The sequence below is a fragment of the Cydia fagiglandana genome, chromosome 19 (genome assembly GCF_963556715.1).
Source record: "Cydia fagiglandana chromosome 19, ilCydFagi1.1, whole genome shotgun sequence".
NCBI lineage: Eukaryota > Metazoa > Arthropoda > Insecta > Lepidoptera > Tortricidae > Cydia > Cydia fagiglandana.
Genome location: NC_085950.1, coordinates 8,297,998 through 8,428,227, shown reverse-complemented (window position 1 = coordinate 8,428,227; position 130,230 = coordinate 8,297,998). Strand labels below are relative to the sequence as shown.

The window sequence follows — 130,230 nt, the reverse complement described above, 5'->3', positions numbered from 1 at the left end:
AAAGCTAGTTCTAATAAAAACAGGTTGTAGATTTATTTTTTAATGTGAGCGTAACTACGCTTTGTGGAGGGGCGCACAGTTTCATGCATTTTCATGTATTTTATGACATAAAATTTTGATACTACTATGATTTTCACACCTGTTTTATATATTTTAATATAATTATAATGTTGACTGATTATTTCTAAACATTTTAAATAAGTGCAACGTATAATTTTTGATAAATTTAGCTTTAGTTGTTGTAATGTAATTAATTGTTAATTTATTATAAATATAGTTACTGAGTGCCTGAACACTATCCTTTTAATTAAACTATTTAAATATTTAATCGGTTTCAATTTCATAAATTCGTCGGATTTTAGCCGGTTTTGGTAGCTTAGTTGATAAGAGCAGCTAAGACCCTAGAATGTTGCGAGCTCAAATCCCGATCGTTTTTCCATAGACTACAAAAATATTTTAAATACTATTTTAATAAACCGTTAATATGGCCTAAATATACTTGTCTATAATCTAGTTGGCCTCATCAAAATGGCTCTAACACTACTTTTTATAATTCTAATACAGTTATGTGACGCGCAAAATGTAACCCAAAATGTAACAGTAGCCGAACTACCCCCGGCCTACCCCATCGCTACATCCTACCTATTCATCTTCGCGATTTTGCTATTCGGCGTAGTAATAAGAGCGCTCATGTTATGGACCAGTATGTGTTTACCTTATAGGGTCGTCATGTTTGCTATTGGCGCTTCACTCGGCTATTTAGCACATCGATATCCCGAGTTTAAACCTATAGTATCCATCTGTTTCATAGACGTTGACTATATACTATTAACTTTCCTACCCATTATACTTTTTAATATATCGTATTCTGTTGACGCGCATTCGTTTTGGAAAAGCTTTCCGCAGATATTTCTAGTGTCTGTTCCGGGTGTGTTGTTAACGAGCACAATGGCTGCTTTCATGGCCTTTTTTGTTATTGAAGTGAATTGGTCTTTTGGTACGGCCATGCTTTTTGGAGTTATATGTTCTCCTATATATCCTATGGAGGTTGTGAAGCTCTTGAAAGAGGCGTCTAGATGCAAATTCATAAGCGTTTTGCTACTTGGGGAAGGGGTTATAGGCGATGCTACAGTAATGATATTATACACAGTTATATTTGGGTATCTAGCTCAAACTGTGAGTAGTCCAGCTCAAATTTCGCTCATGTTACTCCGTTTCGCTGGGGGCGGTATTTTACTAGGCATTGTGATGGGAAATGTCGTCGGTACTCTAGTATCTTTGACGTATTACGACTTGCTCTGCGCTGTCACAGTTACGTGCGCTGGCGCGTATTTAACTTACTATCTTGGTGAGAAGTTTCTATACGTCTCTGGGTTACTGGGTACAGTTATAGCTGGGGTGCTTATAAGCAATCGCAAGTCGACTATAGCGGGCGATGTCGAGCAGATTGTGACGAATTTCTGGATTATCATGTCGCACGCAGCGAACACATTAATTTTCACAATGATTGGTGTCGTTATATTTGAAGCGATGGCCGCCTCTTTGACTTTACGTGAGATATCTCTAGTCTTTGTGACGTACACGACCGTGTATGTGTCTAGGATGTTGGCGTACGCGATTATGACCCCTGTTTTGAGGTGTTTAGGGTTTGGGATGACGTGGCAGCAGAGCCTGGCGTGTGTGTGGGGCGGGCTGAGGGGCCCGCTATCGCTGTGCCTCGCCCTGCTTATCAGAGAGACGCCTGAGGTCTCTGAAGTTGGAGATGTAAGTATCAATATTTTACTATTATGTAATGTACACAGATCGGATTATTGGGATGTTTCCCGTCTCAATAATTTCCAACAACTACAGAGAGGATTATTGGGGTCAAAATTACGTACCTACATATACACCCGCTGGGATCAAACATAAATAATCTTTAAATTTTTGACTTCATGTGACTATAAAAAAATATATATTTTATAACATTTATTCTCTTCTTCATTTCGCTTTTCGGTTTGCATCCTAAAAAACCCGGAATTGCTTTTTGGAAAACTAATTTAAATTACGACACAGATAGGTAGTTTTTTTTCAAAATGCTTCTTTTTCAAAATCTTATAACCCAAAGGAGAGCCTAGGCCTTATTGGAATTAGCCTAGACACAGTTTCCTCACGAATCTCACGATGTTCCACTTACCGAAAAGATATTATGATAATAATATTACTTATTCTGTAGTAAAGGATTGATTAAATATCAGATAATAGTACCTATTTATTATTGAGGACCGGTCTGGTCTGGCCTAATGGGTAGTGACTCTGCCTGCGAAGCCTATGGTCCTGGGTTCGAATCCCAGTAAGGGCATTTAATTGTGTGATAACACAGATATTTGTTCCCGAGACATGGCTGTAATCTTTGTATATAAGTGTATATCATCGCCTAGCACCCATAGTACTAGCTTTGCTTAGTTTGGGGCTTGATCTGTGTAAGATATTCCCTAATATTTATTGTTCAGCTTTGGCTTTGTATTTTTAGGAATATTTTTTTGTAAATACTGTGGCAACACCAAAGTCACGGTTCGAATTTAAATCTTGCTCTGTCATGAGCTGTCAGAGCCAGTATGTCATAGAACTACTACCAGTGCACATCACATCTCGCTATTCTCGTTAATGTTCTCGCAATTTTGTTAAAAGCACTACTGCCAATCTCTAGACTATTTAAAATCAGTGCTGTGTAGCCGAAGGACGCCGTGCCCATCTGTGCAGTGGAAAAACCTAGGTCTAAGTTGGCCGACTGAAGGTAACGGTTCTGAGCTTACCTCTAGCTTGCGACAAGGGCAGCCCGGACCACCACCAGCAGTCCACAACAGAAACCAACGGTTCAACCCACAACCACCGGATTGCAAAGGTAACTTCGTCTCACACTATCTCGCACTTAAATTTAATTCCATAAGTTAATTTGGCATACAACAACTTTCTTGCTCAACCGGCCCTAAAGTATTCCCCTATCGTCCCATTTTTTACAGTCCACTCTCTCGCCAGTGAACATTTTGGTTCTTCGAACCGGATAATTTGAAAAGTGACCTTTGGTTTTTCGTTTGTCGTTGTCTGTTGCTTATTCAAATTCGTTTCGTCATATCATCTGCTTAATTCTAAATTTAGGGTAGACTTATAAAAAAAGTCGAGGGTAAGCAAGAAAGTTGGTGGTCGTGTAGTGGTGCTTTAATAAAATCATTCGGTCACTTATTTAATTGCGCTGGCAACATTTTTCATAATTGTCAAGTGTCAACTGTCAGCTGTCTGTCATTGAAGTTGTGGAAGGTGAATTGCAGTTTGTTTTGAACATTTTTTTGTGTATTTACTGCAATTTTGTGTAGTTTTGTGTTTATTAATATGGGAGGCAGTGATAAGTCTGGCGAGAAAGATGATGCTGGCGTAGACACGGTGATGATTGCTCGTGATTATCAGGTAATGAGAATAGAGTATTTGCAAATGTTGTCGGATGCTGAATTAGCTTTGTGTGACGAGAGTGAATTGTGTGCAATTGCGAAAAACTTTCATGAAGCTCAAATAAAACTTTTAAGTGCTGCTCCGCGAAGCGAGCACCGCGAAATTTGTTCCCATACCGCGATGTTCGACTCGAAGGTTAGGGCAGTGAGATCGCGTTTGCAGAATAGGAAGCAGGCCTTTGCTGGGGCTTCCGGGGTATCGGGGACGCCGCAGCCGGTCTTGCCGAAGTTGCCGAAGTTACAAATTAAAGCTTTCGATGGGAAAATTGAAAACTGGGTAACATTCATACAGTTGTTCAATTCTTTAGTACATAAGCGAACAGATATTGCCCCTGTTGAAAAATTACACTATTTACTGTCGAGCGTGCAAAATGAAGCATATGACCTTATAAAAAATTATCCTGTCACCGATGACAATTATAAGGTAGCATATGAGGCGCTGTACAAGCAATATAATAAAATTAAATTAATTGCTACAACTTATTATGATAAGCTTACTCAGTGTGAACCTGTAAAAGTGTCTCGGCCTAGTGACCTACAGCGGGTTCATAGGGTCTTTACTGAAAACTTGTCAATATTGAAAGGTTTCAGCTTGCCGGATAAAAACTTTTTACTTATTCAGTTACTGTGGTCGAAGCTGGATAGGAGCACGAAGGAGCAGTTTGAGCTAGAACACAACTCCGATGATATCCCGGAGTTTAGTAAATTGCAGAATTTTGTTGAGAAAAGATACCGAGCACTAGATGCTGCAGGGTCAACGGGCTTCGTTGCTAGTACCCCTCAGCCTAGCAGTAGTAAGCCTTCTAGTAAGCCAAAAATGGCCTTGGTGGTCACTGCTCCAACGTGTGTAGTCTGTAAGCTGGCTCATAGTCTTGTATCTTGTCCAACTTTTTTAAAATATGACCCCGCTGATCGGTTCAAATGTGTGAAAGAAAATAAGTTATGTATTCTATGTCTGTCGGGGTCTCATTCTGTCAAGTCCTGCAAGTCAAAACAGCGGTGTGAGCAGTGTCGTTTCTCCCACCATACGCTGTTACATTTTAATAATGCAAATGTGCCTGCCTCCCCGGCTGTGGATGTAAATAGCTCGAAGCATCCGTCTGACACATCGAATCCGCTGGCAATGGTGGCAAGTAATGTGGCGGCCTCTTCTTTGTTTGCAACTGCCAAGGTTTTGGTGAAGAATGCCCAAGGCGACTTGGTAGCGGTAAGGGCTTTGCTTGACTGTGCCAGTGCTTGCAACTTTATAAGCGAGGAATGTGCAAAGAAGCTTGGTCTCCGGGCAGAATATGGGAAGCATGCCGTGACTGGCATTGGTGATGTGGTTTCTAGGCCCGGTGGCACATTGTCATGTACTGTCTCGTCCAGGCTCGGGAAGTCTGATACTGCTATTACAGTAGAGGCTTATTTGTTACCAAAAATTTGTCCGGAAATGCCAACGGATCATGTTGATGTCTCATCATGGCGACATATCAGGGGCTTAGAGTTAGCTGACCCTCATTGGCATATTCCAGGACCTGTTGACTTGCTCCTGAACGTCAACATTCTCGCTTCTTCGTTGCGCCCTGGTTTAACCCATGGGGCCCCTGGCCAGGCGACTGCCCTCAACACCATCTTCGGGTGGATTTTGATGGGTGACGCAGGCGACTGTGCAACGGACATCTGTCGTTCTCGGTTCCGTGGTAACAGTTGTCAACTGGTCGTGGGCAGGTTATCAATTGACGACTCTATTAAGAGGTTCTGGGAGTTGGAAGATGTCCGCTCTCCGAACACCGTCATTTTGTCGAAGGAGGATCAGCTGTGCGAGGAATATTTTCTCGCTAACTTTCGTCGCACAGAGGAAGGTAGATTTGTCGTTCCTCTACCTTTCGCTGACACTTCCAATAAACCCACCTTCTCGGGCTCTCGAGCCATTGCTCTTAGGAGATTTTCGTCGCTGGAGCGAAAGTTACTCAGTAACTCCGACTTCTACAAAAACTATGTAGCCTTTATGAAGGATTACGAAAGCTGTCGCCACCTTGAGGAGTGTGACCCTCCAAGGGTGGATGAGGGGAAGTTCTTCTACATCCCCCACCATGGAGTATTGAGGCCCTCGTCAACCAGTACTCCTCTCCGGGTCGTCTTTGACGCCAGTGCCAAGGACAGCCGAGGCATCTCGCTAAATGATGCGCTACTGCCAGGGCAGAAGCTGCAAAATAACATTTTCCACTTGCTCCTTCGTTTTCGGTGGCATAATGTTGTTTTCACGGCCGACGTCAAGCAAATGTATAGACAAATTTTAGTGTCCCCGGAAGATGCTGAATATCAGCGTATCCTATGGCGTCCGTCTGTCAATGAGCCTGTCCGGGACTATCGGCTGCTGACCGTTACTTACGGCGTTTCGTCCGCTCCTTACCAAGCTCTCCGAACTATTGCTCAGTTGGCAAGGCAATCGGGAGAAGAATACCCTTCCGGTTCGGCAGTTCTAGACCGCGACATCTATGTCGACGACGTGGTGTCTGGAGCTCATTCTATCGAAGAAGCACGGAAGCTTCGTTCGGAGTTGTCGACGATATTAGCTTCTGGCGGTTTCCATTTGCGGAAATGGACGTCGAACCACCAGGAGTTCTTCGACGGTGTCCCCTCCTCAGACTTGTATTCTGAAGACTTTCGGGAGTTCAACTCCATTGGGGACATCTCACTAAAAATTCTTGGCCTCTCGTGGTTACCTCAGGCAGACGACTTCACCTTTCGAGTGGCTGTCGAAGATCGTCGGTGCACTAAACGTACCATCCTCTCGGAGATTGCTCGGATCTTTGACCCTCTAGGCCTTCTCTCACCTGTGACGTTCTTAGCGAAATATCTCATGCAGTTGCTGTGGGTCTCAGGTGTCTCGTGGGATGACGACGCGCCAGAGAACCTTGTATCCGAATGGCGAGAGTTCAAAGCGCAGCTGCCTTCGTTGAGGTCCGTGTCTGTCCCGCGTCGTATGGTCAACGATTTCGTCTCGCTCGAAGTTCACGGGTTCTGCGACGCCTCAGAGCGAGGGTTTTGCGCGGTGGTCTACGTTCGAACGTCAGGCGAGGACGGAACGCAGTACGTCCAGTTGGTCTGTGGTAAATCGAGAGTGGCACCCCTGCGTAAATTGTCTATACCACGTCTCGAGTTGCTGGCCGCGGTACTACTTGCAGACCTAGTGGAGTCGGTCGCAACGGCTCTGGAGCCTCTCCACAAAATCGACAAGGTGTACGCGTGGTCTGACTCTAGCGTTGCGTTGACTTGGATAAAGTCTTGCCCTTCCAAGTGGAAAACTTTCGTGGCTAACCGCGTGAGCCACATCCAGGAGATTATTGCTCCTGATTGCTGGCGACACGTGAGGACTGGCGACAACCCTGCCGACTGTGGGTCGCGGGGCCTCTTGCCGGACGACCTGGTCCACCATAGTAACTGGTGGAAGGGTCCATCTTGGCTCGTGCTGGACAAGTCTGACTGGCCTAAGTCAACGTTATCAGTCGACGTGGATGTCCTACACGAAGAGCGCAAGGTGACTGTCCTTACTGTCTCTGTGCAGGAGACGTGGACAGACAACCTAACGAATAAGTTCTCGGCACTGAGGACACTCCAACGTGTCCTCGCCTATTGTCTTCGTTTCGTGCACAACGTAAGAAATCGGAAGACGCCCAACAACTTGTTGGACGGTCCTCTAACACCCCTGGAGATTAAACAGGCGCTTATGTTCCTCGTGCGTTCTGTTCAACAACACCACTTTGCTTCGGAGATCGAGAAAGTGAAAAACAATCTTTCGAACTTTCTCCCGAAAGCATTTAAGAAATTGTCTCCATTCCTCGATGACGCGGGTCTCTTGAGGGTGGGCGGACGCCTGTCGCGAGCTTCTCTCGAATTCGATGTTAAACATCCCCTGTTGCTACCTCGCGACGATCGTCTTACCTCCCTCTTGATCGACGAGTACCATAAGCGTTTCATGCACCCAGGCGTCCAGACGCTTCATAATTTGCTGGCGCAGCATTTCTGGATACTGTCCCCAAAGCGAGCTATCCACGCTGTCACGTCAAAATGCATGAAATGCTTCCGTGTTCGACCACTCGGTGCTCCTGCGCCGTTCATGGGCGACTTGCCGTCTTATCGGGTAGCCCAGCTCAAAGCTTTCCTGAGTGCTGCTGTCGATTTCGGGGGACCTTTTGACATAGCTCTGGGTCGCGGGCGAGGTAACAAGACCTACAAGGGTTACATTTGCGTTTTCGTGTGCACCTCGACAAAGGCTGTACACACGGAGCTCGTCACTGAGCTGTCCTCAGACGCGTTTCTTGCCGCGCTTCGCCGCTTCGTCGCGCGTCGTGGTCGGTGTAACCGGTTGGTATCCGACCAGGGGAAGAATTTTGTCGGCGCGAGCAATATTCTGCAACGTATTGTAGGAGATGCTGCGACGCATAGCGAGATTAAATTCGAGTTCAATCCGCCAGGCAGCCCTCACTTCTCGGGTCTCGCTGAGGCCGGTATCAAGGCTGTTAAAACACATTTGGCTCGAGTCATCGGTAGTCAGAGGTTGACGTACGAAGAGTTTCTAACCATCTTGACCCAGGTCGAGGCTCTTCTTAATTCGAGACCCCTTACTCCTCTCAGTACCGATCCTAACGACTTATCGGCCCTTACTCCGGGCCATTTAGCTCAATAGTGGGACCGGATTTTTGCACTATAAGTTTTGATAATTCTAAAGTTGAAAAAGTGATACTTATCTGATATGGGACATATTTTTAAGCATATTTGCAATATATGATGAAAAGTTAGAACGAGCGTTAGATATAAATTAGGTATTTATATATTTTTAGTAATGATTTTTTAATATTGAATTAAAGTGCAATGTTTAAGTTCCATTGTTTATAATATGTATGACGCTTTATAATGTAAAATTATTAGAAATTTTTTTAACGTGCTTCTTTGTCAAACTACAAATTAGCTTATTATTTTGTTGATATTGAATTAAAGTTTAATAAATCCACAACAACATATCTCATTTTTTAAGTTAATAGGCACGCTAAAAAGCTAGAAGAATAAGATATATGCTCTAGAATTAATATGCGTTTTTTGTCCTATAAGATCCAATATTGAATTAGAGTCTGTAAAAATAAGTCTATTAATATAAAATAATATACGCAGCCATATTATGGAAAGTAAGAAATTTCTGCGTGTAGCTTGCATTGTAATAGTAAAATCTAGTTAAAAAGGCGCGAAATTCATACATACGTCGCGCTGGTTCGTCAGTCGCCGGCGCGGCGCTCGAGAGCCTATCATAGCCTACCTATACTTCGCCCCTCGCCCACCTCCCGCTCAGTAACACTGTCTGTCTTTTCTTATCATTCATTTGTTTGTTTACCGTGCACATATATAAATTAGATGCGGACATTACGTGAAATTAAAATATCTTATTACGTAAAAATACCTACAGCTGGTCAATCAGATCTTGGCAGTAGAAAGAGGCGGCAAATTTGAAAAATGTAGGCGCGAAGGGATATCGTCCCATAGAAAATTTGTGTTTCGCGCCTTTTTTTTTGTGACAAGATTTGCTTGACCAGCTATATTTCATTATCTTGACTAATATTGTAATAAAAATGTACAAAATATTCACAACTATTTTTTACTATACATAGTTTGTCAAAGGAATGTCTCATTTCAAACATAGACAGAGAGAATCATCATACTATCTTTGACTTACACTAGTACTAGCACCCAAAAGAAAAGGATGAATATAGTTTTTTTGTTTTTATTTACTGACAAACGGTTTGACCAACTATACCTATTTCTGGTTCCTATTGTCATGTCCTGTCCTATTCAAGGTCAATATCATAATATGTATATTATAAACCAGCTGCTCAATATTACACGGTATACATCCTGAATATACAATAAGGTAAGTGAGGCCACTTACCTTATTGTATATTCCGTGTGGGCCGTATATGCCTATATAGATAGAGCCCACCTTAAATTAAAATGGTTTTTTTTGGTCTTTTGTCAAATTAAAATGGTTTTTTGTCAAAGGAATGTCTCATTTCAAACATAGACAGAGAGAATCATCATACTATCTTTGACTTACACTAGTACTAGCACCCAAAAGAAAAGGATGAATATAGTTTTTTTGTTTTTATTTACTGACAAATGGTTTGACCAACTATACCTATTTCTGGTTCCTATTGTCATGTCCTGTCCTATTCAAGGTCAATATCATAATATGTATATTATAAACCAACTGCTCAATATTACACGGTATACATCCTGAATATACAATAAGGTAAGTGAGGCCACTTACCTTATTGTATATTCCGTGTGGGCCGTATATGCCTATATAGATAGAGCCCACCTTAAATTAAAATGGTTTTTTTTAATAAACAGGATATGAAGTATGAAAAACTCACTCAAATAGGTTTCTCATTTATTTAAGTTTCTTCATTATACCAAAATAGTTATAAAAATATTACGATACTCTTGGAAAATATACCTTAAAAGTCCTATTATGGGCCTTATTGAACACTAGCAGTGTATTACTTAATCCCGCAAAAAATAATCATTTCGACAGTAGGTAATAACAGATTTTATTGTTTTTAACTTAAGAGTTATACATATACAAATAACAATATTTGATACTTCATAACAGGAGGATTTATTTATAATAAGTGAAAATAATTATTTTGGGCCTTAATAACTAAAGATATAAAAATTGTCTAGTTTACGCGAAAATAGTAGGTAACTAAACATAAATCTTTATTACTTACAGTAGTATCATCTTTTAACATCTGGGGGCACGGCAGACGAGCAAAGCATAAGGGCACTATCTACCTTTTCTCGAAGCGCTTCGTCGTGTTTTGGAACCCTCATAACTTGGGGTTGGATTATACCAGATAAACAAAGTTCTCGGACTTATTAAGCATATCAATTGCATAGCTCTTATACTTTAGATTTTATTCATATCTAAAAACTTCGATTTCGTCACTGACTCACTCACTTGATGATCATCAATACCGGGTACTTCCTGAAGTCCTCTAAGAAGCTGAAATTTGGTATGTAAGATAGTTTTAGTACACAAACAACAAATAAATTCAAAAACTTGAAATTAATTTTTTATCCCTAAGGGGATGAACAGGGGGTTTAATTTTGTATGGGGAATCAATAATCGCTGAACCGATTTAGTTGAAATTTGGTATGTAGATAGGTATTGTTATGGGGAAGGATATAGAATAGATTTCAACCTCAAAGTTTACCCTTACGGGGTGAAGGCAGATTTCAACCCCAAAGTTTACCCTTATGGGGTGAAGGGTTTATATAGGGAATCAGTAAGAAGTACATTGTGTAACAGATGCCCCCAGATACTTATTTCAGGATTTTTAATAGTAAATCACCCCCAACCCTTTAAATTAGGGCATGGAAGATTGTCATAAGCATCTTACAAAAAGAAGTGAAATCCCACTAAAAACATTTTGATGTAAAATGTTGCCCAAACGAAACCACTGTCAAAAAGTTATCAGATCTCTTGCCAAGCTTCTAACTCTACAAGCCCTCTAACTTTACTAGCTCTACATCAAAAGTATGTGGCTTGGTCGTTTCGTTTCTACAAGAACTATTGTAAGTATAATACAAAAACCGCCCAAATGCGAGTCGGACTCGCGTTCCAAGGGTTCCGTACATTACACAATTTTAACAATATATTTTTTTTTTTAGAGAAAAGTGAGTAAAATGTCTTTAAAAAACCCGTAGGGATCGGAAAACTAGGTACTTAAGTCCGACTCACGCTTGACTGCACATTTCTAATATGTTTTTCTGGCATCTATAGGAAAAGAGCTAATATGTGTATTTTTTTCATAATTTTAGACCCAGTAGTTTCGGAGATAAGGGGGGGGAATGGTCATTTTTTGCGTATTTTCTTAAATAACTTCTAAACTATTTATTTTAAAATTATTAAAAAAAATATCTGAGGTTCTCACAATGAGCCCCTTAATTTGATATATAACAAGATATAGTGTTTTTTTCTTCTATTTATCATTCATCTCAAAAGTGACCCCTTTATTTGAATTTCTATTATTTACTTTACATGTATGTTCTTGGGTTATAGACTTACATGTGTATACCAAATTTCAACTTATTGGTGCAGTAGTTACGGAGCAAATAGGCTGTGACAGACGGACAGCCAGACACACGAGTGATCCTATAAGGGTTCAGTATTTTTCCTTTTGAGGTACGGAACCCTAAAAATAATGAATTTAATAAATTTTTCACCTTATGCCCATGTGGCGGTAGCGAAACAGCCAAGCCACATATTTTGACTAAGGTGTAGAGTTAGTGAAGTTAGGGCTTGTAGAGTTTGAAGCTTGGCTCGACAAGAGATCTGACAACTTTTTGACAGTGCGAGTCTTATGGTTTCGTCTTAGCAACAATTTACATGAAAATGTGTTTGGTGGGATAATTTTTTACAGTATAAATATTTATTCGTATCAAATAAGTATTATCTTTTAACATAATTTTGACAGTACATCTGGTGCTACATTACGACACCGGTGCTATAATAAGCACATTAAAACACTCCCTTTGGCCGTGTGTTAAAATTTGTCACTCGTTGCAAAATATCTATTTTTCGCACTTCTATCGTAAATACCTATCTATGTATTAACAAAAAAAGTCACTTGTAAATAGTTACTGCCTTTAAAAAGTATAAGTGCCTCAATGTTATTAGACTTTTTGATTCTATAAACGTCTTTAGGTCAATAAAGCAAGTGATAAATTATTAGAGTTAGACCAAGAAAAGTCTGCAGCAATTTTGACAGCCCACGCAGTGCAAGTGTTATTTATAAGTCATAATTTTATAGAAGTTTCTTCAAATCGACCTTATTAATAAGAGATTAAAAATATTCAAAATTATCTTAAAATATTTTAATCTTATATTTCATCTCATACTTACGTTCAATAAGGCCCGGGACTGGACCTTTTTACCTGCACTGACAGTGGGCCTTCTTAGCAACAAGTACAAATTCAGAATAATTGGGAATAATAGGGAGCAACTGTTATTTTTGAATGCTGGGCCTTGTTACCCGCCGGGCCTCATATGCCTGCACTTCACCTACCTTATTTGTTTTACAAGGGGAAAAGTTGTTGATTAACCGCTCGTGCTAATATTAATACCCAAACAAGCGAAACATTTTTTTTTATTAAATAGAAGGCAAACGAGCAGACGGATCACCTGGTGGTTAGCGATTACCGCCGCCCATGGACACCCGCAACACCAGAAGGGTTGCAAGCGCGTTGCCGACGCGCGTTTAAGATGGGGGTCTTTTAAGGTTTGAAGGTCGTATCGGACAGTTCATTCCACAGTTTGGCTGTGCGAGGCAGGAAGTACATTCACAAATTCAAACATTCTAAAATTGAAGCACGAGCGTAGCGAGTGGTTCGTAAAATTGAACCTTGAGCGTAGTGAAGGTTTCGAGGGACGAAGGTTAAATAAAATTTTCATCACATCAGCTCGTAAAGGCCCTCTTGATTGTTCCAAACGGATAAGAAAAGTGGCATTTAATTTGATGCAAATTTTGAGTTGTTTCCGTAGGTAAATTGGATCAGTTGGTTGGTAATATTGACTTTAAAATGATAAATATCGTTAGTTTGAAATTGATTTTATGATAAAGTAAATATTATCGGAGATGATCGCTCTTAAAAAATATATGGCGCTAGTCATTTATAATCTAAAAGCGCCAAATTACGCAAAATTGTATTGAAATGACACCTGTGTATTGAATTTGAAGAATACTTTAACAAGGGTAGTTATCTGTATGACAATGCACCTAAATTAATTTTCAAATGTATCTATTATTTCTATACTTGACACGATAACGAATTCTACGTAAACGAAACCGCGGGCAATCCCTAGTACATATAGAAATAAATAAGGAAAGGTAAGTTTCCATTAGTGTACTGTGTAAAATAACTGTTTACCATTGATAATAATTTTATAAACGCTTTGCGTATTTTTAAGGTCACCGCGCTAACCGCTAGCCCGCGACCGTCGATCGCTGCCTCCTGCCCCGGCGCACAGCGCGGCGCGCGAAAACGCCGCGCGTTTGAAATGTAACTTAATATAAGCTCGGAATGCATACTTACGTATCAGTATTTAGTGTCGCCGTGATTTTATATTTCTAATCTTTTGTGTGAGAAGTAAGATCTTTATTATGACCGTGTAGTATTAACTCTACAAACTTTAATTCAATATTGGCTATACTGCTTAACCAGAAATCAATATCTAGACAAGCACATTGTCTACATTTCTAACTTTTTACATGTATACTAAGTTGATAGGTAATATCGTAATTTTGCAATATCAGCTACTCTAATTCTGTATTTACATAATAATTCGTGTTTTTACGTTCACCAGAAAGCAGCTGTTCCAGATTTCTAAAAACCGAATATTGTGAATAAATTAAAGTGTTATTGAATATGTTAAAGTTTTTTGTAACTTTAATTTTATATTTACATAGTTATTTAGCAAAAATTGAAATATTTAAATATGGCCGAACGCTCCACCTAGAATTTTCTAACTTTTTACATGAATGTTATTTAACATGCTTACAATAACATATCAAAAAAGAAAAAACTTTAATGTTATCAAAACCCATTTTTGTTCCACCGCTGGTCTAATTTTCTCACAACGGAGCCCTTATCTGTCGTGCCCGAGGAAGACCTATCAGACGTTCGGGTTAGCCCTCTCCAACGCTGGAAGCTGCTTCAGAAGATGCACCAGGACTTCTGGAACAAATGGTCCAAGGAGTATATGCATACCCTCCACCAGCGGATGAAGTGGCACGATAGGCAACCCAACGTCCAAATTGGTGCACTAGTGCTCGTTGTGAATGAGCAGACGAGCCCAATGAAGTGGCCCCTGGGTCGCATCATCGACACACACCCCGGATCCGACGGGATCTGTCGTGTGGTCACTGTGCGCACGGCCATAGGGTTGTACAAACGGCCTGTGGTCAAACTGTGCCCACTGCCTGCATAGTCGCTTTAGAGCGCTACCTTTGTGTTGTCCATTTTTTCGTTTTAGACTTAATATTATCGTACTTACCTTACTTTATTGTTTCTTTTTCGCTTAGTCAAAATACAATGCATTTTGGTGGGCGGAATGTTCAGCTTTGGCTTTGTATTTTTAGGAATATTTTTTTGTAAATACTGTGGCAACACCAAAGTCACGGTTCGAATTTAAATCTTGCTCTGTCATGAGCTGTCAGAGCCAGTATGTCATAGAACTACTACCAGTGCACATCACATCTCGCTATTCTCGTTAATGTTCTCGCAATTTTGTTAAAAGCACTACTGCCAATCTCTAGACTATTTAAAATCAGTGCTGTGTAGCCGAAGGACGCCGTGCCCATCTGTGCAGTGGAAAAACCTAGGTCTAAGTTGGCCGACTGAAGGTAACGGTTCTGAGCTTACCTCTAGCTTGCGACAAGGGCAGCCCGGACCACCACCAGCAGTCCACAACAGAAACCAACGGTTCAACCCACAACCACCGGATTGCAAAGGTAACTTCGTCTCACACTATCTCGCACTTAAATTTAATTCCATAAGTTAATTTGGCATACAACAACTTTCTTGCTCAACCGGCCCTAAAGTATTCCCCTATCGTCCCATTTTTTACAGTCCACTCTCTCGCCAGTGAACATTTATTGATTTAATATGGATTTCTCTAGGTAATGATCATCCAAACCACGGGCCTGGTGATCCTATCCCTGATAATCAACGCCACCACCATGCAAAAGGTGCTGAAAGTCCTGGGCCTCTCCCAGATATCTCTGGCCAAGAAGGCCAACATGACGAACTGCGTCAAACGGATCATGATGACGCGGGACCGATGCATTTCGATGCTGAAAATGGATAAGTTTTTAGCTGATGCTAACTGGGATTTGGTGCAAGAAAGTAAGTTCAATACAACTTTTTTTTTAGGGTTCCGTACCCAAAGGGTAAAACGGGACCCTATTACTAAGACTTCGCTGTCCGTCCGTCCGTCCGTCTGTCACCAGGCTGTATCTCACGAACCGTGATAGCTAGAGAGTTGAAATTTTCACAGATGATGTATTTCTGTTGCCGCTATAACAACAAATACTAAAAACAGAATAAAATAAAGATTTAAATGGGGCTCCCATACAACAAACGTGATTTTTGACCAAAGTTAAGCAACGTCGGGAGTGGTCAGCAGTACTTGGATGGGCGACCGTTTTTCTTTTGCTTTTTTTTGTTTTTTTTTTTGCATTATGGTACGGAACCCTTCGTGCGCGAGTCCGACTCGCACTTGCCCGGTTTTTTTTTGAGATTTCTCTTGTTTGCTCTTAAGGCTCTTTAGGTACCTATTTAAATATGTAAAAGCGCAGAATAAAAATTGGATGTTTCATACATTTTGACTGATCCATTTTCTATGGGAGGTTAATTTTTTTTTTCGCTATTTCGGGGTTGGTCCCATAGTAAAATTTGCTCAGTATAATCCCAAAACCTCCCTGGCAACGGGAATGCAGTTATTTTTTAGTCACCCATACAGGCATACATACCGTCAGGCGTGGCTCACTCCGCGATTTCGTAGCTTCCAAGTACATCCACCCCACACCAATTTTGGTGGCTAGCCATAAGCCGCGCGTGGCGCTGTTACCGCCTAGCGGTCATATCTGTCCTAATCGTAACAGACGTGTTTTGTTACGGAGTGAATCTTCTGTACCTAGTACTATTATTTATTCTGTGATACCGTGTATAATATCATTATTCGTTGTACACAGGCACGACAATAAAGCACCCATACCAGACCCAGATTGTCTCTGGTCGCGAAGAGGAGAGTGACGACGACACGTACATGGGCTATCGGTACACCACGTGCCCGGACTGCGAGAGGGAGATACCTAATGAGCCTACGAAGAAAGAATTCGCTGAGATGATGAGGTACCTAAGTATACCTATCCAATCACAGTATACTATACCCATCAATAACAGTTTACAGTATAAAGATGGTTTATGTTTCAAGTAGGCATATTACAATGCGCTTGTACGGATTACCGATCAGGTTTTTAAAGGGTCGGCAACGCGCATGTAACACTGGTATTGCGGGCATCCATAGGCTACGGTGACTACTTACCATCAGGCGAGCCGTATGCTTCTTTGCCACCGCCGTGGTATTAAAAGGCGGATCTAAAGATGTGCCATCGGAATGTTTCCAAAATTGTGGAATTTTAACGTTGAAAAATTTCTGAATATTTTCCGTAACTTGCAATTGCCGCGCACCTCACTAGACATTTAGGCCGTTTAAACTTAATATTTTGGAGTCTTTCAGGGTGCATGCCGCAGACATGTCCCGACGAGTCCCACTTAAGCTTAGCGGGACACCCTGTATATGTTCTCCATTTTTTTTATAGAGAAGCTAACCAGCGGGTGCTAAAGTCTCTAAAGATCTCGTTCTGGCGTCAATACGAATACGGGAAGATCAGCAAAGACAGCGTAAGGATATTGGTGCAGGCCGTGGAAGTGGCGGCGGATTCTGATGACGGCTGGATCAATCTGGACCAGCTCGGGACGCTGTGGAAACCGAAGGTAAGATGCATTCCGAATTGTCCCCGGCCCGCGTGACCGCCGCCATAAACCAGGGACAGATGCCTAGAGATATTCCCATTTATGCCCGGCGAGGAGAACGGGCTTTCAATCCGGAGGTCGCGAGTTCAGACCCCGGCTCTTACGTAATGAGTTTTTCGGAACTTATGTACGAAATATCATTTGATATTTACCAGTCGCTTTTCGGTGAAGGAAAACATCGTGAGGAAACCGGACTAATCCTAATAAAGTCTAGTTTACCCTCTGGATTGGAAGGTCAGATGGCAGTCGTTTTCGTAAAAACTAGTGTCTATGCCAATTCTAGGGATTAGTTGCCGAGCGGGCCCCAGGCTTCCGTGAGCCGTGGCAAAATGCCGGGACAACGCGAGGAAGACGATGACGTAGTTATATATATAATATATCTTTGCTAAAACGTTTTTCGGCGAAAATAGTAGTTTGTGTTACAATAAGGGATCAAAATGATATATTTCCGTCAAAAAAATGTGTAAAAATATTTAAAAATAGTGTGCTTTTGTCGTGTATAAAAATAATAATGTTTTAAAAATGTTTAAATAGTTAATGGAAAAAATGCCTCGGATAAGATCCGCAGTAAAACATTATTAGTTTTCTTGAACAGGGACTTATGTAAAACTGTAATGTACCTTCTCAGCTGTAGGTTGATTAGCATATACTGCCTCCTGGCTAACTGGTTTCGAAGAAATAAGTCCAAAGAGTATGCCACTCGAACGGAACTTGTCACCCAGATTGTGCAGAGATTATTGGACCAAACCTGGCTTCACGCATATCAAAATGATCCTCCCGGTCTACCCTAACTGCTCAAGTAGGTCACATCCTAATTTAATTAGTATGTTAGAATCATTTTCGGAATTTTTATGAAACATAAATAGCGAGTATGAAGGTGTCAAAAGGTTGAAATTTTTGACAGGTGAACTGTCAGAAAATAAGTTACGCGTTTAGTTATTATTTGTATTAAAAATATAAAATTAATTAATTTGTAAGTTTACTTGTGACAGGGTAGCAAATTCATCAATTGTTACAATTATTATTAGGCTACACTATGACTAATTAGCATAGCGCTCAGCCACATATTATTATTTTTTTCACCATGCTCCATTTGAGAGGTAGGTAATTTATTTTAACACTTCCTGTCTGCGATCATATATAACTAAGGATACCGCCTTTAGGAACGTTACCGTTCAAATTCTCGGGCCAAATTAGCACACATACACAATTACGCCTACATTCAAATAAGACGACGCGTTTACAGAGCCTGTAATCAAAGCTGGTAAACAAAATAATAGTCATCTTTATTACACTAATGGTACATAGCTAAGTGTAGATGAAATGCATATAATGTCAATAACTACCAATCAGCGACATTAATCCGCTAATAACCTTCTTGCTGTACGTACTGGCCGCTGAGAGTTCGCGGTTCATATTTGATTAGAATATGACTTGGACAGGGATAGGTTTATGCCATACAGTGAAGAACCAGTCAAATAATTCACGTATAATAATTTAATGCAGATTAAAAGATAACTAGTTAAAATGTTGTTATGACATGACAGACTAACTCAACATAAGTAAATATATCATTGTTGTATAAATGTATTCCGCTATAATAAGTATTTTGTATATTTTATTATCAATCTGCATGGCAGTGCGAAGTCACGTTCAGGTATAGTCTGTCCGTTTTTCTAAGATCAAGTACGCCATAGTAAATGTATGGCGAACTTGATCTTAGAAATAGGACTGGCTATACAGTCTGCAAAATTTACATGGGTACACGAATCGGGTCAAAAATATTTTGAACAGGCGGAGTCACAATAAATCCCCACTTTCAGTTCAGAATATTTTATATGTATATAGCCGGTCAAGCAAGTTTGTCAGTAGAAAAAGGTGCAAAATTAAAATTTTGTATAGGACCACAGCCGTTCGCGCGCTTACATTTTCTAAATTTGCCGCTCTTATAATATTTTAAACTTTCGCGTTTTGAACACATATTAACTCACATTATACGAAACGAAACTGATTTACGTCGGTAAATCAAGGTAATTGAATATAATTCGCGTTAGACCCGTCTATAATGTGAGTTAATATGTTTGCCGCTCTTTTCTACTGACGGAAATAGCTTGAGAGAGAACCTACATAAATGTGACAGTTGAGGGTGGATTCAAATGATCAACATTTTCAGATAATGTGTGTATTTGTTAAATTAATTCAGTGAAAGCATGATAGGAAAAATGTATCTACATATAGGAGACCGGGTATGATTATCTCACGGGTTATATCTCATGAATAGAACATATTCTAGATATCTTGCCAGGCATCCACTCAATTTCATGTCTCTCTAATTGGACAGCTTTTTTCCATAGTTCTCTGCGAATAGCATCTTGTGGGAATCTGAATGGAAAGTAATGTAAAATGACAATACCAAATTTGATTATTAATTTGAAATATCTAGGTAGTTTTTTTATAGCTCCATCTCATGAAATAAAAAAGGAAAATACAAATCTGTAAGAAGGAATTTATTACTACATTTATAATTATATAGAAAATACCTAAACCAAACACAAGTTAATAAAATAGTCTACTTCATTTAGCATAACACCATCCCTATTATCCTCGCAATTTAAAAAGTCGTATGTTGTTATGAAAGTCGTATGCAGTTGTTACGTTTTAGCTTAGCACGGTAGCATTGAAAACAAATCGTCATGTTTTTTTCCAAATTCTACTGAAGTTATCTGTTTACTACAAGTGAAAAGTGATTCCACTGTCCTTGGTATGAACTAAAATAACTTCTGCACCACTTCACGACACATGAATATATTTTTAATTACAAAAAAACGTTGTTTTTATAAATCAATTTAGCCATTTGTCACTGACTGTCATCTCGGTCGTACTGAGATTGCCAATCGAGCAGTTCGTAAGTACCGCCTATCGCGGGGTAGTTTGCGTTGGGTCATAATTGAGCGGACAGAATACTTCCATGTATAGCATTTCGCTGCTTCCTGTATAAAGTGAAGTGTTACCAATTTATTATACTTTATTACATACCCTGACACAAGCAAACCATTTTTTTTTTTTACCGACATGCCGGACGGGGAAGGAGAGGAATTTTATGAAGTAGGAGGGGGGGGATACCTTATCTACCCATCCCTACCCGTGCCTAATGCCTCATTGTTTAATACGCGACCATGGGGTGCCGCGTTAGACGCGTTTTCAGAAAAGTGTTACTTTAATCCCTCCTAGCACGGAAGAAAACCACTTTGATCCGTCCTAGCAGGGAAGAAAAAGCTCTTTTCCGAATAGGTGGTGTGAAAATACTATTTTATCTTTGAAGGCTCACGCAGTGTGGCTCCGTCGCCGCTTAGTCCACATGATCACGCCGGAAGTCGCCAACGCGCGCATCCCGCGCGCGCCGTGGCGCCAGCGCTGCTATCGCTTCGTCACCAACATCCGATTCGACATATTCATATACGTCATGATTCTCTGCAACACGCCCGTCATACTGAGCGAGGTGGCCTTGACGGAGCCGCGTGCTGAAGTCGCCAACACGATCAAGGGGCTTAATGTGTAAGTTACTCCACATGCACCATCCCACTAACCCGGGGTAGTATGAATAAGCTCAGGTGATTTTTTCGGGCTCGGACCCTAATCTGTTAAACAAAAGATATTGTTTCCTTTATGCAGTGGTTACAATGCTTACTGCTAATAGCCCCGACGTAAGTAACGGGAACAAACCCATTTAAAAAGCATTTTTACCTTTCTAATTATATGGTTCAAATTCTTGAATCAGCCCATTCGGAGATAACACGTTTTTGCTATCTCAAAAAACAAGACCACCCTAATTGTTCTCTGAACAAGCTGTCATATGAATTTGAACCTTAATACTATCACGGTAGTTGCTTTTTAAACGACATGGTTGCTTTAAAAGAAACAAAGGCTTTTATTTAACGGATTAACACCCGGACTCGAAAATATCATCTGAGATAATTCATACTCTAACCGGTTAAACTGTTAACCTAGTGTCAAATTGTACTTGTAACAATGGTAACTCCAGGTTTAACCTTTTGGACGCCAATGACCGAATATATCCACACCGCAGGTCCAACACCAAAGACCGATTAATTGGTCACAGACCACAGAGCAACATAGACCTACGTGCATATATGCATAAAGTTCAATTTTAGTTTTGAAAGAATGATAAAGAGTAGTTGACTTGAGTGTGGCGTGATTTGCTAGTGTTTCGATATATTCCATAGTGGCAAATCCTTTTGATATTTCGAAAAATGTCAAAGAAAAGAGAGTCAAAGAAAATTTAAATAAAGGACTTAGGTATTGTCAAAGTAAATTTTGTAGTCACAGTAAATTTACTGTCATCTTTCGACACACGAGTAAAACTTTTAGAACGCCATTAGACTGATCCTTATTCTTTCACTGATATGTGTAAAATTTGTTATTATCAAAAGGTGTCGCCATCTACTCGAGTATAGGCCAAAGGTATGTCACTATCGTGTTATCTTTTCGAGCGATAGCGCCATACCTTTGGCCTATTCTCCTGTAGATGGCTATAAAGTCTAATAGCGTTCTAAAAATTTCTATCATGTCGAAAGATGGCAGTAAATTTACTGTCACTACAAAATTTACTTTAACTATACGTCTCTATCGAAAAAAATCGGAAAAAGAAAAATAAAAGGTCGGGAAAAGTGGCGTGCTCTCGTTTCGAAGGCCAAGATCCTCTTTGGATCGCTATTAGTTAGTTAGTTATACTCCACTATACTCAATTCTCTTTGATATGAAACAATGGTGGCCGAGCGGATATGACGTCTCACTTTCAATCCGGAGGTCGCGGGTTCAAATCCTGGCTCGTACCAATGAGTTTTTCGGAACTTATGTACGAAATAACATTTACCACTAGCTTTTCGGTGAAGGAAAACATCGTGAGGAAACCTGCATACATCTGCGAAGAAATTCATAGGGGTATGTGAAGTCCCCAATCCGCATTGGGCTAGCGTGGGGACTATAGCCCAAGCCCTCTCGCGCATGAGAGGAGGCCTGTGCTCAGCAGTGGGACGTAAATAGGCTGAAATGATGATGATGAATGATGATGAAGCAATGATAACTGAACGTCTTGTTGCAGGTTTTTCTTTGCAGTCTACTTTTTCGAAATGGTGATAAAGATGTGCGCGTTCGGAGTGCGAGGCTACTTCTCCTCGCACTGGAACAAGCTGGACTTCTTCATCGTTGTCATGGCAACGGGGGGTTCGTAAAAGGCCCACTTGCACCATCTCACTAACCCGGGGATAAGCGGTTAAACCTAATAACCTAATGTCAAATTGTACTGGTAACCACGGTAACTCCCCGTTTAACCGGTTATCCCCGGGTTAGTAGAATGGTGCAAGTGGGCCTTATTATCACAATGGAATAGCTAGAGTTAGACCAAGAAAAGGCTGCAGCGATTTTGATAGCCTACGCAATGCAAGTTTTAATTGTACGTCCTAAATTCCTAGAAGTTCAAAATGACACTTGCACTGCGTGGGCTATGAAAATCACTACAGACTTTTCTCCGTTTGACTCTATTAAATTAAAAAATCAAAAATCATTTTAGAAAAGAGTTGATACTCTTCAAACTGCTGGATCGCATTCTATCAAACATCAAGGATAATCGCGTCCACCTAAAAAAACTGACATTCGCGTCAAACACCTCGCTTCTTCTTGCGTCAGGGGCGAAAAACTACCGCGAAAAGAAAACATTGAAAAGTCGGTAGATTTAGACCGAGCTAACTCTGCAGCGATCTACGAAAAGTTGACTTATATATTACTTCGTAAAGACGGGCCTTAAGCGAGGTGAAGAACTTGCGTGCAATTCAAGTTACATTGCCGACTACTAAGCTAACTACATTCATAAGTTTGATCAGATAGATGAAAGATGAGACAGATGAAAATTGCATGCAAGTTCTTGCTAGTCTAACTTCTTGCGGCCCACCGTACAAGGAAAATTGGCAACCAAATTTCAATAATTGTTATTAGAAAATAGAGTTGAATTTGTTTTGTTTTAAAACCGAAACAAAACAAAAACAACCCTGTTCCGTTGAACTAAGATTCAAATTTCATTGGAGGTAATTTGTACTAGTATTAGGACATTGAATCCCAAGAAGCTAAACCTCGCTTAACGGACTATGAAGTGGGCCAGCAAACGCGATTTGCGCACCAACGAACTACGCATATTCGGTCTGATTTTATAAAAAGGGCCTGTATTTATTTTTGTAATGATTCCCGTGATTCTTCTCACTTGATGGTCTCATCGGAAGATCAGCGCTGGAAGCCACCAGCAACATGCTGAGATGGGGCCATTTCGTGGCACTTTAATCTTATTTTGTGTTTTCTTGTATATAATGTATTGTACCGATTGTTTGTGTTTACGAATAAATCAATTCTATTGTATTCTATTCTAATGTTTTCGCACATCTCAGATTTCATCCTGGACATGCTGGACACCTGTATAAAGGACTTTAACAAGTACACCTCCAAGTCCAGTATCCTGACCGCGACTAAGTTGCTGCGCATGCTGCGATTCCTGCGGCTATGCAAGTTAGCCAGGTACCATAGTCTAATAAAACATGGTCTTCTCTTCCCAGAGTGACACAAGCCTACGTCACGATAACATGGCCGCTATATATAGCGCTATGGCATATTATCATATAGCGCTGTCGCATGATGACGTAGGCTTGTGTCAGTCAGGTGATCTAGAAAAGACGGGAAGAGAGTACCAGGCGGAGTATATTATTATACCATGCCAGGTACCTGCAGTCGAGCTCATAAATATGTATATGTAAGTCGGCGGCCGATCGTAATATAAGGAGTGGAATTCACTTCCTGCAAATCTATGAATGAATAATGAATAGACATCTCTTGGGTAAGCATGTTCCATCCTAGACTGCATCGGCACTTACCATCAGGTGAGATTGTGGTCAAATGTTTACTTTTTTCCAATAAAATAATTAAATTAAAAAATACCCGCCAGATCATGAAATTCTTAGGCTCCACGTTCTCTGGGTCAACGAAGCCCCGCGACGCGGGGCCTATTTCTGAACAGTTTGCCATTCGGGCATCTGAAGCAACCGAACGAACCTATTCTACCTATTTATTGGTTTGATGTGACTACCGTCAAATTCCTAGGTTCTCGTTCCCTGAGTCGACGAAGCCCCGCGTGCGGGGCTCCTATTTCTGGTCAGTTTGCTCTTCGGGCATTTGAAGCAACCTAACGAACCTATCCTACCTATTTATTGGTTTGATGTGACTACCGTCAAATTCCTAGGTTCTCGTTCCCTGAGTCGACGAAGCCCCGCATGCGGGGCTCCTATTTCTGGACAACTTCCCTTTCGGGCATCTAAAGCAACCTAACGAACCTGCAATTGTTTTGTTTCGTTCAATTTTCATACAAAACGAAATCAACTCTATTCCCTGCAATATAAGTTCAAATTTTAGTGGCAAATTTTGGAAATTTCATTTGTATGGCTGAGCCTTAGGAGGCTATAGGCCGCCGAGATATATATTTCTTCACCTAAATCCATTGCAATAAGGTGAAAAATTGTATACATATTTATGAACTCGACTGTACTAGTAACTGACTCATTAATCGATCATTGAAAACTTCCTCTGGCCACGTGGTCCTACGGCCTTTTTCTTACCAATTTAAAGTAGGTACTTCTATAGTCTGAATCCTTAGCCTCTAGCCGCCCAGAGACCTATAAAGAGGTCTCCTGTTCCATTCTAATTTGAACTCTGTGTTGACAAAATAAAATTTCATTTTGCTTGGCAAGGTTTGACGTATGGGCGGCTAGAGGTTAGGTATTTAAATAAAAGTAAACAAACAATTAGTACATTTTCGGGTAGTTGTAACATTTATTGGTTAACCAAAGAAATGCAATGCCGCCTGCACCAGTCACTGAACGACCTTTGACTTTAACCTACATTATTTGATCGTGTAATGTATTCATCTACCCTCAACTGGCTTAAGGAGCCATTTCCATCCTGAAGCCAGTTGAGGGTAGATTTTGTTTACTTTTATTTATATACCTACCTAAAGATACAGAGTATAGTCCATACAAGTTTCAAATTCAAAGTCTGGCCTAGCGGTAAGAGCGTGCGACTTTCAATCCGGAGGACGCGGGTTCAAACCCCGGCTCGTGCCAATGAGTTTTTCTGAACTTATGCAGCCAGCCAAAACGCAAGTTGGGAGTTACAACTTTAAATAGAAATGTCAAGGAAACAGTTCTAACTAGCTTATCATTTTCAGAGTGACTGTTCCGAAAATCATGGGATACATGGATCGTATGATCGACAAACAGCTGGCGTTCGGTTACGACGTTGGAAAGGTTCGTAGTAATCTTACAGTCATATTAATATGTTAATATATTAATATGTATTTGTGAAGTATGTAGTAGTATATTAATTGTATAATTTGTATATATTTTCATATTCTTGTATGTGTATTGTATATGTAATTTATTATGTTTCTCAGATGTTTGCAATAGTTCCAAATTAAATTATCTTTTCTTTTTGCATCGTTTTTATTACATCTCTGTCTAGCCCTATGATTGACTGGTAGAGAATGCCTTTAGGCATTAAGTCTGCCATTTGTAATTTTTTGTTGTATTTTGTAGAATAAAATTTACCTGTATAAATAAATATATTCATTGCATTCTGTAATTAGTAATGTATTAAATATTGCATACAAGTACTGGGGCTATAGGGTGGTATTCCATCTGACAAATATCTTGGTCCAATGTCATTGCGTCTCACTCTCTCATTAAGCAAAATATGAGACAAAATACACATTGGCTCACTCTACGATTTTATCGTGTCGCTACAAGTACATGCGACACACACCAGTTTTGGTGTCTAGCAGTAGTGGTTGCCGCGCTCCGCTACGGAACGGACGCCTGCTCGCGCTTGCCACCTTGCGGTCTGTCTGTCGTAATAAACGCGTTTTGTTAGGGAGTGAACTTCTGTGCCTAGTACTATTATTTTATTCTGTGACATTGGACAAAGAAATCGGACAGGTGGAATACCCTCATTACTTCCTACGTAGCAAATATGAAACGTTGTCAATACACCTCAAAATATTGACAGCTTGTTTAATGTAGGGTTTCGTGACAGCAGAGCAAGAGGTGTGTAACCTGCTGCCACAGTTGGTAGACAACAGGACAATACAAGAAGCGCTTACCGCCAGGCTAGAGGAAGATAGGTAAGTAATGGATAACCCCCTTATTCATTAAACCAAAGAGAATTTGGAATAGAGAGTTACTGTCACGGTCAATTTTGTAGCTCTACAGTACATTTACTGCCATCTACTCAAGCGTGGGCTGAACGTTATGGCGCCATCGCTCGAAAACATTGCACCATACCTTTGGCCTAGTGTCGAGTAGATGGCGTTAATATTAATATTTAACAAGTTAACACAAATCAGTGAAAGAATAAGTAATCCAGTAAATTTGTCGAATTTTGTAACCTGGCTCTTTTGCGTCAAATCCGGTAGTTCTGATTTTTTGCAGACTTGTTTATGATGTTAGCCCAATGAATAATCCAAGTTTGTGACTTCGAGCGCCGAACGCAACTTTGTCAAAAATCGAATAAACCGCAATTTTTTTTAGATTTGGCCGATTATAACCCTAAAGTACTAGTTTTTGGTAGTAACTTCCGAGGGCGTTTTTAAAGAAGACTAAATTTGCTACAATAAGACACTAGAATTGTCTCTGTACATCTAATATTTTCCGAGATAAAGCCTTTCAAAATTTTATATTTAAATTTTTATATTTTTAAATATTTTTTAAAAATAGGCACTCATACTTTTTTCTATGGAAAATAAATATTTTGTAGAACGCGCCGGTGATGAATTCCATATAAATTACCTACCTAACCCTTATATTATAGCTAAGAACTGATGTAAAATTATAAAATTTAAAGGCTTTATTTCGGAAAATATTAGATGTACAGAGACAATTCTAGTGTCTTATTGTAGCAAATTTAATCTACTTTAAAAGCGCCCTGGGAAGTTACTATCAAAAACTAGTACTTTAGGGTTATAATCGCCCAAATCTAAAAAAAATTGCGGTTTATTAGATTTTTGACAAAGTTGCGTTCGGCGCACGAGGTCACAAACTTGGATTATTCATTGGGCCAACATCATAAACAAGCCTGCAAAAAATCAGGACTACCGGATTTGACGCAAACGCAAAATGTATAATTTTACTGTATTAAAGGATCAAAGTAAAATGGCGTTCTAACAGTGTTAATCTTCTGTCGAAAGATGGCAGTAAATACCACATAATAACCACCACCACACCACATAATTACCATACCACATAATTTGTTGGTGGCCACATAATTTACTTTGACAATCCGCCTCTATACACTCTATTCTCTTTGATAAAACTTTACGGGCCTGATTTAGTTAAATGTTTTATCCCTTTCTTACAAATACATAAGTCAAAATGACAGATAAAGACAAACGATTCATAGCTAATTCAGGCCAATATCGCGTTTATAAATAACGCACATAAGTGCGCAACGCACATCCTAAACCCTACCTTTAACCCTTAAATGCATTAATGATGTACTTAACCTTAAATGAATAACCTTCGTTTATTTTATTTTAATAATTTAATTTTATAAATCATGCATTTAAGGGTTAAGCAGCTTAAATAAGTATTATGTTTATATATATCGGTTGAAAGTATGAGAATGTTAAGATGGATGATGATGTGACAATGATGATGATGATGTGGATATTATAAGGAATGAGTATTAGAGGGTGGCCAAAAAATAAGTGCATTCCCATTGCCACGAAGGTTTTGGGATTATACTGAGCAACTTTTACTATAAGACCAACTCCAAAATCTCGAAAAATTATTTACCCTCCCATAGAAAATGGACCAGCCAACATGTATGTAACAGCCAAATTTTTTTCGGGGAATGGGATGATGATGATGATGATTTATAGGTTGAAAGTGACCCGGCAACTGGGGTTGCTGCAGCGCGACCGGCCCTGGACGGCCATCACCGTGAAGACCCGACAGGCCACGACCTCCACTCTCAACAACATGCTGATCGACGCTGCGCTGTTGAAGGAAGAAGGTTTCGTATTATTACGTAGTCTATTCTATTCTGCTCGGCCACGACACTGCGCGACTGGCGACGGCGGCGGTACTGTTAATATTTGTAGGTTGAAAGTGACCCGGCAACTGGGGTTGCTGCAGCAACCGGCCCTGGACAGCCATCACCGTGAAGACCCGACAGGCCACGACCTCCACTCTCAACAACATGCTGATCGACGCTGCGCTGTTGAAGGAAGAAGGTTTCGTATTATTACGTAGTCTATTCTATTCTGCTCGGCCACGACACTGCGCGACTGGCGACGGCGGCGGTACTGTTAATATTTGTAGGTTGAAAGTGACCCGGCAACTGGGGTTGCTGCAGCAACCGGCCCTGGACAGCCATCACCGTGAAGACCCGACAGGCCACGACCTCCACTCTCAACAACATGCTGATCGACGCTGCGCTGTTGAAGGAAGAAGGTTTCGTATTATTACGTAGTCTATTCTATTCTGCTCGGCCACGACACTGCGCGACTGGCGACGGCGGCGGTACTGTTAATATTTGTAGGTTGAAAGTGACCCGGCAACTGGGGTTGCTGCAGCGACCGGCCCTGGACGGCCATCACCGTGAAGACCCGACAGGCCACGACCTCGACTCTCAACAACATGCTGATCGACGCTGCGCTGTTGAAGGAAGAAGGTTTTGTATTATTACGTAGTCTATTCTATTCTGTTCGGCCACGACACTGCGCGACTGGCGACGGCGGCGGTAATGTTAATATTTGTAGGTTGAAAGTGACCCGGCAACTGGGATTGCTGCAGCGACCGGCCCTGGACGGCCATCACCTTGAAGACCCGACAGGCCACGACCTCCACTCTCAACAACATGCTGATCGACGCTGCGCTGTTCAAGGAAGAAGGTTTTGTATTATTACGTAGTCTATTCTATTCTGTTCGGCCACGACACTGCGCGACTGGCGACGGCGGCGGTAATGTTAATATTTGTAGGTTGAAAGTGACCCGGCAACTGGGATTGCTGCAGCGACCGGCCCTGGACGGCCATCACCTTGAAGACCCGACAGGCCACGACCTCCACTCTCAACAACATGCTGATCGACGCTGCGCTGTTCAAGGAAGAAGGTTTTGTATTATTACGTAGTCTATTCTATTCTGCCCGGCCACGACACTGCGCGACTGGCGGCGGCGGCGGTAATGTTAATATTTGTAGGTTGAAAGTGACCCGGCAACTGGGGTTGCTGCAGCGACCGGCCCTGGACGGCCATCACCGTGAAGACCCGACGGGCCACGACCTCCACTCTCAACAACATGCTGATCGACGCTGCGCTGTTGAAGGAAGAAGGTTTTGTATTATTAGTTACGTAATCTGTCTATAGTTAGTTAGTTTTTTTAGCATTAGAAGTAAGCCTAGCTTAGCTTGATATTTTTCAGTGACCTCTATTATTATAATAAAATAAGGGTGACAGCTGTGGCCTATTTTATAAAGCTACAAGTTACAATTTACAAGCGGAAGTCTCTTTCTAACCCTATGTGATAGAGCGAGACTTCCGCTTGTAAATTGTAAATTGTAGCTTTATAAAATAGGCCACTGGTAGCTACAGTTACCAAAAGTATGTGAGTGGTTAATTGACAAACACATTTTAAAAATAAGTTACGGCAAATATGTAACAATTATGAATCTAATACGATCATTTATATTCTTCTGCTTTCATAAGTAATAGTTTTTGATTTTTAAAAAGCGTTTTTCATATAAAAGACATGTCAAGATCGCTTACTTTCTTGCAAGTTCTTTCTAATGCTAAAAAAACGAACTATGTCGCCCTTTACGACTCGGCCACGACGTTGCGCGACTGGCGACGGCGGCAGCCATATGTGAGAACGACAGGTCCGATCGCTGTGTCGCGTTCCAACCTATGGTTGCCGCCGCCGCCAGTCTACCTTTAGGGCCCCCCCACATCTGGCGTCTTTCGAGCGTCGGCGTCTGTCGGCGTCGGTCCAGCGCTATGGGAAATGACGTCGCTGCGCAGTTGCGTCGACGCTGCGTCGACGTTGCCTCGACGTCGGCCATAGAATTGTAGACGCCGACGCTCGAAAGACGCCAGATGTGGGGGGGGCCTTAGAGCAGGGCTCTCCAAGCCCCGGCCCATTTGGCCCGGGCCGGATTTGGCCCGCGACGCGTTCCAATCCGGCCAGCAACCAGATACACCTTTGTATTCCAGGGTTTCTGGATGAAGTGGAATACCGTTTGCTAGTGATGGCTATCCAAGAAAAGGTGCAATATGTCCGCCACAAAGCCAGTCTGGTCGCCCCATCATCCCCAGAGGTAATTCTCTTGAAGAGGTAGGATTATTTAAAGTTTAATCAAAGGAATACTTTATTGTTATTAACTTGTCGTTTTTATCGCTAAACTTATGTCGTCTAAATGTGGATTTTGTGAAAGGGTCCTTAGGGGTCATCCATTAATTACGTCACACGAATTTCTAGGTTTTTTGACCCCTCCCCCCTCCTTGTCACACTTGGTCACATTTGGCAAACCCCTCCCCCCTAGTGTGACGTCACATTTTTTCTACGAAATCGCCAAATCGAATTAAGTAAGTACCTAAGTATTATTAATATTTTATCAAAATATTTTTGACGATATAAATATTAGTAATTTTATAACCCAAAACTGCTTAGGAAAGAAAATTAAACGAATAAAAACGATTATCGTTTTAAAAACTTGTTGTTTCAATGTACAGCGAATAAAATAATTTAAATAAATTTTCGGTTACTGATGAAGTTAAAGTGACGTCACAAAGTTTGTGTCTCCCCCCTCCCCCATGTCACAATATGTCACATTTTCTTGACCCCCTCCCTCCCCCTAAACGTGTGATGTAATTAATGGATGACCCCTTATGCTCCAAGTGTAATAAGGATGTTTCCATCTCAAATTCCAATAGAAATCCTGATAAAAAGGTCCATATTGCAGATGAAGCATAAGGACAAGATCTGGGAAGCGTCAAATTGTTTTCTTCAGTGTTTTCAAACATTTTTTCGTCTTACGATTTTAGAAATAGGTATACATATACGAGATGTTATCAGTAAATTTGTATATATGAATATTACGAATTGTAATTGACGCGTGACCAACTCGGAGTAATTAACAATGGAGCCGCCATTAACAGGCGTTCCCCTCTGTCGAAAATAGACGGCCAATGGTCAACCATATGTATGGACTGACGTTTATCTAACATGACGTACCTATACATTTGATGTGCCCCTCCCCCGCAAAAAACGGCAGACTATTTTGTACCGAAAATTTTAGACATGGCGTCTCCGTTGTTAATTACTCCGAGGTGACCAAGGCTAGGTCATATCTATAGTAGACTCAAATCAAACGGGTCAGGGGTCAGGGGGTCAGCACAGCGGATCAGGGGGGCTACCGCGAAAGCCGAAATTCGCAAATTGCGGGGATCTTTCTCTTTTACTCCAATGAAGGCGTAATAAATGTGACAGAGAAAGATGCCCGCAATTTGCGAACTTAGATTTTCGCGGTTATAGCCCAGCATTGCCATACAACAATGTTGCCAGCCTTCTGGGCACGTTAGACGGCGGTTTGGGGCAAATTTTCTATTTATAAGCTTAGTTTTAAGGTTTTTTATTGTTTGTTGTATAGTAATGTATTATTTTCCAGACCCAGTTGCGAGCCATTTCCTGGCTACAGGGGAACGAGAGAGTTGCCGACTATTTTATAGAGAACTCGGAAATAATCAACTACAATATTAATGAGATTCTTATTTCTAGAGGTTAGTTTACACCACTTTAGTACTGAGTTGACTCAGATGAAATACGTATTGAAATTATAGAGCGATTATCTGGACCCCTAGTAAATCTCATTCGATAATGTGACGAGCGTTCGCGTTTGCGTTATGTCTATTTTTGTATGGGATTTTTGAACAACGCCAAGCGGGACGTTATGGAATTTCAAAATCCCATACAAAATGACACTTAACGCTAACACGTTCGTCACGTCACGTCTATCGAATGAAATTTACACTAAGGGTACTGAGATCGTTGCCTAACTTTTCGAAAATAGAACGAGATACTTCGTTAGGTTGCCAAATCAGGCCGCGTAGCCAAGATGCCAATCGCTTACGCTCCGTAGTAGTCCGTAGCAATCGAAACGCAACTGTCACTTTCGCACTAATACGGAAGAGTGATAGAGACATAAAGCTTCTCGTTGTCGAAGCGATATTGATTGTAACCTTGGCTAGGCCGGCAGATCGCGTTTGCGAAGCAATTTTTAAGCCCTTTCTAACCCTTAATTTGACACAAAAAAGGGTAGGAGTGTAAACCTCCTTGTCGCTCAGAAATCACAATAATTCTGGTTAGCAAAATATGCATAAAGAGAGTGATAAGCTATGTCTAGTATTTTGGATTTCAAACTAAGGACTAAAGTAGATAGATAAGTCGTTTATTGAAAAATAAAAAAAATACGTGTCATTTTGCTGTAATACTTAATAAACTTATTCAGTATTACATTCGGTAATATTAAGATAAGGAGGGAAGCTATTCTGTTTTATCACAGGCGACGAGCCGAAAGGCCTCTACATCCTGGTCTCCGGCCTCCTGGAGGCCTCCTACATACCCCCGGACGATGACATCGACGAGGCCATACCGAACTACGAGTTCCTGACTGATTTAAAGTTTGGGGAGCCGAGCAAAGACTATATAGTATCTGGGAATGCTGTTGGAGTACTTGGGGTAAGCATGCTTTTTAGGGTTCCGTCACAGAAGAAATAATAGTACTACCGTACAGAAAGGACACTTCCTACAAACCCGAAGTTTGACAGCGATTCAGGGTCTAATCCTACTATCCCTTTCTAATATATAGCACTATCCCTTTCGGCTATTTAGGGTTGTCAAAATTCAAGTGATTATCTTATCTTACAGGTTCTGACCAACCGGCCATATAGCTACACGGTTCGCTGTGACTCCGCCGTGCAAGCGTACTACATAACTCTGTCCGTCGTCAAGGAGGCCTTCAATCTCGCACCCCATCCTATTATGGGGTAAATAATATACCTGCAAATACATCTTGGGTGCCAATAAGCATTATTGCCTACTACTTATACATTTTGGGTCCTAATAACCCGCCAACCGGCCATATAGCTACACGGTTCGCTGTGACTCCGCCGTGCAAGCGTACTACATAACTCTGTCCGTCGTCAAGGAGGCCTTCAATCTCGCACCCCATCCTATTATGGGGTAAATAATATACCTGCAAATACATCTTGGGTGCCAATAAGCATTATTGCCTACTACTTATACATTTTGGGTCCCAATAACCCGCCAACCGGCCATACAGCTACACGGTGCGCTGTGACTCAGCAGTTCAAGCGTACAACATCAGTCTGTCCGTCGTCAGGGAGGCCTTTAATCTCGCACCCCATCCTATTATAGGGTAAATAATACACCTACAAATACATCTTGGGCGCCAATAAGCATTATTGCCTACTACTTATACATTTTGGGTCCCAATAACCGGCCAACCGGCCATACAGCTACACGGTGCGCTGTGACTCAGCAGTTCAAGCGTACAACATCAGTCTGTCGGTCGTCAAGGAGGCCTTCAATCTCGCACCCCATCCTATTATAGGGTAAATAATACACCTACAAATACATCTTGGGTCCCAATAAGCATCCTACTACTTAAACATTTCGCAATTACCTACTACTTAATCATTTCGGGTCCCAATAACCCGCCAACCGGCCATATAATATTTAGTTTAAAAGTGGTAACACACTATCGCACCGCACCGCGACCTTGGAGCGTCGCACCCATAAGTGAGAGCGAGAAACAGATTTTTCCTCGCTCTCACTTATGGGTGCGACGCATCAAGGTCGCGGTGCGGTGCGATAGTGTGTTACCACTTTAACGGTTCGCTGCGACTCCGCCGTACAAGCGTACTATATCACGCGGTCTGTCGTTAGGGAGTAGTAGTATGGGGTAACCATTATGTTTATAAATAAAGGAAATGTGGAAAAACTCAAGTCTCGGACGAGGCCTGAATGCCAGCCCTTAGGGGATATAACCAAACGGAGGCGCCTTGTCTGTAGTTTTCGGTACAAAATACTATTAACTATACTTCATTTTACCTACTCTAGTTTAGAAGCAGCGATGTGGCGTGAGATCGGCATCAAACTCTCCATGATGGTGCTGCCAACGGTCCCCGCGTACCACAACTGGTCCGTAGAGAAGATCAGCATGCGGCTAGAGCACGCCTTCGTACCCTGCCTCAAGGTCATCAAAGTAAGTAGTGTTACTATTAACTATACTCCATTTTACCTACTCTAGTTTAGAAGCAGCGATGTGGCGTGAGATCGGCATCAAACTCTCCATGATGGTGCTGCCAACGGTCCCCGCGTACCACAACTGGTCCGTAGAGAAGATCAGCATGAGGCTAGAGCACGCCTTCGTACCCTGCCTCAAGGTCATCAAAGTAAGTAGTGTTACTATTAACTATACTCCATTTTACCTACTCTAGTTTAGAAGCAGCGATGTGGCGTGAGATCGGCATCAAACTCTCCATGATGGTGCTGCCAACGGTCCCCGCGTACCACAACTGGTCCGTAGAGAAGATCAGCATGAGGCTAGAGCACGCCTTCGTACCCTGCCTCAAGGTCATCAAAGTAAGTAGTGTTACTATTAACTATACTCCATTTTACCTACTCTAGTTTAGAAGCAGCGATGTGGCGTGAGATCGGCATCAAACTCTCCATGATGGTGCTGCCAACGGTCCCCGCGTACCACAACTGGTCTGTAGAGAAGATCAGCATGCGGCTAGAGCACGCCTTCGTACCCTGCCTCAAGGTCATCAAAGTAAGTATACTATTAACTATACTCCATTTTACCTACTCTAGTTTAGAAGCAGCGATGTGGCGTGAGATCGGCATCAAACTCTCCATGATGGTGCTGCCAACGGTCCCCGCGTACCACAACTGGTCCGTAGAGAAGATCAGCATGCGGCTAGAGCACGCCTTCGTACCCTGCCTCAAGGTCATCAAAGTAAGTAATAAATAATAATAATATTATAATTAAGTTTTTATACGTCCCAATGCTGGGCACAGGCCTCCTCTCATGCGCGAGAGAGCCTGGGCTATAGTCCCCACCACAGACAAAACATCCTCCAGACTTAGCATAGTCGCGCTACCCCCTCTGCCACGCATACGGTAATTTTACTCCATGTTCGAGTCGAAAGTGTCTTTGTGTGACGTCCGTGTCTTTGAACGGACCAATTACGGCACGGGATTTCGCTCACCTCGTCCCGCGCACCCCCGCATTTTTGGCATCATCGGTTGCATGAAATAATTGCTCTAAACTCGGTCTAGAGGATTCCTAGTCTATGGTCCCCACGTTAGCCCAATGCGGATTGGGGACTTCTTTTCGTTCCGTACCCAAAGGGTAAAACGGGACCCTATTACTAAGACTTCGCTGTCCGTCCGTCCGTCCGTCCGTCCGTCTGTCACCAGGCTGTATCTCACGAACCGTGATAGCTAGACAGTTGAAATTTTCACAGATGATGTATTTCTGTTGCCGCTATAACAACAAATATACTAAAAACAGAATAAAATAAAGATTTAAATGGGGCTCCCATACAACAAACGTGATTTTTGACCAAAGTTAAGCAACGTCGGAAGTGGTCAGTACTTGGATGGGTGACCGTTTTTTTTTCGTTTTTTTTTGCATTGTAGTACGGAACCCTTCGTGCGCGAGTCCGACTCGCACTTGCCCGGTTTTTTTAAATATTTGTTGTGGGTTCCAGGTGTTCGTTGTGAACGAGTTGATGGAGGATATAGTGTTGTTGGACGGCATCTGCCAGGACGCGGCCACTAGGGAGGTGTTCCAACCGCCTTGCTACATACCGAGGTTATATATATTTACTGTTTCAATATTAGGGAATGCAAATCGGTTATTTTCGGTTATTTTTTGTATGGAAATAATCGGTTAATAAGGTTATTAACCGAAACCGCGGTTATTACCATACAAAAAATAACCGATTTGCATTCCCTATTCAATATATAATAATGTATATTTGCACCTTAAATAGACGCTTGGTGCGCCTAGCAGCTTGGTCGGATGGTCGGTGGAGACGAGCCTCGCTCAAGGCAATGCGGCCGCCAGTAGGGTTACCAGGGTATCCTATCTCGTCGCATAATAATTGATTGTCATAATGTAATGTTACGCATAAAACTTTTTTCGCATATTTTTTCTCCAGCTGAAACAGAAAGTATTTTCGAAAATATTTTGCATAATAGGTTGTGTAGAATATGGTAGGTTAGGTTAGGTTTGTGTTATAATTCTTCAGAAATACTAATATTTTCAGTACAATAACAACTATGCGAAATGAGTTTTATGCGTAACATTACATTAGGACAATCAATTATTATGCGACCCAATATGGACCCGGTTACCAGATGTTTAGGAATTTAGGCCGTTTGGCAAAAATGCGGCGAAATGTAACGAAAATGACAACAATTTTAGTGAATTAACGGATTTTTCTATTATGTACCTACCTAAAAAGGTACAAAAATTTACTGAAACTCAAAACAAATCAAATTTAAACAATGAACCAGAACGTGCAGAATGTGGAATGACTTGCCTCCTGAGGTATTTCCTTTGCGCTACGACATGGGATTCTTCAAGAAGCGGGTATTTAGAGTTCCCAAGGGTCGGCAACGCTTAAGTGGCTGCTGTGGTGTTGCTTATGTCCATAGGCGACGATGACCGCTTCCCATCAGGCGGCTCGTCTGCTCGTTTGCTGACTATTACATAAAAAAAATGTATCAAGCATACATAGATATCGCTTACCGAATATCCGGTGCATCTCTAGTCATTTGCTAAGAGCTTACTTCAACTTTCATTTGTTCAATACGTGGGCCATACTGAAAATTTCTGGATTCTGATATATACTTATTTCTTCTAGTGGCCAGTCCAGGAATTTTCAGTATGCCCTAAAGTATTGTCTTAAGTTCCTCCTCTGGACTCCACAGGACGGTCCATCGCCTGATATTCCCCAAGTCTTCCCAGCTGGTGGTGAGCAGCGCCTGTCCAGAAACCAAGCTGCTGCTGGTGCCAGCCAAGGACACAGACGAGCTGGAGATCATGGAGGATGAACTGGACGATATGCAGTGCGAGCTGGTGAGTTCCATCAACGCCACAGGACGGTCCATCGCCTGATATTCCCCAAGTCTTCCCAGCTGGTGGTGAGCAGCGCTTGTCCGGAAACCAAGCTGCTGCTGGTGCCAGCCAAGGATACTGACGAGCTGGAGATCATGGAGGATGAACTGGACGATATGCAGTGCGAGCTGGTGAGTTCCATCAACTCCACAGGACGGTCCATCGCCTGATATTCCCCAAGTCTTCTCAGCTGGTGGTGAGCAGCGCCAGAAACCAAGCTGCTGCTGGTGCCAGCCAAGGACACAGACGAGCTGGAGATCATGGAGGACGAGCTGGATATGCAGTGCGAGCTGGTGAGTTCCATCAACTCCATAGGACGGTCCATCGCCTGATATTCCCCAAGTCTTCCCAGCTGGTGGTGAGCAGCGCCAGAAACCAAGCTGCTGCTGGTGCCAGCCAAGGATACAGACGAGCTGGAGATCATGCAGGATGAACTGGACGATATGCAGTGCGAGCTGGTGAGTTCTATCAACTCCACAGAACAGTCCATCGCCTGATATTCCCCAAGTCTTCCCAGCTGGTGGTGAGCAGCGCCTGTCCAGAAACCAAGCTGCTGCTGGTGCCAGCCAAGGATACTGATGAGTTGGAGATCATGGAAGACGAGCTGGACGATATGCAGTGCGAGCTGGTGAGTTCCATCAACTCCACAGGACGGTCCATCGCCTGATATTCCCCAAGTCTTCCCAGCTGGTGGTGAGCAGCGCATGTCTAGAAACCAAGCTGCTGCTGGTGCCAGCCAAGGATACTGATGAGTTGGAGATCATGGAAGATGAACTGGACGATATGCAGTGCGAGCTGGTGAGTTCCATCAACTCCACAGGACGGTCCATCGCCTGATATTCCCGAAATCATCCCAGCTGGTGGTGAGCAGCGCCTGTCCAGAAACCAAGCTGCTGCTAGTGCCAGCCAAGGACACAGACGAGCTGGAGATCATGGAAGACGAGTTGGACGATATGCAGTGCGAGCTGGTGAGTTCCATCAACTCCACAGGACGGTCCATCGCCTGATATTCCCCAAGTCTTCCCAGCTGGTGGTGAGCAGCGCCTGTCCAGAAACCAAGCTGCTGCTAGTGCCAGCCAAGGACACAGACGAGCTGGAGATCATGGAAGACGAGTTGGACGATATGCAGTGCGAGCTGGTGAGTTCCATCAACTCCACAGGACGGTCCATCGCCTGATATTTCCCAAGTCTTCCCAGCTGGTGGTGAGCAGTGCCTGTCCGGAAACCAAGCTGCTGCTGGTGCCAGCCAAGGATACTGACGAGCTGGAGATCATGGAGGATGAACTGGACGATATGCAGTGCGAGCTGGTGAGTTCCATCAACTTCACAGGCCATAGGCTAAAAATCCATACTAATATTAACTCACATTTATAGACGGGTCTATCGCGAATTTATTTTATTATCTTTATTTATCGACGGGCGTGTCGACACAGGTTTCACTTGCCGTGGTTGCGGCCAACTGATGTCCCAGAAAAATGCCAAATCAGAAATTTTTGCAATTACAAAGCTGTTTAAATACCACATTGCCCTTGTAAAAGTAAAATAAATGACAAAAAATTTCCAAAAAAAAAATCCTGTCTGATTTTAGTAAGAGTAGGGGCATTAAATTGCTCGTTGTTTATGGAGTTAGAAAAAGATATTATTGATGACGACTTATATGTTACCCTGTATAAATGTGAGTTAATAATGGGGTTGGCAACTGTCAAAGGTTTGCATAGATGGCGCCATCATAGTTTGCCCCTTTTTCGATGAGCTTTGGCTTAGCGGGCTGGCATCCAGGGTATTAAAAAAACAAAAAAATGACACAATTCTAGGGTTTGACAGGGCAAGCTATGATGGCGCCATCTGCTAAAAACTTCCACCGGCCAACCCCATTATATGTTCAAAACGAGAAAATTTGAAATATCATATTAATTGATTTCAGATATCAAACGCATCATCCCGTTGCCTGTACCACAAGTCCGTCAGAAAGCTGTCAAACAACGACAGCCGGCAGAAGATCGGCGCGAGGCGCAAGCGCAAGCGCGGCGGCGGCGTGCGGCGCGTCAACATCAGAGAGTCCGTGTGGAGCCGGCCGTGTGAGTATATGTGATTAATGTGATCTATGAAAAGGGACCTTAGGGGTCATCCAGAAACCTTGTGATCGTTTAGAGGGGGGGGGGAGTGGCTAGATCACCCACATAATGTGGGTGATCTAGCCGAATATGTATATATTAGGCTAGATCACCCAGGTCCGAACCCTGTGGAAGGGTTCCCATAAGGCTGGCTGCGTTCCCCCTTTGGATGGCTATGCCGATCCGTTGGGCGAGGAACGAGCCAGCCCTACGATCCCCGGTGACCTCAAATATTTTTTTGGAAAGTTGCCGAACTAGTTTATGCGCCCCTGGGCACCACGGTCCCAGAGTTTCGGCTGCAAATGCCGCAAATATATGCCGGTCAGTGAGAGCTATATATTTGCGGCATTTTGCTGCCTCAGCAGCTGCGGCCGCTGCGCCCGCTCTCAATGATGTTGAACCGAGGTGAGACGGTGCCAGGGTGTCCACACACGTTGCGTCCCAAATAAGGGCCCGTCCCACACTCCAGGGCACAAGGGTCATTCCGTCGGGCCTCTTGCCATCGTCGCGAGCGAGGCCAGGTGGTTCGAGAATGGCTGGGACGTTGGCGCTGACGAAGGCCCGACGGAGGATGTCGTTAAGGCAGGCATGGCGTGATAGGCGGCCGGCACTTTTAGAACACGATAAACCGTGGTGTCCAAGGCTGTCCACAAAAGTTCCGCAGGGGCAGCGATGGGGTGAGACAATGTTGGATCCTAGGCGAAGACCGACAGCCAGCCTGAGGGTATTATTGTCGAGTAATGTTCCAAAGTTGGAGGAGGGGAGAGCATATTAAAAGACATGTCAAGATCGCTTACCTTCTTGCAAGTTCTTTCTAATGTTAAAAAAAACGAACTATAGGTTAAAGTCAGGACGTTCAGTGACTGATCCAAGTGGTTTTGTATTTTGTCGGTTAATCAATAAATGTTGTAACTACCCGAAAATGTACAAATCATGTTTACTTTTATTTAACTACCTAAAGATACAGGGTTGGCACCACTTGACGGCCTTTTGCAGGGCACGACCACAGATAAGATCACTTGAATTTTGCAACCCTAAATAGCCGAAAGGGATAGTGCCATACATCAGAAAGGGATAGCATGATTCGTCCCTGAATCGCTGTCAAACTTCGGTTTTGTAGGAAGTGTCCCTTCTGAACGGTAGTACCAGTGGCGGATTTCCCATAAGGCACAGTAGGCCCGGGCCTAGGGCGGCGAGATATTAGGGGCGGCAAATTGTGACAAAAAATTTGCTGATGATAACAAGAAATAACTTAAAATTAAGTCAATATGATGGGTGCTGAGAAAGGGGCGGCTACAAGGCCTGGGGCCTAGGGCGGCAAAGACTGCAAATCCGCCACTGGGTAGTACTATTATTTATTCTGTGATTAAAGTTTTAATTGTGTTGTTTCTTTTACAGACGCGTCTACTCATAATACAAGTGAAAAGGAACTTAAAGAAATCAGTTCTAAATACTTCAGGCCCGGCGTAGATAGTGTAAGGATATTGAAAAACTACACACTCGTAATACCAATACATATATATTATGTAATACAATCTAGGCACCTTATTGATTCACTAGCGATCCACCCCGGCTTCGCAGGGGCAGGCGTGGCTCACTCCGCGATTTCGTCGCTTTGCTGGGGCATTCCACGAGACTGTCGCTTACATAACGCAATTCTTCTAATACTTCTGGAAATGCTGAATAAGCGATATTGGGTCAGGTAATATTTCATGACTTGGCTAACAAATTGGCAGTATATTCTCGAGATTCACGTATTTTATTGAGGTAGCTGCCATACAAGGCAAAAGCGTTATGTAAGCGACAGTCTCGTGGAATGCCCCTGCTACAGGTAGCTAAAAGTCCATCAATTTTGGGGTTTGCCATAAGTCGCGCGTGGCGCTGTCGCCACCTAGCGGCCATATCTGTGCTGATCGTGACAGACGCGTTTTGGTAGAGAGTGAGTCTTCTGTACCTAGTACTATTATTTATTCTGTGCTTTAGAGTAGGGCCGCCGGTACCAGCGCTATGACCATCATTTTTATTTCGTTCATTACGTACTTAGACCCCTGACGAACCGCCATACTGGTACAAATGACCCAGTAAAATGTGTCACTATCTCCCGGTCTACTAGTACTGTTATTTATTCTGTGGCAGGAGTTACACAAAACCTTAACAAATTATTAGTGATGTACCGACTATTGATTTGGCCGACTAGCCGACTAATCGGCGCTCGAATGGCCGATTAGTCGGCCGACTAGTCGGCTAGTCGGCCAGATCATTAGTTTCGTATAAGTTTAGTCATTTAGTAATTTATTCAATATTGCATTGTGATGTACACAATTAAGTGTTACAAATTAAAAGGCCAGTTCATGTCATGACACCCTGTAAGGGCACACAATAGTAGGTACATACTGATTTACAGTTTTATATGATTTAAATAAGTCTATATGGTGATATAGTTCAGGTGAAGAACAATAGTTTTGCTCCTTTGGTTGCGCTATTCATCATATTAGCTAAAAGGTATTCTCTACAGGTTCAAAGACCTATTACAAGAATCTTCGTTCAATTTCTGTCTTTCTTTTATTTGCGATCCTGAGCAGACTGTCAGTACAGCTTATAGGAGGTATTTCCAAAGCTCTATTTTCCGTACGTAGTCGCCAGTTAAGAACCTATCCCCTGTGGTCAGCATCATTACGAACAACGTGCCCTAACTAAGTCTCTAAGCTTTGCAATAACATGAACAGTTCCCCATTTCTCCACCGTTAAAAAAAACTGAATAATAATAAAATCATTTAACTATCGAACTTGGCCATGAAATTACACGAGAATCAGTTGAGATCGACCTGGGGGTCGATTTTTGAATTTCGATCGCTAGATTTCGTCACTCGAAAATCGGTGGAAAACGGCGAAATGCAATTTTTTGAAATACGAGCGATCGAAATTTGGAATCTAGTGGTATTGGCCACTCGATTTCAATTCAGTTAGTAGAATTTAAACCCCCCCCCTGTAGAGGAAAACACCAGCCCACCTGCATACGATAACGATCAAACGGTCAATTATATGAACAAAAGTTTTTGTATGCATCCTGAAGAGATATTTTAGTAAAATAGACATAAATCATATGGTAAATATTGACTGTTGATTTCTTTTTTTCTGTTTTTCTCTCACTAATAAAGTGCCGACTAATCGGCCATTTTTGCCGACTAGTCGCCGACTAATCGCCGACTACAAATGTGGCCGGATAGTCGGGTTTCCCGACTAGTCGGTACATCCCTACAAATTATACATCCAAACCTTCCTCAAGAATCACTCTATTTATACTTGAAACCCCCTTGAAAATCTGGGCAGTCGTTTTTGAGTTTATCGTGAACATACATATCAGACAGACGCGGCGAATAAGGTGTAGTCTGACAAAAAAACGCGGGAATTTCAATAAAAACCGCACCTGGCAATAAAATTAATATGAAATTAAATGACAGCTTACTTGATAGGAAAAAAGTTGCCATATAAAGAATTTAAAAAAATAGCAGACTCTAGTGATAAATAACTTATATTCTTTCCAGGGTCCGTCTGATAAACGCGAGCTGTCTCGAGTCAAAATGTGTAAGTTCCTACCTATATCTTTTATTTACTTAAAGTGCTTAGACGGCCGCACCAGACCGCGATCTCTTTCTCGCTCTCACTTATAGCTGCGTCTTTAACGAACGTCCCCGCACAAAGGTCGTGGTCCCGTGCGGTAGTCTGTAAACACTTAACTGTGCGCTAAGTTAAGCCTGTTCCAGACGGGGACAATTTTTCGCCAATCTGACTAAATTGTACGATCAAATCAGGCTGTGCCTAATTTGATACGATTATGACCGATGAAATGGGGTGCGGCCGTAAGAAAACCAATTTGTGACGCTAGTATTCGCGTTTTAGGGCATTTTTTTTAATTTACAGCGCTCAAATATCGCTAAAAATCTAAAATTGGTGAAAGTGGCCAAATTGGCGTTTGCATCCGCACCACCTGATTAGATCGGACAATTTAATCAGGTTGGTGAAATATTGTTCCCGTCTGGACTGGCCGTTATTTGTAGAGAGTACAAATGTATCTGTGTTTTCAGACGATCCGCTGGAAAAAGCTCGTGAACGGGAAGACAGCGAAGTGGAGCTAGAAGTGAAGAGCACAGGTCTGTCAGATATTTTAACTAGCTTTTATTTAACGCTTTGACCGCCTAATACGCCAAACTCCTTCCTTCGGACAAACTGGGCTCCGTTCAGCTCAGCATTGCTCCGAGCAATTATTATAGTGTGTTACCACTTTTAGTGTTGACACATGAACGTGACGTCCCTTTGCGTGCACAACCGCATATAGATAATGGCTTGAATTTTGACAACCCTAAATAGCCGTACGAATGATACGACCCTGAACCGCTGTCAAACTTCGGTTTTGTAGGAAGTTTCCTTTCTATTATTTATATTTATTCTGTAGCCCTACCTGTAATTACGGCTGCCCTTTTTACATCACAATTTAAAATTGTTCATATCTAGTGGTAGGTGCAACTTGAAAGTACATTCTACTCTCTTTTTCAGATATTTAACACAATCAGACGTAAAAAGTCGATAAAGGATGTCAGGTTTCGTCGGATCGGTGATGCGACTTTGTAGCCAAGATAGCTGAAGAATTCCTAATAAATAGGCGTACGTTCTACCACTTCTAAAACTTACCAAACGTTTGTTTTGTCTCTTTCTAACAAACACGAGTGTCAAAATGATAGATTGGGTCAAACGATTGTCAACGGCTTGTTAAGAGTTGACACACGTCCGACTCAGATAGATAGTGAAAAGATATTATGGTTAACTACAAAGTGGTTGAAGGAATAGTTCAGCAATGCGCGACTGTTTTATGCCCAGTAAGTAAGTAAATATTCTTTATTGCACCAATAATCATACATCTTACATACATGTAAAATTACAAAGAAATTTTAGTGCCAAGTAGAATTCCATGTTTGAACTAGAATTAGTCTTAACGTTACTTTCTAATAGAAAACCATCGCGCAATGATGTGATAGGGCTGACTTTGATAGGACGATTACCCCACAACCGAGTGCCATAGTAGGCAAGACGAGGTGACATGAGCGTAATACTATCTAGCGCGCTGCGCGCTCGCCTTTTTGTGTCATCCCTCGCCCTATTGCTCAGCGTTGTTTGAGTATAATTTGACAAATGTCAACTGTCAAATAACAAGCACATATCCATTAGGGAGTCATATAACGACGCTCAGCACAGATCAAGTAGTATGATTTTTTTCTTCTAAGTGTATAAAAAATGTCGGATATAGAAACTTTGATTTCTGGCCATGTTCCATTTTATCCTGTATTAAATATCGGTGTTTTATCCTGTTTTATACGCCACACCAATTTTGTAAATCTTGTATTAAAAATAGTTAAGTTTTGATCACGTGATAAGTCACTTTGTGCGGAAGTTTATTCCAATTTGAACTTTAAATTAGAATGCTAAAGTTGAAATTCTATTGACACAGCGCACATACGTGGTCGAGAAATCGTAACAAATGAGCTGTTTTTAACTACTTTTTATAGGAGTATTTTGTATAAGTACATTTATTGTAACTGTTTATTGATCTCAAATCTTAATGATATTAAATTATTTATATTAAGCCATTGTTTTATTCTGATATTATTATCACCATAACCCGCGGGGTTAAGCGGCTAATCCGTTAACCCAGTTTCAAAATGTGCTGGTAACCATTGTAACTCCAGGTTTAACCGGTTAACCCCGGGTTAATGTAATGGTGCAAGCGGGCCTAAGGGATTTCCAGATTCATCATCATCATCATCTCAGCCATAAGACGTCCACTGCTGAACATAGGCCTCCCCCTTGTTATGGGGGGTGAATGCCATAATTTCCAGATTGTACATGCAAAATATTCATAAGCACATAAATAAGAGCCGAATTATTTTATAGTTAAGTTTATTAATAACTAGGAAGAAATATAAAGTATAAAGACAAAATAATGGTCCCAAATACGAAACAAACAAGCACCTCCACTTTTTAATAACAATAATTAAATTAACAAGAATATATTGAAGAATGTTTATAAAATGCAACATGTGAAGTGCATAACTGCATCGAAAAATCTAAATATAAAAGTATAAACTCTTAAATATAAATATTAAAACACGTCATAATTTAATTTAAAATAACCGAATAATAATTTAGAAGCACGAATAAAACAATCCAAACCCTGTTAACATTTCCTGTGAATAATGAAATAAAAAAAATAATTGAGTTTATACATTAAATGTAGTAGCAAAAATAATATAAAGTAGAAAGAAAATGTGTCGTCAGGAAAAGGAACCTTAGTGTGGTCTACCACACTAGGCCCTTTTTATGGAAAGACACTAAACATAAAATTACAATTACTAAATGATTTTTTGATACTTTTTAAATATTTATTACTTTTTTTATGACTTATCTTTTTTATGTACATGTATGTACTCTAAGTCTTAATTTTATTTCTATTCCAAACACATCTTATTTATAAAAATTATGGTACCATTTACTTGGATCTTTTTATAACATATTGTATCCAAGGTTACAAAATAATGTAACCAAGTAAACGGAAACATTCATTATAGTTGACTTGTAACGTTGTAATTATCTATAGTTAGATAATATCAAACATTGATATTTTATTTTCTAAATGAGCACACAGTTTTTCATACAAATGTATAAATAGCCTTGCATTGATTAGGTTGTTATAAAACAGTAAAAATAATGATCTAAATTGAATTCAACAGAAATTGATTTTGCTCAATGTTAAATGCATATGCATACGTGATTAATTTTTTTGGGAAAAACAAATAGTTGGATATAAAACCTGGATTGCCTTAAGCGAAATAATACTGTGTAAAAAAACTCAGTACTATATTTACCCAAGCAAGCAATACTAACGCTACGTCTTACGTACGTAGGTTTACAAGTTTTTCAGTCCAAAAAAAAATTCTTGTGCCATTTCAAGAGAGCACCTAATGGTAAACTGACAGATGTTGATATGCTCATTTGTAGAAGTCCGATGTATCTACTTCCTCGGTTGTTGGATGTTGGGTTTTGGCGCAACGTTAATGTGAGCGGGAGGCTTCGGACTGTGAGCCACCTGCGCCGCTACCGGAGTGAAGTCAGCGTTCCCTCGGTTCGGTGCCCCGGAGATGGACACGGGGTTGGACGGAACTGGAGATGGTCCGGACAGGCCGGTCAGGTCTTCATTTGCTGGTTCTTTAGGGTTGGCGTGGGGAGTCTTGTGCTGTGTGATTCTCATGCCACCAGCCTTGACTGTGAAAGAAACATTTGTAATTTGAACTCATTATCTGCTGAAACAAGAGTATGAGTAGGTAGTATCCATCGTAATATATTAATATGTATGTGAGAATTATGTAAGAATAAGAATAATATTTATTTCAAATAACCTTGTTGACAATATATATATATATATATCCTGTGGCCCCACACTAGGCTATGCCTGTGATGTGGCAGCCGGGTTTTCAATGTGTAAGCAAAAGGTTAAGAAGAAACTAATCTAATAAACTAATAATTAAGGAAATTATGAAATTCAAAGAAAAAAGGAATGAAAAAAATGGTGCATGTGTATGTGTGTGAATGCGAGTGTGTGTAAGTAGTAGTATATTCATTGTATATTTGGCAGTGGGGTTTGGTATTCGTACCAAGGTGTTGGGAGTATCGTAAATAAAAGTTTAGACGCCGGGAAAAATAATTGTTCTATATTAACACTACTAAGAAAACTAAACTAACTAAAATTACATTATTTAACAAGTATTAGGGAGCGATATAAGATCAAGCTCGACCCGTGATAAAGGTACAAGATAACTTGTCGAGTTGACGTCTAACTCAGAACTGATTCTGACTCCCCGCGATCCTGATGACCATAACTTTGCAGGTAAGCAACAGGCTCACCGGAATAGCGGTACAGGACCGATAACGGTTTTGCACATGCCTGATCCTAGCATTTCTCACGCTGGGTACAAATTAGTTTATTACGTAAGTTAACAATAGCTATTCGGACACCGACAAAGAAATAAAACAAAGATGGATAAACAAAGAGTCAGTGCCGGCAAAGAAAAGGAAATACATTTTACAATATTTTTACAAGCTTATCCCTAACGGCTAGCCATCATAAAATTCATAAAATTAAGTTACCGTTACGTGTGCTATGCACATTGCGTATAACGGGAAAAGCTAAAATTTAATTTATTTAATATCATCTAAGCTTGGGCGAATGTAGGACGCAGTCCCTACATATATAATTATTTTATTATTTTTATCTGTGTATTGTATATGTAGTTTATTATGTTTTTCAGTTGTTTGCAATAGTTCCTAGTTAATTAAATTCTCTTACTTTTCTTCTCGCACCATTTTTATTACATCTCTGTTTGGCCCTATGGTTGACTGGTAGAGAATGCCTTTAGGCATTAAGTCCGCTATTTGTACATTTTATTTGTATTTTGTGCAATAAAGTTTAAATAAATAAATAATAAATAAATAAATTATTTAAAATGACAGAACAAAGGATATAAAATCTGTCTGTCCGTCTATTACCTCTTCATGCTTAAACCATACATGATGAAATTTGGTGTGGATATAATTTAAGTTCTGAGGGAGGTCATAGGATAATGGTTATCAGTCAGTCAGTCATCATAATTATCAATCCAGACAATGTTGCAAGTAGAAGCTAGTTTAAGTTATTTATAGTTTATGGAAGTGAATGATTTACCTGGCCATTTTCCTGGTTGCATTTTAACACATTCAATGCAGTAAGGGGTCGAAAGACCCTATACAAATTATGGTTAATTACGAGTTATACTAATTGCCGCAGCGAAGGTGTTAACAGAGTCAACAAGCCTGCTTTATCTATGTAAATTCTATAATTTGTAATATGTACATATCAGTACATCTAAAGTAGAATAAAATACTTGACATATTTTTTATATATAAAAGGCAAACAAGCAGACAAATCGCCTGATGGGAAGAGATTACCATTGCCCATGGACACCTGCAACACCAGAGGGGTTGTAAGTGCATTGCCAGCCTTTAAGTGGGAGTACACTCTTTTCTTGAAGGTCGTATTTTTTCCGTATTGTAAGTTTTTTGGGTAAAAGAAAGCATAGAAAAGTACTAAGAAGTATGTTAAACATAATGTGATTATATTACATTTTGTAATAATTCAATTACAGATATATAACATGAAGTAAATACATTCTTATCTTATTCCAAGGTTGTAATAAATTATGTTGATGCGTCTATAGGCTTCTACTGCGCCATAATGGCAATAGAACAGTAGTATTTTCACACTTAGAGCAGCCAGAGTTACTTTGCTTAGAAAAGCAATTAATAAATACCGGCGACCACTCATTGACCTTGAAGGTAAGTTTTGTTTATAACCTTCGTGTAGATTAGTCGTACAAAGCACAAAAATTACGTCATTAAATTATACTACCAAGTATTACCAACAAAGCATACGAGCATATTTAGGAGTGATAACTGTATTAAAGTAACATAGAACAAGATGATCCCCATTTTGAATAACACCATATGCTTCCTACGTGCAATGGATATAAAATAAACACGTTCCAAAATAAAATTCACGTAAAGATTACATGTAAACAAAGAACTTTTTAAACAGGTAAACTCACCTGCAGGAGGGTGTCCTGCCTTCAGTTGAGTACTTTCATCAGGGGAAGACATTGTTAATTACTTAAAATGTACCACAAAATGCACTGGAAAGGTAGAAATCTGATAAGATTGTAGCGTAAATACGAGAAATTTGGCAACGTGTAAGTACACGACGGGCACAATGACACGGGCGCGGTGAAACGTCAATCATATTTTCAACTGGCAACATAGTTTATAGTATCAACAGACGACCGTACCAGACGGCTTATAATGCGGCCAAAATATCTCTTTCTCGCTCTCACTTATAGCTGAGCTGTACGGTGGACGATCTTACATACGATCGAACGTGCGCCAGACCGCACTAATGTCTCGATCCAGTGTGGTCGTCTGTAAACACTGTGACTAAACTGTTTAGCCCTGGTTTAGCCATTAGTCTGTAGAAAAAAGCGGCAAATTTTAAAAAAAATGTATTCGCTGCCAGAAGAGGGTTATCGTTATTCTGCTATACTTGCAACTCTTGCAAGGGACTTGATGGGGACTTGTCTTGATTTGTCTTGATGTAACTAATTTAATAATGAAGTGGATAATTTGGAGGTATTTCTTAGGTTTGTGTGTATTCTTCAAAGTTCTCTTCTACGAGTATACTGTGTACACTACATAATACATATCAGCTAGTAGGAAAAATAAAACGCGTAAAAATAAACATAAAAACTTTATTAATATTTGGCATTAAGTATTATGAAATTTATGAAATTATAAAGCGAATGTACCTGTATCCTCACCATAAGTTTTACGCGGCCTTAAGCGCTAGCGACTGCATCAACTTAAACGAAGTGCATCTCGCTTGCGTCAGTACGAGGGAGATGAGTTAGTTTACGGCGTAGTCGCTAGCGAATATGTCAGTGCCATACTCGTGGTAAGGTAACAATGATTACAAAAAAAAAAATCATATAAGTAAGTAAACCAAACCGAGAACCTGGCCAATAAGACAATCGTATGATACAGACACCACATGGGATTGTTATGCCATTTAGGGCTCTTGCTAAATTGGAAATTCAATAGCGTAAGTATTGAACACCCAATTTAGCTAGGACTACCCTAAATGGCGTAACAATCGCGGAGCGAGATAAACGTCGGTCTAAAGCCCGCTCCACACTCGTGCGCGAATCGCGGCGCGAAGCCGCGAACGCGAGTCTGGAGTCGATTTCGCATATCAGCGAACTAGACTCCACACTCGCGTTCGCGGCTTCGTCCGCGATTCACGCGCATAGTCTGGAGGGGGCTTTAAAGAAAAAAAAGTATCGGGATATGAGATGCACAGATGTCAACTAGGCCAAGGCCTCTTTAGCCTTTTTTCAGCGAGATCAGTGGCCTATTTTATAAAGCTACAAGTTACAATTTACAAGCGGAAGTCTCTTTCTAACCCTATGTGTTAGAACGAGACTTCCGCTTGTAAATTGTAACTTGTAGCTTTATAAAATAGGCCACAGGTCAATATGTGCAGTTATTAGAGACCCCAATAAGCGTCTTTTGAGCGCCGGCGTCTAGTCAGCCGTCAGTGCTATGGAAAATGGTGTCGCTGCGCAATAGCGCCAACGTTGCGTCGTGCAGTAGCCAATAAAGTGGTATCCAGATTTGATCAGAAATGAAATTGGCGTCAATATCCAATTTTAGATTTATGGTGATAAGTAGAGCCTTAAATTGAAAAAATGCCCCAGAACGAAAATACTGGCCTCACAAATTGGTATTCTTGCGTCCGCACCTCATTTTATCGGTAATATCGGTCATTATCGGCGAACCTTATTATTGGTATTTGGGTCCGCACCTCCTAAATCGATCGGGCAATTGAATCAGATTGGCGAAAAATTGACTAATACGCCTTTAAGTTGACTAGATGGCTAGATGCCGATGCTCGGGAGATGATAGCGTGGGGTGTCCCTATGTTAGTAGGTCCTGTAACTTATTTTCGGACGCATCTCTTCCTCTTAGTTTTTGGGTCAAGCTCGCACACCTCCCCTATTTGGCATTTCCGACCTTCGCAGAGGACACCTTCGTTGTTACCCGCTGAAAAAATAATAATTTAAAAAACTTCGATACTTGTACCACAAACATTTTTAGGGTTTCGTAGTCAACTAGGAACCCTTAGAGCAGGGGTCATCAAATGGCGGACCGCTGTCCGGATGCGGACCGCCGATCTATTTTGTGCTGAACATTACATTGTACAAAAAAAATGCCCCCAAACGCGAATACTTGCGTCACAAATTGGCATTCTTGTGTCGGCACCCCATAATCGGCGGTCGAACTCGGCGAGCCAAATTGGCGTTTGAGTCCGCAAGGCTCGATTTGATCGGGCAATTTAATTGGCTTGGCAAAAAATTGACTCCGTTTGGAATGGGCTGGCTATAACCGCGAAAATCGAAGTTCGCAAATTGCGGGCATTTTTCCCTGTCACTCTAATTACGCATTCATTGGAGTAAAAGAGAAAGATCCCCGCAATTTGCGAACTTCGATTTTCGCGGTAGCCCCTAAGAACTTACTTCCGTATTGTCCAACGCCGCCGTGGCTGACCGGCTCGAAGCAGGACTTCTCGTTGCTCTGGTTGAGGCAGCAAAGCTTGCCGCCTTTGCAGTCGTAGTTGTCCCTACATTTAGGGGTCCGACTGTATACCTTGTAGGGTGGGGGGCACTGGCGGTCTGGAAAGGGGTGCAAATCTAAATAAATTAATAGTACTAGGTACAGAAGGTTCACTCTAACACAGATTAATAATATGTAGCTCTCTAACAAAACGCGTCTATTACGACAGACATGACCGCAAGGTGGGGCAAGCGCGAGCAGGCGCCCGTTTCGGAGCGGTGCGCGGCAACTACTACTGCTAAATAGTCACCAAAATTGATGCGGGCCGCATGTACTTGTACTGACGCGACGAAATCGTGGAGTGAGCCACGCCCCTCAGAAGACAGAGTGAATGGAATGGTTTAACCCTTTGAACACCAAGCCTGTTGTGCGCGGCCATCATCGCGTGAACGTAGAGGTCCAAGAAAAGTCTGACTGACTGTTAGTTGATGTCTTCAGAGATGGGAAAAATACTTTATAAAAAGTATTTAAATACAAAATACAAATACTTTCTTGATAATACTATTTCAAATGCAAAATACAAAATAGTTTTTGAATTTGTATTTAAATACAAAATACGAAATAGGTATTTTCAAAATACTTTTTTAAAATACAAATACTTTTCGATAAAAGGTACTCTGAGTAGTGAATACCTGTCTGTCTGAATTAAAAAGTATTACCCGGAATTTCCCAGTTGAAAAGACTCTTTATTCTTTGAAATCAATCCTCTATCTAAAGTGCAAATTTCTAGTTGTTTGCTCATATTAACCGGTAGGATGCTAGGATGTAGGTATGGATGATGGTTTTTATCGGCCAACTTTTAAAGCATTAATTTGTGATGTTTCACAGTTAGTATAATGCCTCTCGTTAGTGTGATGAAAATGTCTCGTTTGTGTTTCACCAGGGCAGAAAAGTTTGTTCTCCTCTCGTGCCTTGAAACCCTCCCAACACTCAAGATTCCACTTTTTTAACCACTCGCTACGCTTGTGGTCATGTGCGACGTTACTAAACAGATTCAACAGTTCCATGTTAAAAGAATGAGAGAGTTGCCAGGATTGTAACATCAGAAGAGATTGTAACTCTTACCTACATTACCTACCTACTCGTACTATAAAGTATTTTGTATTTTGAAAATAGAAAATAGGTCCCAAAAACTATTTCAAATAAAATACAAAATAGTTTTCTTCAAAAGGTATTTAAATACAAAATAGGTATTTTGCATTTTGTATTTGCATTTTAAATACAAGTATTTCAAATAAGTCACATCTCTGGATGTCTTGACGGTCAAAGGGTTAAAGGTTTCCTTCGAAACATAATTCAAGGTTTATTATTATACAGGGTGTTTGTTAACTTTAAGAAGGTGATAGCGGAGGTATTTATGAACATTTTTAGCCATTGTATGTTTAGAATTTGATTAAAAATTAAGATTTTTGAGCAATACTTTGAATTTGATAGTTACGTGTTAATAATCAATATAAAAAGTCCACCAAACTTTGCCTTACCCGCGTCCGTGTAGGCGACGACCAGCAGAAGCGCCAAAGCAGAGAACACCAAAGTTAGGGATCCTGAAAAAATACACCAAATTAAACCTCTCATTCAGGCCCTATTCGGATTTCGAGATAATCACAAGATCTAGAGACGAATTAGAGATCAACTAGATCTACATTAGATATCGACTAGATGTGACTTGGATATCTAAGTCATAACTTGTCGAAATCGTTCAAGAGGACCTCCAGAATCGCGGAAACGTCAAATTTGACATCTATCTTACAAATATCTTTAAATAATCCATATCTTAACTTGTTGAAGACTAGTAGAAATCTAATTCATTTTCCGAATCGAGCCGATTGTTCATTATTAATTTAATTGTAAAGGTTAGGGATAAACAGATTAAAGCTCTCTTTCCACGGAGGCGAAGAAGAACAGAGCGGCTACCGCGAAAATCGAAATTCGCATATTGCGGGGATCTTTCTCTTTTACTCCAATGAAAGCGTAATTAGAGTGACAGAGAAAAGTCCCCGCAATTTGCGAACTTCGATTTTCGCGGTTATAGCCCAGACGGGCGGGAACCAACCATTAAGCCCGCCCACACTCGTGCGCGAATCGCGGTGTGAAGCAGATCTGCGAAATCGACTCCACAGTTTCACTCTCATGCTGTATTCTCAGTGTAAAAACTTCTACATATCTTAAAACAAATGGCAAGCGATTTTAGATACTGCTGGCTAAGTAGGAGCAACTAATTAAATCGATTATTAAATGCTTTAAGAATCGATCGACCAAATGCCGCAATGTATAGCAAATCGCATGCGATTATCGTGACGTTTGTAGAGGCCATAAAATGATGTAGGCGATTTGTTATTAATGTATTTCGCTAAAGTTTACACTGTACTAAGGATATTGGACACAAATGGTTTCCAATAAACACAGAATGAAAGTACTTTCGTACAGTTCCACGTGTGTTTGTTTGGGGCATTATCTATGAAAAGGGACCTTATTGTCGATGGCGCTTACGCCGCACAGCGTCGCGCGGCATTGTATTTATATCGGAGCATCGTTAATAATGGCGTAAGCGCCGTCGACAATAAGGTGCCTTTTCATAGATAATGTCAGATATAAACTTCCACAGAAGTATTTTTATACAAATGTTAAGTAAATTGATATTTGAGTAACGTTAATAGTTTAGTTTAATGTTAGTTCAACAGTAAGTAGATTAAGGAGTAAAATCATTACATTTATTCTTTTATACTATATTTGTAAGTATTTGTAACAGCTAAATAAACAATTTACCCATGTTATGCAACGTAGACACCTCCACCACTTCTTGAAGTCGCCAGGATACTGCCAGTCAGGTTTATATCCGCCGTTTAAGTATTAAAATACCTGAGTCATAAGCACTGAAATAGGTATCAAGTTAACCTAGAGGGAATCATGTATTATTGACATTATTGTGTAGGGATTGCGGTTTTTGGTGGGTTTACCATATAGGGTTTTCCAGTAGTTGAGTAATTTAGCCTGAAACAATAGTTATTGATTGTTTTACCGCTCGTGCTAGGTAATATTGATACCCGAGCCACCGAAACATTCCAAAATTCGAAAAATGTAATCTTGAGTTTTGTCACAGTTTTGTGAGAGTTTCAAACCACGAGGGTGAAACAAAATTTGCCCCCGAATTAAACAACATTACAGCTTGGCAAAAAAGAGTAGAAATTAAAAAGTGGCAACATTGTAATTGTAGTGTCGTCCCGTTTTCTTGTACCCATTGGTTTGAAAGGGACGACACTACAGTGTTGCCACTTTTTAATTTTTACTCTTTTTGCCAAGCTGTAACAGGTACCTACATCGTCTGTGAAAATTTCAACTATCTCTTAGCTATCACGGTTCACGAGATCATTTATGAGATACAGCCTTGTGACAGACAGACGGACAGTGGAGTCTTAGTATCCCGTCCCGTTAGGGTCCCGTTTTAACCCTTTGGGTACGGAGCGCTAACAAGGCTTAAGGGCCCCCCCACATCTGGCGTCTTGAAAAACGCTAAATGTGGGCCTAAGTGTGGGTGTTGGGAAAGACGCTAGATGTGGGGGGGGGGGGGGGGCCTTAAGTAGGTACATTTGGTACGGTATTAAATGACCACTTCGATCATTACTAGTTCCTATTTAGTAAGTATATTAACCTAGTTAGAGTTTATCTGGCTAGTTAGGTTGATTAGGTAAATACCAGTGAACGGAAGACAGTAACTCTAGTAAACTGGTAACTGCATATTAACTGTGCAAGAACTGTTAACTGGAAGAGATCAGGGATAAGTTCGCCTTTGTTGTATTTGATTGACTCTGTAACTGTGTTTCTCGTGATTTTATTTCTATGTACAATAAAGTAAATACATACATACATACATACATACATATTATTATTTTCTATAGGTAAGTTAAATAGATTACCCTACTGCCAAATAAATGCATTTTAAAAGACATTTGGTCAGGTCACTAATATTTAGTTGTGGGACAGTCTAGGCCGGTGGGGTAAATGACACGGGTAAAAATAAGACTAAGTTTTTAACCTCAAAAACTTATTAACGTTCATTCCTATTCCATTTAAAAAGAAGTCTACATACTAAGGCTTCTTTTTACCCGTGTCTGTATTAGCAATGTACAAGTTGCAGAACATTCTCAAAAATTCAGTTACATTCTCGGGAATTTCCGGAAACTTACACGAGAATTTAAATAAAATTTCCAATGAGAACATTCCCTATGAGAATTATCAAAAAATGTACCATTAGTATTATTTTAATAAACTCGTAAATAAGACAGTCAGTTAAAATATTGGTATTACTAATATTACCTACTATAGCTCCATTTTAAATTGGAATACATTATTTTTGTAGCAGTAGCCTTAAAATCCATCTCAGCCCCTCTCAAACCTTCTCTCCCCATTCATAACCCACCTCTCCCCGCGAAACCTACTCACCCCGTTTTACGGTACCTAACCTACACAAGTTTATAAGGAAAATTTTATGCGGTATTTATATTACGTACCTAAACCTATACGCCGATAGGTCTCAGTGTCGGTAATTTAGCAATTTGCCGATAAGTATTCTTGGCATGAGAAACAAAATGAGGAATAATATAACAGATATGCCAATCTCATTATACCGGGTGTGGCCTGTAACACGAGCAAATAATTAAAACATAGATTGTACTCCTCAAACGGTGACACTTTTGTTGAACAACTTTTAAAAATTATGAAGTATTTATACTCCCTATTTTTCATACAAAATAAATATTATCTTCAATGGACGCCATATCATTGTGATTGACGTTGACGTTGCTTGTCACGCCTTAAACATAACAAAATTCGCAATACATTGCGTCCTAGAATAAACTTTTAAGGGTACTAAAAATCAAACCACAAGTGATTTTTAAAAGTCGCTGAACAAATGTTGGTCAGATATTAACTCATATTATAGACGGGTCTAACGCGAATTTTATTATTTGTCGAAACGTCGGTAAAGGTAATTGAATAAAATTCGCGTTAGACCCGTCTATAATGTGAGTTAATATTGTTCAAAACGCGAAAGTTTAAAATATTATAAATGTTGGTCAGTATGAGGAGTACAGCCTACAGTTTAATTTTTTGATCATGTTACAGGTCACACCCGGTAGTTAGCCATAAGAGCCTGTTTTAGGACAAACGTGTGTAGATATGTATAATAATAATAATAATAATAAGCCCGCAGGGCAGCTAAGCCCGCAGGGCAGCTAAGCCCGCAGGGCAGCTAAGCCCGCAGGGCAGCTTGTGGCGAGCTGTTGGGGAGTAACGACCCCACGGACCCGAGTGCTCCCGAGAGTCGGTCAGGGTCTCCGTCTCCGGCGTGTCTTCGTCGGTCGGAGTGGACCCCAAGGGGACCCGCAGGACTCTCAGCTCTGGCTTGCCTTCATTGGCCGTCCAGAGAGGAGTCGCTAGAGCTATATGCTCCAGGGGTGGAAGTGAAAGATGCATAAGACGCGAGTTGGCACAGTGGCTGGTAACAGCCACTGGGTAGAAAGCGGCGCACACCTCTCGACACCCCTGAGCCGCTCACATCGATGTTGCTCCTGGTCGTCTTTACGACGGCAGTTTCAGGGGCCCATCTAGTCAGCGGCGAGTCACCACCTGCCTCGATGACGGTGTTAACATTGTTATGGCAGGTGTCCGGACCTCTTTGCAATAGCCCAGTTTCATTGTCCACCCAAACTGCAATCTATAGACCGGAACGCTGTTCACTTTTTCTACAATAGTCCCAATGCCTGCTGTGACCGGTTCATGGGTGTCTATTGTTGCGCCTGTGAACGGGTTCCAGCAGGCGTTCTACATGACATTAAAGCTCTCCAAACGGCCTCTACGTGTTGGATCTGTATCCCCACGCAAGCCTATCAAAAGACCGGGATTTATAGGCCCGTGAAATCCAGAAAGGAGATACAAACAATAATAATAATAATAATAAGCCCGCAGGGCAGCTTGTGGCGAGCTGTTGGGGAGTAACGACCCCACGGACCCGAGTGCTCCCGAGAGTCGGTCAGGGTCTCCGTCTCCGGCGTGTCTTCGTCGGTCGGAGTGGACCCCAAGGGGACCCGCAGGACTCTCAGCTCTGGCTTGCCTTCATTGGCCGTCCAGAGAGGAGTCGTTAGAGCTATATGCTCCAGGGGTGGAAGTGAAAGATGCATAAGACGCGAGTTGGCACAGTGGCTATTAACAGCCACTGGGTAGAAAGCGGCGCACACCTCTCGACACCCCTGAGCCGCTCACACCGATGTTGCTCCTGGTCGTCTTTACGACGGCAGTTTCAGGGGCCCATCTAGTCAGCGGCGAGTCACCGCCTGCCTCGATGACGGTGTTAACATTGTTATGGCAGGTGTCCGGACCTCTTTTACAATAGCCCAGTCTCATAGTCCACCCAAACTTCAATCCATAGACCGGTATACTGTTCTCTTTTTCTACAATAGTCCCAATGCCTGCTGAGACCGGTTCACGGGTGTCTATTGTTGCACCTGTGAACGGGTTCCAGCAGGCGTTCTACATGACATAAAAGCTCTCCAAGGGGCCTCTACGTGTTGGATCTGTGTCCCCACGCAAGCCTATCAAAAAACCGGGATTATAGGCCCGTGATATCCAAGGAGATACAAATAATAATAATATATTCTAATATGTACATACCTATATTGCTTATTTATAATAATAACTAGCGACCCGCCCTGGCTTTGCACAGGTACACACACCTAAATAACCTTTCGCAAGAATCACTCTATTGATAGGTGAAACCCTCATGAAAATCCGTTCAGTAGTTTTTAGGGTTCCGTACCCAAAGGGTAAAACGGGACCCTATTACTAAGACTTCGCTGTCCGTCCGTCCGTCCGTCCGTCCGTCCGTCTGTCACCAGGCTGTATCTCACGAACCGTGATAGCTAGACAGTTGAAATTTTCACAGATGATGTATTTCTGTTGCCGCTATAACAACAAATACTAAAAACAGAATAAAATAAAGATTTAAATGGGGCTCCCATACAACAAACGTGATTTTTGACCAAAGTTAAGCAACGTCGGGAGGGGTCAGTATATACTTGGATGGGTGACCGTTTTCTTTTTGCTTTTTTTTTTTTTTTTGCATTATGGTACGGAACCCTTCGTGCGCGAGTCCGACTCGCACTTGCCCGGTTTTTTGAGTAGAGAGACGCGGCGGGGACTGTTTTCTAATGTGTAGTGATTAGCAATTTTCAAAATTACCTCGCCTTCAAAGTTATCCCAAAAGCACCTTGCTACCAATCAAGTGAACTGGGGCGGTAGCAAGGTGCTTCGCCTCTCTCCCATAATAATTGCCCAAATATCATTAAGAGCTCTTTATGTACCTACTTCAGTAATTCGTACTTATTGCAAAGTTAAAAAAAAACTGATTATATAAACGTACCGTATTTATCTACCCAAAAAAAAATTATGAACTATTTCTTATTTGCATCACAGAGGCAGTGAACGATTAGGTATAAAACAAAGTAAAAGCCACAGACGCTGTTAACAGTCTACCACAACTAATCTTTGACAGGCAGCGACGTTATTACAAATAAATCTTATTGCCCAGACTTTAAGGTTGATAATTGAACGAACTGTTTACATCTTGTTCATCTTGTTATTCAAAGTACATAGGCTCGTCGAACCAGTCTCATATTCGTTGTGACTTTTGTAAGTTGTGGACCTGTGGAAAAGTTTTTAACTAAAATGGGTGCGTATCTTATTTGTTTATACTTATTTACAAGATTAAACATAAAAATAATTAATGTTGTATATTTAGTACTGGACGTATGTAAATATGTGATTTTACATTTTTTTTGTGTAATTTAAAAATATTACTTATAGCAGTTATAGCGTAAACTGAGGTGAAAAGATGCGATTTCAACTTCAAGGACGATATTCACCAATAATTCAAATGATAAAAGTAAAAAAATCTGACATAACTTTTTGGGTCGTGGTTAGTTCTTCAATTGTGCATTAATGAAATCAATTATTACCCATCCAATTCCGAGAAAATCAAAGAAAACTACCATATTCTCCGTATCCTTAGAACAACGGGGTCGATATACACAAGAAAGGGGTGAATAGAAATATTCAGTTTGACAACTAAAACTATACATCTAATTTGGTGAATTCTAGAACGTATTTCTTCAATAACAGGTTCTTTAATAAAATTGCTGGTATCTAAGAAGTAATATATATATATATATATATACATATACATACATACTTGTATAATAATAATATCCTTGTGTATCTAGGAGGTATCCTTAGTTATTTATTATCGTGGTATTACTAAAAGAAATTAATAACTAGCTTAAATCTAAAATAGGCCCTTGAGGCATTGTACCAAGGATGCTGGCGGCATTACCTCGCTGTATCGCAATGCTGATGCCGCTGATGCAGTGTGCGAGGTAGCCGCCAGCTCTGTATATAAAATTATATATCTTATTTTGTAAGTAAATTATATTTATTATCTGTCTAGACAGTCTGGCTCGGTCTTGACCTCTTGCCATTTGTGATGCAAAACTGAATTGATAAATAGCCTATGGATATATTTTGCAACGTTTTCGCTGGCGACCAATAAATAATATAGACTTGTGTTCCTCACTAGTAGCAGATAAGATAAGTCAACTAAAAGTAACAATGTTTTTTTAAGCTATGCTAGGTATATATTTTTTTTTAGCTTTAGAAAAAAGGTAAACAATCTTGACGTGTATTTTTGTTGAGAAACACTTTTGAAAATAAGTCACGGCAAATATGTATATAACAATTATGAATCATATACGATTATTTAGGTAGGTACATTCTTTTGCTTTTATAAGTAATAACTAGTTACTGATTTTTAAAAAGTGTTTTTCAATTAAATGTCACGTCCAGATTGCGTATAGTCTTTTTCACCACACCAGCTCGGAAAGGCTTACTTTGCACTTTTATTCACATGTGAGGCAAGGTAATCAAATGCAAATTTTGAGTTGTTTTCTTATGTTTGCTGGTAGAATTGACTTTTAAATGATGATTTTGGATGAGAAATATTTAATTACATTTATTTGGATGTGATTTGGTTCGATTTTGTTTGATATTTTCCATTTAATAGTTATTTGCTTTCCATTTAATAGTTATTTGCTTCGGGTTGGTGTGGTGAAAAATTTTGTGTTTCACTCGGGGGCAAATTTTGTTTAACCCTCGTGCTTTGAAACCCTCGCAACGCTCAAGATTCCATTTTTCAAACTCGCTACGCTCGTGGTTCAATTTTGGAATCAATATTAGCACGAGCGGTTAAACAACAACTTTGCCCCCTTGTAAAAGAAATAACTATTTCTAATGCTTAAAAAACGAACTATATGTAGTGAATAATATTTTTCCATCGCATTTTCTCGGATAAGTTCGTACTAGTCATACTACTTCAGTCAGCCTCAGTACTTTTTAGGGTTCCGTACCCAAAGGGTAAAACGGGACCCTATTACTAAGACTTCGCTGTCCGTCCGTCCGTCCGTCCGTCTGTCACCAGGCTGTATCTCACGAACTGTGATAGCTAGACAGTTGAAATTTTCACAGATTATGTATTTCTGTTGCCGCTATAACAACAAATACTAAAAACAGAATAAAATAAAGATTTAAATGGGGCTCCCATAAAACAAACGTGATTTTTGACCAAAGTTAAGCAACGTCGGGAGTGGTCAGTACTTGGATGGGTGACCGTTTGTTTTTTGCTTTTTTTTGTTTTTTTTTTTGCATTGTAGTACGGAACCCCTCGTGCGCGAGTCCGACTCGCACTTGCCCGGTTTTTTTGTAGTTGTGTGTTGAAGTTTTGATTATCTAAGTTAGAGTTATTACTTTTATAAATACCGTAAAAGGAGGTGAGTAGGGATTACGAGGGCAGTTGGGTTATGAATGGGGTGAGGAGGGATGACAGAGGGGTGAGTAGGTTTTTACAGGCTACTGCTACGTAAATTATATATTCTAATAACAAATCAAGCTATTATAATGTTCATAATCCCAAAGTGTCGATCCAACAATTTTCAAAATTCACCTTAGTAAGAAATCCTTCCTCACCCATATACTACGGGGTGAGCTGGGATTTCCTACTATTTCGTATTTATCATTAAAGCTATGAAATGGAACTACACAAAATCATAAAAAAAAACAAAATTTATTATGAATAAAAATCAATTAGTTCGCCACATGTAGGTAAAAATGAAGTTTTATCAAGGTTTGAATGTCAGTTTTGTCCCTACTCACCCCATTTTACGGTAATGTTTTTGTTTCAGGTTCTCTCACAATAGCGTTGTCCGTTTTCGCGGTTCTGTTGGCCGTTGGTTACTCGGAAGCAAGTAAGTTCTACAAACTGTTTTATCAACTACTGAATCTAGCAAATTGAGTCCATTTACTATCATGTTAGCCTCGCGAATTCACGCTAGAACCGTCCGGGTCCGGGCCGAGGCGTCCGACACTTTGTTTTTAAGGGAGACTTTTACTTTCGCTCGATCAAAAATTGATGTATGTAACTAACTAGGTTAAATATATTTTTATACTCATTTAGCCCACCTCAATTTCAAAACTGGGCCATATTTACAACTAGGCTGGGGGCCGATTTTTGAATTTCGTCACTCGAAAATCGGTGGAAAACGGAGAAATGCCTATTTTTTAAATACGAGATATCGAAATTTGGAATCTAGTGGTATTGCTATTAACCACTCGATTTCAATTCTATTGGTAGAATTTAAATGCCTAGTAGTAGAGATATTATTGAACGAAATACACGAAATTGAGTGGTCGAAATTCAAAAATAGGCCCCCTGAGCACGTAATAATTAAGGCTTATTTAGACGGTGCGAGAACTCGCATGCGAGTTTTATTATATTGCGGTATTTGATTGGTCTGCTGAATTGGATTAACCAATAGCCCTGACTGTAACTACAATCGCATACGAAGTTCGCGCGCCGTCTAATGGTAACATTCCATTTCTGACTGCAGCTGCACTCCTAATACTGAACGAGTCGGTGTTATTGTCAATTTCCATAGTAAAATTAATGGTAGTGCTGCTGTCGTTGGAAATGGACTGTCACCTTAAATCGGCCCTTAGTTTTTGTTCCAATAAAAATAAAAATAAAATAATAAATAAATAAATATTGGGGATATCTTACACAGATCAACCTAGCCCCAAACTAAGCAAAGCTTGTACTATGGGTGCTAGGCGACGATATACATAACTATATAGATAAATACATACTTATATACATAGAAAACACCCATGACTCAGGAACAAATATTAGTGTTCATCACACAAATAAATGCCCTTTCTGGGATTCGAACCCAGGACCATCGGCTTAGCAGGCAGGTTAATAAGTAAAGTTATCTCAGGGCAGGGCAACCTTTTTTTATCTGTGTGTTTTCACCCAGGTGGCAGCTGCCCCGTCCCGTCAAAAGTGTACAGCTGCAGCCCGAAGTGCAAGGAGAACTACGAGTGCAGCAACGGCAAGCTGTGCTGCAGGAACGGCTGCAACGAGAAGTCCTGCGCCGAGCCTGTTGGCGGCTCGCAGGGGGCTGGCGGCAACAAGTATGGAGGTATGTAAGGACACCAGTGTAACTACGAGTGCAGCAACGGCAAGCTGTGCTGCAGGAACGGCTGCAACGAGAAGTCCTGCGCCGAGCCTGTTGGCGGCTCGCAGGGGGCTGGCGGCAACAAGTATGGAGGTATGTAACGACAGCAGTGTAACTACGAGTGCAGCAACGGCAAGCTGTGCTGCAGGAACGGCTGCAACGAGAAGTCCTGCGCCGAGCCTGTTGGCGGCTCGCAGGGGGCTGGCGGCAACAAGTATGGAGGTATGTAAGGACACCAGTGTAACTACGAGTGCAGCAACGGCAAGCTGTGCTGCAGGAACGGCTGCAACGAGAAGTCCTGCGCCGAGCCTGTTGGCGGCTCGCAGGGGGCTGGCGGCAACAAGTATGGAGGTATGTAAGGACACCAGTGTAACTACGAGTGCAGCAACGGCAAGCTGTGCTGCAGGAACGGCTGCAACGAGAAGTCCTGCGCCGAGCCTGTTGGCGGCTCGCAGGGGGCTGGCGGCAACAAGTATGGAGGTATGTAACGACAGCAGTGTAACTACGAGTGCAGCAACGGCAAGCTGTGCTGCAGGAACGGCTGCAACGAGAAGTCCTGCGCCGAGCCTGTTGGCGGCTCGCAGGGGGCTGGCGGCAACAAGTATGGAGGTATGTAAGGACACCAGTGTAACTACGAGTGCAGCAACGGCAAGCTGTGCTGCAGGAACGGCTGCAACGAGAAGTCCTGCGCCGAGCCTGTTGGCGGCTCGCAGGGGGCTGGCGGCAACAAGTATGGAGGTATGTAACGACACCAGTGTAACTACGAGTGGAGCAACGGCAACCTGTGCCCTAAGGATTAAACTTAGGGTTTATATTATTTAGTTTATTTATGAAGGAACAATAATTTATTACAACACTATTAAATAAATATAAAACATTATAATAAATAAATAAAGATATAAACTATCTCTAAACTAAATAAACTTAAAATAAAGAGCCTATAAATAAAAAACGTCCTCCAATTCACTGCCGATGGGCTGGCTTCTATAAGGCGCTCCGGCCCTGTAAAGTGTACATGGTGTGTCTGACCATGGGGCTTTAAATCCAGGGCTTGATTTTACTCGCGAAACTGAGCTACTTTTACTATGGGACCAACCCTAAAATCGAGAAATATTTTTTGGCTTTTCCATAGAAAACGTCGAATCTGATCAGCCAAAAAGTATGAAAAAGTAAAAAAAAAATTCGGGATTTCGGGGTTGGTGCCATAATAAAAGTAGCTCAGTTTAGCGAATATAATCGAGCCCTGGATTTAAATCCTCATGGTCAGACACACACTGTATAGGTATACGCCGTATACGGCGCGCGCTTGGCCCCCACGGTTTATTTATAATAGTTAGTTGTAAGTTTGGCAGATATTTTATAGGTATAATATTGTTGCAGCGGGCACCAACAGCGGTATATACTGCAACAACCAGAAGTGCAGTCCTCAGGAGGTCTGCAAGATGGACCCCAACACTAAACGCATGAGATGCGTGCGCTCTTAAATATACGACTTTTTTGACCTCTAGCCGCCCAGAGACCTATAAAAAGGTCTCCTGTTCCATTCTAATTTTAATCTACCTACAAAACTAAAACTAAACCTAAAAAAAGAAACATACCTAAAAATCGAATTTAAGCTGTTTTGAGACATACTAACATTGAATAATTACAACAACACAAACAACAACACAACAACAACACTACAAACAACACAACAACAACAACAACAACAAGTGAGACACAACACAACAAGTGGGTCTAAACCGTAAAATTATTCAATACCTAAAAATCTATATCTAAAGAGGGCCCCTGGGGTATAGTGTCATTTGAATCTTAGTTTTGACAAATCAAAATTGCATTTTTCTTGGCAAGTTTTGCCGTCTGGGCGGCTAGCGGGTAAAGATGCAATTGGCTAGTTTACTATGGACACAGAGTAAATAATAGTACTAGGTACAGAAGTTTCACTCTCTAACAAAACGCGTCTACTACTATGACTGCAAGGTGGCGCAAGCGCGAGGAGGCGTCCGTTCGGTAGCAGTGCGCTGCAACCACTACTGCTAGACACCAAGATTGGTGTGGGCCGCATGTACTTGTAGCGACGCGACGAAATCTCTAAGTGAGCCACGCCTGCTATGGATCAACTTAAATTGTTTTACAGAGCAGTCATTCAGTTAAGTCTTACGAAAATACACGGTAAATTCAAGATCGAATATATTCGTGTGCTTTCAATGATTTTTATCAGCAAAAACGATATAAAATATAAAATGGACCTGTCCATTTTGTGACTTCACGCGATAAGACTTATCGCTTCTCGACTCTCTAACTCCATAATGAAAATCGTTTTGATACTTATTTGGCAAAGAGAAACTGATTTGTCGAATCTTCATAGTAAAATAGCCTATGTTAATTGGTACACCTACTGCACCTATTCATTTTATTGTAAGTCCAAGTAAATGGTTAAAATACTTTCATTTTTGTAACTTTAATAAGTAATAAACTTGTTTTTTTAAGATTAGCTGTTTAAATTTTATGTTCTAATTGGTTTCTAAATAACGCGCTTAGAGCTAAGAAAAGGTTATGGGACTTTTGGCAGAATAATATTACTGGGTGAACAAAAAACTCGGGAATATAATATCGCTAGTGTAAAAAAGGTTAGGTACTTAGAGAAAACTTGAAAACAAAACGTTTTCTCAGAATTAAACCCCTCACTTCCCCATCTCCTCACCTCACATCCTTCACCTCGTTGTCTGAGTACCCACAACACAAGCCTTATTGAACTTACCGTGGGGTCTGTGGGGCTTAGTCAATCTGTGTAAGAATGTCCTATAATATTTTCTTATGTCCCATTATCGGTTCCACGTCCATTATAGGGGTGTTTACTATAGTCAATTTGTGTAAAAAAATCCTTTATTATTTATTTATGTAAACCGATCTGACCAAGACCAATCTAAAATTTTCCTTTAATTTGTACCTTATTAGCGAACCCGTTTTAATCGTTTTTAGTGTAAATGCTTCCCCGTAACAACAACAAGCCCTTTTACAGATTGTACAGTCACCTGCAATAATATGTTACCCTACACAACGAAGGCCGCAAAAATATCTGACACGATCTTATTAGTAGAGCCATAAGAGCGTGTCACATATTTTTGCGGCCTTCGAATAGTACCTAACATATTATTGCAGGTGACTGTACTTAACAACTTAACATAAATGTCATAAATCGAAATCGAGTGTCTTTAGCTACTTACCTAGTATAAGTACCTACATAATATAAATTTCCTAGAATCTAAGTATAAATACTTCAATAAACTGCCTTGAAACTATTTCTACAGGAACGGAATAAATAGAAATGTGCATTTGCAACCCCCAGAATATTCACTCATATCAATCATGCAAGATGTCCGCCTACACTATTAATTCTCTATTATTACCTACCTATGCGTCCATTGACAAACCTAACTATTGCTCTTTACTTTAATATTTAGGTAAGTGGAATCGAACAAGTACAGTATACAGAAAGGCTTTAGGAATCATTTTATTTAAAGTTAAAAACAACATCTTATGTTATTTCGACTCAGAATCATGAGTTCTTTCGACCCTAAAAGGAGAAAAAAGTGTCCCATATTTTTCCATTTTGTTGCCATTTATCATAGACTTATTTACAGTTTTTAACAAATTTTTAATAAGGTATTTTTGGGAAGTGGCACCTTGACTGTGACGTAGCTCGTAGGTAAGCTTGTGTGACGCTCGTAGTTGTTAGACAAGCGGTCGTATGATACTTAAGCTTCACTCTTCGCCTGTTAAGTCTAAAAATAGATGCAAAAATTATCTTTTTGCAACATTGGGTTCTGCCTGTAATGATATTTGTATGTGTGGAAATAAAAAAAAAACTATCGTTATCAAAAAACCGTATAAAAGGAACTCTCCTTTTTGTGTAATATACTTATGTACATGTTTATCCTATAAATTTTGTATGTATTTTGTATCCTTTATCTTTCTTACCTTGTTGTACTTTTTGCTGTATTTTCACGCTTTTTTCTCTCTTTTCTGCTCATCTATTCAAAGGTTAACAACTGGAAGAGATTCCTGAAAGGGATAAGTACCTTCGTACTTCTTACTAATTTTGTCATTTTTAATTTCTTTTTTGTACAATAAAGAGTTTATTACTAGCTACTACTACTAGCATTACACGACATACGACAAAAGTGAACTATCATATCCCTACTGGTTTTCGTGAATTGATCATAAGCATAGGTACCTCTAAACTATCCAGAATAGGGTCACTTAATCAACTCGTCATTGGTAATGGGGCATTGGGGCAATTTTCCACTTGAATTTCTGGACTTTGGTCTCAACTAGTTTCGGTGGGACGGTGAAGATGAGATAGGGTAAAGGCACCAGTAGTCAGCCTTATAACGACTTTTTTAAGTTTGAACTTTCGGCATTTCTACAGGATTAGTCGGATAATTAAACAAATGACATAGTTAGATCAATTGTTTATCATAATTTTAAAACAAAATATTAAAAAAAATAACAATCCTCTTTATAATATCTATAATTTAGTTTAAACAAAAAGTGGCACTTTTCTCCAGTAGTCAGCCTCCAAAATCCAGTAAGCAGCCTCTGTGTACCCAGTACTCAAGCTTTATAATAGTCATAATAATTTGATCAAAATCACTTATATTTATATCATAACCAACAATATGATTATCATTATTTTTGCTTGTAAGTACATACAATTCTTATGACACGTAATTTGTTAGTTAAGTACTTAACTAAAAAAGTTGTCAAGCGGACCCCAGGCTCCCATGAGTCGTGGCAAAAATGCCGGGATAACGCGAGGAAGAAGAAGGTACCTATTCGGTAAAAAATAATGAAACGATTCTATGCGGATCTAATTAAGTATCATTTATAAACAAATTCATATACCTACCAGGAAAAAGCAAAGTGATAGTTATGTATAGTTAACGTCATAAATATGTATACACTTTTGAACCTTATTTCAATGAGATAGGGTTTAAAAATGTGGACATATTTTTGGCGGCGACGCACCAAGCAACATCAATGGCTGAGTATTGGATCCGTGAAGTGAAGTGAAGAAGTTCCAGTGGTCAGCCGCATTATAACGTAATTTTAAATGCGGCTGACTACTGGATTTTACTTAATTTTGACTAGGGCATGCCTAACTAAATTTGAAAATGTAAATTTAACGGTCCTAACGGTCGCATTGGCTCGAAAATAATAAAATAAACGAATAACCCAAAGGTCAGCCGTGGGGGGCTGAACACTGGATTTTTTGGAAAAAAGTGTTATCCAGTGGCCAGCCCCCTCAATTTATAAGTGAAATATTGATATTTTCATCAAAACATAATCCAATTTAATAGATAAACTAATAATCAAACCAATCATTAACAAAAATAATAACTTATAACATTAAAACACAGTTTTTCTTGCCTGTTAAGAGAACACCACGTGCAGTAAAAAATATGGCGGACATGACACTTTTGCACTCTTCGACAAACAGCACCTATATGAACGAGTATATTTCTTTCCCCCGTTCCCTCACCGCACCTGTCGTGTGACGTATTAACCAATAAGGAATCAAAGCTCCTATTTGAGTACTCGCGATTTGTTTAAACGAATATACCAGATATTTATGACCAATAAACGACTCAAAAGGCTGACCACTGGTCCCTGGCTGGCCACTGGTGCTGTTACCCTACCTATTTAACAAAACTACAGAGTTATTGTTGAGCTAAGCCATTTATTAGGTACTCTACATACCTATATAAATAATAGTAATTCAGCCTACATAATGGAGCATTCCATGAAATTGTCTACCGTTTGTCCCGTACAAACGCGAATTTTCTGAAGATTTGCACTATTTGCAGGTACCTATAAGAGTTTTCTTTTCTATGAAAAATGATCAAGAATATGCACAGAATGCCTGCTTTAAATGCAGAAAAAAAAGTTGCAATAGAAATAAAATGCGTTTGTAGCCCGTGGAATGCTCCTTATGAGAAAGTTTTCTTATAGACCGTAGGCCACCCCTAAACGCTCCCTCCATCTAAGGTTGTATAGTCGATATAACGCAGTCGTCTCTCGGCATTCAGCCACGTCGCAAGGAGGTTTGTTTGCCAAGTCGCAGGCTTTTCGCGAAGTTAAGCTCGGTATCGAATTCTGTACATCCGAAAGTGATTTTAAATTTGCCTCCGCCCGCGTTAAGTCGTCAAAAACGAACATCAACATTAACATAACCAACCAGAGAAGAGACCAACATATAGTTTCACACGATTTGGCAAAATTCATTGTTCTGTAGAGCGATAATTTACCGTTTTAAATAAGAAAGATTAAATTAAATTTTCATGAAATTTAAAATAGCAAATAATTATCTTTTTAAGGATTACATACCCAAAGAGTCAAAACGGGACCCGGTTACCTGTCCGTCTGTCTCTCTGTCTGTCTGCCACCAGGCTGTATCTCATGAACCGTGGTAGATGATGGTATTTCTGTTGCCGCTATAACAACAAATACCAAAAACAGAATGAAAAATTTAAGTGGGGCTCCGTTTTTTGCGTAATGGCGCGGAACCCTTCGTGCGCGAGCCCGACTTGCACTTGGCCGGTTTATAAATTTTATTTTGTTTTACTTTAGCATTAAAAAAACATGATATATTATAAATACAGTTCAAAATAAATTAAATATAGTAAGTATTACACCGATGCAATTCGGATCATACGTGTTATCAAGATGAAAAATCTATTGATATTTGTAATACTAAGGGCCAGTTGCACCAACCACATTTGACAGACTGATCAACGTCAGCCGGCGCGCCCCGGCGCATTACTGTGAAACTTTCCATACATAAAAATTTAGCGAACTCTTTAACGATACGAACAGTTTGGTGCAACCGACCCTTATTGTGTTAATATGAGCGCACTAAAACAGCACCAAACAACTCTTAGCTTGCGACGCCAGTCATAAGCAATATTTTAGATATAAAGGTGTTTTAGTCAGATCAGAGTCACCCTGTGATCCGATTGGCCTCGGTCTACCTTACTCGAAAAATAGTGATGCTATCAATTAGTGCCAGTTGATCAACCAAGACAACCGAGATGTTTAGTTGTTAATTAAGATTTAGTAATTTCACCGAAAATACCTACTGAAATACTGAAAATATTTAAAATCATATACCTACACACAATACACATTTAAACATATAGGTAAATACCTACATTAATACAACCTGCTTCTGTCTGATATTTCTTAGCATCCACGCACTTTGTTTAGACTTAAGCCATATTCACACGTGGCAGAAAAATTGTGCCTACGCCAATTCTTGGGATTACTTGCCAAGCGGACGCCAGGCTCCCAAGAGCCGTGGCAAAATGCCGGGACAACGCGAGGAAGGTGATACACATGGTGGCAGACAACGCAAGACATGCAATTATACAATTAGTATGATCTAGTTTGAAACTATCAAGCCCTAAGCTCTAACTCAAGGCAATAAGACTCATTCTACCTTGGCAACGTTAATCGTTAATTATAACAGCTGTAGCCATCGCGTTACGATCAATATCTGATCTTTTATTCACAATTGCACCGCACTTGTACTGGTTAATGACGGAAATAACTATTTATAGAAATCGTAGTTACGCTCTTTTTCTTTTGGGGCCTGAAATACAATTCGATTTTGTAAGAAAGAATGTACCGCGCCGAGTGTAAGATAAATATGTATAGGAGTCAGGGGTAAAAAACCAGCCAAGTACGAGTCGAACTGGCGTTCCAAGGGTTCCGTACATTCTACAATTGTTTACATTGTATTTTCTATGTTAAACGTGAGTGAAATGCCTTTAAAAACCCCGTTGGGGTCGGATCAAAAAACTAAGTAATTTTAAGCTTCGCGATTTCTGTGGACAACTTGTGCGTGCTGGGACCCCATAAGCGCTTATGGGTAACTACTTATGTACCTATAGTTATTTAATACATAAGTATAATAGTCTCAAACCTTTTGTCACTTCTCTTCTGCTCTACTCTCTAACTTCTACTTTCCTAAAAGTAATGTATATAGTTTAATGGCAGCTAAAGAAAGCTTAAGCGGACACTGACGTGGAAAACCTCACTTTTACGTCCTTAAGTAGCGAACATTGTAGAAAATGATCATTATAGAAAATGTCCATGGAAGCCACATTACAACACTGTATAGACAAGTTACACAATGTAGAATTAGATGATGCAATGAAGTGATGAACATTGACCAAAGTGATCCCATAAAGTGTCCGTTTTGTATGGAGCGTTAAAATGGAGGATGAGAGTTCGTGCTGCGGGCTCTGGAGAAGGGTGCGCGGGCGCCTGTGTCATCGGCGGCGTCGAGTGGCGCCTGAGCGGACCAATGGGAAAACTAGCAGGTTAGTAGGTATAAATTAATGAACTACAGTCTATCTCAGGTCTGGCCTTACGGCACAGAACAAATAATACTGCCGGACAGACAGGAAACATCCTACAAAATCGAAGTTTGACAGCGGTTCAGAGTCGAATCATGCTATCTATATGGCACTATCCCTTTTGGCTATTTAGGGTTGTTAAAATTTAAGTGATATCTTATCTGCGGTCGGGCACACAAAAGGAAGTCAAGTGGTGTCAACCCTAATAATTGCCCGGATCAATGCTGAGCCGAGTTTGGCCGTGCTTACGGGCACTAAAAATGGTACTAGTTCAGCGGTGTCACTCACGAATTCGAGCCAATCGCGCAGTCTAACGCAACTAGTTGCGACCAATCGCGCGCGTGTTGCGAACTCATTCAACTAATCGCGTTGTAGCGATGTCACACCGCGGTATTGGCCCCATGCATGCCGCATTCTTATTGCCTGTAAGGCCAGTCCTGAGATGTACGTCAATAGCTACAGTATAGAATTATAGTTTTTCCGAACTTTCATTTCATTTACTTATTTGTTTTTTTTTCTGGTAGGTTTTTTTATAACAAGCAATTTAAGCATTTCTAGCAACAAATTTGCTCCTACGTTCGGAGTTTCTACTGTATTAACATTCGGAGAAATCAAACATTAAGGGGCCCACAGATTACCAGGGGCCAAATTCGACACGTACAACTGTCAGATTTCGCATCCACGTCAAATCAACAGTTGATTTTATCGCATACTGAGTTATGATTACATCAACGGTGGGTAATATCATTTGGTACAACTAAAACTCCACTCTAAACTAAGGATGGTTCGGTTTAGTTTGCTTGTCACCCTAACTGTGGATTGTTAATGTCAAATTTTGACATTGTACGTATTCGAGAACTTATGATTTTTCCCACATCAACGGGATATCAACACGATACGTCAAACGTCGCTTGTCGAATAGGGGTCCAGTTCGCCGGACGATATCAGCCTGTCAATTGGGCATTATTCGAGATGTACTGTCAGATTTCGCATCCGCATCAAATCAACTCTTGATTTAATCCCATGTTGATTGTATCAAATTTTGATTCGATCAACTGTTGATAATATCTATTAGTACAACCAAAACTCAGCTCTATACTCGGGGTGGTTCGGTTTGGTTGTCATCTAAATGTGGATTGCTAAGGTCAAATTTTGACAGCTGCACGTATTCGACAACTCACAATTTTTCCCACATCAACGGGAGATCAAATTGTGACGTCAATTACATATCGATTTATCGCTAGTTGAATAGGGGTCCAGGCCGCGTAGCCAAGATGCCAATCGCTTACGCTCCGTAGCGATCGAAACGCAACTGTCACTGTCGCACTAACGTGGAAGAGTGATAGAGAGACATAAAGCTTTTCGCTGTCGAAGCGATAGCGATTGTAACCTTGGCTAGGCCGGCAGTACGGATAAGATGGTCGTATTTGTCTACATGACAGCGTGATAAACGGTGTCTGTCTCTTTCTATCCCGCAGAGTTAAAAAGTGACAGTTGTTTTATCACGTGGATAAATGTGGATAAAGCGATCCATAATAGGCTTGCAGGCCGACTGATAAGTACCGTCCGGCGAACTGGTAAGGTAAGTAAGGCCCCTTTAAAACTACAAAAAAAGAGAACGAAAATTCTGTCCATAATTATGTTTATTGTTCTTTTAAACAAAGACTAGGTACTTTGCCACAGCTATATAGTATAGCAGGTAGCTGTGGCACATAGGTATTTCTATAGTGATATGTTGTTATTGTTTTTTTTAAGCTTGCGTGTATATTGTAGGTAATAATGGTGGTTAATAACGTGCGGTTTTCCTTAACCTATGATTACTGCGAGTACTGCGACTATAATTAATAATAATAATTACAGTTCGGTCAAACGGGTCCGTAATGGGGGCGTAATATACTTCAATATTTTTATTTATCCTCCTAAGGCCCAAGGTCCTATCTATAGTATCTCATCAGTTCGATGAAATTTAAATTCTATTCAATTGGAACAGAGTCGCTTTTGCTAAGTTTTCATTCAATTTTCCAACAACGAAAAATCAACTCTATTTCCTACACTATAGGTTCAAATTGCAATGGCAAATTTTGGATTTTATTGTATGGCTGGGCCTTAGGAGGTTATGTAGCTATAGCTACATATATTCATCCCAAGATTCCCAAAATTAGGTATATGACCTATTATTTAGTTTCGCTATTCAGTGATCTGTAGATTTGTGACACACAAAGGGCGACTCACGCTAGAACGGACCGGGCCCGGGCCGAGGCGTCTGAGGGCCTACCGCGAACCGCGTTCAAAGAGCAAACGGCCGCCCGTATCTCTAGCGAGGACCGTTTGACTCAAATCAATTACTCAATTAAAAAAAAAAAACCGCGTTCGATGTGTTGCCTCACACTTACGCACGAATTTACAATACAATAAATATAATTTAAATTTTTGCTTTTGTTTTTGTTTTTTAGTTTTATTTTTGTTTCTTTTACTGTTGTTTGTTACTTACCAGTAAGGAAGTGCGGTGTCTCTTGACACAGATATCTTGTATACTTAAAAAGAGACACCAACCTGTATACTCGTATTGTTAAGCTATTAAGTTACTGAATAATTTTTTTTTATGTAGAAAAATATTACTTCCTTTTTTTACCTCCATAAATCGAGTAAAACCAATCACAAGTAATTGCACAGTGGGTTTTAATGTCGTGACCGAGTTCGTTGAAAAACTCCTAATTCTACTAAAAAGCGAGCTGAGCCGAGCTTTGCTCAATCTTGATACGCTGCACAGTGGGATGGCGAGTATTGTAGTCTGGACAAAACATTAGGTTATAGGTATTAACATATTCACTACCAGCGACCCGCTAGGCGGGTTCTCTGTTCGTAGGCGCTATTCGCTATACCACAGAATAAATAATAGTACTAGGGACAGAAGACTCACTCTCTAACAAAACGCGTCTGTCACGATCAGCACAGATACGGCCGCTAGGTGGCGACAGCGCCACGCGCGGCTTATGGCAAACCCCAAAATTGGGGCCGAACTGATGTACTTTTAACTACCTGTAGCAAAGCGACGAAATCGCGGAGTGAGCCACGCCTGGCTATACGGTATTTCCCATGATCGGCTACGTTCGTAGCGCATAGCTCGCGCTGGCACTGAAATATGTAGATTTTCAGCTAAAATATTGAACATAATTTTGACTGGCAGAGAATGCCATTTGGCATTAAGTCCGCCATTTGTACATTGTTGTATATATTTTGTGCAATAAAGTTTAAATAAATAAATAATTTTACTGCCGATTGTGAAGAATTTAATTTCAGTACCATTTCCCACCTTGTAACAGTGATAATCAATTTGAAAGTCGCTAGGGACCTCGTATATACTATTGTCACTGTGACAAGCTACGAAATGGTACTGAAATTAAATTACTTGACCGTAACGCAAAGGGGGATGCCTATGTTAAGGGGGAGGCCTATGTTAAGGAGGAGGCCTATGTTCAGCAGCGGATGTCTTATGGCTGAGATGATGATGATGATAATGATGATGATGATGATGATTATTACGCAAAAAATGGATATGGACTTATTATCAACAAGTGTACACATCCGTCTACAGTCTACACAATCGGGTGAGTAGTTTCGGAACAAAATTTTCATTCATCTTCATTTTAAGGCTTCCGATTTCTCCATTTTAAGGGTTTTAAGGTTTAAGGGTTCCGTTTTCTCCTTACAACTACGTACCTAGACCGGTAAACCACTTTGTCAGTAGAAATAGGTGTGATAGTCAAAATAATAATGTGAGCAGCGTTCCCTTTGCGCCTACATTTTTCAGATTTGCTGACTTTTTGTATTGAAAAAATTGGCGGGCCGGACTACTATGTTTTTGCCATTTACAGAAATCTGGAATGGGGCTAAATGATATATTTTGTCTATGTAAACCTTACGTGCAGCCCACTGTGCCGCTAATAAGGCCACGCTCGCGTGACACCTGCCTACCGTCGCTGCTATAACACCACACACATAATAAACCAAGCACGCACCCCTGAAAGAAATATGGCGTTATTTTTAGATGAGTTCATTTAATAGGTGCCGTTATTACAAAGAAAGGTGAGGGGAATTGACAATTGCTTTGTTATAAACAGGTGTGGTACTTGATTTTTTCAACCAACCAATAATGGCTATGCTCACGACTGTGGCGCCAGCTTGGTGGTTAAAGGACATATATATTACACGTACGTACCGGATGGCGCAGCGTGGGTAGACCCCCCGCAAATGGACTGACGACCTGGTAAAGGTCGCGGGAGTCCGCTGGATGCGGGTGGCGCAAGACCGGTAATTGTGGCACTCTTTGGCTCTGGCTGATATGATGATGATAATGATGACTTTTTCTACATAGTTTTGGTCGTCACAACGTCGTGGACCTGCTAAAAGAGTAGAAGAGTCCGAGGTGAGTTAAAATAGAGGTAGGTTGATACAACGTCAATTTTGAGACATCATTAACTGTTAACGAGCTGGAAAAACGATCTTTAGCCGCGTCCCACCACGCTGGTACCTCAGTATGCGTCATTGCCTCAAGACGACGAATATAATACCTACCACAAAATTGACAGTGACTTACCCCTGTTTTAATTCATCTGTAGAAGGTAGAGAGGCAATAGAGTAGAGAGTACTGTAAAGGTTTGCAACCTTTACAGCCTTTTTAATCTGTGACTGGTTAGTTATGATATTTAAATTTAGAATATCAGCCCGCTGTCAAATAGAACGCGGTGCGCATTCGGCATTCGATCAGAGGCAGCTACCTAGTATAGACGTTGATCTTGATGTAAATTTCTCTCAAATATATTTAAAGAAAGTCTACTTCGAGAGTTTTCTATGCCCACGACGTCCTCCCGATAGGCCGCCCTCTTTACAGTACTCTCTGCAGGCGAATGTTATGCCTGGGGGCCGAAGTTCACTGAGACCTGGTCGGTAGTTATATATATAGCAACTGACATTTAAAACTCCGTAAGCGCGATGTAGGTTTCTTACTAATTGCGTTCTAGCTCCCTAACGCCATCTATTAGATTATTATGGCACGACGTTGGCAGTGACAGCTAGAGGAGACGCCACACATCTCGGTCGCTCCTACCATACCATACTTCCTGGCCTTTAGCCCCCTCCAGACTATGTGCGTGAATCGCGGCGCGTCGTCGCGGAGCGAACATATCGCGAAGTTGACGTATGACTCCACACTCGCACACTTCATGGCGATTTCGCAGTTTGGTTTGCGGCAATACTTATGGCGGAAAAGCATCAGCTGATCGAGTTTAACTGTTAGTTATCTATGGCATCATACATGATTTAGCTGTTTTTCCATTTTGTTTTATTGTAAAACCGTAAAATATAGCTGCTTAATATAATATAATCATAATATAGTTCATATTTGTCTTGCCACAGAGGAGCCAAAATATTGTGTAATGTGGATCTTGCAAGTTCGCGCTTCGCGTCTCCTTTGACGCGGGCCGAAATACCGACAAAAAACGGAGAACAAGGCGCGAAGGCGTGAACAATCTGCGAAATCGACGCCACACTTGCGTTCGCGGCTTCGCCCGCGATTCACGCGCATAGTCTGGAGGGGGCTTTTCACCAATGCCGCGTCCCTACTTATCGCTCGGAAATGTACCTACAGAAAAATTACTAATTCATATATTATATCAGTTGACGGTGTTACGAAATAGGCGTCAGTTAACTATTTACAACTCTGTAAGGTCTTCAAAAGAGGAGTGCACAATTTTTAAAAGGGTCGGCAACGCGCATGAATCGTCCCCGGGAATTGCAGGCATCCACAGGCTACGGTGACCGCTGGCTATCCACCAACGTGGTATTAAAAAAAGGTGTGTTGAATCTGTACCTAGATGAAGAAACCGTAGTGGAAATCTATAGATAATTAAGCGGAACTAGAACAAACAGTAGCATACATAGAGTTAGACCAAGAAAAGTCTACAGCGATTTTCAAGGGTCATTTTAAACGTCAAACTTCTATGAAATTATGACGTATAAATAACGCTTGCACTACGTGGGCTATCAAAATCGCTGCAGACTTTTCTTGGTCTAACTTTACCTTTGTGTCGCGACTCGCGACAAGTGTGCTAGGGGTGCACGTGCACGTACAAGACAAATACTTATTACGATTATAAAAGTAGAGGATAGCGTGATCGTGCACGACTTATTGACTATTCTGTCGCGTGGAGCAAAAAGGTTTTATATCGTATAGGCTGGTTTTATATTCTTGTCGCTTATGCGAGCCGGGGCGAGAAGTTCTCGGATGAACTGCCGGCCTAGCCAAGGTTACAATCGCTATCGCTTCGACAACGACAAGCATTATGTCTCTTTATCACTCTTCCATATTAGTGTGACAGTGACAGTTGCGTTTCGATCGCTACGGAGAGTAAGCGATTGGCATCTTGACTACGCGGCCTGGGTTGAACTATGTGTGTCAGTGAGTAGGAGTATCTATATCTACGTAGATTCCAGAGCCCATGAGTTTTAGGTGACTTCAAATTACAGAACGCAATAAAATACGTATTTCTTACCTGGCTTAATTCGTGATTTTTTGTAAAACTGGTTTCATAACGGCTGTAAATTTAATCTAAGACTTTGAATTCAGCCTCTGGTTGGCCAGCCTCTAAAGCCCCCTCCAGACTATGTGCGTGAATCGCCGCGCGACATCGCGGAGCGAACAACGAACATATCGCGAAGTTGACGTATGACTCCACACTCGCACACTTCACGGCGATTTCGCAGTTTGGTTTGCGGCAATACGGCGGAAAAGCATCAGCTGATCGAGTTTAACTGTTAGTTATCTATGGCATCATACGTGATTTAGTTGATTTTCAAATTTGTTTTATTGTAAAACCGTAAAATATAGCTGCTTAATATAATATAATCATAATATAATTCATATTTATCTTGCCACAGAGGAGCCAAAATATTGTGTAATGTGGAGTCTTGCAAGTTTGCGCTTCGCGTCTCCTTTGACGCGGGCCGAAATACCGACAAAAAACGGAGAACAAGGCGCGAAGGCGTGAACAATCTGCGAAATCGACGCCACACTTGCGTTCGCGGCTTCGCCCGCGATTCACGCGCATAGTCTGGAGGGGGCTTAAAATCTAACGAAGGGCTTAGATTTTTTGTTTATTATAAGAGTTAGAAGCGAAAAACAATTTCAATACAAAAATTTTAAAGCTGTTCTTCGCACGAGCTATGGCGTCCGACTTCCATTCCAAAGCTTATAGTCGCTCGACCTCGCCAAGCTATTGGTATAAGCTGTGAGCACTTGCTGCGTTTTGGCTCTGAACTGTTGCGCCTTGCTCACTCATCTAATTGTTGTCATTGTTGTAACGCCAGCAAAAAAAAACTTTATTATACATGGCGTTTTTTAAACAACTAGCCATATTGTACGAGGTGATTAAGTAGGCCATACTGAACAACTTTTTCTATGGGACCAACTCCGAAATCACAAAAATTTTTTGGCCGTTTCTTGATACATTTTGGTCGAGTGGATGTCGACGTTTTCTATGGGAAGGCCAAATTTTATTTGGGAGTACGGGGTTGGTCCCATAGAAAAAGTTGTTCAGTATGACCTACCTAATCACCTTGCACAATATGGCTAGGTGTTCAAAAAACGCCCTGTATTTTCAAACCAAAATAAATAGATTACCTAATCATGAAAAATTTAAACTAACGGTCTGGTATTCATTGTTGAAAATATGGGGTAGCTGGTAGCTAAACCTGTTAATAATTTGAAGATGGTACCTAATTAATAGTTCAGGCTTTCGGGTGACATAATTGGAGTAGAGAAGTATGATGCAAATTGCTCGAATTTAGAAAATCGCACTTGGAAAAGCCGGCATTCCGCATCATGTGAGTTGCAAACCCCGTTATCAATGTTTCAGTTCATAGAAAATGGATTTTTTGAGTTAGGTGAGTTACAAGACTTGTAAAACGTTCGCCATAAGTATATTTTTCGTGTAGGTTTACCTGGGTCTATTTTTAGGTGTTTTTTCATGTGGACCTTTATAAATTTTTAAGTATTTACAAGACTCACTAAAATAGGTTTCTATTTTTATTACCATGCTCACCCTACACCCACTGATGTCCCTAATGTGTTATTGTTGATTTTTACCCCTTTACCTACTCATGAAGTGGACACGACAGTGTCGGGGGTGCCCTTGCATGTGACAGTCATTTTTAAAACCTAACACGAAACTGTTTAGTTACTAAACAGTTTTGCTCAATGCTTTTGAAAAAGAACCTCACATTTCATTGCACGTAAAGCTCAGAACGTTAATACACGTCGGTTGATATTGAAAATCATTAAAAAAATAATATATTAGGTTCGAAAATGACGAGTGTCAACAAAAACAGAAGAAAGTCGAGCATAAACTTCCTAAACTTTCATCGTTTTCACTTTTTGGACAGGTTTGTATAATTTATGCAGATCAGGATTAGGACGTCATTGCTTATTTTCTAGTATTTATGTAGATAGCGTTGTAGCGTTATACACGCGATATTCAGTGCAGACGAATCTAAAAAATTTTAAAAATAAAGGAATGTCTCCTTTAAGTAAAATGAGCCAGCTTAAGGATTTAAGGTAGTTTCCCTCCAGGGCCCGACTTATCTTTCCAGCCTGTATAACTCGAGGTTTAAATTTGAATTAATTAATTTTGTTGCCAGGAGCCGAGAGTCCCGTCGTCGCATCAACCATCCTCCGCCAGCGCACTACAGTGCCCTCAGCGAAAAGGTGAGTGAATTTGCAAGTTAGTTTAGTAAATTGTATATTAAGAATTAGTAGGGATAGAATAAGAATAAAGATTATCTTTACCAGGTACATATAGGATTACCAGATCCAAAGGAATTTCATGACAAAATTCCTGATTTGCGAAATATTTTTCCTGCCGCTCAAATAGTTGACGCCCCCGTAAACGATATCTATGTATGTTACATTGTTTAAATTTGATTTGTTTTGGCTTTATGTAAGTAAATTTGAATAATGTACGTTTTTGGAAACATAATATACTTGCTCAAGCAAATCTTGTCAGTAGAAAAAGGCGCGAAATTCAAATTTTCTCTGGCACGATTCGCGCCTGGAATTTTTAAATTTGCCGCCTTTTTCTACTGACAAGATTTGCTTGACCAAGTATAGAGAAGTCTTAATTCACTAAAATTCCTGACATTTTCGTATTCCGGCCGCATTCCTGACAAACGGCTAAAATTCCTGACATCTGGTAACCAGGTACATATCTAGTTTATTTTTCGTATTTTTTTTTATAAAGAGTTAAATTCAATCTAATCAAAAATAATAGAGTCCGGCTAATCTAACTTTGTACCGACATTAACAGGACAAAGTGAGGGAGTGTTATTATACCTAATCTTCATATTTTCATAGGAATTTGACAGTAATGCGCTACGCAGAGTAAGCTTGGTCCGGCTCTAGCGGTATATAGTAAGCTACAGCTTGGCAAAAAAGAGTAGAAATTAAAAAGTGGCAACACTGTAGTGTCGTCCCGTTTTCTTATATAAATTGGTTTGAAAGGGACGACACTACAGGGTTGCCACTTTTTAATTTCTACTCTTTTTTGCCAAGCTGTATGTTTGTGTCAGGTGCGCGTGAGCACGCCCGCGGGGCTCCAATGTGCACTGTTTTGCGGCGGCGCCCGCTGTCCCTACGAGCGGCCCGCGCCCCAGTCTGCCCTGCAGGGACTATACTCCGATTGGTAAGTCAATGTACCTAGAATTAAAAAAATATCAATCGGATACGCTTGCGGGCGATACTATAGTTCGTTTTTTTAGCATTAGAAATAAGGTAAACAATCTTGACGTGTCTTTTAATTGAAAAACACATTTTAAAAATAAGTTACGGCAAATATATAACAATTATGAGTCTAATACGATCGTTTATATTCTTCTGCTTTCATAAGTAATAGTTTTTGATTTATAAAAAGCGTTTTTCAATTAAAAGACATGTCAAGATCGCTTACTTCTTGCAAGTTCTTTCTAATGCTAAAAAAACGAACTATAGAATATTTATGTATTAAAGATAAAATTGAAAAAAGCCGTTTTAAATTTCATAAAAAAACCTTAATTTTTTCAATTTTTCCATTAAAATAAAAAAAAATCTGGTAGTATGTCGATCAAGTACTAACATTCTTAAATATACCCCGTTTATTCTTACTCGTACTTACTACTTTAAAAATTGTTACTCTAACACAGCGGTTCTCCACCTTTTTTGGTGACGGAACCCTTTTGGAAAGCGAAATATTTGACGGAACCCTAAACTAAATATTTTCGTTCATCACTGTCGACCAGATATACCTATTGTTTTTTCTCCTTTTTGGACTTCACGGGCCTATAAATCCCGGTCTTTTGATAGGCTTGCGTGGGGATATAGATCCAACACGTAGAGGCCAGATATACCTATTGTTTTTTTATTATTACAAGTATTTTCGATTGTTTTTTTATTATTACAAGTATTTTCGCGGAACCCCAACAGAGGCTTTGCGGAACCCTAGGGTTCCGCGGAACACACTTTGAGAATGGCTGCTCTAACACAAAACGGATCACATTCCTGGCCAATTCACCTGAGATGCGCGTCACATGGCGACCTTGCCATTGCAGTGTTGGATTCAGGGACCTCTAATAAAAGTCGAAAAGAGAGCCGAATAAATACACGTTTAAGGAAATTAGGGCTTCCTTAGGTTAGTAATATTTACTATTCGAACGTGAGTCAGCAGCGGAAAAAATTAAGCAAGTGAAATGTCCAAAAAGATCTAAACACGGCTCATTGCCAAGATAATAATAAGTGTTTGAAGATAATTCTAGAAACCTCGTCCACTTAGTTAATTCGACTGCTGTCTTACTAGAATGTGCAGGAACTATAGGGGGCAGCACAGGAGCCGTCAGATTTTTGGCGCGAGGCGTAAATGTGACGTTTTTGTAGCCCAGAAGATGGAAGAGCCTACTATGCACAAGGAAACGTACCTACGAGAACGGTAGATGGTAGCACTTGCTTTGGTAATGTGCATGTGCACACATATATTTCCGATTCAGGCCACAAGATGGCAGGCCTAGGCGTCACAAACCCGGTTTCACCGAAATCGAAAAAACCGGCTAAACCGGGTTTACAGCCTATTGCAAAAACCGGGTATTCACTTTGATAAAACCGGCTTTTTCGAGTTTTTCGATTTTATAGTTTTATATAAGTACATTATTTTGAAGAGCAAATAAAAAAAAGTTTTTAGCAAAAAATTCATTTTTGGTACAAGCTTTTATCGCCGACTGTACTTACTTTTTTTCCACAGGCAACTAATACTCATATCATATCATCATCATATTTATTTATTGCAACCATGGTATTTCTATAGATATTACAATGTCTGGGTAGTTCCACATGGACCCTGTGATATATGTGATGCAATATTACATGCTTAGGATCTAATCTTAAATCTATGTGTATAATATGAAAGTAAATCAAGTTTTTATATGAAAGTCGAATTGAATCAGTTAATTGTCAGTCAGTTGTCAGTCAATTGTCAGTCTACTCATCGAGACAATTCTAAGAACCCCAAACACAATTAGGTTTCGTTGTTTTATCACAGAGTTCCTATGGCCACCTCCGGTCTCCATCATCAAATCAGCTCGATGACACCATAATATTGTATTGTTATCCGATTTATACATGCACGCAAAATTTCAGCTCAATCGGAAACCAGGAAGTGGATCAAATTTAACTTGCAAGATTTGTTTACAGACAGACAGACAGACAAACAGACAGACAGACAACGGTCAGGTGAAACTAAATAAAAGCTTGTAACAATACAATACATTATACGCACAAATTGTATAAATAAACAGCTTTTTAGTCTCCAACGTTATATCTATTTGCGCAGTTTTGCAGATAGGCTGCTTAGGTGCTCCTTGAAGATGAGGCTTCAATCCAGGAAAGTGCTTCGAAGATTTAGGAAGAAAGTTGTGTTGGACAAGATTGCCGCTGAATTTTACTCTCAGTTTCTTGTTGGCCAGTTTGTTACACAGTGAAAGTGATAGTCATCTAATAGATCCAGGTCCTTTTCCAGGATATTTTGTCCCATTTCCAAGCTGTCTTCTTGTGTCACATACAAGGGCCAGGTCATCAGCATAAGTAAACTTCCGCGAGGTGGTGTTAGGCAGGATACGACTCAACCATAGCTATTTTCAGACCTATGACAACTAATACTAGGCGGTATTGTACCGCTCGGAGGCCACTGAAGTACCATCTATATTGCTCTCGTTGTGAAGACTAGGTCCGGGGTGTGGTCAATTCTCCATCGAGTTGATTGAACGTTCCTTGTTCCTATCTGCCCAGTCCATGAGGGCCTCTCCGTTGGCGTCAGATTTCCTACATCCCCAGCTGGTATTGTGTATTTATTATGTTGTGGAAGAATTAATATTAAAGCATTGATCCTAAAAATACTTGCATATTTTAAAAATTATACGTAAAATCGAAATCACCGAAAAAACCGGAAACCCGGTTTTGTTGTTTCACAAAAACCGAAAAACCGGTTTTCTAAAATACGCACGGTTTTGTGACCCCTAGGCAGGCCCTCCAACGCTCACGGTCCCTATAGGTTACCTAATGCGATGCGTGAGCCGTAGGTACCTTAATTAATTGTATTTTCATTGTGTTTTCTCGTACAGATTGAGTGTAGGTATTGATGGGGTAAAGTAAACCCAGGATTTTAAGCTTAACTCAGCAGCTTACAATAATGCCTTCGTCCATTTTATATTTAAAAAAATACAATAGCGTGATACAAGAACGGCCTTTTCATTGTCAACAACTTTACATATCGTGCGTGCACCACGCAGTTACTCTTAAAACCAAACAGTAACATGTCTAACTACCCGCTTTGTATTTTGAACTTTAACGAGTTGTGTTAAGATTGAAACTTGGATGGCGTTTGGTTGACTTAGTCCCTATTGTGATTGAGAGTAAGTTGTTTTACATACACTAAGGACTATTTATTTTACGATATAAAGCTTGTGACCTAGTTTTTCTGACAGGACTGTAAATTAGTACGTTTATAATTACCTAACCCTATTTATAATAGGTACAGTTGGCCACGAAAATAGATCTTGGTATACTTCAGTACTTTGAAAAAGTGATACATATAGATGGTCAAGCAAATCTTGTCAGTAGAAAAAGGCGCGAAATTCAAATTTTCTATGAGAATATATCCCTTCGAGCCTACATTTTTCGAATTTGCCGCCTTTTTCTACTGACAAGATCTGCTTGACCAACTAAGTACCTATATAATTATAAATGTCACAGAGATTTTAATTATTTTTATTTTATAAAAAAAATTGAGCTTTCTATTTAAAAAAAATTGTTAGCATTAGCGTTCCGAACATAAAACGTTCTAATTTATCTTTTCAGTACTTTTATTATGCGCCTGGCACATCGGAAAATAAAATTATCATAAAAAATTCCCCACTTTTATTAATGGCATGTTTACTTTAATAGCAGCAATAGAAATAAATGTAAGCAAATTAGTTAAAATTAAGAGTCCGCCCTGTTTGAGTGAACACGCCATTCGTGACAACGCCGGACAACTATGTCCACAACGCACTTGGAAGGGGCCTATTCTACTTGTTTATTAGCATATCGACCAAATTCGCCATGTTTGTGATTAATGTAATCTTTTTTTGGTATTTATTGATTACAGCACAAGTATTTACAACACAATAATTATTAAAATTGTAATAGTATTGTAACCACCTAAGGTTTGTTTGTCTCCATATACTTATATAATTAACTTATGAGATACGACTTACGAGAAATTCTTTTAAACAAATCAATAAAATGACTCTTATTTCCCATGGTCGTCATATAAAATATTTATATATGTGTAATAAGTCAATGTGGCAACTATACCCAACACAATACGCAGTGTTTGTAAGTATGTACCTCTACCTATCCATAAATATATTATAGGTAGGCATAGTAATTTCTCCCCAAACAAATTTAACAAATGGATCCTTGAGAATAAAAATGTTGTAATAATTTTATTTAGCGTGACTTTTCAACCGTTGTACTTATTATGTTAATTTACCGGACTGTTAGGCCCTTATCTCTACAATATACCCATTCGACTTTGAACTTGAACTTTTGGTGTGTAAGGTAGTTTTTAGCCTGTATTTTGTTGATAGACTCGGACCTGGGACAATAATGTTCATACGTTAATGCCGCTGTGTCGTGTGTTGATGGCATTTAGCGCCAGTGCGGGCATTTTAAGTGCTCTTTATATTTCTTGCAGAAAAATGTTCATTATGCAGGTGTTTTCATTTAAATTAGGGCCAGAGGGTTGGCCACTATTCCGCGCAGCGTATTAGTATCGTCATACAGCGGGGAAATACGGGCAGCCTTCTGGGCACCTTGCCCGTTGACGGCGATCTTTTTATCTGCCAATTTTTTTATCTGTAGGTTTTTAAGTTTTATTATGTTTTCTTTCATTGTTTTTATCAATAAAATAAACTTTACATACTTTAAATTAGTGAACATGTGTGTAATTTTGATAACAGATTGTTTCCATTACCGCGATATTATTATTCATGACATAAAACTATTCCCGAGTTAGAGACATAAAACTATGTAGATATTCGGTTTCGGTCAGGAAACCGTCGCGATTTAAGTAATCTGTTTAAATAGTTTATAACAGAAAAAAGCTTTTAGGTACGGCTACGGCACCTAACACGTAATGATCAGACGTCGAAATTACGAGAGCAAAATTTTATGACAGGTAGGGAGATCCTTTCTATTAAATTCCATACTGTCTTTTTTATACCAGTATTTTAGTTTAATTATTCTTCTGTTTTTGACTAAATTAGATTACCTTATCATCAGACGGGTCGCGCCCTTTGCCCCCATAATTTACCGTAGGTACCTAATATAAATAAAACTCCGACACGGCCATCCTGACTGCCAACACGTCACGCTAAAGCTATCTGTTGTTATAGGATCACTGATGACATACTGGCGATGGCGCGCCCCAGCACCGCTGGTATCGCCGCCAGGAATATTATACAGCAATTCCACAGGTAACCGTTTAGTTAGAACTATTAATAAAAACTGCCTTGCTTTTTATAGAGAATATTAGATATTTATTCCCCAACGACTGCTTTAAAAAGGGGTTGAAATTGTTTATGACTTCTACGCGGACGTAGACAATACATTTTGTAATATGTTTGCAATAAATGCTTTTGACTTTGACTTTGATACGAGTGGAAACTAGTAGATAAATAAAGTTTGTAGTTAGATGTGGACACAGCATCATTATTTTAAATAGTACAAAAATAATTTCTCAAGTAGTCAAGTCTCACTAGTTTTGCAGCTATGAAAGAGGCCTTTGTGTCCTGTAGTTGGGGTATCCGGACGGTGATAAATCTGCAGACACCCGGCGAACACGCAAGCTGCGGCCCGCCCCTTACCAGCTCTGGGTTCACATACGACCCTAACATCTTCATGGCCAACGACAGTAAGTTTTGTTTATTATAAGAGGAATACTTCGGTGGAGGAAATCCTAATAAGGCCTAGCTAATCAACCAATGTCTTAATTAGTTTTCGGTAATTTTATGTATTAGGTAATAAGTAGACTGGTCAACCTGATCTAGTAATAAACACACACAGTATAGGGTATTTAAAATAAATTATTTTACACCATGCATGAAATAAAGTACTAGTTAGTAGTAATTAGTAGTTAGTAGTTAGTAATTTGATCGTGATGTCACATGCTAGTGTTTTGACAGTTCGGAAAAAGAAACTGATTTGACTAGTCAAATACCCTATTGCACACTAGCTCAAAAATATTCGCAGATAAATTATATACCTACCTACCTTTTCCGAGGATTTTCCCCTTTATTTTTTCCCCAGTCTACTACTACAACTTTGCCTGGCCAGACTACGGCGAAGCCAGCCTCAGTGGACTGCTGGACATGGCCAAGGTGCTCTCATTCGCGCTGCAGGAGGGCAGGGTGGCCATACATTGCCATGCAGGTGACTTTACTATATAAATACTTTTAAGCTGCCTAAAATAATTGTACCCTAGACACCCCTATACACATGTAACTTCTCAATATAAATTGTATTAAAGTAATTAAAACAAAGTAGATTGAACTTCTCTCTTATTGTTACATATTACAACTGAAACATTGTATTCTTTTTTTTATCTTATACATATTGTATCGTACAACTTTTGTTAAAATAGCTTTTATTTTTGCCACCACTACTGTGTAACCTTTAGCGGAGGAATCGCTGACTCCCGAGTCACAGGCTCTGACCTAGTTCGGGAGACAGAGGCTCGACCTTGGTGAAACTGTCACAAACCTAATTATAAGCTTTCTGTATCTAGCATAATATCGACACTCTGTACTATTTTAGGTTTTTTTAAGTGAATAAAGATTATTATTATGTATCTCCTTTTGGATATCACGGGCCTATAATCCCGGTTTTTTTGATAGGCTTGCGTGGGGACACAGATCCAACACGTAGAGGCCCCTTGGAGCGCTTTAATGTCATGTAGAACGCCTGCTGGAACCCGTTCACAGGCGCAACAATAGACACCCATGAACCGGTCGCAGCAGGCATTGGGACTATTGTAGCAAAAGTGAATAGTATACCGGTCTATGGATTGAAGTTTGGGTGGACAATGAGACTGGGCTATTGTAAAGAGTTCGGACACCTGCCATAACAATGCTAACACACGTTATCGAGGCAGGTGGTGACTTGCCGCCGACTAGATGGGCCCCTGAAACTGCCGTCGCGAAGACGACCAGGAGCAACATCGGTGTGAGCGGCTCAGGGGTGTCGAGAGGTGTGCGCCGCTTTCTACCCAGTGGCTGTTAACAGCCACTGTGCCAACTCGCGTCTTATGCATCTTTCACTTCCACCCCTGGAGCATATAGCTCTAACGACTCCTCTCTGGACGGCCAATGAAGGCAAGCCAGAGCTGAGAGTCCTGCGGGTCCCCTTGGGGTCCACTCCGACCGATGAAGACACGCCGGAGACGGAGACCCTGACCGACTCTCGGGAGCACTCGGGTCCGTGGGGTCGTTACTCCCCAACAGCTCGCCACAAGCTGCCCTGCGGGCTTATTATTATTATTATTATATTTTTTAATCATTTATTTACATACAATATATATACAGTGGTACTACTATATTATTTTAATTACAAAAAGATACCTGTGTTACACGGTACCCATACCGCCCGTGAGGAATTTGGAAGAATACTTAACAGCGTTTTCACATTGTCCGATCCAATATCGGATGTAGGATCCTACATCCCCGTAGTCAATCCCGGCGGACACTACACTACACGCACACTACAATAAACATTATGCCTACACATACGCACACTAAACAAATATTATCGGTTATGACGGCTATGACAAAAACAGTTACAGGAGAGATTATACTTAAGTTCGCTTTTTTTCATCGGTTTTTAGTAAATAATGATTTACTTATTCAATGTATAAATAAATATAGAGAAACATATATTTCTTACATTTTACTTCCTTCCGACGTCCGATATCGGATCGGACAATGTGAAAACGCTCTAACAACGTTTTTCTGAGCATATTTTAAGTTAAAAATGTCATGTAACTTTATACACTTTTAACCCCCATTTCCATTTTTAACCCCCGACGCAATAGGGGTCTTACATGTTTGACTCCAATGTCTGTCTGTCTATCTGTCTGTGGCAGCGTAGCTCTCCAACGGATGGACCGATTTCGATTCGGTTTTTATACGTGAAAGCAAGTTTCCTTGCAATGGTTCTTAGCGATGTTTGATTTGGTTTACCAAAAAATTATTCATTCTGCCGTTACTGACTAATTTGATTCGCTAAACTATTATAGGTGGGTACCTACTTGTTATTTCCGAAGCCGGCCTTTTATTTGCATGCCTTAAACAAATACAATTAAGTATGTAAACAAGTCTGGAATTTAGAATCAATACGGCGACCCGATGAAGGTTAAATGTGAAACTACTTAAGTAGATAATTCATTATGCAAAACAACAGTGTACAATCGGTTAGAAAATACTTTGAACTTAGTTTTTATCGTGTACAGAAGCTAGTACGTGCAACACAAAATAATTGACCGAGCGAGCGCGAAGCTTCTTCGTTTCAAATTGGACACAAATACTAGAATCGTATGTCTGTCTGGCTGTTCTCCTCCATATGTCGCATTTCTCAACCGATTCTCTAGATTTTGTGTGCATTGCTGGTACCTGCCATGATTATATAAATTTCTTTGTCGATTCAGTTTCTGGAAGTTTTTCAAAATGGCGGAGCCATGGGGGTTCGCTCTCCAGCTCATAGGAGCGACTAATTTCATTATAATAAGATTACATTTAGATCTAGTACCTATCTGATGACCTCGCTTTATGTTTGATCTTGTCAATTATTAATTACCTACTTACAGTGTATAGGTACTCGCAATACCTAAACACGCTCTAATGAATATACTTTAAGACCCTTTATTCATAAAACTTTAAAGGCCTGATTTAGTTAAATTATGTTTTACCCCTTTCTTACAAATACATAAGTCAAAATGACAGATAAGGACAAACGAGTATTAGCTAATTGAGGTTTGTAGGGCGTTTATAAATAAAAGGGTAAGACTTTCCGGCATGACTGTATTAAATAACAAAAGGAAAGCTACAATTCATCCATTAATGTGGACAGAATTAACACGTAAACATGTTCTTTTACTTACTTTTCTTCTTTCTGCTCAAGTTTATTCTTTATTTCACCATATTATTAATCGTTATCATCCTCGGTCTGAAACTATGGCTAGACCCCATCAAGGGAGTTTGCAAGTGTAAGACGAAGCTTCACGGGAAAACCGCCCTTGTGACTGGAGGGAACGCTGGAATTGGACTGGAGACGGCCAGAGATCTAGCCAGAAGGGGCGCAAGGGTCATTATTGCAAGCAGAGACAACAAGAAATCCGCAGCTGCCGTTGAAGATATTATAGCAACAACGAAAAACCCCAATGTCGAATATAGACATTTAGATCTTTCAAAATTTAAGAGCATTAGGAGATTTTGCGAAGAATTCAATGATAATGAAGAAAGATTAGACATTTTGGTCAACAACGCTGGATGTGCTGGACTCAAAAAGAAAACTACAGAGGATGGGATTGAATTAGTGACTCAAATCAACTATCTAGGCCCATTTCTACTAACTAATTTACTGCTGAAAAAGCTGACGGATTCAAAACCAAGTCGTATAGTGATTGTGTCTTCATACGCTTGGGTTATGTCTAAATTCGATTCTGAAGACGTAGCTGGCTTGAACACTAAAGGAAAATGGACTAGGTATTGTAATACTAAACTTTGCAATGTGCTTTGGGCAAAGGCGTTAGCCAAGAAGCTTCCTCAAGGAGTAACAGCAAATTCTTTATATCCTGGTATAGTGAAAACTGACATCTTTGACCGTTTGCCTGCGATACCTAGGAAGGTATTATTGGCAGTCATTAAAGTTCTTTTTAAGACAGCTAAAGAAGGTGCTCAGACATCGATTCATTTGAGTGTAGCTCCTGAATTAGAGGATACAAGTGGCAAATATTACGCTGATTGTAGGCCTAGTGCAGTTCCGAAAGAGGCTAAGGATGATGAACTTATTGAAAAGGTTTGGAGAGAGAGTGTTCGGCTTACAAGGAGCTAGGAACTTTCACTCTTTATCACCTCAAAGTTGGTGCAGAGTTAGCTTGGTACTTTAATCAACGTACGTGATTTAATTGTTACGTGTATAGTGGTAATAAATGACTTTTTGCACGAATTAAGTATTTGGTTTCATTTTATTATTTCCATAGGTAACGTAAATGAACGTTCATTAATTATACGTTGAAACTTAGTAACAAATGGTCCCTGGAATAACTACCTTAAATTATTCATGACCTTTAAGTAAAAATAATTAATGCCTGGTGCTCTCGTTCTTAATTACTAAAAACAACATTGTAAGTTTGGCAACTAACACGCTTGCTTAGACCCGCATTATGTGGCATGCGGCATGCGTGAAGAAATTAGTAGTATTCTGCTTCGTACTGTACCCGTGAACGTACCCAAAAAAAATATTCGATTAACGTTTTGTAGATTTTTCTTCAATGATGTAAATCTACCGTTAACCAATAAGTGACGTGCTCTGGCGCTAGCCTAGTTATTTAGTTGATTACTAATACGTTTTTAGCAAAAATAACATTTTTGGTATAAGCTTTTATCGCTGACTGTACTTTTCTTTCCACAGGCAACTTATACTCATCGAGACAATTCTAAAAACCCCAAACACAACTAGGTTACGTTGTTTCATCACAGAGTTCATATTACCCTCCCGTCTCCATCATCAGATCAGCTCGATGGTACCACAATATTGCATTGGCACCCTTGAGTTACATATGTATGCAAATTTTCGGCTTTATTGGAAGTCGAGAAGAGGGTCTTTAACTTGCAAGATTTGACCCGTACAAACATTAGTTACATTTACAATTTTACATAGGTATATACATTCAAGCAGTGGTGGCCGAGTGGATATGACGTCTGACTTTCAAACCGGAGGTCGCGGGTACAAAACCAATGAGTTTTTCGGAACTTATGTACGAAATATCATTTGATATTTACCACTAGCTTTTCGGTGAAGGAAAACATCGTGAGGAAACCTGCATACATCTGCGAAGAAATTCGTAGGTGTATGTGAAGTCCCCAATCCGCATTGGGCTAGCGTGGGGACTATAGCCCAAGCCCTCTCGCGAATGAGAGGAGGCCTGTGCTCAGCAGTGGCACGTGTATAGGCTGAAATGATGATGAGATGATAGGTACATTGCACGTTAATAAAAGCTTGTAAAAAGAAGTTCCATAGGAAAAAAAATCCGTTGTCGGATTACAACTTTTAAACATATAATTGTGGGTAGTTGTTCTAAATTCTGGGCACAAAAATGCTATTTTTTCCAGGTCTCGGCCGCACAGGTGTGCTGATAGCGTGCTACCTCGTGTACTCACTGCGCGTGCGTGCCAACGACGCTATTAGACTCGTGCGCAAGAAACGACCACGGTCTGTGCAGACTTCGGGACAGATACTGTGTGTACAGCAGTTTGAACACTATCTACTACCACAGACGGTTGTCTTTAGCTCAAAGTGAGTTTATATCTTAACCTAACCTTCTCTCATTTTTCATCCCAACTCCTCCACCATCTTGATGGCAGATCGATCGAGTGATCGAGTGATGATAATGACCCCTTTAGACTCGTGCGCAAGAAACGACCACGGTCTGTGCAGACTTCGGGACAGATACTGTGTGTGCAGCAGTTTGAACACTATCTACTACCACAGACGGTTGTCTTTAGCTCCAAGTGAGTTTATTAATTTTCTTAGACTAACCTCTCATCTCTCGTCCCAACTCCTCCACCATCTTGATAGCAGATCGAGTGTGTGTCATAGCATAGTAATGACCCCATTAGACTCGTGCGCAAGAAACGACCGCTGTCTGTGCAGGGCTATAACCGCGAAAATCGAAGTTCGCAAATTGCGGGCATTTTTCTCTGTCACTAATTACGCCTTTATTGGAGTAAAAGAGAAAGATCCCCGCAATTTGCGAATTTGGTTTTTCGCGGTAAGTAGCACCTCTGACTTCGGGACAGAGACAGTGTGTGCAGCAGTTTGAACACTATCTACTACCACAGACGGTTGTCTTTAGCTCCAAGTGAGTTTATATAAATCAATTTCTTAACCTAACCTTCTCTCATCTTTCATCCCAACTCCTCCACCATCTATAGACGCCACCAACGCCATTAGACTGCGCAAGAAATTACCGCGTTCCGTGCAGACGTGGGGACAGATATTGTGTGCAGCAGTTTGATCACTATCTACCACAAACGGTTGTATTTAGCTCGAATTGAGTATTTTTAAATCGGTTGCTGTAAATCTAAACTTCTCTCATCTTTCATCCCAATATCTCCACCATTTCGATGGCAGAGTGTGTCGTGAACGCTATAGCACAAGAAACGACCGCGTTCCGTGCAGACTTCGGGGCAGATACTGTGTGTACAGCAGTTTGAACACTATCTACTACCACGGACGGTTGTCTTTAGCTCGAAGTGAGTTTATATCTTAACCTATTCTCTCATTTTCATTCCAACTCCTCCGCCATAGCAGAATGTGTGTCAAGGACGCAAATGACCCCATTAGACTCGTGCGCAAGAAACGACCGCGGTCTGTGCAGACTTCGGGACAGATACTGTGTGTACAGCAGTTTGAACACTATCTACTACCACAAACGGTTGTCTTTAGCTCGAAGTGAGTTTATATCTTAACCTATTCTCTCATTTTCATTCCAACTCCTCCGCCATAGCAGAATGTGTGTCAAGGACGCAAATGACCCCATTAGACTCGTGCGCAAGAAACGACCGCGGTCTGTGCAGACTTCGGGACAGATACTGTGTGTACAGCAGTTTGAACACTATCTACTACCACAAACGGTTGTCTTTAGCTCGAAGTGAGTTTATATCTTAACCTATACTCTCATTTTCATTCCAACTCCTCCGCCATAGCAGAATGTGTGTCAAGGACGCAAATGACCCCATTAGACTCGTGCGCAAGAAAAGACCGCGGTCTGTGCAGACTTCGGGACAGATACTGTGTGTACAGCAGTTTGAACACTATCTACTACCACAAACGGTTGTCTTTAGCTCGAAGTGAGTTTATATCTTAACCTAACTTTCTCTCATCTTCCATCCCAACTCCTACACCATAGCAGAATTTGTGTCAAGGACGCCAATGACGCCATTAGACTCGTGCGCAAGAAACGACCGCGGTCTGTGCAGACTTCGGGACAGATACTGTGTGTACAGCAGTTTGAACACTATCTACTACCACAGACGGTTGTCTTTAGCTCCAAGTGAGTTTATATCTTAACCTAACTTTCTCTCATCTTCCATCCCAACTCCTACACCATAGCAGAATTTGTGTCAAGGACGCCAATGACGCCATTAGACTCGTGCGCAAGAAACGACCGCGGTCTATGCAGACTTCGGGACAGAGACTGTGTGTACAACAGTTTGAACACTATCTACTACCACAAACGGTTGTCTTTAGCTCAAAGTGAGTTTATATCTTAACCTAACCTTCTCTCATTTTTCATCCCAACTCCTCCGCCATCTTGATGGCAGATCGATCGAGTGATCGAGTGATGATAATGACCCCTTTAGACTCGTGCGCAAGAAACGACCGCGGTCTGTGCAGACTTCGGGACAGATACTGTGTGTACAGCAGTTTGAACACTATCAACTACCACAGACGGTTGTCTTTAGCTCCAAGTGAGTTTATACCTATAAATCAATTTCTTAACCTAACTTTCACTCGTCTTTCATCCCAAGTTCTCCACCATCTCGATGGCAGAATATAAAACACCACGGTCATAGAGAAATATAGTAAGAATAGAGTGCTCACTCCATACATCAGTTTTGGTACCAAAACGACTATTATTTTCACAGTCGACATCTAGCATCGAGTAGCGGAATTATCAGTACCGCCACTTGATACTAGAATTTTCTAGTGTCGCGGCTCACGAAAATTGTATTGAACAACAATTTACAACTAATATTAAAAACAGAAGTAGTTGAAAATATCACGAGTAGGACGGGCGTAAATCTGTTTTGTGTATAAAAACCGGTTTTCTTCGCAGGGAGTCGTTAATGTTGACGAAAGATAAGAAGACGGCAGAGTTTACCATACGACAGTACCTGTACCGGCAGAGGGCGACTCTCCACGGGCTTGACGAAAGGGCATTTAAAGAACTTCCAAAGGTATCTACTTATTTTCGTCACTTACAACTGATTCAAACAAACTTAAGGGACTCATACACAAGTCATACTCATATGAGACACGTCAGAGACGGATAAATCTAATTGACACTGACATAATATCGATATAAGGATAATAATATATCCTTATAGGGATAAGTTCGCCTTTGTACATTATATATATAGTCGCACCAATAAAAATCTGCAGCGGATTTGATAGCCCACGCAGCGTAAGTGTTATTTATACGTCATAATTTGATAGAAGTTTAACGTTTAAAATGACACTTGCACTGCGTGGGCTATCAAAATCGCTGCAGACTTTTACGGTCTGACTATATGTTTTGTTCCATTGTAATTTAACCTGTCTTATGTACAATAAAAAAGAAGGAGGAATCATCAATCTAGAAAAGGGCGTACGACAAGGAGATCCACTCTCACCGAAACTATTCACCGCAGTGCTTGAGGACGTCTTCAGACGTTTCGAATGGGAAGGCTGTGGCCTAAGAATAAATGGCGAGTACCTTACAAACTTGACATTCGCTGACGACATCATCTGAAATCCTCTCATGAGCTCACAGACCTTGATACACAAAGCAAAGAGCTGGGCTTAAACATGAACGCATCCAAAACCAAGGCAATGACTAACAGAGAGAAAGAACCAATTACAGTGGACAACATTCCCATTGACTATGTGGACGACTATACATATTTAGGCCAAATAATTAAAATAGACAATATGTCAAGTACAGAAATTGAGACACGTATAGGTCATGCTTGGAAGAGATACTGGTCGTTCAGAGAAATAATGAAAGACAAAACAATGAACATCTCAGTTAAAGGAAAACTATTTAATACCTGCATACTTCCTATCCTAACATACGGATGCCAGACTTGGGCGCTCACCAAATCACAACAAGCCAAACTTCGTACTTGCCAACGAAGCATGGAACGTAGCATGATGGGAAAGAGGAAAATAGATAAAATCAACCACAACATAATCATGAAAGCTACAAAGACCCAAGATGTGGTGCAAAAACTAAGAACACTTAAGTGGAAATGGGCGGGCCATGTAATTAGAGGAGAAGACAAATGGAATAAATCAGCAACACTATGGTACCCAAGAGAGGGCAAGAGAAAGAGAGGAAAACCTTTCAGAAGATGGGAGGATGATCTGGTAAAAACAGCTGGCAAAACCTGGAACAGACTGGCACAGAAGAGAGAAGATTGGAAAGTGTTGGGGGAGGCCTTTGCCAAAGGGCACACAGAATAATTACCAATGGAAAATAATTAAACAAACGATAAGTCACATATTCTGATACAAGGCTATAAAATAAAAATAAAATGTACAATAAAGTGTTTACATACATACATACATATGTAAGGCTGACACCACAAGTCTAATTTTCGTATTTATTTATGTAATTCGTGATACTTACTGCGGAGAGCGACGGAGGTACATGCAGCAAGATAACAGAACGTGACGGAGTGTAGGTACCTACCTAGAGTCTATGCGAAAAGAGAACAGTCGTAGAATGTATTGGTTCCCATGATCCCATACATTTCACGACTCCTCTCTTTCCGCACAGCTAGACGTAATTCTGTGGCTAGACTCTAATCTAAATAACTCCAAATAGACAGTCAAACGCGAAGAAGTTCGGGAGTAATTAAGACATCCGAATTCTTCTCTATTGTCGAAGTAACGTACCTAAATAGGGAATATTACGCGAAACTCTGCGTAGGAGGCGCCACTACCACTATCCGTCACAATCTGGGGGTCTACCGCGAAACAAGAAAATCGAAATTTCGTTATCTAACCTCTCTATCACTCTTGCATATTCGAGCGATAAAGAGGCAGATAACTAAATGCCGATTTTCGCGTTTCCCGGTAAGCCTTTGTTAACAAACCGCCTTGATGCATCAATGTCATATTTTATTGTCTGTGAAAAAACAGTTTATGGCACAGTATGTATAAGTTACTCTATGGTTTACTAGAGGCGCTAGTGCTGCACTCTGGCGGTAGAACATTGCAGTAATACAGGGGATATTCTTAATTTTTTTTCTTTTATTAGATAATATACTGTATCTGCGAGCGCCTCCTGAAGCTGAGCGGCTGCCATCAAAGCGTGGGTCTGGACTTCCGCGTCAAGAACCGGCCTTTCTACAAGTCCTTCCTGTCTTACCGGCTTCGGCAGGTCCGGGCCCCGGATCCCACCACTCCCGATGAACTCCCAACAGGTTGGTAGTCAGGCGCGGATCCACCGTTGTGGGCACGGTGGGCATGCCCACAACCCTAATAGGTACAGTTGATCGATACGCAGAACTTTTCGTAGAATGATCGTTTGGTGAATGTCAAAATTTCCCGAGTAAATTAAGCATTGGATGAAACACGGTACCTAGGTACTTAGTTAAATAGAACTCCTAGCTGTCATAAGTATTTATATCAGCTGACAATTCAAATTATTAGTGGTACAGTAAAAAAACAGCATTTTCTTAAATTGTTAACTTTAGTCTGTTCGAGATTCTAAAAACGGTGCAAAATAAAGATAATATTCCTAGAAATACGTGTGATACCTCATCTCTAGAAAGCGACAAAATTTTACGATATTTATTTACACAATTTTTTTCGTTTTCAATACAGAAGGAAGTTTGAAAAAAATTTGCTAATTAACAATTGCCTAACTTGTTCAAAAAATTATTTTAAGATAGATTTCTACAAGAATTCCATTTGTTGACATATTTTAAATACACCATATTTAAAAAAAAATTATGAGTATTTAATACCTTTAAAAGTATTTAATGTTACGTATTTAACCGCTTTCTCACGCCGCGCGCGTTTCCCGAAAATGGAGCGCGGAGGAGGGCTGTGCTCAGCTACGAATAAAAAGTATAAATACATAATGGAGATAAGAGTTCTGCAAGTATGGAATGTTTTATTGTAAATATCCTCCTCTTTAATAATATAAATTTTCGTTTCTTAAATATAAATATTTTTTGAGATATTGGGGAAATAAAAAATATCTACTTTTTCCCAATTTTTTTGCTTATAACTTTTGATATTTTTTGTGTGCTAATACACTCTTCGAATACATGTTTTTAGGCATCATGACAAATCTAATGAGATATCACACGTATTTTTAGGAGTATTATCTTTATTTATCACCGTTTTTACTGTTTTTAGGATCTCGCTCAGACTATTATGGAGTCTTATAAACAGACTTTTATATCTCAGATCTTCCGCATACAGAAGCTACAAAGTTTATATATGCCGATGACATCGCACTTATCTCACAGAGCAAAGATTTTGAATCTGGTGCCCAAACACTGTCATCGGACTTAGAAGCTCTGACAGCATACTTTAGCGCGTGGCGACTTATACCCAGCCAAAGTAAGACTGAAGTCTCCTGTTTTCATCTATACAACCAGATGGCCAGCTATCATCCAACTGTATACCTGAATAAAGAAGCACTCAAGTACAATCCCTGCCCAACTTATCTCGGTGTTACGCTGGATAGGTCCCTTACCTATAAGCAACATCTAACCAAGCTCTCGCAAAAGGTAGCAACGAGAAATAATCTCCTCCATAAACTCTGTGGCACCAGCTGGGGAGCTTCGGCGGATTGCTTACGCACTTCGGGTATCGCGCTTGTGTACTCTGCGGCCGAGTACTGCGCACCTGTATGGCTAGGTAGTGCACATATCAACAAAGTGGACGTCAAGCTGAACGAGACCATGCGATGCATCTCTGGTACTATTAAATCTACTCCGGCCCACTGGCTGCCAGTACTAAGTCACGTAGCGCCGCCTCATCTCCGTCGCGCTCATGCTTTGAAGAGAGAAGTGGAGAAGATTTTGAAAAACCCAACGCTACCAGTACATCAAGAGTTCTGCCACCCTCCTCCACAACGGTTGGTCTCTCGAAACCCACCCTGTGCTATGGCGCCAGGCCTAAGCAATTTCAACATCTCGGATAGGTGGAAGGCTGACTGGTCTACTGCTACGGCTGGAAAAGACACACCCTATCTTTCAGACCCGACGATAAAACCAAAAGGGTTTCACCTACCTCGTAAGATCTGGTGCCGTCTAAATAGGTTGAGAACAGGTCACGGCCGCTGTAATTATTTCCAACATAAGTGGGGCTGGAAGGAATCTCCCCTCTGCGAGTGCGGCGAAGAGGAACAAACCACTGAGCACATATTACGGCGCTGCCCTCTTCACTCCTATCCTGGCCCAGCTGAGGATCTGGATGCCCTGACACCCGACGTAGTTGCCTGGCTTAACAACCTCAAAGCTGTTCTCTGATTGCCTAATCATGCATGCCATACGATTAAATAAATAACAGACTTTTTTGTACCATTTCTTAAAATAATTCAAGCTTTTAATTGACTGTCATATGAGGTTTAGAGTGCATGTCTATATGGGTATGGAAAGAGTTCCACAAAAAATCGCATGCTATTTTTGGCAAAATTCCGACTACTTAAGTGTAGGGGCAAGTGCTCTATATGGGACATTTTCCAGATTTTGGCCTTATTATCTGTACAAAATTTTAACTTAATTGTTCTAGTAGTTTCGGAGAAAATTGGCTGTGACAGACGGACATACAGACGCACGAGTGATCCTATAAGGGTTCCGTTTTTTCCTTTTACGGAACCCTAAAATGCATTTTTTTAAGTTCACGATAGTAGTCTATCGTTAGTAGTTCTTTAAATACCGACAGTGTCCACAGGTAAAATGAACGATTTATGCATGTGAATCAAGAGTCTACCAAAAATTAGTAGTTACCTACATCTACGAATAATTGACTCAGCGAAACCATTTTCGGCGAAACGTTGTAAGTCTTATAAGCGAATCGACAATCTGCTTAAAGTTGGTCGGGGAATCATTAGGGTGGTAGGTACCCCAGCTGAATACAGAGCCCTAATTATTTGCAAGAATATAGATTATTTACTAACAGGGGCAATTATTTCTAGCAAGGAGTTTTTTAGCGTAGTTATCTATCTAAGTGTGTATAGACTGAAATGAATGGCTTGCGATCCCTCTGCGAATTTATTGGTCGGGGAATCATCAGGTACCCTCGACTCACACACTTGGCGGATTTTGGAGTGGCTGTGACCACAACCTTTTTTGAGGGCTGGATCCGCGCCTGTTGGTAGTTGAATCTCAGCAACACTTTTACAGAATAGCAAGGCAATAGGGAATGTTACGCAAAACTCTGAGTAGAGGGCGTTACTAGGCCAATCACATGGCCTACCGTGAAACACGACAATCGAAAGTTCGGTTCCTGCCTTTCTATCATTTGCCTATTCGATCGATAGAGAGGCAGATAAAGAAATTTCGATTTTCGCGTTTCGCGGTAGACGCGCTATTGTGAAAACTTGTCAATAAACTGTTTAAGCCCTGTTAGTATGAATAAGTTACTCTATGATTTACTAAACAAATTAGTGCTGCACTCTAGCGGCAGAACATTGCAGTAATACTCCCTATTCTGTAAAAGTCTACTGCACGTATGAGTGCGTGTTGCGTGTTCGCGCGAACTGTACATTTTTCTCTCCTGTGGGCAATAGTTAACAGCTTGTGGGCATGTAAGTAATGATTTTATCATAGTTCTGTAAATAAAAGGAGGACCTTTTTACGTGGGTTAGGGTTAAATAAGAAAATTAACCTTTATAGCCCTTAACTTTGTGTATGTCCACAGGAAAGAACGTAACACAGTGATCTGTTTGACCCATTAAGAAAAGGTAATAGGGTATTTGACTGTATTTAAAATACATTATTTATACACCATGCATGAAATAAAGCACCAGAATATTAATAGAGAAAATAGTTTTTAAAAAGTGTACAATTTCAGATCAAGTGCCAACGTTACCCATGATAGAATGGAGGGATCCCGTGGAAGAGGACATCGAGAGGAACCTGGAGACGGTCAGCAGGATCACGGGAGCCACCTGCGGGACCATACCCGCCCTACACGTTTATGAGGTCTATCTCTTTCATCGAATTTATATTGTCGTGAGGCTTAGGGTGATTCGCCAGTAACTGGCCACCTGTTAGTAACTGGCTACCCTAAACTAAAAATGAATTCTATTCACCTATGAACACAATTTATTTTAGTATAAGGTGGATAGTTATTGAAGGCTCGTCAATTATTAAAACCGTATAGTAAAATGAATTCTGTTTATAGGTGAATATAGAATTCATTTTTAGTTTAGGGTGCCCAGTTATACGCCGGTGGCCAGTTACTAGCGAATTGCCTTACTAACATTAAGCCAAGTTTACGATTGAGCTTATGTATTTTTAGTCACTCACGCGATATGTTTCGGAGATCCTATAGGTCTCCATTTTCAAGCCCATCAACGTGCACACTAGCGCCACTGCTAATTAATCGTGATTATTTAAATTTAACGTCAGGTATTTAAAAAAAAACGGGCAAGTGCGAGTCGGACTCGCGCACGAAGGGTTCCGTACCGTAATGCAAAAAAAACAAAAAGAAGCAAAAAAAACGGTCACCCATCCAAGTACCTACTGACCACTCCCGACGTTGCTTAACTTTGGTCAAAAATCACGTTTGTTGTATGGGAGCCCCATTTAAATCTTTATTTTATTCTGTTTTTAGTATTTGTTGTTATAGCGGCAACAGAAATACATCATCTGTGAAAATTTCAACTGTCTAGCTATCACGGTTCGTGAGATACAGCCTGGTGATAGACGGACGGACGGACGGACGGACAGCGAAGTCTTAGTAATAGGGTCCCGTTTTACCCTTTGGGTACGGAATCCTAAAAAGGGGGCCGCTACGTACTGTTTTTTTCTATTCTATTTAAGTACCTTTTGAATACATCGAACTAGTTTTTATGTTGCTGGATTCGTCAATCTATGCGGCCAAAGTTAAAACAGCTGTTTTTGTTTTGAGATCATAGATCGACGAATCCAGCATCATTATAAAAACTAGTTTGATGAAAAACTTACCACTTAACTATCATAATAATAGTGGGTTACAAGGACTTTCCTACGCTTTCGCAACACCGTTTCCAATTTGTGATATAACCTATATTTATCTCCAGGCATTTGTAGTGGACCATCACAGTCTTCCTGAAGAACGGCAGAAGTATTTGAAGCAGATGCGCATAGACATCAACCAGAGGAGAGAAGCCATCGAGAAAATAGACGAAGAGGTAGGTGCTTATCTCTCAAAAACTGCTTTGGGTCTATATATACACACACACACACACAATAACTAGATATAGATATTTATGATCTAGTTGTTCGTGTAGCAGATATAGTAGGTAATGTGGTAAAGTCACGTGACATTTCGTAGCATTTCTCATCCCGATCAATTATTCGTTTTAACTTACTCGCCGTACAGTGCCATCTATTCCCAATATATGTATATTATACCTCTGTTATTTTTTTTCGTTCGGCAGAACGATCCAGCAGTGCTAAGCGGACTACTCTTCGAGTGGTTAGAAGGTTTGAAGCATCCCGTTCTGGACCGAGAGGATGTGACGCTAATCGTAGGGCGAGGACAAGACGTGGAGACCTGCATAGTGGCTATGCATAATGTAAGTACTAGTAGCGACATCTAGTGGGGAGTAGAATGTCAAAACACAAGGAGCAAATAAAAAAATATAGCCCTTTAAGATGATGCATAGAGGCAGATTGGTTTACACGATTATCATATCCGCACGCCGGTCCAATGTGTGAGGGAGATAGCGCTATGCACTTTTATAGCTGTGTCTCGCTTGCACATTAAAGCGCATATAACCTCGTGCTGCCCACGAAGATTGTACCCGGCTTAAGCAAACTATAGAGTCTGTGCGGAAAGAGAAGAGTCGTGGGATTTGAGGGCGCGCCAGTGCTATTTTATGGTTTTTGCTATGCTGACAACACTGTTCACGTGATTATAGTACGACACTAAACGTCATGATACTTGAATCCCTTTTGTTTCGGTTTTTTACCACGGCTTACTAAACGGAGCCTGGTGGTGGTGTCGGCTCGTCAACTCAATCCTCTGATTTAGCGCAGGCACTAGTTTTCTTTTTAAAACACACTTGTTTTTATATCTCAGATACTAAAAAGTGACTGCGATTGACAAAACTGCTAAAACTATTTAAGAATCTGCCCAATACAACTGTAATTTTAGTACCAAACAAGATACGAGTCTCATTTATATAGTCTGGGATATATTTCACCCATTGTAAACTTGACTTGTAATGTATGTGTACATTATTAAGAATAAATATGAATATGAATAAAAATAGTGCATAAGTAGGTAGGCCTTATTGGGATATGTCCGGTTCTCTCATCTCACGATATTTTACTTCGCCGAAAAGTCACTGCTAAATATGAAATATAATTTCGTAACTAACCGAACCTACAAATAAAGAAATATTTTATTAGAAAAAGTTTTATTCTTTGTAATCGAAGTCTGAATTAAAATGTTCAATGTCACTTAAATATGTTTGAGCTAGCTCCAAAATAACCAGGGACACTAATAGAACTATCTTCATCTGAATTGGATGTGCTTGAATCCGGCACGTAGATTACGAATTCTTGCATATCACCTACTTAGCGGTCTTTTATTCGAGATACCGTAGTATAAGGATCTAATCATTTTATTAAAACAACGATATGTGTAATCAAAATACATTTATTTGGCACAATGAATATAACCTCTCTGAACTTGACTAACCACAATTCAGACACATACTATAATTTAATTATTATCTCGGGTTCTCACAAAACAAAACGAACTGACCTGCTCACAATTCAAATACCTTAACATTTTTAATATTGATCGACCGTCATCGTCGAACGTCACCCCACGACTGACTACGAATGATCGTTCAATATTCAAGATGGAGGGATCGATCACGTGACCATTCACGTGATCGATCATTACAAATACTTTTTAAAGTATAGTCACTTAACTTATTTAATCTATAAAAATGTATTATAAGTACTAAAAATCTATATAAACCACACAGTATCCTAACAGCTCGGCCATCCTGCTAGAGCAAGTCCCTTTGCTCATCTACAATTACCATTCGGTTAAATGTTAGATTTACTGGTTTTATAACAGTATATTACTAATTAAAGTATATATTAACTAAGCTATACGAATTTATATGGTCACTTTATTTATTATCATTCATTTAATTATTTTTAATTAACTCATTGAACAACGTCATCAAAGCCTAATCAATAGCACTTATTAATAACTTAAAATAATCTAACAACATAGTTAGGACATTTTAGGATTTCTATTAGTACAGTACACCTAATTAAAGATTCAAACTTACGATAGTACAATATTAACTAAAAATTAACAATTTATCTAAATTAACTATATTCTAGATCATAGACTAACAGCCATGTGAAGTAGCCATGATGATTACTCAGACCCATTTGGACTTTCGGTCTCGACACTGCCAAATTCAGAACTACTTACTTACCATGATTGTTATCAAACACAACCAAGATTTTAATTTATTTATCGCAATTATGTTTTCATAACGATGGTTGCCCTTTTCCGTGTTAGTGGTGTATCTTCGACTGCTAAGTAGTCAAAGATATCTAATCGTTCGGAAGGCATCTAATAATCCTATACGGTCCCTGGTATTTGCTACCCAATTTTGATTTACCACCACTCGGCATTTCTCTCCTAACGCTCACTAGGTCTGTGATTAATCTAACGGGTGCTCCAAAATAGCTCATGTGGTCGCGGAAGACCTTCACCGTTGTTGAGGTCTTTATATTTCGAACATACTTGATGTTAACGAATTTAGTAAAGCTGTTCATTATAACAAGGAGATAATCACCGTGAGGGTCTCTAGTTCAAATGAATGCGAACGTTGCTTATCTGGTGTAGTTTTTCGGCTAAAGTATACGAGACTGGCTTAAAAGGGTCTTCATCACTTTTTTGAAGTAAGATTTCAGCAACAGTATCCATAATTTCCTTGTATTCAATCTTAATTTTTTTTTTGTGTGACCTCAGTGCTTATAATTATAATTTCTTCAATAAAGATCCTATTCCCCTTATAGGTTATCTTTATTGTTTTTGCTCAATGAGCATGAATGAACTTGCACTACATTAACCTACTAACACGAGATACCTACCTAAGATACAAGTATCGAGTTACTTGGTTTAGGTATTGATATAAAATATATTAAAAAGCCAGTTACAATTTTTAGCTTGCAAGATTTGATGTTTTATTTTAACTTTTTTTTTAAACCATTTTTGTCTATCTACAGTGTTTGAGTACTATTCAAGCGTATTAAGATCGTTATAATTTTTTTTAATAGTTTTCAATGTAATAAATTTTACCTCATCTTATCTTGGCTTGTCTTAATTAAGCTTCTAACTCTTTAGTGACCCATCTATACACAAACTGCCGCTGCACTTATTACCCGTAATCACCTGTACATGTATAATTTCACGAGGAGCTATTGTTACGTGTGTTTGAACTTTCAAGAACAACATGTCAAGAGCAATTTCAGTTGTCTAGGTTCATCTTTTTTTTTTTTAGTTAACTTGTCGTCAGTCTTATTAGCAGCGTCTAGCAGAACGGATATCTTGTAACGTGATCTTCTACTATCATTACATCAACTTATTTTATTCCTGTACAGTCACGTTAACTTTAAAAAATCTTACCTAATTATTGCTTTACGCAGCCAGTTACACCTACCTTTTACAGGCAGGTTGCTAGTGTCATAAGTTAAATTTAATTTATTCGCACCGGTTTTCTATTTAGAGTTAACGCACTACCCAATACCCATACTGACAGAACACAAAAGATTTGTATGTATTTTTTTTTCAGGATATTGATAATAGTTATATTTGGAATTGCTTCTCTACTGCTACAGAACACTGGAAGGTGACCTAGCTTGCCGCAGGTCCACTGTCTTTTTTTTTTACAATTATGACAAACAATTTTATTAGAGGATTACTCCGATTGTTTTATAAGAGCGCGGCGCGCTCATTCTTTCTTCCGTGGTTTTATAGTATGGTCATCTAACTATTTCCTATCTTGTCCCTGCTTATCAGATTTCTCACTTATTTCTCTGTTAAACCCCACCTTAACTGTTTCTAAATACGTATGAATCTCTTCAGGTTCACAAAAGCCAGCAGCTTGGGCACCTACTTGTACAGCACGGTCATCTATACCATCTAACAAGCAGTCAACAACAGCTTTCCAACCCTGAATACTACATCTGTTTAGTAAATTAACTTTGTCATAGTAATAGTGCTCAAGTGAATGGATATTGCTTATAGCTTTCTTGGAGAGCATAGTTGTTAAAAGTTCACAACATGGGAATGATTCTACAAGTTTATCTTTCTACTCCGACCACGTGTAGAGGACAGTGCTGAGACCTCGGTACGAAGATTTAGTAGGGCATGATGTCGTGGATGCTTATAATTATCCTCATTGTCTTCATAAGAGGAACTCCGCGACCTCCGCAATTTCCGTCGGGCTCGTGCGTCCACATATGGTGACATTGGTGACGTGCTTCTACTGCGCGGAATGTGGCTCGACGGCCCAGCACCGTGGTAATCTCTAACAGATTTCTCGTGCGCGTGAAATCGCGATCATATTCTTCATCATGCAGCAAGTGTTTGCGGCTTTGCCTACTTTCAGGCTCCCTTCCGCTCTCTCACTTGGCATGGCAAATGATTTACGCGTTGGACGTTCCCGAATCTCACATTCGTTGACGTCCACTTCTGTGACATTAAGATCTGTGCGTTGATTCTCTCTGCACCCACCATCGCTGACCTTATCGTCATTTACTGTCCATGTACGTACTGACTAAATAAGAACATTTTGTAATACCATGGCTACAATAAACGATTATGATTATGATTACGTCCATCACTGGAACTTTTAGGCACGTATTTAACCGGTCATCTAATTAATTGAATATGGGTAGTTTAAAAAATAGAAATGGGTACTAAATTTAATACATTGGCGACAAAAGGGGGCCTTAAAATATATTAATATGAGCTGTATTTTAATGCTGTTACAGCTTTTAGTTTACTTTTAGGCAGGTATCAAATATTTATTTGGCAACTGGAGACCATTTTGTGAAGCACACTACTATATTGGAGACCATTTATGTAGCACATTTAAAAAAGAAAAGAAAATGGCTATGTATTAATTCAAAAATGAAGTTCGTTAGAAATATTTTGTTTGGTTACTACCTTTACACTGGATACACAGTCAACCTAACATGCTCCTCCTCGCTTCGCTCGTCGTCGCACCTATTTTCTGATTCTGGCAGAATACAGTGGTAACTATTGAAATAAGTAATTAAAAATTGAAAGACCTAATGGTACAATGGACGTTAGGTGTTTCATGATTAGGGATTTCGACTATAAGTATATCGCTTTACAATATTTTAGCTATTATTTTAGACGCCAACCTATCACTTAGAGTTCCCTATATTTTTTTTGTTGGATCGATTTTGCTGCCATTTTTTTTAAATAATTATCATGGTTATATTTGAGACTAATATAAATTTATTGGCTCTAAACTATTAAAATAAAATGAAAGTTCCTGTTTAATAATAAGCCAAAATTATATTTGTGCGGTTAATTATTGCCGCTCATTCCAATTTTTAACCGTCCTTACAAACATTTCGAATGTTGTAGCGTCACCTTTCACTATATGGTTAAATATGATTAGAATAGTTACACGTTGTTATTTTAAAAGAGCTCTAACAGCTGATATAGCATCTTAATCAGTTAAGTTTTTATTATTAACGTTCTTACACGATTTAACCCCGTAATATTAGCATTTCCAACAGGTTCTAACAACCCGGAATATTATCATCCCTGGCAATTTATTAAATTTCACTAAGTTCAGGGAGTTGTCAGGGGCCTAAAATATCTTTACATGTCGGTTCTCATGAGGCTCTACACAATATCAAAAGATTTGAAGTTATAACATGTTTCAGCTGCTTTCAGTAGCCTGAAATATCGTTTCAGGTCGTTTCTAATGAAGCTCTACTCAATATCAAAACATTTGAAATTTTCACAAGTTTCAGTCGCTTTCAGCAGCCTGAAGTAACGTCGCAGGGCGCGTCTAAACGGTTTCATTATTTATTTTATAAAAAAATGTTTTTAAATCACAAAACACCATCATCATGGTTACATTAAAATTTCATTAACCATATGATTTACGAAGTATTTAAGGATTTATTTCTTCATTTACCAAATCGTTTAGTTTCTTTATACTAGTAATTTGGTCATTATTTGAATAAACAACTATTATGAATATGATGATGATGATGATAATGATCGTATCCGTCGAGACGTATCCGTCGACGGCGACACCCGGATAAATCAGTATCAGGTATTCATACCTGATTATGAATATACTGCCGTATTCGAACTTCAAGATATTCACAAGAGACGACAACACGTACTCGATCCATTCCAGATACATTATAGTTTAGATACTACAACTAGTTCTCTTTTGCAGTGCAATTCGGGCAACCAATGTCACTCCCACGTTAGATAGAGATATATATTACCACGTAAGATATATATTAGATGTGAATTGGATCTCCAAGTCACATCCTGTGGAAATCGTTCAAGAGTATCTCCAGAATCGCGCAAATGTCAAATTTGACAGGTTAGATCTTAGACATATCGCTATTGTATCTTGGTGATGTCTAAAAGATATCTAATAGATGTCTATTTCAAAATCCGAATCGGGCCCTTAGACTTGTTCACATGAATGTAACACGAGCAAACTCAAACTCAATGTAATTCAAAGAATAAAAGAAAAACGAAAACGGGAAGTTGTATTGCATTACCTTATTAGCACATCATCACGCATCTAGTTTTAGGCAAATCGTGGAAATATAATATATATTTACAAGTACCTACACTAAGATAACAATAAACACTTAGTTGCGAACCAATCAAAACATTATTAAATCTGACCGTCGCAGTTGAAATTCATCGTATAGGTAATAAAGTAAATAGGTATTTAATAGAAAGCAACACTCAACCTTAGGTATTGGAAATTATAGTTACCTACCTTTGTAGTATAAAACTTGTAACTGTTGTTTTTATTTTTGTCAAAACAGCTCAGACAAGCATACGTTTTAACGTATGCATGCACTCGTTTCGTAGTATATTTCTCACATTAAACAAGTTTGAGATCACGAAGTCAGAACGACTCTTATGATGTTATTAAATTACATTATTTTATTATTTCGTTTACATCCCTAGTTGTATTAAGCTATCATCATTTAAGTGTGAGCACGAACCTCACACTTTAAAAAAAAATGACTAGTCAAAATAAGTGGTCAACAAAAACAATGATTATCATTTAATTGTTACGAGTATGTGTCATTATTGTATTCATTGTGCCAAGGCCGATTAATTAACTTTTGCAGGCGGGATAAACGAGTGATTTGTAAAAATACTCGCCCATCCTCACTTCTGAGATATAAGGATCTAATCATTTTATTAAAACAACGATATGTGTAATCAAAATACATTTATTTGGCACAATGAATATAACCTCTCTGAACTTGACTAACCACAATTCAGACACATACTATAATTTAATTATTATCTCGGGTTCTCACAAAACAAAACGAACTGACCTGCTCACAATTCAAATACCTTAACATTTTTAATATTGATCGACCGTCATCGTCGAACGTCACCCCACGACTGACTACGAATGATCGTTCAATATTCAAGATGGAGGGATCGATCACGTGACCATTCACGTGATCGATCATTACAAATACTTTTTAAAGTATAGTCACTTAACTTATTTAATCTATAAAAATGTATTATAAGTACTAAAAATCTATATAAACCACACAGTATCCTAACAGTAGGTACTTTTACACAATCCTGAAAAAGAAATTACATATAAATATGCATAAAATGGCAAGTATCAAAACTATTTGTCAGTTATTTTAAAGATCATGAATGACCTGCATATTTATGAAAATTAATATATTTTGAATGAATATACTTACCAATTATGTACCGGAGACAAGTTACTTAGGGGGCTTATTAAATAGGTAATTATTTAATATTAAATACAACATCAATACCCGCGAATAGCGGAAATACGTTCCGCGACTTTTTGTAAGTCGATAGTCGGCTTTTAGCCGTTTTCTTCCCGCTGACAAAACCGAACAATGTTAAATATAATTTTCCTTGTGGTTTTATGTACGGTTTTATGGTGTTTTGAAAATATTTTATACATAAAACTTGCGGTTTTTGTTAATAAAAATATACATTGACAGAAGTTTGTTTACTTTTTACAAGACAGGTGTCAAAGGTTTGATTGCCATATAAAATTTAAAATGTTAGTTCCCGTTTCTGCCACGACTCTTCTCTTTCTGCACAGACTCTAACACAGAATAAATAATAGTACTACCGTACAGAAAGGAAGCTTCCTACAAAACCGAAGTTTGACAGCGGTTCAGGGTCGAATCATGCTATCCCTTTCTAATATATGACACTATCCTATCCCTTTCGGCTATTTAGGGTTGTCAAAATTCAAGTGAAAGGAAGTCAAGTGGTGCCAACCCTAATAATTGCTCGGAGCAATGCTGAGCCGAGCGGAGCCGAGTTTGACCGATCTCAGGAGTTTCGCACCCCTGACTATAATGTTAGTGGCGCCATCTAGTAAGGAGTAGCGGTACAAAACAAATAGACGTTCAACTTTAAATCTGTTTGAATGTTTAAAGGTGAAGCCGCTTCAGAACCAATGTCCGGGATACATTAAATTACATATACAAGAGAGGTAGTAAATAATAATAACAATAAATCGAATAACAAACTATATCAATATTATTAGAACACAAGCATCAAATTAAACATGTAAAGCAGTATAATTTCAAATAATAATGTACGCGGTATCACACCAATCTCCAATGAAAAGATCGTCTTACAAAATAAATTAAATTTACATTCCAGGAAGACGTGATTCTCCTCGAGTACCTCCTCCGCTTCGTGACCCGGCTACGCCCTCTAGCGGCCAACAAGAAAGTCGACATCATAAAGCGCCTCGTCGCCTCGCTCACACACCAGACTGTTTCAATGAACGGCCGCTGTCTTCCGACCAAACGCGACTTCCCGCGGCTCCGCGACGGCACCGCGAGTCAGATCGTGAACTTTATGTTGAGATTCGTTGTAGAGTTGCAGAAGGATATGGTTAAGCCTGGGAGAGATGATAGGGATGTTGTTGTGCCTGTGCGGCGCCCAATAAAAGCGTGGAAATAATGTTTGTTTTTATTTCATTAAGTGCCTCCATTTTCAAACTCAAGACCATGTGCCTAAATTTTCTACTATAGGATTTTTAATCATTCACTTTTAAGCGATATCCAGACCGGATGATCAAATCGACCGATTTGATCAGAAATGAAATTGGTGTCAATCACCAATTTTAGATTTATGGTGATATTAGAGCCCTCTAAGTTGGTAAAATGCCCCAGAACGAAAACACTGGCCTCACAAATTGGTATTCTTAATATCGGTAATATCGGTCATTATCGGCGGTTGAATTCGGCGAGCCAAATTGGCGTTTGCGACTGCACGTCCTGATTCGATCGGGCAATTTAATCAGATTGGCGAAAATTTTACTAGTCTGGATACGCCTTTACATTGATTAAGGTTATCGCGTGGTCTACTGCTCACAGAGCTAATAGTATTTTATTGTATCGTATTTATGTAGAACGTGGATGCGTAAAGCCCACTCCAGACTATGCGCGTGAATCGCGGGCGAAGCCGCGAACGCGAGTGTGGAGTCTAGTTCGCTGATATGCGAAATCGACTCCAGACTCGCGTTCGCGGCTTCGCGCCGCGATTCGCGCACGAGTGTGGAGCGGGCTTAAGAATATGCATTAAAGACGGAAATTCGTATTTAATCTTATGTTTTATTTAATGTTCTATCTTGTCGGTATTTTACGTGCTGTGTTTGGACGTGCATGACAATGGCTGTGCACTATGTTTTTTTTAATACTGGCAACCCTTTAGGAGAAGGTCTTGTATGATGTCGCCAACTATAATCGTTATTTATTTCATTTGTATTGTATTTGTATGGTCCTTTTTTCCTGAAAATATTTGTAGTTGAGTTTATTACAATTTATAAATAAAAATCTTACAAACTCTCATAAAATTAAACATTTTTTACATGACTTCGATCCGTTTGTCAATTTATTATTGTTGCAATTTCTGAACGAAACTTATCAATCACGCTTGCGCGCTACCTACCGGATCAGTCGCAAAACATTTCCATTCAAATATTTCGGTTTGTGGTGTCAAATCAAACGCTCAACGGGGAAAGCTTTATTTAATTTGATTCAAAAACTAATTTAATTGATTTCTACTGCTGTAGAACATTATACAAGAAGTGTTATAATTATGTTATTTGTGACCCTAAGTGTTTGAATATAAAGAAGGTTTACAAGTTTATATTAAACTTATCATGGATCCCTTTACTCAGGTAAGTTTCGTTTTATCGGTCGTAGATCTGTGAAGGCCAAGTGATTTTACTTAAAACTGGCTTATTTGCAGCGCATGTTAGAGCGGGCACGAGCCAGACAGGAAAAAATCGACCAGAAACTCGCTAGTTCCGGTCAAACACCTAGACGTAAACCGTTAAGCGAGAACGTTTCTATTCTGAAAAAGGACGTTACGCCGACGAAATCTCCTAGTAAAGGTAGAGATTCTATCTCGTCGCCGAGGAAATCTTCAAGAGAGTCATTGAAATCGGAATCTCCTATTAGATCGCCTAGGAGCAGCAAGGCAGATACAGTAGCAAAGCCTCGAAATGACTTTATAGTGACGAAAAAAGAGTTTGGTACACCTAAACGTGGTAGTGTCAACAGACGAAACTCGGACGTGTCCGTGGAGATTAACATTATGCACAGAAACGACATACAGATTGAGGTACAAGTGGAAGAAAGAGATGCTCCTATTGATGTTGTTTATAATAAAGAGAGTGGAGTGGTTGTGAAAGAAATTGAAGGTGAGTTTATTTGGCTTTATTGTTATTTTTCTTCTTCCTCGTTTCCTCTTGACCAGTAGTGGGCAAACTTTCTTCATGAGGGCCAGAAAGTGTAAGAACTTAGGAGGAGGGCCTGAATTGCAGCAAAAATTTATTTTGATTTGAGATTTTCGTGGGCCAATGCCATATACAAATTATTATGTACATAGGACTAGCGGCGAGCCGGATAAAAACCTTTTGTGGGCCAGTACTTGCCCGCTGGCCGTACTTTGCCCACCACTGCTCTTGACTGAGGGTGGTGACCAAATAAGGTATTGTTCTGTGCCCCAAGGCTCTACGTTCCGCACGATTTTCTGCCATCCTACAAATAGACAGCTGTGTAGATTCCTGTCAGTCACAACCTCCATCCACCATGTTAACTAGAATGCACTTTTCTGCCCATGTGTCCAAAGTAATTAAGGATCCGATGGAGGCAAATAGTTTAAAACCGACACTGGATTTGTTAATTGTTATTATATTTTCGTTTTAAAATATAAAAGTATTCTCTATTGTGTACAATTGCTATTACTTAATAGACAATGCCAGACACAGTTCACAAATTGTACATGTTGCATTGAGATCACTTTTTTCCTAAACACCTTAGAAAATACTTTTTGAAATAAAAATAAAATGTGAAATTAGCTTAGATTATCCATGATTACATTTTTTTAAACCTTACTAAACAACAAAATAGACTAGTCCTTACAGATTTAGTGAATAATCCTTTCCCATCATATTTTCAAGGAATAGTTTATATTCGTCATCCTACTTCAGTAAACCTGAGTACTTCTTGTCATCATCATCATCATTTCAGCGTATATACGTCCCACTGCTGGGCACAGGCCTCCTCTCGTGCGCGAGAGGGCTTGGACTATAGTCTCTACGCTAGCCCAATGCGGATTGGGGACTTCACATACACCTTTGAATTTCTTCGCAGATGTATGCAGGTTTCCTCACCTACTAGGAGTACTTCTTGTATTGTACAATGTCCCTTTTCTTGTCTAACATTACAGAATTTATTCTAAGTTAGCCTTCGTTTTAACTAAGCCTCAAACATTAGCAAAAACATGTCCCCAATAGGAACAATACTCAAGTAAGAAACTTCCTTCTATAGACAATGGATAATCAAACAATACTAATTTCCATGAAATTTACAACATTGGTTCCCGCACTGTCAAAGAAACTTTCAAACAAATTTAACTCTTGAGGAACATGAAATAAAGTCCAAAGTCTGAGTAACCAATAAGTAGGGTCTATCAATTTTATTTCCTTAAAGAGATGCCACTAATATTCGAATATTCGGCAACTACTCGGTATTTGGCCTGTTCAGCCACTCTGCCGATTATTCGGTATTCGGCCAAATATTACGTACTATTCAACCGAATACCGAGTACCGAGTATTTAAGAAGAAAAATTGCTTAGTTGAAGTGCAATCGCAAATCATGATATTTAATATTTTTATTGTATTCTTGGGAAGTTTTCATAAATACAGATATTTTTTGTTAATTTTTGCTTGCATCATCATCATCATCTCTGCCGATAGTGTAGCCGAATATTCGGTATTCGGCCAAAACCACTATTTGTGCCATCTCTAATGTCAATGCTTTTTTGTTTTCCAAAGGCAATTGCCAGGCAATTATAACTCTTATGCTGTAAGGGTATAGGGTATAAGGAATTGAATTACTCATTTTACTTGATAAATAATACCAGAAAACAATTAGCAAATGTTCAATTTAATGAGAAGGCCTCGTTTGTTTGTGTAAACATAATTATTAATTGCTTAAAGAATCTGTATTAAAGTAATTTGCAGTAGTTTGTTTGCACTTGGTTAGTAAGTGGTTGTTGAATGTGAAAAATGGATCCCAGAGGTCAGTTTTCATTGTTTTTATAAGTACCGTATAAATACGGATTTTGGAGTTGTTAGATTTGTTTATACTTACTAAAGTCTTACCATATCTTTGGAGCATGGGGTCTTGGACCTTTGGGAGGCGTATGTGGACTGCGTGGGGCTAAAGCTAACATGCAGAGGCCCTTTAAGACAAGTTTGATGTTATTGAAGTTATTGATATGTTTATATTTGTGTTCATATAATTTTCTGTGTTTGTATTGATCACACATTGACATAGGTAAAGCAAAATGAATAAATTATAAAATATATACATATTTGTAGTTTGTAGTATTTTTTTACATTTTGTTTTTCGTTAATCACAAACCATTATTCAACTAACAGCATAAGATTTAGCTTTTAATTCATATTAAAAAAAATTACGCTCACACAAAATCATAGGTGCAAGCGAACCGGTTTTCGCGACTAAGGGATCAAATAAGGTATACTTATGTAAATTTGGTGGCAATATGTTTCAGATGACACCTCTAAACGTCCGTTGGAGACGAACCTTGATGAAGTGGAGCACAAGACTGAAAAGACCGGCATGAAAAACAACTTGAGGAACAAATCTAGACTGGACCGACTTGGGAACCTATATTCAGGTGAGGCTAGAAGCTGGCCTGTCTCTCTGTTTTACGGCCATTCCACAAAAAAGTTCTACTTTGTTGGGGGCCGTTGAATTAAAAGCTAACTAAACTGCAAAACTTAATTCAAGTCCAAAAAAAGTAAGAAAATGTTGGCACTTTTTACTAGCGCGTCTTGTATTTATGTAAAAATAAGTAAAGTACTTTTTAAATAGTAGGAGTAAAATTACCAATAAATAAATTATCCTAGTGTGATTATTAACGAAAAGGAATTTACTATTTTACAAACAAATTATTGCAGTGGCAACATTGTCTTACTTTTTTTGGTCTTGAATTACGTTTTGCAGTATAAATACATTATTTTACAAAGTTAGTTTTGCAAAGGTACACCGCGCATGTGACACCCCTGGAGTAGCTAGCGTTCATAGGCTACTCTGCTAACCATGAGGCACTGAACTTGTGGCTATTGACAAGGATTAAAAAAAAGTTTAATTTGCTTGATATAATTTTATCAGATCAAAGTAAAATGTTGAATGATGCCATGTAAAAACATTCTAACATTTCTAACAGCCGGATGTATGACCAATAAGCTAAACTCGTAAAAATCAGAAGGATGTGATAAAGGCTGATAGTGTGTGTGCCTGTGTGTGTCACTATGACACTGCTTTCTAAAGACTGAGGGCCTACCGCGAACCACGTTCGAGGTGTCCCTGTCGCACTTGTAAACTCGTACGTAAGTGTAACGGGAAGGTAACACGTCGAACTATATGAAAAGTCGAACGTCGAACTATACCTATCTATATGAAAAGTCTAAATGTAAAGTAGTTACAGTACACCCTAGTTGGGTTACAGTGGCGGCTCGTCAAAAATATTCGCGACAAGCCAAATATATTTTTTAGGGTTCCGTACCCAAGGGTCAAAACAGGACCCTATTACTAAGACTCCGCTGTCCGTCTGTCTGTCTGTGACCAGGCTGTATCTCATGAACCATGATAGCTAGACAGTTGAAATTTTCACAGATGATGTATTTCTGTTGCCGCTATAACAACAAATACTAAAAACAGAATATAATAAATATTTAAGTGGGGCTCCCATACAACAATCGTGATTTTTGACCGAAGTTAAGCAACGTCGGACGGAGTCAGTACTTGGATGGGTGACCGTTTTTTTTTGCCTTTTTTTGCATTATGGTACGGAACCCTTCGTGCGCGCGTCCGACTGGCACTTGGCCGGTTTTTATATGTGCAGCGGCAAAAGATAGAGGGTTATGCTTCGAATGTGCACGAGTGATAAAGAGGAAAATAGAACAAACCGAACGAAGAACTGTAAGGAAAGTCGCTAGAGACCTCATACTATTGTTAGTGAGGATGTTAAGTGCAAACACCTTTTTTTTCTTGATTAAAGCATGAAACTTGGCACAGTTGTTCCTTATATCAAATAAAGCCGATTTCGATCGGTAGCCCGAAGGAGCCCCCCCTCTGGGGCCCGAGAGGGGGGGTCAAAGTACCGCTCCGCCCGGCTTCATTCTTAAAATTCTAACAGGCCCCGTTAAGCTAATAGGTCATATTTGGTATCAATTTCGGATAAATCAATAACGTAGAATTCATTTCTGATATAAAAAAATTGCAATTTGTAGAAAAAATTTTAAAAAAAATTAAAAAATCTAATTTTTCAAGTGTAATATTTATTTTTTATTTAGTATCAAAATTAAACTGCCTGGTTTTTCTACATATAAAAAATATGACAATAAAGCCTATTTAATGCAGATTTTAAAAACGTAACTTGTCCTTACCTTTATTAAAAGAAAATTGCATAAAAAAATCTTATATCGTCTCGCGCGGTGAATATCTTTTTACCGACATCGGCATCGTTATGGACAACATCCGAAGTACACACTCTGGAGACCGATTAAATGTATTGTTTGTTGTTGTAGATCCTTTATAGATCCTATTATAAAGATAGAAAAGTGTACAAATACTATTTTTTATGTGTCGTTCAGTAAAAAAAGGGACCTAGGAATAAATTATCATAGAGCCTCGCGTTTGTATAGAAGCATACTCGTATTTAATTAGTGTAAACCACTCCATGGACTCCATGGTCGCTATTCTCAATGAATAAGAACTGTAAGTATTATTAAATATTTTTATTACATTATACCACACTTTAATTTTGCGACTTGTGTATTAAAAAACAATTCCTTCCCCCGGCACATGAATGCGTACATTTCATCATTCACGTATATAATATATGTCAGTTTCAACCATATTCTGGCCACAGCAGGGTTGTCAGAACAGTTTGGAAACAGTCATCTGCTCCTTGCTTCCATTCCCAAGAAGACAGACTGAGCAAGTTTAAAGAGGAACTAACGTCTGCCCCCAAGCCCCAAACATATAATTCTATCCTGATAAGGCTGCTTCTGTTTCAATAGTCTATTCAAGTAAAGAATTATTTCAGGCATTTTTTTTATTATTTAGCAACGGCTTTATCAGTAAGGTATTCACTTTACAAGGCTATTTCACATATCATCATATGAAGTTATAATAAACTTTTGGCGAATGTTATTTATTAGATTTACTGATATTGCTCTATCCTGTAGGAGCTTGAATCCTTGTATCGGCCAAGCTAAAAAGGGTCTATGCTTAGATCTCACTTTTATACACCATATATTAAATGGGGAACCCGGTTCAAATCCTAGAAGGCATATATTTGTGTTTATCGTGAAAGCTTGTTCCTGAATTACCTATGGATGTTTTGAGTGTATTTATCAAATACATATTATCATATATATATATCATCTAGTCTTATTATCACAAGTCTTATTGAGCTTACAGTATTACAAGGTCGATCGAGAGAATGCTTGGAATACGAGTAAGACTCCTGGTGTTTCAGAGCCCGATAGATATAAGAGTTAAATTTACCATGATGATAAGCTTCACTTATAACCACTGATATTTTAGTGAAACTCATTTCTTTAGCACTAGGTAAATCATTTTGAGACACTATGTTGACAAAACTTCGAAGAGTTATAAGTCCTTATTTATGCCATCGCGAAATTGTGTAGAGAAACATGTTATAAGTAATGTTCCTCGTGAGATTCCGAATACTCCAAGAACCATGAAGAGTCCGATTCATTTCATATGATGGCCCTAGTTGCAGATGCTGTAAAACAGTCATTGCAAGGTATTGATAAGCACAGTAGACATAGACGATGTAGTTATAGCAGCTAGACTAGATTCATGCGTACGCATATTTCCCCAACTACAGGATTTGTGGGCTCACGTTGACACAGTGGAAAACTCAATTATATCACATGTCACTCCATTGCATCCACAATAGGCCAGGGAATTCTATTTTTAAGCCAATAAAATTATCTATTCTGTAAGCTACTTAAATAAACTCTTTTATTTACCCTAAAAGAGTTGAAGTCTTACCCCTGTTTCGAGCATTCAGCTGAAAGGGTAGAAAAAGTGAGTTCGAAACATGGAACCTGTTCAGAGTTCAGCCATGCTACTACAAGGATCCAAGCTCTTACAAGATGGAGCAATAGCGGTGGCTAAAAGCATTCCCCTAAAATACTAAAATGAGATATTATATGTTCGGTAATAAGTGCAATATTGAAGAAGACAAGTTACACCGGGATATTGAAATGAAGAGTTGTATAATGTTATACCTGTTCAAAAGGGAGCCGTATAAATGCCTCATTACGCGCAGTGTACCGTGTGGTTGGTGTTTGGGATCAGACATTAGTTCGTCGTCAAACTTGCTCAGTCCGTCTTCTTGGGAATGGAAGCAAGGAGCAGATGACTGTTTCCAAACTGTTCTGACAACCCTGCTGTGGCCAGAATATGGTTGAAACTGACATATATACGTGAATTATGAAATGTATCCATTCATGTGTCGGGGGAAGGAATTGCATTAATACACAAGACGCAACATTAAAGTGTGGTATAATGTAATAAGTAAGCAGATTAAATAATACTTATAGTTTACTTCTTATTAATAGGGAATATTACTCTGCGTAGGTAGCGCCACTACCACTATCTGTCAATCACTAACATTCTGGGGGTCTGCCGCGAAACAAGAAAATCGAAGTTTCGTTGTCTAATCCCTCTATCACTCTTGCATATTCGATAAAGAGGCAGATAACTTAATTTCGATTTTCGCTTTTACCGATAGGCCCTGGTTAACAAACCGCCTTGATGCATCAATGTCATATTTTATTGTCTGTGAAAACTTGTCAAAAAACAGTTTAAGGTACAGTATGTATAAGTTAGTTTATGAATTTACTAGAGTCGGTAGTGCTGCACTTTGGCGGCAGAACATTGCAGTAATATCCCTTATTGAGAACAGCGACCATGGAGTCCATGGAGTGGTTGGCACTAACTAAATACCTACGAGTATGCTTCTATACAAACGCGAGGCTCTGTGATAATTTTTTCCAAGGTCCCTTTTTTCACTGAACGACACATAAGAAAATATTTGTACGCTTTTCTATCTTTATCTATCTACAACAATAAACAATACTTTTAATCGGTCTCCAGAGTGTGTACTTCGGATGTTGTCTATATCGATTCCGATGTCGGTAAAAAGATATTCACCGGCGCGAGACGATATAAGTTTTTTTTTATGCAATTTCCTCTTAATGAAGATATGTAAAAGTTATGTTTTTAAAATCTGCATTAAATAGGCTTTATCATCATATTTTTTCAATGTAGAAAAACCAGGCAGTTTAATTCTGACAATAAATAAGAAACAAAAATTAAACTTGAAAAATTAGATATTTTGAGTTTTTTTTATTTTTTTCTACAAATTGCTAATTTTTTATACCAGAAATGAATTCTACGTTATTGATTTATCCGAAATTGATACCAAATATGACCTATTAGCTAAACGGGGCCTGTTAGAATTTTAAGAATGAAGCCGGGCGAGCGGTACTTTGACCCCCCCCCCTCTCCGGCCCCAGAGGGGGGGCTCCTTCGGGCTACCGATCGAAATCGGCTTGGTTTGATATAAGGAACAACTGTGCCAAGTTTCATGCTTTAATCAAGAAAAAAAAGGTTCGACCTTTTTTTGTCACTTAGAACCCTAGCTATGTCACGGTGAAGTGACGAAGTGCAAAATGGGTAGGAAATTAAATTTCTTGTCTATACAAGAGCTAATAAAACCGTAACATATATTTTCAGACACCCCAACCCTGTCTTCGCCTATTCACCGCACGGAGCAAGATTTCCACTCGTCCACGCCTCCCAAGGTCCAGGAGACGAAGACCAGACCTAGGGACGGGAAGAAGTTCGGTAGACTCGCCGCTTTGGCTGACCAGATCAACAATTGGGAGGATGATCTGACGCATCATAATATTGTAAGTATTATTTTTAGAGATGCACCGGATATCCGGTTACTATCCGGTATCCGGCCTATCCGGCCATTATTTTACGTTCCGGCCGGATACCGGATAGTGAATTACTATCCGGCCGGATACCGGATAGTAACATTGCTTGATTTCGGAGTAAACTAATTGTTTATTATTTTAAAACAATTTAATCATTCTACTGACTTGCACGCGCACTCATTTCGAACCTAGAAATGAGTCCGCGCGAACGTTTACTAGGAAATAGGTCAAACCTGCAGAATGCGCACCTGAAAAACCGATATGTAGGTATAGTTCCGGTGGCCGAATATTCGGCGGCCGGATACCGGATATTCGGACGATGGTCAGGCCGAATATCCGGTATCCGGTATCTGGCCAAACAACTATCCGTTGCATCTCTAATTATTTTCATCACACCAGGGGCCCCTTTCTCAAAAGCTTGTAACTTGTAATAGGGTGTCACTTTTTGACAGCTTTTGTTAGAAAGGGACTTCCACTTTTTGAGAAACGGGCCCCAGCTCGTAAAGACTCTTGGTACTCCAAAAACTGATAAGAAAGTTGCATTTTATCCATATTTTAAGTGGTTTGCTAATGTATGCTAATAGAATTGACTTTTAACCTGCCCATACGTCAAACCTTGCCAAGCAAAATGAAATTTTATTGTGTCAACACAAAGTTCAAATTAGAATTTAACAGGAGACCTTTTTATACGTCTCTGGGCGGCTAGGGGATATGAGTTTTAAGTGATGATTTTGAATGATAAATACAGGCTGTTTTTTTAATCACCTACAATAATTTACGGGGTGAATATATTAAGAGGCCTCGTGCATGAATTACAAGAGGCAGCATAGGAGCCTCAGATTTTTAGCGCGAAGCGTGAATGTGTCGTTTATGCTTCCGATGTAGCCCACAAGATGGCAGAAGCTACTATGCACAAGGAAACGTACCGACGAGAACGCAGGCACGCGCAGTGAAGATGGCAGCACTTGCTTTGGCAATGCACATGACTACATGTGCACATATGTTTCCGATTCAGGCCACAAGATGGCAGACCCTCCAACGCGCACGGTCCCTATATGTAGTTATACTGAGCAACTTTTACTATTGGACCAACTCCAATATAATAATACCAAGAACTATTAATCCGTCCAAGTCTCTTGGGGTTTTTTTTATTTAAGGGGGTCCCCCACGCCAATGACCTTCGATCTGAATCCCTTAGTTTTCTAATGTTTTTTGTAGCTTATCATATTAACAGCAACGGATTTAAGCAATATAGTATCCCATATTTACTTTAAAGTTCATTGTCTTCGAGATATTTAGCATCAAAGTTGAAGAATTTTAGGCTAAAAAACTGGTTTCTGGCCATAACTTTTGTGTTAATTAGTTTAAAATTAAAACCTTGGACACGATTTTCGAGACTTCAAAGACGAACCCAAATATGTGGATTTCGTACATGTAAGATCCTACACTGCAAACTAGATACGAAAAAAGTGTTTTTTTAGACTGTTTAAAAAATTCATAAAAAAATAAGTATTCATTTTTTTCATAATACGGTGGACAAAACCGGAGATAAAAGATTGAAGAACCGATAACCGTTTGCCTTATAATTGTTGAAAACCTCGGGTAGCCCCTTAAGACTTCAAGAGCGTAAGAACATAACATCGTTAGTCGCATTAAAAGGCATTATCTGACTGACTTTACTTATTTCCAGCATCCCGAACCCACAAAAGAAAAGAAGAATCCAATGATATCCAAAAAGAAGGAGGAACAGGACGCGTCCACCCTCGACATATCCATACACTCCATCAATGACATCAATAAGGCACTGCGCACTGTCAAATCTGACCAGGTATGGTTTTATATAATACAGTATGTATCAGAACGCGCGCGCGCGCGAAGCGCTGGTGGCCTAGCGGTGAGAGCATGCGACTTGCAATCTGGAGGTTCAAACCCTGGCTCGTACCAATGAGTTTATCCGAACTTATGTACGAAATATCATTTGATTTGTCGCTTTTCGGTGAAGGAAAACATCGTGAGGAAACCGGACTAATCCTAAGAAGGCCTAGTTTACCCTCTGGGTTGGAAGGTCAGACGGCAGTCGCTTTCGTAAAAACTAGTGCCAACGTCAAATCATGGGATTAGTTGTGAAGCGGACCCCAGGCTCTCATGAGCCGTGGCGAAATGCCGGGATAACGCGAGGAAGAAGAAGTATGTATCAGAACGAAAGGCAAAGAACGAGACTCATTAATGTTTAGGTCATACTGAGTAACTTTTATTATGGGACCAACTCCGAAAATGCGGAAAAAAAATTGGATGCTTCATACATTTTGCTGGTCTGATGTTGAAATTTCCTATGGGAGAGTCAATTTTTTTTCCGCGTTTTCGGGTTTGGTCCCATAGTAAAAGTTGCTCAGTATGACCTAAACATTAATGGGTCTCTTTCTTTGTTTTGATACATACTGTATATAAAGCATACAAACTCTGGCACACCCACTGTCCCAATAGAAAAGTCGTTTAAATAGAAAAAACCGGCCAAGTGCGAGTCGGACTCGCGGAGGAAGGGTTCCGTACTATTACGAAAAAAATCACGTGTCGTGTCGTGTGGCTCCCATCCCACTTAGATTTTCTTGTGCCAGTCTTTTAATTTTCTCATACGACGCATTATTCCTCATTTGGCTGAGATAGGTAAATCTAGGTTTCCCTTCGCTTGTCTTTTCAATCCTGCCTTCCAGAATGTTTAGGAAAAAGTTGTCATGCCGTATCAGGTGTCCTACCATCATGCCTCTCCTATTTCTTATCTATCTAATATCACAATAAATAATAGTACTAGGTACAGAAGACTCACTCTCTAACAAAACGCGTCTGTTACGATCAGCACAGATATGGCCGCTAGGTGGCGACAGCGCCACGCGCGGCTTATGGCTTTCCCCAAAATTGGGGTGGAACGGATGTACTTTTAGCTACCTGTAGCAAAGCGACGAAATAGCGGAGTGAGCCACGCCTGGTAATATCTTTAAAAGAGCAATTCTTGTATATTTATGTATGTATATTTCGGGGATCTCGGAAACGGCTCTGACGATTTCGAAGAAATTTGCTGAGGGTTTTAACTTTTCAGATGCGATACTTCGATCTAGCTAGGTCTTATCTCTGGGAAAAAGCGCATTTTGAGTTTCTATGTTTTCTGAGCAAAGCTCGCTCTACCAGATGTATTTGTTAACCGTCGCTTTTCTCCTATCATACTCAAAATCATTGTTGCAGACCTCAAAATCATCAACATCGAAAAACACATTTACAAAACCAGGCACTCCGCTGGACAAGAAAATAGTTGCTGAACTGGTAAGTACATAGACAATAGGAATTACTGATTTGTGTACTCGTGTTTTTTTTTCAGGGGTTTTAGCCAGTTATTTGAAACAAAAATTGCGCCAATGCGTTTTTTTCAGTGATAATTTATTTATTCTAATATTTGAAATACAAAATGAATCGTTTTCTTTAAAGGTAAGTTTGGGTTTTTGATGTTTTTTTATTCTTAAGTATATTATATTAATATTTTCTTGTTTATGTTTTTGTTAACTGTTTAGTTTGATTTCAGTTTTTTTAATAATACATTTTAATTGTTCAATGTCAAAGAAATTGGTGACGGCCTTTTAAATTTCTTTCTTTCTTTTAATTTAATTTTAACAACGTATTTTGGAAGGTAGTATAATCAGCAACATATTAAATCACGCGAAATGCTTAAAATTATTAGCACACAAATATTATCCAAGTATTAAGTAGAATATCCTCGTGCCGCCCAATGTACATTAGGATGTACACTCAGTTTCGATGGAATGTCAACCGTAATAAAAAAAAAGTGGCTCTGACATACGGACGGACAGACACACAGACATGACGAATCCATAAGGGTTCCGTTTTTTGCCATTTGGCTACGGAACCTTATTAATGTAGGTAGCATTTCATCTGTAAAATTTTCGTACAAATGAAATTCAACCTAATTGAAAATACAACAAGATTCTAACTTCCTTGGCTATAGTTATAATATTTTGTATGGTAGGCGGTACGAGGATAGAATAGAAAGAGATGTGAAAAGAGTCATATAATCTGGCAAACACAACTTGTGAGTGAGTAAGAGCCAGGAAAATTATACTCATCCCTTTCTTTTGGGTGCTAGTACTAGCGTAAGACAAAGACAGTATGATTATCTCTGTGTATGTTTGAAATGAGACAATCCTGGGCCAAACTTTACTAAGAAGACAAAAATATAAACATCACAATATGAGACTATAATCACTGAGACAATATGCTTCCACTGTGTAGATCATTTTGGGCATTTCCTTAGTGGATTAATTTCTGCTGCTATTATGCGTTTTTCCGCTTTATTATGAACGGATCTTCAGATAATTATCACCCTTGGTAGGATTCATAAAATGGGAACAAATCTTTAATACATTTTTTGGAAAAATAGGCGTTGTTTATTTGAAGTAGATTCAACATAACCATTTAGTTAAAATAATGTTGAAGTTTCTGTTACAATAGGGTGAAAATAAAAAAAATATAACTACATAAAGTGTCATTATATGGAAATTGTCTCTGAATGATGAATTAACTATAAAATTTTAATATATTTAATATTATTTTTGTTATGGCCTAACGAACGCCTGCGAAAATGTAATATCAAAATTGTTTAATAAACATATTCTTTTCTCTGCAGGCGCTCAGAATTGTAGACAAAAATAACTGTGCTCGCTGTGTTTTTTTTTTAAATTTATTTAGGAAACAAACAGTCACATACAAACACACAGTTACAGTTTTATTGTCTCTAAGGCGGTCTTCTCAATGAATATGGATCTGCACGCCATTCGGGTGTGCGAGCGGGACTTCTATATACGTGGACATCGCTGTCTCGTTCTCACATCGAAGGGCTGTGCGGATCCGCACGAAAATTATAACCGCTTAATTTGTGATCATTTTAATTAAATTCAGTACGTCAAACCTTTTGTGGTGGTATCCAAAATATCCTATTCTTCATGGTTTCTTACCAAGGGTGATAATTCAAACTAACCTCTAGCCGCCCAGAGACCTATAAAAAGGTCTCCTGTTCCATTCTAATTTGAACTTTGTGTTGACAAAATAAAATTTCATTTTGCTTGGCAAGGTTTGACGTTTGGGCGGCTAGAGGCTAAGATCAGACCACTAACCCTTCTTCCTATGGTTGGTACGGTGTGGGCTATAAGTATTCTAAGCTAATTTTTGTTGTAATTTATATCAAAAGTTACTTTTCAGCGCGATTATTATTTAGGAATTTGGCGTAGTTGCATATTTTTGCGTGCTTCGAAATTAAATATGAAGACAATTATATAGGACTATTTTCGCTCTTTATATTTAGTTTAATAGTTACTTTGCGGAGGATCGGGTTACGTTATAATTGATAAAATTTAAGGGGCCCACTGATTAACAGTCCGGCGGACGGTATCGGCCTGTCAGTTAGAACAAAATTTTGACAGTTTCGAACAACTGACACGCCGTCCATACCGTCCGGCGGACTGTTAATCAGTGGGCCCCTTAACTTCAACCATGTTAGAAAGTAACCATGTTACTTGTTATTTTCCTTGTATTTCATCAAAATATCGTCGAAATGTGATACAAAAAAAAACCGTTTAACAAAAAACTCCCGTATCGTGCATACGATTATCCGACTGACCCACAGACCTTCTAACTTTCTCAACCTCCTATATCACTAAACACATCAATGCAAAAGCTACCTTACGTCTACTAGTTAAAGTTGAAAATACAAAGAATGAATGTTAAGATGTGATGTGTGGGAAAGTTATGAGAGGAGCCTTGGACGAGTGATTTGCGTATCGTGCTTGGTACCCGCCTCGCGCTTGTCCTTTGGAAGTACTACGATTTGTGAGGACAGAGGAATTAATGGAGTAGTTTTTTTTTTCTAATTAAGTACTGTACAGTCGGGAGTCGTGGAAGACAAGGGGAGAGGCCTTTGCCTAGCAGTGGGACACCTTAATGGGCTAGCAAAAAAAAGTACAGTCGACGTCAAAGATATGTTTAGGTACACTTTTCTTTTTACAAAGGAGTAAGGTGCAAAAGTGTATACATATCTTTGACGTCGACTGTACACTAATTGTTTGGAACAATCTGGCAGTGCTAAACTGTAACAGAAATCACCTGGAAAAATCAACAGTTGTCCGTTTATTTTTAATTTTTATGGTACAGCCACCTGCAAAAATATGTTATTCTTCGAAGGCTGCAAAAATATGTGACACGCTCTTATGGCTCTACAAATAAAACCGTGTCAGATATTTTTGCAGCCTTCGTTGTGTAACATATTATTGCAGGTGACTGTACATATTTCATTCGTAAGTTTTCTGTAAGACTCTATAATGAAACAGACTGAATCCGTGGTATAATTAATACTGTATAAAAAGCCTTTAAAATCGTTTTTTGATAAATTATATGGTTTCCCGTTTGTCTTGGAATGTCCAGATTCTCTGGGCAGTAATAGTTCGTCGTAAATAAACTGCCCTAAGTCCTAAGTCGCGGCAAACTTAGCGTAGACGAAATTTTACAGTCGAACTATACATGAACATTAATCGTTAAAAAAAACAAGAGCAGTTATATACACGCATCAGCTTTCAGCTGCTAGTGTATTAATAGTACATTGTGCAACATGGGGCGTAAGTTGAATATTGCAAACGAGAGTAAGTTAAATCGGGGCGGCTTGCCGAAGCGATTTATAGTCTTTATAGACTCGAGTTTGCAATGAGAACGCTCTTTCTATAACTTCCGCTAAACCTGCATGCAACTCCACATTTACTGAGCGAGTGTGATGAAATAGTACATTGTGCAACATGGGGCGTAAGTTGAATATTGTGCCGGAGCGATTTATAGACTCAAGTTTGCAATATTATTACGCCCCGAGTTACACACAATGTTTTTCATCACACTTGCCATACAAAAATTAAGTATAAAGACAAAAAACTGTTAACTTATGGCACTAGAAACCTCATAACTCCCTAGGGAGAACGCTTTTTCTATAACTCCCGCTAAACCTGCGTGCAATTCCACATTTATTGAGCGAGTGTGATGAAAAGAATATAACAAGGGTAGGGTGGTCTAAGGTAGGGCAATATTCTGTGCCTTAACCTTTTTAATTTAATCCTTAGAAACATGTTGACTCCACGTATTTCCGTATGCTCCAAAACCCGTATCGATAGCAGCTAACGACAATTTGAGATGTCGCCCGCATTGAATACTAAACCAACTATTGTATATTTTGTCAGTTGGAAAAATACTACGTTTTGTTATTCATATCGTAGAGATCTTTAATAACATTTTTGATACTATGTTGCATTGGGATGGCTTCGAAAACGGGTAATTCTGTTTCCCATGCGAAGTGACCTCGTTTTTATTGGTTCTGTGTGTATTTTTTGTGCTTTTCTATAACTTGAAAAATATGACGTCATTTAATCTCTTAGTAACTTCCAAGAACTGTGTGTTTATTTAAAAAGATTTCCTTGTTTAGTTTAGTTTCTGGATCGATTTTCCTTAATTTTATACAAATTAGTAGGTATTTGTTTGTTATTTCCTCATGTTTAACACGAGTTTTTCAAATAAGTTTTAATTTAATTAACCCCTCTTATTGTGGGTTCAATCCTGGGTTGTGGTGTATGGGTAAAGCAGAATAAACCTTCTAAAAAACCGGGCAAGTGCGAGTCGGACTCGCGCACGAAGGGTTCCGTACCAAAAAGCAAAAAAAAAAAAAAAAAAGCAAAAAAAAAACGGTCACCCATCCAAGTACTGACCACTCCCGACGTTGCTTAACTTTGGTCAAAAATCACGTTTGTTGTATGGGAGCCCCATTTAAATCTTTATTTTATTCTGTTTTTAGTATTTGTTGTTATAGCGGCAACAGAAATACATCATCTGTGAAAATTTCAACTGTCTAGCTATCACGGTTCGTGAGATACAGCCTGGTGACAGACGGACGGACGGACGGACGAACGGACGGACAGCGAAGTCTTAGTAATAGGGTCCCGTTTTACACTTTGGGTACGGAACCCTAAAAAATGACTAAACATTCGGTTAGCTTTATCTCGGGCAGGTTATCATACATACTGACGAAGAGGTTAAAAAACTTACATATTATACAGCGCTTTTTCAGTGTTTATTTTATCCTGTTGCAAAACTTCTTCGATATTTTCTACATAAAATTTAAAATCATTTATTTACAAACAAGATATATACAGTGGTATTACTTAAAGAAGTTAATAACTAGCTTAAATCTAAAATATGCCCTTGAGGCATAGGCCTAAAACTAAATAGTTCCCAGATAAAAAAAAATGATACAGGTAGCTAAAGGTACATCCGTTCGACCCCAATTTTGGGGTTTGCCAAAAGCCGCGCGTGGCGCTGTCGCCACCTAGCGGCCATATCTGTGCTGATCGTGACAGACGCGTTTTTTTAGAGAGTGAGTCTTCTGTACCTAGTACTATTATTTATTCTGTGGTTATACGCTAGTCTAAAGTAGGTACTCGAAAGGCCAAAAGACACATTCCTTCAAGTCTGACCAGTCACTACTCCTAACCACTTACCATCAAGACCACCATTTCCT

At 39.8% G+C, this 130,230-nt stretch overlaps 7 protein-coding genes across 8 annotated transcripts; 5 read left to right on the top strand and 2 right to left on the bottom strand.

The window, feature by feature from the left end:
- The first annotated feature begins 528 nt into the window (after positions 1-528).
- On the top strand, positions 529-45,184 carry LOC134674211 (sodium/hydrogen exchanger 10-like). The gene is made up of 21 exons (XM_063532270.1): positions 529-1,764; positions 15,203-15,428; positions 16,277-16,436; positions 16,907-17,081; positions 20,443-20,675; positions 22,243-22,364; positions 23,576-23,702; positions 25,402-25,480; positions 26,252-26,352; positions 28,108-28,241; positions 30,439-30,542; positions 31,893-32,004; positions 32,787-32,962; positions 33,152-33,270; positions 34,937-35,267; positions 39,364-39,517; positions 40,952-41,028; positions 43,099-43,138; positions 43,639-43,704; positions 44,108-44,435; positions 44,514-45,184. The coding sequence occupies exons 1-20, from the start codon at positions 529-531 to the stop codon at positions 44,113-44,115; spliced, it is 3,780 nt and encodes a 1,259-aa protein (XP_063388340.1). The 3' UTR covers positions 44,116-44,435; positions 44,514-45,184.
- Positions 45,185-45,488: 304 nt separating this feature from the next.
- Positions 45,489-49,420, bottom strand: LOC134673776 (death-associated protein 1). Its single transcript, XM_063531800.1, has 2 exons — positions 49,243-49,420; positions 45,489-46,867 (listed from the first exon to the last, which is right to left on the bottom strand). Exons 1-2 carry the CDS (start codon positions 49,292-49,294, stop codon positions 46,617-46,619), a joined length of 303 nt encoding a protein of 100 aa, XP_063387870.1. The 5' UTR covers positions 49,295-49,420; the 3' UTR covers positions 45,489-46,616.
- A 1,637-nt stretch (positions 49,421-51,057) lies between these two features.
- Positions 51,058-54,746, bottom strand: LOC134673939 (waprin-like protein). Its single transcript, XM_063531983.1, has 4 exons — positions 54,623-54,746; positions 53,338-53,400; positions 51,760-51,915; positions 51,058-51,286 (listed from the first exon to the last, which is right to left on the bottom strand). Exons 1-4 carry the CDS (start codon positions 54,624-54,626, stop codon positions 51,183-51,185), a joined length of 327 nt encoding a protein of 108 aa, XP_063388053.1. The 5' UTR covers positions 54,627-54,746; the 3' UTR covers positions 51,058-51,182.
- A 4,736-nt stretch (positions 54,747-59,482) lies between these two features.
- Positions 59,483-65,960, top strand: LOC134673801 (waprin-like protein). The gene is made up of 4 exons (XM_063531830.1): positions 59,483-59,579; positions 62,140-62,202; positions 63,271-63,439; positions 64,865-65,960. Exons 1-4 carry the CDS (start codon positions 59,576-59,578, stop codon positions 64,953-64,955), a joined length of 327 nt encoding a protein of 108 aa, XP_063387900.1. The 5' UTR covers positions 59,483-59,575; the 3' UTR covers positions 64,956-65,960.
- Positions 65,961-71,573: 5,613 nt separating this feature from the next.
- Positions 71,574-111,996, top strand: LOC134673735 (protein tyrosine phosphatase domain-containing protein 1-like). Of its 2 annotated transcripts, none has more exons than XM_063531749.1 (13): positions 71,574-71,858; positions 80,589-80,655; positions 81,516-81,628; positions 86,904-86,984; positions 87,306-87,421; positions 87,817-87,939; positions 92,895-93,078; positions 95,624-95,744; positions 97,811-97,976; positions 101,587-101,717; positions 102,800-102,910; positions 103,160-103,297; positions 111,691-111,996. In XM_063531749.1, the coding sequence occupies exons 1-13, from the start codon at positions 71,752-71,754 to the stop codon at positions 111,994-111,996; spliced, it is 1,764 nt and encodes a 587-aa protein (XP_063387819.1). In that variant the 5' UTR covers positions 71,574-71,751. The 2 variants fall into 2 exon arrangements, with proteins under 2 accessions (XP_063387819.1, XP_063387820.1); XM_063531750.1 differs by lacking the exon at positions 71,574-71,858 and adding an exon at positions 80,067-80,333.
- On the top strand, positions 90,423-91,732 carry LOC134673759 (retinol dehydrogenase 13-like). The gene has a single exon (XM_063531779.1). The coding sequence runs from the start codon at positions 90,646-90,648 to the stop codon at positions 91,612-91,614; it is 969 nt and encodes a 322-aa protein (XP_063387849.1). The 5' UTR covers positions 90,423-90,645; the 3' UTR covers positions 91,615-91,732.
- Positions 111,997-113,004: 1,008 nt separating the features above from the next.
- Positions 113,005-125,001, top strand: LOC134674210 (anillin-like). The gene is made up of 7 exons (XM_063532269.1): positions 113,005-113,218; positions 113,290-113,743; positions 116,126-116,251; positions 121,417-121,592; positions 123,313-123,450; positions 124,860-124,937; positions 124,993-125,001. The coding sequence occupies exons 1-7, from the start codon at positions 113,201-113,203 to the stop codon at positions 124,999-125,001; spliced, it is 999 nt and encodes a 332-aa protein (XP_063388339.1). The 5' UTR covers positions 113,005-113,200.
- Positions 125,002-130,230: the final 5,229 nt, after the last annotated feature.

Coding starts and splice junctions, on each gene's coding strand:
- LOC134673776 (XM_063531800.1), bottom strand. CDS start 49,294: ATGTCTTCCCCTGATGAAAGTACTCAACTGAAGGCAGGACACCCTCCT. Junction 46,868..49,242: donor GGCAGGACACCCTCCTGCAG/GTGAGTTTACCT, acceptor TTTCTTTCACAG/TCAAGGCTGGTGGCATGAGA.
- LOC134673939 (XM_063531983.1), bottom strand. Junction 51,916..53,337: donor CGTCGCCTACACGGACGCGG/GTAAGGCAAAGT, acceptor ACCCCTTTCCAG/ACCGCCAGTGCCCCCCACCC. Junction 51,287..51,759: donor CGGCGTTGGACAATACGGAA/GTAAGTTCTTAG, acceptor TTATTTTTTCAG/CGGGTAACAACGAAGGTGTC.
- LOC134673759 (XM_063531779.1), top strand. CDS start 90,646: ATGTTCTTTTACTTACTTTTCTTCTTTCTGCTCAAGTTTATTCTTTAT.
- LOC134674210 (XM_063532269.1), top strand. Junction 113,744..116,125: donor GGTTGTGAAAGAAATTGAAG/GTGAGTTTATTT, acceptor AATATGTTTCAG/ATGACACCTCTAAACGTCCG. Junction 123,451..124,859: donor GCACTGTCAAATCTGACCAG/GTATGGTTTTAT, acceptor TCATTGTTGCAG/ACCTCAAAATCATCAACATC.
- LOC134674211 (XM_063532270.1), top strand. CDS start 529: ATGGCTCTAACACTACTTTTTATAATTCTAATACAGTTATGTGACGCG. Junction 30,543..31,892: donor TCGCCCCATCATCCCCAGAG/GTAATTCTCTTG, acceptor ATTATTTTCCAG/ACCCAGTTGCGAGCCATTTC. Junction 41,029..43,098: donor TCAGGCCCGGCGTAGATAGT/GTAAGGATATTG, acceptor TATTCTTTCCAG/GGTCCGTCTGATAAACGCGA.
- LOC134673801 (XM_063531830.1), top strand. Junction 62,203..63,270: donor CGTTGGTTACTCGGAAGCAA/GTAAGTTCTACA, acceptor GTTTTCACCCAG/GTGGCAGCTGCCCCGTCCCG. Junction 63,440..64,864: donor GGCAACAAGTATGGAGGTAT/GTAAGGACACCA, acceptor GGGCACCAACAG/CGGTATATACTGCAACAACC.
- LOC134673735 (XM_063531749.1), top strand. CDS start 71,752: ATGGAGGATGAGAGTTCGTGCTGCGGGCTCTGGAGAAGGGTGCGCGGG. Junction 80,656..81,515: donor ACAGTGCCCTCAGCGAAAAG/GTGAGTGAATTT, acceptor TGTTTGTGTCAG/GTGCGCGTGAGCACGCCCGC. Junction 93,079..95,623: donor ACGGTTGTCTTTAGCTCAAA/GTGAGTTTATAT, acceptor TTTTCTTCGCAG/GGAGTCGTTAATGTTGACGA.